The 112540-nt window shown below is 37.3% G+C and overlaps 10 protein-coding genes across 14 annotated transcripts; 2 read left to right on the top strand and 8 right to left on the bottom strand.

Moving 5' to 3' along the window:
- Positions 1-12659: 12659 nt before the first annotated feature.
- On the bottom strand, positions 12660-16752 carry LOC140886340 (pectinesterase-like). Its single transcript, XM_073292876.1, has 2 exons — positions 15685-16752; positions 12660-13564 (listed from the first exon to the last, which is right to left on the bottom strand). Exons 1-2 carry the CDS (start codon positions 16688-16690, stop codon positions 12864-12866), a joined length of 1707 nt encoding a protein of 568 aa, XP_073148977.1. The 5' UTR covers positions 16691-16752; the 3' UTR covers positions 12660-12863.
- A 7071-nt stretch (positions 16753-23823) lies between these two features.
- Positions 23824-26150, top strand: LOC140886341 (probable pectinesterase/pectinesterase inhibitor 7). The gene is made up of 2 exons (XM_073292877.1): positions 23824-24933; positions 25427-26150. Exons 1-2 carry the CDS (start codon positions 23931-23933, stop codon positions 26113-26115), a joined length of 1692 nt encoding a protein of 563 aa, XP_073148978.1. The 5' UTR covers positions 23824-23930; the 3' UTR covers positions 26116-26150.
- A 152-nt stretch (positions 26151-26302) lies between these two features.
- On the bottom strand, positions 26303-28503 carry LOC140886342 (epoxide hydrolase 1-like). The gene is made up of 3 exons (XM_073292878.1): positions 27782-28503; positions 27091-27332; positions 26303-26678 (listed from the first exon to the last, which is right to left on the bottom strand). Exons 1-3 carry the CDS (start codon positions 28244-28246, stop codon positions 26432-26434), a joined length of 954 nt encoding a protein of 317 aa, XP_073148979.1. The 5' UTR covers positions 28247-28503; the 3' UTR covers positions 26303-26431.
- A 412-nt stretch (positions 28504-28915) lies between these two features.
- Positions 28916-30703, bottom strand: LOC140886343 (large ribosomal subunit protein eL18y). The gene is made up of 5 exons (XM_073292879.1): positions 30637-30703; positions 30470-30559; positions 30251-30379; positions 29600-29782; positions 28916-29391 (listed from the first exon to the last, which is right to left on the bottom strand). Exons 1-5 carry the CDS (start codon positions 30637-30639, stop codon positions 29233-29235), a joined length of 564 nt encoding a protein of 187 aa, XP_073148980.1. The 5' UTR covers positions 30640-30703; the 3' UTR covers positions 28916-29232.
- Positions 30704-33065: 2362 nt separating this feature from the next.
- LOC140888824 (uncharacterized protein At5g01610-like) lies at positions 33066-33560 on the top strand. Its single transcript, XM_073296527.1, has one exon. The coding sequence runs from the start codon at positions 33066-33068 to the stop codon at positions 33558-33560; it is 495 nt and encodes a 164-aa protein (XP_073152628.1).
- A 30293-nt stretch (positions 33561-63853) lies between these two features.
- LOC140892193 (O-methyltransferase 1, chloroplastic-like) lies at positions 63854-68048 on the bottom strand. Of its 2 annotated transcripts, XM_073301001.1 has the most exons (9): positions 67910-67995; positions 67456-67568; positions 65950-66272; positions 65344-65495; positions 65136-65256; positions 64671-64795; positions 64409-64546; positions 64159-64320; positions 63854-64023 (listed from the first exon to the last, which is right to left on the bottom strand). In XM_073301001.1, exons 3-9 carry the CDS (start codon positions 66107-66109, stop codon positions 63952-63954), a joined length of 930 nt encoding a protein of 309 aa, XP_073157102.1. In that variant the 5' UTR covers positions 66110-66272; positions 67456-67568; positions 67910-67995; the 3' UTR covers positions 63854-63951. The 2 variants fall into 2 exon arrangements, with proteins under 2 accessions (XP_073157102.1, XP_073157101.1); XM_073301000.1 differs by lacking the exon at positions 67456-67568 and having other exon boundaries at positions 67910-68048.
- A 5135-nt stretch (positions 68049-73183) lies between these two features.
- Positions 73184-79047, bottom strand: LOC140887659 (magnesium/proton exchanger-like). Of its 2 annotated transcripts, XM_073295063.1 has the most exons (9): positions 78599-79047; positions 77587-78047; positions 76775-76950; positions 75761-75879; positions 75516-75673; positions 74505-74581; positions 74149-74365; positions 73917-74046; positions 73184-73568 (listed from the first exon to the last, which is right to left on the bottom strand). In XM_073295063.1, the coding sequence occupies exons 2-9, from the start codon at positions 77975-77977 to the stop codon at positions 73271-73273; spliced, it is 1566 nt and encodes a 521-aa protein (XP_073151164.1). In that variant the 5' UTR covers positions 77978-78047; positions 78599-79047; the 3' UTR covers positions 73184-73270. The 2 variants fall into 2 exon arrangements, with proteins under 2 accessions (XP_073151164.1, XP_073151163.1); XM_073295062.1 differs by lacking the exon at positions 78599-79047 and having other exon boundaries at positions 77587-78358.
- Positions 79048-81743: 2696 nt separating this feature from the next.
- LOC140891518 (large ribosomal subunit protein eL22z-like) lies at positions 81744-82910 on the bottom strand. The gene is made up of 3 exons (XM_073300043.1): positions 82826-82910; positions 82488-82739; positions 81744-82071 (listed from the first exon to the last, which is right to left on the bottom strand). The coding sequence occupies exons 2-3, from the start codon at positions 82721-82723 to the stop codon at positions 81927-81929; spliced, it is 381 nt and encodes a 126-aa protein (XP_073156144.1). The 5' UTR covers positions 82724-82739; positions 82826-82910; the 3' UTR covers positions 81744-81926.
- A 989-nt stretch (positions 82911-83899) lies between these two features.
- Positions 83900-87379, bottom strand: LOC140886449 (UDP-glucuronic acid decarboxylase 2-like). The gene is made up of 7 exons (XM_073293024.1): positions 86668-87379; positions 86408-86555; positions 86086-86165; positions 85459-85542; positions 85282-85356; positions 84473-84565; positions 83900-84342 (listed from the first exon to the last, which is right to left on the bottom strand). Exons 1-7 carry the CDS (start codon positions 87268-87270, stop codon positions 84064-84066), a joined length of 1362 nt encoding a protein of 453 aa, XP_073149125.1. The 5' UTR covers positions 87271-87379; the 3' UTR covers positions 83900-84063.
- A 5465-nt stretch (positions 87380-92844) lies between these two features.
- LOC140892581 (pectinesterase inhibitor 6-like) lies at positions 92845-97896 on the bottom strand. Of its 3 annotated transcripts, none has more exons than XM_073301525.1 (2): positions 97182-97896; positions 92845-93114 (listed from the first exon to the last, which is right to left on the bottom strand). In XM_073301525.1, the coding sequence occupies exons 1-2, from the start codon at positions 97808-97810 to the stop codon at positions 93111-93113; spliced, it is 633 nt and encodes a 210-aa protein (XP_073157626.1). In that variant the 5' UTR covers positions 97811-97896; the 3' UTR covers positions 92845-93110. The 3 variants fall into 3 exon arrangements, with proteins under 3 accessions (XP_073157626.1, XP_073157625.1, XP_073157627.1); XM_073301524.1 differs by lacking the exon at positions 92845-93114 and adding an exon at positions 96852-96943; XM_073301526.1 differs by lacking the exon at positions 92845-93114 and adding an exon at positions 96890-96934.
- Positions 97897-112540: the final 14644 nt, after the last annotated feature.

The following is a 112540-nucleotide window of genomic DNA, read 5'->3' as shown; positions in this document are numbered from 1 at the left end:
ATCTGATTGATTTCTAGTGAAATCAATCAGAAGGTTTTAGTTTTCTGTTCGTGGACCTAATTTCGGAGATTGATCAAGCGAATCATCGGTTCCCGGGATTTACAACAAGAGCAGATTAAATCTGTTGGAGTCCACTAATCAAGTCATTGCTTGAAGAGGTAAAAATATTTAATTTTGATTTTTATTTTTACTTGCAAGATTTTAATCGTTTGGATTTGATACCCACGATATGGAATCGTTCCATATCGAAAAATAAAATTTTTAAACTTCCGCTGCTCCGGGTATCACATCCGTGTGATCAAAGAACGCGTGTTCCAACAAGATATACTCGGCTTCAGTTGCAGACAAAGCTACAACATTCTAAAGACTCGATTTCCAGCTCACTATATTCCCACCAACAGCAAAAATATAACCAGAAATCGATCTTCTTTTATCAAGATCAGAAGCATAGTCAGAGTCACAATATCCATTAACTTCACATGTATTTGTAGAATGATTTGAATACTCCGGCTTCAGATTGGTAGATCCCTTTAGATATCTAAATAACCAATTAACAGCTTGTCAATGCTCTCTACTCGGTTTGCTCATAAATCTACTTACAAGCCCCAATCCATAAAAAATATCAGGCCTAGTTGATACCATCAAATACATAATGCTCCCCCACTGCATTTGAGTATGAAATATTTCTCATATGGACTGATTCCAGCTCCTCTTGCTCACCTTTCACAGACATTAATTTGAAGTGAGCACCAACTAGAGTATTTACCGCCTTAGCCTCTGTCATATTAAAAATTCCCAGAATTTTGTTGACATACTTCCCTTGAGACAATGTTAATCTGATGTCCTTCCCGTTCCTGCTAATTTTAACTCCCAAAATTTTTTTAGCCGGTGTAGTAACCCAGAAACCATTTTAAGATAATAATATGTTAAACATGATTAAGAGTTGGTATTTAATCAATTTCGGAGTGTTATTGGACTTCAGGAGTAAAATTTGGGCTTTTTAATTTTGGGTCGGATAGTAAGCTCCGATCCTGGATAGTAAGCTCCGATCGGAACGGAAGCTCCGATCCTGGAACGGAAGTTCCGATCCCCAGCTGCCAGAAATGATCGATGACTCAGTCGCGAGTTTTGACAAGTGTTGATCATAGAGCAAATCGGAAGCTCCGATCGTAGATCGGAATTTCCGACCCTGGCGTGGCAGACATGCACGCAATGAGCTGGATCGGAAGCTCCGATCCCGAAATCGGAAGTTCCGATCCTGGCCGAGAAATTTGGGTATAAATAGGGCCGTTCAGAGTTCATTTTCAATTACGAATTCCCGAGTTTCCTTCTTCAGTTATAAAATAGTGTGAGATATACACTTGAGGGCCCTATCGGTTATAATAGAGGTTCTGGAATAACCAAGGTGTGGTTATAGTCATCCGGGACTAGCGACTCCAAAGGGCTAACTACGGATGAAGGTATGGTCCGGGAATCGATTTAAGTTTTGGGAGTACTTATTAGCTTAGTTAAGGCTTATAAAACTTGTGTAGTGATACGGTGAACTTTTGAATATTGGCTTGGAACCTAGGATCCTATTATACTTGAACTAGCCTAGAGGTACGTACACATTGACTGAGATTGCCAGCGAGTATACATGTTTATATGTTGCATTTATTTGGAATTATTATATGGCATGATGTATGATTTACCGTTTTCTATACTCATATGTCATGTGCATATACACGTTGAGCCTATTCCTTGTTATACTTGACTATAGAGCCGCTCAGCTCTATACTCGATAGTCTGTCACTGAGAGTACCGCGACAGCGGGGGCATTTATGTCTGTCTACTCTGGTGTACTAGACGAGTGTGGTTGCACCCAGAGGTTGATCCGTGCGGTGGCAGCACTCATATGGCGCCGGTTCTGAGCATGACTTTTCAGATGATCTTTTACCAGTCATCATGTTGCATGCATTATATACATATGTTTACTCATGTCTATGTACTGGGCGTAGCGCTCACGTCCTAGTTGTTATCTTGGACACCCTATTCCATGGGGCAGGTCGCAGGATGGACGGAACTGGTAGTTCAAGGCAGGACTAGGAAGCAGGAGCTTTGGAAGTTTTTATACAGCATGATTTATTAGCTGTATAATGTTTACATTTTAAGAATTTCGATATGGTTGTATCACTACAGATTTAAGTCTGGATTATATTACTAAGCTGATATGTAAATTATGGTTAAGTTTTCGCACGTTTTTACTCTGTTAAGTATTTTGCTATATTAAGTTTAATGCATGCTATTAGTTGCCAGTTAGTAGGTGATTCCATGCAGGGTCACTACATTTTTGGTATCAGAGCATGCATAGATTTTGGGATTAGTACTTGGGATTTAGTTTAGTCTTGAGTAATTCTTGCGCATTTGGGATTTTAATGTGCAATTCTTTTCAGGATATGACTGACGAGAGTCACGGTAGTGTTGGCCAGGGAAGTGGTCATCATCATCGTCGCCATCATCATCAGGATGATCAACATCGTCCTCATGAGGGTCGACGTCGCTATACTATTAATAAGTTTATGCAGGTAGGACCGAAACCCTTAGTGGGAGGCGAGAATCCTGAACAAGCTAGAAGCTGGATGTCTAAACTTGAGAGCACGTTCCGAGCTTTCGAGTGTACTGAGGAGCAGAAACTGAAAGTTCTAGAATTTGTTCTAGAGGATAGAGCACGTTTTTGGTGGGATGCCAAGGTTGCTCAGGCACGTACTGAGAGAGGACAGGTGACTTGGGGGGATTTTTGTCGAGAGTTTCAGAAATTATATTTTCCTCCGGCTGTTCGCCAAGCACGATCTATGGAGTTGCTTACTTTGAGGCAAGGATCAATGACTATTGATCAGTATCAGCAGCGATTTCTTGATCTGCTACCTTTCAGTCCCCATATTAATGCGAGTGATGCGTCGAAGTATGATATCTTTCTGCAAGGCCTGAACCAAGATATTTACGCACAGGTTGTCATCTGTGATGACCCGGTGTCTTATGAGACTTTGGTGAACCGTTGCCGTCTTGTGGAGACCAGCAACAGGCGTGGACAGTTGATGATGCCAGCACAGCCTAGTGGATTTGTTGAGCCTCGAGCTCAATCTGTTGTGCCATCTGTACCTACGTCTTCTTCTACTCCTACTACTTCGTCTGGTTCTCGTGGTTCACGAGGTACATTCCGCTTTGGGAAGAAGAAGAAGAAGGAGGAGTTTTGTAGCCACTGTGGTGGGAAGCATCCTACAGCTTCATGTCGGAGAGCTACTGGGGCTTGTTATATTTGTGGTCAGCAGGAACATCTGCGGAGAGATTGTCCTCAGCGTATGGGTTCTGCTAGTGGATCGGGATCCCAGGTTGGATCTCAGGCTTCTACTTTTCCATGTCAGCAGCCAGCACCACAGAGTTCTTCTGGTTTTCGTCTCCAGACTCAAGGGCAGGTGTTTGCTCTGTCTCAGGAGCAGGCTACTGAGGGAAGCGATCGCATGTTGGCAGGAAACTTTTTGTTATATGGTATTTCTGCACTTGTATTAATTGATACTGGAGCATCGCATTCCTTTATTTTTAGTCGCTTCGTTAAGAGACATAGGTTACCTTAAGTATCATTAGATATGGATTTAGTTGTATCTACTCCGTTGGAGCAGGAGGTAGTAACTAAGCGTCTAGTGATGGGTTGCCTTCTGGAGTTTGAGGGTAATGTGTTATCGGCTAATTTGATGATATTAGCGATGACGGATTTTGATTTTATTTTGGGAATAGATATGCTGACTTTGTATCACGCTACTGTGGATTGTTATCAGCGTCTGGTACAGTTTCATCCCGTTGAGGGTGATAGCTGGTACTTTTATGGTAAGGGTGCGCGACCTCTGATGCCACTTGTTTCGGCTCTGAAGGCATGTCATGTCTTGGAGTCAGGTGGGGAGGGTTACCTCATCTATGCAGTTGATATGTCCATGAGTAGTACGGGTATTGATCAGCTACCGGTTGTCAGCGAGTTTCCTGACGTATTTCCTGATGAGATTCCTGGTTTTTCTCCGGTTCGAGAGGTTGAATTTGGTATTGATCTAGTACCAGGAACTACGCCTATATCCCGAGCACCTTATCGTCTGGCACCGTCAGAGATGAGGGAATTGAAACAGCAGTTGCAAGATCTGCTTGATAAGGGATATATTCGTCCGAGTGTTTCTCCATGGGGAGCACCTGTTTTGTTTGTCAAGAAGAAAGATGGATCGATGCGATTATGTATTGATTACAGGCAGTTGAATCGTGTCACCATCAAGAATAAGTATCCTTTGCCGCGGATTGATGATCTGTTCGATCAACTACAGGGTACTTCTGTTTATTCGAAGATAGATCTGAGATCTGGATACCATCAGATGCGGGTACGAGACTCAGATATATCTACGACTGCTTTCAGGACCAGATACGGGCATTATGAATTTCTGGTGATGCCATTCGGTTTGACGAATGCACCGGCAGTCTTTATGAATCTGATGAATCAGGTATTTTGAGATTATATGGATAGATTTGTCATCGTCTTTATAGATGATATTCTTGTTTATTCTCATGACAAGGATGAGCATGCACAACATTTGAGGATTGTTCTACAGACGTTACGAGATAAGCAGCTATATGCGAAATTGAGCAAGTGTGAATTCTGGCTTGATCGGGTAGTATTTCTCGATCATGTGATTTCGAGTGAAGGGATATCTGTTGATCCTAGTAAGATAGAGGCAGTGCTGAACTGGTCTCGTCTGACAACGGTTGCTGAGATTCGTAGTTTCTTGGGTCTAGCGGGATATTACCGTCGGTTCATCGAGAATTTTTCACAATTGGCCAGGCCTTTGGCTCAGCTTACTCGGAAAGATGTTACCTTCATTTGGTCCTCGGATTGTGAGGAGTCGTTTCACGAGCTGCGTAGACGTATTACTACTGCACATGTGCTAGCTCTACCTTCTGGATCAGGAGGTTATGTTGTTTATACTGATGGCTCTGGTCAGGGGTTGGGATGTGTGTTGACACAGCATGGACATGTTATTGCCTATGCTTCTCGACAGTTGAAGACGCATGAGAATAACTATCCAGTGCATGATCTCGAGTTAGCCGCCATTGTATTTGCGCTCAAGATTTGGAGACATTATCTTTATGGCGAGAAATTTCAGATATTTACGGATCACAAGAGTTTGAAATATTTATTCACTCAGGCAGAGTTGAATATGCGACAGAGACGTTGGATGGATCTCCTGAAGGATTATGATTGTGAAATCAAATATCATCCAGGTTCTGCTAATCTTACTGCTGATGCCTTGAGTCGGCAGGTGAGACTGTCTGCACTTCAGACTAATGAAATATCTCATATGATTCAAGAGTGCTGTTCATTGAGTTTTACGCTCAAGCACAAGAAAGGAAGGAATGAGATTCGTTTGTATACTATTCTATCTGAGCCAGCATTGTATTCTCGGATCAGAGATGCTCAGATATCTGATGTTAAGACTCAGCGATTGGCACGTCTAGCCAATGGAGTTAATACATCTGGATTCCATTTTCAGGCAGATGGTTTATTGTGCCTATCCAATAGAGTGGTTGTACCTAATGTTGCGGAGCTCAGGAATGATATTCTATCTCAAGCTCACAGAAGTCGATTATCAGTTCATCCTGGAAGTATGAAAATGTATAAGGACTTGCGAACTAGATTCTGGTGGAAGGGGATGAAGCAAAGTGTGTATCAATTTGTTTCGAGATGTTTGGTTTGTCAACAGGTCAAAGCTGAACATCGACGACCAGGTGGATTACTGCAGAATCCTGATATTCCCGAATGGAAGTGGGAGCACGTAACTATGGATTTTGTCACCCACTTACCTATGACGTCACATCAGTGTGATGCTATCTGGGTTGTTGTTGACCGTTTGACGAAATCAGCACACTTTATTCCTTACAACCGGGAGTATTCTTATGATCGCATGGCACGTTTATACATCCAGGAGATAGTGCGATTACATGGGATTCCAGTGAGCATGGTCAGTGATAGAGACCCGCGATTTACCTCACGTTTTTGGGGTAGTTTTCAGGAGGCGTTGGGTACCACTCTAAGTTTGAGCACGACGTATCATCCGGAGACTGATGGGCAGCCAGAGCGCACTATTCGTACGCTGGAGGATATGCTACGTTCTTCTGTCATGGATTTTGGCTTATCTTGGCAGGATCAGTTACCTTTGATTGAATTTGCCTACAATAACAGTTATCATCGTAGTATTGATATGACACCTTTCGAGGCATTGTATGGTCGACGATGTCGTACTCCGTTATTCTGGGATGAAGTCGGGGAACGGCAAGTCGAGGATCTTGAATTGGTGCAGCAGATTGTAGACAAGGTAGATTTGATCAAGCATAGGATCAAAGTTGCTCAAGATAGACAAGCCAGTTATGCGAATATTCGCCGCAGGCCACTTCAGTTTGAGCTTGGTGAATATGTTTTTCTGCGAGTATCACCTTTCAGGAAGGTGATGAAATTCGGTGTGAAAGGCAAGTTGTCTCCTCGTTACATTGGGCCTTTCCAGATACTGGAGAAGATCGGAGATGTTGCTTATCGTTTGGCTTTACCGCCATCTCTTTCCAGTATACACAATGTTTTTCATGTGTCGTTGCTTCGACAGTACATAGCTGATGAATCTCATGTGATTCAGTCTACTGATATTCAGCTAGAGCCAGATCTGTCTTTTGTTGAACGACCAATCTGTATCCTAGACAGGAAGGAGAAAGTTCTTCGGAACAAGACTATACCACTTGTGATGGTACAGTGGCAGCGCCGAGGCGTTGAAGAAGCAACTTGGGAAACTGAGAGTCGTATGCGAGCAGAATATCCTGAGTTGTTTGCTTTGTATTTTTGATTACCATGTAAGATGTAATTACCGTTGTTGTAATAAGACATGGTTTGATGTCTCATATTGTTATCTTAATTTGTCTTTAGATGTTATTTCGCGGACGAAATATCTAAAGGTGGGGAGAATGTAGTAACCCAGAAACCATTTTAAGATAATAATATGTTAAACATGATTAAGGGTTGGTATTTAATCAATTTCGGAGTGTTATTGGACTTCAGGAGTAAAATTTGAGCTTTTTAATTTTGGGCCGGATAGTAAGCTCCGATCCTGGATAGTAAGCTCCGATCGGAACGAAAGCTCCGATCGGAACGGAAGCTCCGATCGGAACGGAAGCTCCGATCCTGAAACGGAAGTTCCGATCCCCAGCTGCCAGAAATGATCGATGACTCAGTCGCGAGTTTTGAAAAGTGTTGATCATAGAGCAGATCGGAAGTTCCGATCGTAGATCAGAAGTTCCGATCCTGGCGTGGCAGACATGCATGCAATGAGCTGGATCGGAAGCTCCGATCCCGAAATCGGAAGTTCCGATCCTGGCCGAGAAATTTGGCTATAAATAGGGCCGTTCAGAGTTCATTTTCAATTACGAATTCCCGAGTTTCCTTCTTCAGTTATATAGTGTGAGATATACACTTGAGGGCCCTATCGGTTATAATAGAGGTTCTGGAATAACCAAGGTGTGGTTATAGTCATCCGGGACTAGCGACTCCAAAGGGCTAACTACGGACGAAGGTATGGTCCGGGAATCGATTTAAGTTTTGGGAGACTTATTAGCTTAGTTAAGGCTTATAGAACTTGTGTAGTGATACGGTGAACTTTTGAATATAGGCTTGGAACCTAGGATTCTATTATACTTGAACTAGCCTAGAGGTACGTACACATTGACTGAGATTGCCAGCGAGTATACATGTTTATATGTTGCATTTATTTGGCATTATTATATGGCATGATGTATGATTTACCGTTTTCTATACTCATATGTTATGTGCATATACACGTTGAGCCTATTCCTTGTTATACTTGACTATAGAGCCGCTCAGCTCTATACTCGATAGTCTGTCACTGAGAGTACCGCGACGGCGGGGGCATTTATGTCTGTCTACTCTGGTGTACTAGACGAGTGTGGTTGCACCCAGAGGTTGATCCGTGCGGTGGCAGCACTCATATGGCGCCGGTTCTGAGCATGACTTTTCAGATGATCTTTTATCAGTCATCATGTTGCATGCATTATATACATATGTTTACTCATGTCTATGTACTGGGCGTGTAGCGCTCACGTCCTAGTTGTTATCTTGGACACCCTATTCCATGGGGCAGGTCGCAGGATGGACGGAACTGGTAGTTCAAGGCAGGACTAGGGAGCAGGAGCTTTGGAAGTTTTTATACAGCATGATTTATTAGCTGTATAATGTTTACATTTTAAGAATTTCGATATGGTTGTATCACTACAGATTTAAGTCTGGATTATATTACTAAGCTGATATGTAAATTATGGTTAAGTTTCCGCACGTTTTTACTCTGTTAAGTATTTTGCTGTATTAAGTTTAATGCATGCTATTAGTTGCCAGTTAGTAGGTGATTCCATGCAGGGTCACTACAGCCGGTCCAAGATCCTTCATCTCAAATTCAGTGTTGAGTTGATGCTTCAGCTTTTGTATCTCTTTAGGGTCTTTACATGCAATAAGCATATCATCCACATAAATCAAAAGATAGATGTGTAACTCATTAGGTAACACCCTAAAGTATACGCAGCTATCAAATTTGGACCTGGTAAAACCTTGCAACAACATAAAGTCATGAAAACACTTATACCATTGCATAGGAGATTGTTTTAAACCATAAAGAGATTTTTGTAACAAGCAGACTTTTCCAGATTGAGAATCAATTTCAAAACCTTCTGGTTGAGACATGAATATTCTCTCTTCTAGATTTCCATGTAAGAACGCAGTCTTAACATCTAATTGCTCAAGCTCTAGGTCTTGGACAACTGTAATTTCTAACAAAATTCTATGGATGTATGCTTAACCACTGGAGAAAACACCTCATGATAGTCCACTCCTTCAACTTGTGAGAATCCCTTTGCCACTAGCCTAGCCTTGTACCTTGGTTTTTCAACCCCTGGTACACCTGGTTTCCTTTTAAACACCCACTTGCACCCTATGATCTTTTTATCTTTGGGCTTCTCAACCAGTACCCAAGTTTTGTTTTTCATCAGAGATGTGTACTCATCCTTCATAGCTATCTTCCATTGATTCCATTCTTTGCACCGCACAGCTTCTTTATAAGAAGTTGGCTCTTCTAACTCCATTAAGTCAGCCACATTAAGAGAAAAAACAGTAAAATCAGATGAAGCAAACCTTGATGGCAGTCTAATTTCTCTCCTTACTCTATCTCTTGCAAGAAGATATTCATCGAGTGATTGATCTTGACTAGAGTCTTCATGCTCGCTTTGACTTGCATAAGTCTTAATATCAGCACCATTAGAGGCTTGACTCTCATGCTGATGAATATCATAGAATCCTTCTTGTGCATTTTGATTTTCTCCACCTTCACCATAATCTGCATTAGTCTCAGAATTTTGCAAAAAATTCTTGTCAAGAAGATTCTGCTCAGCTTGATTAGAGCTGGCTATTTCTGCATCACGTTTGTTAGTTTTATAGAATTCACATTCATTGAAAACCACATCCCGACTAATGACACATTTAAGATCATCAAGCAACCACACTTTATAGCCTTTAACTCCCATTGGATAGCCAAGAAAAACACCCTTCTTTTCTCTAGGATTTAACTTTCCTTGGTTAGAATGAACAAAGACAATACAACCAAAAATTCTAAGGTGTTTGTAAGTTGGTTTCTGTTTAGACCATTTATGTTCAGGAACCATAAAATCAATGGTAGTAGAAGGGGACAAATTTATCAAGTAACAAGCTGTTGAAGCAGCTTCTGCCCAGAATTTCAAAGGTAAGCCACTCTCATTTAACATACATCTTACTTTATTCATTATAGTTCTATTCATGCGTTCAACAACACCATTTTATTGCGGAGTATATGTACAAGTTCTATGTCTAATAATGCCATTCTTAGCACAGAAATCATTAAACTCATGATTGCAAAACTCAAGACCATTATTGGTCCTCAAAGTTTTAATTTTATTACCTGATTGGTTTTCAGCTAGTTTCTTCCATTCCACAAACTTATTAAAAGCTTCATCTTTTGTTTTTAGGAAGTATATCCACACTTTTCTAGAGTAGTCATCAATCAAGAAAATAAAATAGTGACATTTAGAAAGTGAGAATGGTACCGTAGGTGATCCCCACAAATCTGCATGAATATAATCTAGTGCTTGTTTTGTATTGTGAGTGGCCCTTTTGAACTTGAGCTTGTGAGATTTTCCCAGTATACAGTTCTCACAAAACTTGAGATCACTTATCTGTTCTGAATCCAGTAGCCCTTGTTTACTTATCTCTTGTAGTCCTCTAAGACTCATATGGCCGAGTTTTTGGTGCCAAAGATAAGTATTGTCCTTTGCTGGTGTAGACAGATTCACCTCTGCTTTTAGAGTAGTTCCTTGAAGTACATAGATGCCTTGATTCAGGATTCCTTTCTTTACAACCAGTGAGCCTTTAATTACCTTAAGGATTCCATTTTGAGCTTTATAACTAAGCCCCTTAAGATCCAGTGTACCTAAGGAAATTAGATTCCTTTTTAACCAGGGATGTATCTCACATCTGTTATCATCTTCACTGTACCATCCCACATGTTTAATCTTATGGATTCGATGCCATGAATCTTGCAAGATTCATTATTGCCCAGCAATACATAACCATCCTCAACTTGTCTCAAATCTACAAACCAGTCCTTCCTTGGAGTCATATGATAAGAACAGCCTGAATCAAGTATCCAATCTTCTTTTGTGTCTTCTGATGATATGGTTAGAACCTCAGCAACTTCATATTCTTCCAATATATTTGTCGTGTCAATGATTGGAGCTGATTCTTGACCTTGGAAGGTTTTTCTGGAGGGACAAAACCTTATAATATGTCCTTCCTTTTTACAAGACCAGCATACTCTTTTTGGTCTTGATTTTGATCTTGATCGAGGTCTCCATTTACCATTGAGTTCCTTTTTTTCTAAAGACCTGCCTCTCACATTTAATCCTTCCCCATCTGGTTTTTGAAGTTTACCATTTACCTTTAAGTCTAATTCCTTGGAATATGCTGCACCAGTAACTTCCTCAAGAGTGAGTGTTTCTCTTCCATACTTAAGAGTATCTCTCAGATGATCATATGATTTAGGTAGTGCATTTAACAGAAAAATGGCTTGATCCTCTTCTTCAATCTTCACATCCATGTTTTCAAGATCTGATAACAATTTAGTGAATTCATCAATATTTTCATCTATTGTCTTACTTTCATCCATCTTGTAGCTGTAGAATTTTTGCTTCAAATATATTCGATTAGGCAGGGCCTTTGTCATATATAGTTGTTCCAACTTCAGCCACATATCAGCTGCACGTTTCTCTCTTACAACCTTTCTCAGAATCTGATCGCTTAGACTAAGGATGATTGTATTTCTTGCCTTCTTCAGAATTTCTGCTTTGTTTTCCTTTGTATCTGGAATTTTGGATTCACCCAGTAAAGCATCATCCAGGCCTAAATTACCAAGATGTGCTATCATCTTCTCCCTCCACAGATTAAAGTCGTTCTTTCCATCGAATTTATCCACTTCAAACCTTGATGTGGGCATTGCTAAAGAATGTCCCTGGCCAGTAGACATCCTTCACCGAGAAGCTTCACAAACAAGAAAATGCAAAGATCGACAAGAAACAAAGGTGGGAACGAAGACTGAACCCCAATCATTTTTCCGCCCCAAGATCTTAATCTTGAGGCTCTGATACCAGTTGTTGTGATTCTAAACACAAGACTAACACTTCCAGACAAGAATCACTCTCAAATTCCAGAAACCAAAAGATCGTAAACATAAAACAATATATGAGCAGAACAAAACGCAAGAACAAGACGATTACTTGGTTCGGATTGATATCAATCCTACATCCAAGAATCTGGGATAAATCCCATATGAATTCACTATAAACGAAGAGTATGAATCGTTACAACCCTCGCACGAGAACTACAACAAGCTTGTCAAGAACAGAACATGTAAAACACATCTCTAATGAAATTTGGAATCAAATGATCTTGGGCGTCCGAGCTAAGAGAAGAAACTTCAAGATTGATTCCAATAGAGATGCTCTCGAATTTTCCAGAGGATACGATACTCTCTTCCCTTTCAATCTCTCTGTGTAAGTGTTCTCAAAGATCTGTCAAGGCTTAAATACCCAATTAAGCTGCTAACAGCTGCTAACCAACTTAACAGATCATGAACTAACTCTCAATTTCTCAGCCATTGGAATAGGCTTTAAGTCTAAGATTAAATCTGAGCCATCCAACGAAGCTAATTGTAAAGTCAACCATAGTCTCCACAAAAGTCGCATAAAGGTAACGAAGTAGGGACCTTATACAGAGGATGAAAAGAGAAAAAAAAGTCATGTTCTTTCTTAAATTTTAAATAAAGAGAGAATTTTTCACGTTCTTTACTAAATTTTAAAAATCGTGTTATGATTGAAATATTTTTTTTAAAAAAAAAAATTGTAATGATAAAGATATTTGTGAAGTATTCAAATATTTGACGAATTTAATAAATTTAAAATTTAAAATAAAATAAGTAAAATATTTTTTTTTTGAAAAGATAAAATAACTAAAATAATTACAAGAAAATATATATTAAACCAAATCCAAAGTTGACCATAAAATACAATAGCCAGTACTTCATCCACTGATCAGGATAACGAATCAACAAAACTCAAAGAATACATCGAACGTGTTACCCAACTTCAACACAAAATTCCGGCCACCCCGACAGGGAAATGATTCTACAATAATCACCGGAATCCAACACCAACCCGCGTAGAACTCAACTCACCGTTAGATTCGGATTGAACGGAATCCCGGTGGCCGGCAACCACTGGCTCGCCTGAATAAAATTCTCGGGAGCAAACAGAGCCGCCTCCGTCGCATTGGTAATAACACGGTAACCCGGCCACGTCACTCTAGCGCTCGTATTCGACCCCGGCCCGCGATTCTGATATTCTCCGTAATAAAGCAAACTCACCGAGGAGTTCTGATCCCACCGCAGCCAGCCCGCGGGATCCACTACATTTTCCATTTTCGCAAACATATAGACAGTCCTGGAATACAATTTCCAGGGCCTGCCCAGGTAACTTCTGAACTGTGACAAAACGGGGAGCAAATCCGCGGAAGCCGCGACTTTGCCGTAATGGATCGAAATCCCGGTGTTCTGATTCGGGTCTTCTCTTCCCTGAGCGGTGAAAATGTTCTGCTGATTCGGGTTCGGCTTCCGGGCGTACAGACTGCAGTTCTGCAAGACGACCGCCGCGTTTCCGAAGATGAAGTCGACTGTTCCGTAAACGTCGCATTCGCGGTAGAATTGTCGGAGGGAGTGGACGTAGAGGGTGTCTTGATATGCGACGAAGCTGCACTGGTAGAAGGCGGAGAAATCGGCGCCGCTGCGGAGGGCCACGGCTTGGTGTTTATCTGGACCGGCGTAGTTTTCGAATGTGATGCCTTTGGCTATGAATCCGTTGCCCACTACGGCTGAAAGAAAGAAATAAAGGAAACAAGAGATTTACAATCCAGAGAAATTACGCACAGTTTCGTGTATGAAAAATTCAGAATTAATTGAATATTGAGAACTGTTGCATGCATGGATGAAGTTTCGCAGGGGTCTGGACTCTGGTGTTCTCTCGAATTATCAATTCATATATCTGGGGTAATGGGCTTTGCCTGCCACTTTGGGCCTAGTAATAGATCTGTCTCTTGGGTCCCACAAACTTCTTATGACTTAGCAACAAAATATGAAATTTAAGCACAATATAACAAGAAGAATGCTTTTTAAAAAAAGAAAAAGAAAAATGTTACATTTATATTTATATCAATTTTTTTTATTCTGTACCTCGATCACTAGTTTATAATAAATATTAGGATTAGAATAAGAATTGACCTAGCTAGTTAAATTCTATGAGTTGTCATCAACAATCCACGTTGCCTTGCGCTTGGTTTCCAATCAACACATTGTTAAAATCTTCAATCATTTTTTTTTTTAAAAAAACATATAAATATTAAAGCCTTAAATCAAAAGAACACATAATTTACATATATAGATTGCCTCAAAAAAAATTACACGGGGGATTTTTTTTAACATATAAATGATTTTATATCCGTTAGAGATTTCTTGCTCTCTTAATTTAGTTTGGGAATAGTGAATGCAATTTGTCCCAATTTAAAATTAGAATATGCTAAGCTACAATTTATATAATTTACAAAAATTAGAATAGTGACAAAGAAATGAATTGCCCTACATTGACGTGAGTGTGAACAACTCCAACATTCTCATACATTAACAAATTTAATTATACTCTCTTGAAAACGACGACTTTAGAGAAAACAAACCTTGTGAAGACAAGGCGTCACTGTCAAAAACACGCTTTTAGGGACCTACTTTGGATTACTACTTTTATTATTTGATTGATAGGCAACGCATGTGGAAGAAGTTCATGGAATTCCTCCACAATCATCATCGATCTAATTATATCAAAATAAGACAAAGTCATCACTTCTAAATTACTTCTTTAAAATAATATATACCATGCATCCAAAATTAGCTTCCAATTTCTTCATATAATTTTTCAAACGAAGCTAGCTGAAATTAAAATTAAATTGTTTTGGTAATAAATAAAAATGGCAATTATCGTATTTGGAGAACCATCCAATTTGGGGTAGAAATTTTCATATCCACATAATATGGGCAGAAAAATAAAGCCGTACACGAACATTATTTGAGAACAAGAGAAGCATGAGTTATTATGGACTTATGGTTAATTAATTAATATTTCACAAATTAAATGTTGAGTAGAACTAGCTAGCAACTAATTAAGAGTAGGGTAAAGTGCCATCCATCTTAAGCATGCATGTAATAAGCATGACAAATTTCGTCTTAATCAAGCAATATAATATATATAAACCTAAGATCGATTTTAGGTTTAAATATATGATTAAATAATCAAATAATCCATCCTAGCTAATTCAATGTAAGTTGTCTACTTCCCTCGTACGTATTTTCTATTAATGAGGATTTAAGGGTAAAGCATAAATGCAATTTTTGCTCTTGCATGCTTCTTTTTGTTTTACATATACATTAAATAATAAAATTTCTTTTTCAGAGTGGATGTTGACCCTTAAAAACACCTATGGACGTAACTAGCTAGGTCCCCCATTATATATAAAGAACATCCCAAGAATATCAAAAAAGTAAAGGGATAATTCAAGTCCTAATTAATATTAAGGTAACATGAATATTAAACCCATGAATGTATCAAGAAGTTGGTTGGTTCAATAAACAATCGAACGTTAATAAAAGCAGTGGTACAATTAATTAATTAGCTTCGTAGGGGGTCCATGCATTTATATATTCAGCCTTCAGTCAATTCAGTGCCTTCCATACGATATATTATATCTTTATTACTATTAATCAATACAATCTAGAACAATAGATTCCCTTTTACTAATATAAATAAATAAATAAATAAATAAATACACTTTTTAAATATTCGTTTCGATTTTTCTTAAAACAAATTTTTATATATTATGATGATTAATTAATAAAAAAAACGATATATTCTAAAATGAAGATAATATATGCAGAAATTAATACTGACCGACAGTAGAAGAGCGGAAGGTAGTCCATCCATCCACCACGCTGCGATTGCCTTTGATCAAAGTCTTTCCGATTCCATCTCCCAAAAGCATTATCATCGTCTTCGAGCTTCCCACATCGATGTACTCGAAATACGCTCCTGTCTTTATGTATATCACGAATCTCGTTGTACTTCTGTTGGGTGCCGCGTTTAATGCGTCATTAATTGTGCTGAAGTTTCCGCTGCCGTCTTGGGCCACCACCAAGTCCGCCTGAGTTTGGTTCGCCGCCGCCGTCTGCAGCAATGTCCGGTCTTTCCGGCCGAGCCATGTTGGGAATCCTTGTCTTATTCCGCCGTACTCCGGGAACTCGTGCTGGAGAAGGGTGCGAGGGAATGTCTTCTTCTTCTTCTTTGCCTCGCGCTTCTTAAGCTTCTTGGCCATGGCGAGGCAGTTGCTGAAGTGCTTGGAGATTCTTCTCACCCTGCCTTCGATGAGTTTCCGTGTATTGTTCTTGCTGAAGGCGAACCCGTCGAGGCAGGTGGCCTGATTCGTCATCCCGCCGCTGAGGAGGGTCAGAAGGTCGTCGTAGTACTCCGTGGCGGAGGAGTTGCTGGCGGACAAATCGGAGAGGACTTTTCTCAGCTCGGTGATTGAGTCGGAGAAGAGCTCCAGGCAGTCGTCCAGAGCTCGTAGGTCGAGCGGGTCCAGCTTTCTGGCGAGTTTGCGGCGGAGGCTGCTGCAGTTGGAGGCGGACTCTCTGATCTCCGCCATCGTGACGTTTATGGTGGCGGAGATTATTTCGGGGAGAGTTTTCCGGCGGTTTTCCGGGAAGGACGCGACGGTGGAGACGCAGAGGTCGGGGTACAATGTGTCCTGGCATGGTGTGGAATCGGCGATTTGGGTGTGTTTGTAATTATGGAGTTTTGTTGGGGTCTCTGAGTAAAATAGATAAATGTCGGGGGGTGGAATGAGTATGAATAGTGTGAGGAGAAGAAGGGCCGAGAGAGGGAGGAGTTTGGAGTTCATTGCTTGGAAATTGAAGGGTCATTTCATTTGAGTGGCATTGGTGGGGCATTTATATACTACTGGATACATTTATTGTCCAAATACTAAAAGTATTTTTCCTCAATAATAATAATTGAATTTTGATATTCCAAAAAAAAAAAAATTGGATTTTGATTATTGGTAATTTGATCTAAAGGATATATAATATATATGCTTTGGTAATAATTTCGAGTGCATTTTCAAATATATTTTACTTTTTTTTTTCATCAAAATATATTTTCCTAAAACTACAAAATCGAGTTCGCATTGATTGCTATTTGCTAACGTTGATATTAAAATAAATAAATATAAAAAAGTCGAGTTATTTAATTTATTATTTGCATGTGCATTAAATTTCCAACTCGTAATAAACAAATTATCGAAATTAGCAATTAGTCAGAGTTGAACGTTGGTGTAGGCTATAGAGGGATTTCATCCTCATAATTTGGTTGAAATTGGATATGTCATTCACATTAAAATTCCGCTAGATATGCCATTTTGGAAGTGTTTTACTGTTTTTCACGGTAGATAATATCTTAGCATATAGGTAATATCTAAATCATGCATCCAAAAATTCATATTTTTATACATAGACGTAATTAATTATATATTGTTGACGTGACAAATCATAAAACATTAGATCTATCATTGAGGTATTACTCATATGCTAGGTTGAACTCTACCGTTTTTCACTTGTGAAACCCAACATTCGTGTGCTTTTTCCAGTTATTATGAGAATTTTTTGGTAAATTAGATCTCACATTGTGAGGTTCCCTATTTTTTCATTAAACTCATATATATTGATAAAATTTCACTCTTAAATTTACTATGGTGAAATTTTTTCGGTTTCTCTCAAATATATTTTTTCATAGATACAGTATATAATAAATTAAGATATATAGCTTTTTTAAAGAATAAAAACAAACATGTTGATGGGTTATGTCTAAAAATTTCACTAGGTCTGGGCCCAATTATAAAGGTTCATTTCAAATATTTTTGAGGTCCAAGCTTATTTAAGTATTGTATATATTTAATTTAAGCAGACCCTGAATTCTACAAAAGCCCATAAGAGACTCAAACCCGCGAAACTCTCCGAATATCTATAAATAGCTCAATTCACCTCATTATTAAGGTACACACTTTCTTTAGCGTTATAACGCTCTACTCTCGATTATTATTTCTTGAGTAACCACTGACTTGAGCATCAGAGTCCCTTCGCCGAAAACCCTCTCGGCTCCTCTGACTTTGTTTTGTGACATAGGTACAAACCATTGAAGATCTCGACTGAAAACCTAGAAGAAATTGTTAATACTCTGGATTTTGCGGATCAACGTGTCAGGTACAAGTAATTTTTTGCTACATCACATGTTATTCAGATTAAAATAATGAGAAATAGTATTATTGGTAATGTATATTCGTCTTCGTTTTTTTATAATTTTGGTGTTTTTTGTTGTCAAAATTAATTCTTACTATCCAATCTCTGTGTTTTTTAAAATTTTAATACTTTCAAATATCTTTTACAATATTTCATGTAACATTACCATGTGTAGAGTTTTTACTAGCTAGCGTGATTATAATCTTATATTTATAGAAAATATGCTGAAATTTGATGCAAAAGCCAACCAATTATGAGTATAAAAATATATGTCACGTGAAATATTGTTGTAGAGGGTTTGCATGTGACTTTGATGTGACATCAATGTTGTGCAATTTGTGTAATGTTGTATATCAACACTCTCAATTAAAAAAACAAATTACAAAAATCGTAAATTAAAATTGAAGTTAGATAACATAATAATAATAATAATAATAATAATAATAATAATAATAATAATAGAAACCACAAAGCAGCGTCCTACGTAACCAAAACACATTTTTCTCTTACAATGTATCATTCAAAATAATTTATTGTTGATTCTTTGCAGCTACCACAACATTTGATTCATTCCGTCCCATTTGTTGTATTTACATGGGAAGGACTGTATTTTTTGTTATTCTATTTTCTCATTTTTTTATCAGAACCTTTTTTGCTTTTAAATATTAATCCATCATTTGGTTTTGTCTAGTGTATAATATAATTAGTATTCGTGAGATTCGAGAAAAAAATTACAATCTAATGATGGAAAAAACAAAATGAATATTTTAAATTTAAATTTTAGTTTGTTTATAATCAACAATAGTGCAATGTCAATTAAGTAGCTAATAGCTAGTAATCTCAATATTAAGTAATATCATTACTTTGAAACTTGCTTCGATTCATTAATAAAGTGTCGGTGTAACTAAGAAAGATTAATGAAATATATCTATCAATTCAGTTCAGTTATTAATGTGAATAGAATCAATAAATGCAATGCATCATGATAAATGGAAATTAAACTTCAACGGTGCTCTATATATGCATGATCAGATTACGCGGCGGAACAATATAATTGAATTGAAATATATATTCCTCGTGCTAGCTAGCTAGCTTAATTGTACGTGTGACCCCATTTATTAACTCATTGCTGCTTTCACTCGTTGTTGGTGTATGCGTTTCGATATGATGAGATGCAATTTGTAACCCAATTTATAATTATTTTACATATAGCATTATCCTAAATATTATCCCGAATAGCTAGCTAGAGAAAAGAATACACAAGGGCCGGAGATGTGGTCTCGACTACTTCGACTCATGACCGGGTGAGGCAAAGCGATAGCTCCACGGCCATAACTCGTACACTTGCCGTGCTCATGGGCGTATGCACTTCTAGGGTTCAAAGCCTATTCGAATTAATGGAGAAATATTCAGAATCGAGGAGTGCATGTGCACATATCATTTTCTTTTTAGAAAATCATTGGCTTTTTATTCATGTTCTATATACCCTTAAACTCGCTTTTTACGATATTGGCTATAGGAAAAAAAAACTCCTTCTCTCAAAAGCCATCATGCAATGAATTAATGAAAGAATCTATTCTTGAATCTAACATTAACAATTAACTAAAGTATATATTCTCCATAAAAAAATTAACTAAAGTAAAACATTAAATTTATAACGCATTAAATAACAGAACATATATCGTTTTTTGAATATATAATACGTACATTTCCTACACCGTTACAAGTTAAATGTATATGTATATATATTATATTATCTATATCTATATATCCAGCTGGGGTTAAATAATAGATAAATCGACGCTCCACGGCTTCAACTGAACCAGCTCTATCTTCTTTAATAAAATATTTGAATAATTCAAAGTGCATTGATTCGAAATCTAGCTTTGACTCCAATGAGGTAATAATATCCTGTAAAATAGTATATACGAAACGTCGGTGGTTTGTTTTGTACAACAAAAGACAGAACCACAAGAAAGCACCGAAACAAAGTCAATCACAAACTATTCCAACAGCCAACCAGCCAGCCTGTCAAGTGTGATTATTTTTTTATTTCAAGGTTTAAAAATTTTATACATCATACCCACAGGTAATAGAACTGTTTTTGTTTTTGTTTTTAAATGTTAATAGGGGTGATCAAATATTTTCAAAATATTTTATACATAATGAGTTTTTACTAGGGGTGATCAAATATTTTCAAAAACCGCCCGAACCGATTGCCCGCACCGCCCTATCTCATTTTTTGAAATAACCGCGGTTTAAAAAAAAATGAAAACCACCTCGCCGCCACGGTTCGGTTATATATAATTTTTAGCCAAAATGTCTCGCACTGCACCGTCGTGTATAGTTGTATTTAGCTAGGGTTATATTTATAGCACATTGTATATACATTATACACAATATATTCGATTTTATGCGGTCTCCACTCTCTTATCTCCCAAGTCTTCTTCAAAAAAAAAATTTCTCTTTCTCTCTTCATAATCTATTTACTACTTCTTTATATAAATATTAATCTTCAACCTTGCCTAAACATATTATAGTTGATTAACTTTATTTTGTTGCTTGATTGTTATTTTATTTAGTTTTATTTTATTTATTATAGTTTTCATTCATTATTCTAATAATTTGAATAGTTTTATTTTTTTCCATTTTACATATCATTAAAAAAAAATCGTGAACCGACCGCAACTGCTTCAAATCGCCGAAAACCGCGAAAATGATTTTACATATAAAATCGCAACTAAAAAAATAAAATATAATCGAACCGCAATTGACAATTCGGTTTGAATTTCTTACGAAAAACCGCCAAACTGCACCATGATCACCTCCAGTAATTTTTACCTCAAGTAAAAAATTTTGAGCATATATATGCTCTCCATTGATGGACAAGAAGCTACCATTTCCGTGTTAGCACATGCATATTATGCATGCAGAAGTTTGGTTTTGACTTGACCACGTAAGCAAACCAAAGTTTACTTCAAACGACGTACATATACCAAATCTTGAAAGTGGGGCAAATTAAATAATAATTAATTAACAAAGAATATCACTGGATAGATTGTGTGGGTGTGTTTTTTTATATGTGTGTGTGTCACCCTATGTCTACAACCCCATGATATAGTATAGATTCACTGCTTCGGAGTTGAACATAGTCATGCGTGTATATAAATTTACACTGGGAGATTAATTGATACACCTTATATATCACATTCTCAACGTATACATATAGGTTTTTTTTTAAGTAAACATGTAATATTTTCAAATATATATATATATATATATATATATGAGATTTTTGATATAGTGAACAACTATCATGTGCATTATGTGTATACCAGCTGATGTGGTGTTCACCTATTTGGGATTTTAAATACATTATCAAGTGAATTTATCCAAAAAAATCAATATATTTAATTCATCAATCCAAATGCAATCTAATATATGTTGTTTAATTAAGAAAATAACATTTTTGAAAAAATGGCTGGCTTTGATTCGTAAAAAATTCGAAAATTAGTCGCCAGAAAATATATAATGTGCATTGATTTGGAATAGTTTATAAAATTCTATTTTTTGCAAATTGCTCCAAGCTGCCTCCAACGCGCATATGTAACCTCTTTTTTTTTTTTTTTTTATAAACAAAAAACGAATGTAACTTAGGGTGGGCTTATTATTTTTCCATATATATATATAGTTATACATATTCATTTTACATTGAATTATTTTTATTTTAAATTAAAATTTGTAAGATATAATATATATATATATATATATATATAGTTATACATATTCATTTTACATTGAATTATTTTTATTTTAAATTAAAATTTGTAAGATATAATATATAAATATATATGTGTGTATTTAATTTCTTCATTAGGAGGTTGTAAAGAAATATAATTTCAGTGTACGTATGGATATATGAATAGGGATGTAAATGAGCCGAACATTTCGCGAGCTGTTTGTGTCTCGGCTCGTTAAAAGCTCGTTCGAGCTCGTTTAATGAGGCTCGTTAAGGCAAACGAACCAAGCTCGAGCTTACAATATTCGGATCGTTAGCTCGTGAACAGGCTCGTTAACAAGCTCGTAAGACATCTCTTAGACGAAAAAATAATAGTATTGATATTTAATTTATAAATTTACACTTTACTTAAGAAAAATATTGAAAAATCTATAAAAATTAATTTATTAGAATAAAATTACAAATTTTAATAATAATATTATTATTTTTTTCAAATATATAATTTAGTTTTTAATTAATTTAATGAATATTTAAATTTATAGTATAAATATATTAAGCTCGTTTAGGCTCGATAAAAGCTCGAATAAGCTTGTGAGCCATGAATATATTCGTTAAATAAGCTTGAGCTCGACTCGGTTATAAATGAATCGAGCTTGAACATTCAAAAGCTCGGCTCGGCTCGGCTCGGCTCGACTCGTTTACATCCCTAGATATGAACCCTTGGTTTAAACTTTGAAGTGTCCAATAATGTACCCATTAGATTTAATAATAATCATGCATGTCTGCTCAGCAGGTATTGTTGAAATTTTTAACAGAAATAACAAATTGTTGGTGGACTAATTTGAACTGCTTTTAATTTTTATATTAAAAAATTGAATTTCATTGACTAGAAAACCAGCACAAATAAAAGAATTATTATAGTTAAATAAACTCGAATAAGTAAAAAAAAATTTAAAAAAAAAACAAGTAAACATTTTAACCATATGGTTTAAATGTCAGTTAGCAAAAGAAAAAATAATAATCATAGAGGTCATAAATCAAAAGGAATATTTGACTGATAATATATTTCAAACTACTAGATGAAAATATACTAAAATTTTAATTTATTATATATGCCATGATTTTCTAAAAATCGAGGGAGAAGTATGTTATACTTGAATCTCTCAATCTGAGAAACTTCATGGTAAAATCTATATAAATTGAACAATGCTAGTCTTCTTATTCTGTGCTCACCGGAAAGAGTCAACGACATAACATAAAATAACACACAAAAAAAAAACAAGAAAAAGAAACCGATTACTTCCACTGTTCATGGCCAAACAATGCATTAAATTTCGTTCGAGATCTTAACGCGCTTTCAAGAAGAACAAACCCCAAGCATTCATTTGACTTTCAAATGCCAAAATAAATTCAATTATTTCATTTCAAACTATTTAACAATAAATTCAATGAAATATTAGTGTATCTCCTACATTTTTATCTTTTATGATAATATTTTATACATATGTTATCATCTCATCTATGATCCAACCGTTATTTTATAATACATTGGATTTTATCTTAATTAAGTTAGTATATTTTATTTAGGGAAAATAATTTTTTTGTTACATTAACTTGCTTATGTTTTGCTTTTGGTCCATTTACTTTTTTGATGTGGGTTTTGGTACACTAACTTTGCATTTTCACTGTTTTTTGGTCCAACTTCATACGTGTCAACTTCTGATTGGTCCAAAATGATGACGTGGACCATTAAGAAGCTGTCATGTATGCAGTTGAACAAAAAAACACCGAAAATACAAAGTTAGTGTATCAAAACACACATCGAAAAAGTTAATGGACCAAAACCCAAAGTGAATAAAGTTAATGGCTTATTTTTAGAGGTTAAAAACACTAACTAAGTGGCTCGAGATATTAAAGTGATACAAAAAACTACAAAGGACTTACATTTTTTTATGCATAAAATTTGAACTAAACACGTCTAAATTTGTGATGTCTGGGGATGATCTTGATAACAGCTAGCAATGGAGTTCGTCGACTATAAATATACCAAAGGAGTTCAGATTCAGTACCATTTCAACATCTTCTCCAATCTCTCCTAAGCTCCATCAATGGCCAAAAATGTTCAATATTCTCCCATTTTTCATGACATATTCTTCATTCTTTTTGTATTTCCACTTCTCTTCTTCATCTCATCCTCTGCAGATACTCCGCCATCAAGCCCCGTAGCTCCTTCCACCTTATGCAAATCCACTCCGGACCCTTCTTTCTGCAACACCGTGCTTCCCTCCGGCAACTCTTCATCCAACGTCTACGACTACGGCAGGTTCTCCGTACGTAAATCTCTCTCCGCCGCTCAAAGGTTCCTGTCCCTGATCATGAAATACCTCGGAAAATCGAATAACTTGACCACCACCGCCATCCGTGCTCTTCAAGACTGCAAGTTTCTAGCAGAATGCAACATAGATTACTTAACGACTTCCTTCGAAACCGTGAGCCGAAAATCCGGAATCCTCGACGTGCTCGAAGCCGACGATGTTCAGACTCTGCTCAGCGCGATCTTGACCAACACGCAGACCTGTGTCGACGGGCTCCAGGCGACGGCTTCGGCCTGGAGCGTCCGGAAAGGCATTTTGACGCCGCTTTCGAACGACACGAGGCTGTATAGTGTTTCTTTGGCTTTGTTCACAAAAGGGTGGGTGCCGAACAAGAGAAAGAAGAGCTCTGACCCGACGAGAAAGCCTCTGCAACTTCAAAACGGGCGCCTGAACCTGAGATTTTCTTCCCCGGAAAACAGGAGGCTGCTTCAGGATCAGACGAGCGGCGATGGAGGTGACCAGGTTCTGATCAACGATATGGTGATCGTGAGCAAAGATGACGGGACTGGGAATTTCACGACGATTGCTGATGCTTTGAGTGCGGCTCCGAATAACACAGATGCTTCTGCTGGATATTTTCTGATATATGTTACGGCGGGTTTGTATGAAGAATATGTGTCCGTTGGGAAGAACAAGAGGTACGTGATGATGGTCGGCGATGGGATTAATCAGACCATTATCACTGGAAATCATAACTTCGTTGATGGATGGACTACGTTTAATTCTGCCACCTTCGGTAAGTTTATCAATATATAGTTTCTACTATGTTTTCGTTGACGTATTCGAGTTGGTCGAATATTCAATTATTGACAAATGGTCGAGAGTTCGATTACTTATCAAAACCTTCTGGGTAGTGTTTGAAAAAGATTTTAAAAAAAACTTCTTAATTTTTCTTTAACAAAAATTTTGAAACTTTATAAAATTTGTTAATGAAAAACCGCGGCAAGTCTATAATACATTACTTGTTCAACCAAGATTTTCCTGGTGCGCAATCAAGAGTACCGACACTTTCTTTATCAATAATAATTTCGTCCTTTGATTAATTAAATAATAAAGAGAATATATTATAACAACGATAATAAAAAGAATATATTAAGAAACAGTACGGATTCAACATGCATGTCTAATATCTTAATGCTTGACGTCGACTCCACATATATACTATAGGATAATAATTAGATTAGTTCTATAGTAATAATTTTTTGTATACTTCCTTGTGAATCTTGCAGCTGTGGTCGGAACAGGGTTCGTCGCGGTGAACATAACGTTCCGCAACACGGCCGGCGCGATCAAGCACCAAGCCGTGGCGGTCCGCAATGGGGCTGACTTATCTACATTCTACAACTGCAGCTTCGAGGCTTACCAAGACACACTCTACGTCCATTCCCTCCGACAATATTACAGGGAATGCGACATATATGGCACCGTAGATTTCATATTCGGGAACGCAGCAGCCGTTTTCCAGAATTGCAACATGTACCCCCGGCTACCGATGGCCAATCAGTTCAATGCCATCACGGCTCAAGGCCGGACCGACCCGAATCAGAACACAGGGATTTCGATCCAAAACTGCACGATCCGAGCCGCGGATGACTTGGCTAATGGTATAACTACTATCCAAACTTATCTAGGCAGACCATGGAAAGAATACTCGAGAACAGTTTATATGCAGTCTTATATCGGGAGTTTGATCGGTCCGGCTGGGTGGAGCGTGTGGTCGGGGGATTTTGCGTTGAATACGTCGTATTATGCGGAGTATGATAACAGGGGGCCTGGATCGAATACATCTGGTAGAGTGAATTGGCCTGGATTTCATGTTATTAATGCTACGGATGCTGTTAATTTCACAGTGTCTTCTTTTATTATGGGACAAGATTGGATTCCTCAAACTGGGGCGCCATTCAAAAGTGGACTATAGCATGCAAGATTCTTGTTTCAGCCTTCATTTTTTGTTCAATGATTCCAAAAGTTGTAATTGTTCATCCACACTGTGTTGATAAGAAATATACATCAGATGTCTTCCAAGGACAACTTTGTTTCTATCTATACTAGTATTTCAAGACAGCCTCTTTGTAGCATGGTAACATATCGTTAAACCATTGAGATGAACTCTAAAATATATCAACCCAGAAGTAAATACTCGTTCCATACAGATATTCTTATAGGCAAGTTTGAAATAAACTTCGACTCTGTTTTCAGTCAGATTATCCCACAAGATGTACAAGAACAACCAGTCAAAACTTGTTGATGAAGCTGTAAATATGTTCACTGGTTTCTTCTGGTTTTTCCTGGTTGATGAAATGAGCGACTCCTTCCATGATAACCAATTCTTGCAAGAAGGGCACATTTCGTTTGAAGCCACCGCCGTGAATGTATTCCTTTACGCCCAGTGTATTGTAAGTGAGGTCAAGATCACCAACAATGAATTTAACAGGAACTTTTATTTGCTCCCCTGTCCACGGAGCTGTTAGCTCCCAGTTTCTCCATACATCAAGGGAAAAAAATAAATATCTAAAAATAATTCATTCTACAAGGAATATAATAAATCCCTGCGTTGAAAAGCATGCTGGTCAATGCGACTAAATGGACAAGAAATCCCGACTTTGTTGATAGAGTTTTCATCAATGACAGATAGTAAAACAGTAAGGTGTGGTGTGGGGGGTCGGGGGCGATGAAACACGTCCCTTTTAATGGCATATTTAGAGATTGTACCATATTTCTATCAATATATACATGAACCTAGGAGCACAACAAACTATAATCTAAACATTTAGAAGAACAAAGTGAGGGTAATCCATTGAAAAAGGAGATATGCCTATAAAAGTATCCACTAATTCAAACTGAAGAAAGCCTACAGCATGTGAGAAAAAAACAAATGCCGAGTTAGACTTACAAGTTCATCGCTCGATAGTAGTTCAATCCACCCGTGAAACCGGTTTGGTCAAATTTGCTAGCATAGTATTGAACGTCCTCTTCCGATAACCAAGAAGGCATTGTAATTGGCTTGGTAGGCGAACCCCCAAATCCTACTGATTTAGGAACAATAAGAGGAGCTGGGTTTCGTGATGTTAAGAATTTCTTGATCAATCTTACAGTATCAACACGAGCAAACTCCTGCTCCGCTTCTCCTGGTTCCTAGACAAAGAGACCAATGCGTAGTCTAAGGCCAAGCAATCAGCCAAAAAGTCTCTCGACATCACAATTCACAAATCAAACATTTATATCAGGGTGGAAGTTCCCTTTCAAGATAAAAGTCTTTAGTCATCGCATGTAATTTCGGTAAAGCCTTAAGCTTTTCACTAAATACAAATTGATTGTCCATCGTCACAATTTATTTCCTACCAGAGTATCACAAACAACAAAGAAATAATAACGGTATCAGCAACTCCAGAAAAGCTAAAATTTTGACGCTTTGCAGATGCCACCGGGAGATATTCCACAGCTCAAGAAAGGACTGAATTTGTTTTTAGTACTAATATTTACTACATACACACATTCTCTTAATAAGAGGATTCAATGTTGATGAAAAATCAGCACAAGTTTATATCGGCAGCGAAGAGTAAACGGGAGTCAAATCTCAGTACCTGAAATCTGCAGATATAGTAATCCTCTCCGAGCATCGCGCGCATGGATTCCACAGGCTTCCTCTTCGGATTCCTCGGCTGAAACACGACGCTCATGTTAACCAAAGCCTTTATCCTATCCGGCCGTAACAAGCAAAAGTACCATGCCATTATGGCGCCCCAATCGTGGCCAACCAAGAACACGCTGTCCAGTCCCAAAGCATCAAGCAGGCCCACCAAGTCCCCCACGATGTGAAACACCGTGTAGCTGGCGGCAGAGGGCGGCGCGTCCGTATCGCCGAATCCCCGTAGATCGGGAGCGATTGCGCGGAAGCCTCTGGAGGAAAGGTGGAGCATCTGGTGGCGCCACGAGTACCATAGCTCGGGGAAGCCGTGGACGAAGAGAATTGGTGGGCCCTCCCCGATTTCAGCAACGTGCATGTTGATACCGTTGGTTTGGATGATTCTGTGTTGGATCTTGTCCATGATTGAGGTTGGTGGAGGATCGATGTCTGCTGAATTATGCTAAAGAGAGGATCTTTGATTTTGGAAAGGGGAATTGCCTAGGGAAGGGTGCCGGCCGAGGGATAACTGATAAGGATTCGATTATTGGTTGAATGATATATAAACTTTGACTAATGAAATTCTTGGTTGAATACTTGGAAAATGACGTGCATTATTGTATTTTCTTCTTTGCATCAGCTGTTTCGTAAAACCCTTGCCAGAGATTAAAGAATTGGGTTTTCACTCAAAAAAAAAAAAAAAAAAAAACCACTGGGTTTTCACTCTGGCTGTGCTATTCAGTCCCAGGAACAAGAATTGGGTTTTCTCATTATATATACATGTGCTATGCAGTCCCAGGAACAAGAATTGGGTATATATATATATATAATGAATGAGAAAACCCAATTCTTGTTCCTGGGATTGCATAGCACAGCCAGAGTGAAAACCCAGTTTTTTTTTATATAAAATGAGAAAAAAGAGAAGCGTTTAACGTTTTTTACATTTTGAGTTATCAATTTGAGTTTCGAAATACATGTTTAAAGCCTAATTATTAGAACAAAAATTTTCTCATTTTCTTTTGGGGCCACCATAGTTTTGACTTTTGGGTGTATAGGAGAAAAGGAATTGCGAAAGAGGTGTGTCGTAACAATATAAAAAAATACGACAAAATTAAATTTAAGTCACAGCTAACAAGGAATTAACAAGGATGAGAGTCAGTGATCCACATATAACCAGCTCACAAGCATTGAAAAACATAAAGGTTGTAATGACTTCAAAAATCAAAACTGTTCCTAAAACAAGTTCTCACGAAATCTCCTCCGAGGGTGATGCAGTGCAAATAAAACAGTACGAAAAATTCAGAACAGGTGCATCCAAAAGCTGTATCAACAACAAGCTCAAGGAAATGCACCAGGGGTATTATAAAGTCCAACTTGGTAGGCGACAAATATGAAACCTTCAATCTTAGTTTAAACTCGGAAGCCTCTGCTATTTCTTCTTCCCCTAGCCCGCTCAAACTTCCTTCCCTTGGCTCGTACATAAGGTTTGGTGTGGCTGTGTGGAACACCAGGAGCTGGACCAAAGTGCTTGACTGCTTCTCTGGCCTTAGTAGGGCCCCTCAGGAGCACCTGATCACAACAGTTCAATAATCACTCAAGAGTTCTACTAGTACAAGGTATTAGTTTTGATCCAATGATATATTATGATATGGCAAGTGAAGAGCAACCATTATATAACACACCTATCGCAGTTCATATAAGACTGTCGAATGTCAACTACTCCAGTACTTAACCAACAAAAAAAGAACTGGGGTCAGCCAAAGTTCAAAATTCTTACCGTATTCTGGCCAAGAGGGGCTCTAAGAGCAAGTTGATCAAAAGTCAAACATTCTCCTCCCGCCTTCTCGATCCTCGCCCTTGCCGTCTCCGTAAACCTCAGGGCAGTCACCTTTATAGCTGGGATTTCATGTATCCTAGGATCATCAGTAATTGTCCCCACAAGAACTGCAATCTTGTCCTCCTGTCAATTATCATGATATTATAAGTTTTTAACAGAGGTTAACTCATAAATTTCTTATGCTAAAATAAATTTAAAATAGAAACTGAACCAAGATATGCAGCATGTTGATGAAAGAGTAAATTAATGAAACCATGTAGATGGGTGCAATTATTTGATTGACTTCTTCAAAAATCCCTAAAACACCCTACCAAACTTAACCTTCCAGCAACTATATTGCATTCAAAGTTCTGGTTTTCCCTGAAAGATCTTGACCCACACCAAATTAATACTTCGAATTTGGCAGTGCTATCTGCATTCACTAGAAATATATACTTCTTCGAACATTCCCACACTAAGGTTTTAACAATGGATTGGCGTATTCATTTTCCTCATTTTAGCAGATCAATTCAATCATATCAACACAAATAGAAAATCGCATTTTATTAGGATCTAAAAAAGCAAAACTGATTTCGCAAAAAAGAAGAATACCTTGCCCTTCATGTGAGCTGCCAGTCGGGAGAGAGAGAGCGGGGCCTTGTTGACCTTACTCATGAACAGCCGCTTCAGCACGACCGCGTTGAAGCTGCTTCCGGTCCTCCTCACCAGAAACCGATATAACTGCCGCCAACAAAATGAAATCATACTACAATCCCCAGAATCTAATATCTTCTTCAATACAATAAATCATGAAACCGAAAAAGGTGAAACCTTGACGAGGAGTTTAAGGTATATATCATTGGATTTTGGAGCCGTGCGCTTGGTCTTCTTGCACTTACCTCCAGCGACCAAATCGATACCCTGAAAAATCAAAATTGGTCGGTAAATGTAAAGCAACTTCGCGTAAAAATCTTAGAACTTCGAATCAGCAAACATACCATGGCTGCTGCTACTGCTGTTGCCGCCGCCGATGCTTAAACGAAGTGGGGAAGATGAATGAGATTAGGGTTTGTAGATTTATATACTACGAATAAGGGCATACAGTCAACAACTAACGGCCCATTAAAATGTTTGAGGCCCAGCCCGAGAAAGTCATTTTGCGACTCGTGGATCGTGATATGGAGACTAATATATTAAATTTAAATAAGGTAATATAGATGACTTCGGCTTTATTTGGATTTAAAAAATAATTATTAAATCTGAAAAACATCATATCATTAACGAAGTAAATCCATATATACATCTTCTAAAAACCGAGGTAAATTGTTATAACCAAATTCCACATTGGAAGTAAGAGATGTGCTTTCCTTGCTAACATGTGAGCAGCCTCATATATCTCTCTTCTTCATATGTTTAAGGGAAATGAAATTTCGGATATGTAGTAGTTCATGAATTTTCAGCTACATGATCAATCAAACTTGTATCTTTTCACTATCAAAGCCCGCATCCACATTCAATATATATTTCCCTTGGAGCGGAGTCTTTCATTCCATGTATTAAATCATAATATCAAATTTATTTGATTTATTTATATGTATATATATATAGATTAATTTTAAATTCAAACTTGTTGAATCAAGCAATTGTATTATTCATTATGGAGTGAGTTTCAAAACCCGATCGGGTCGGTTAGTTGTTTAAAATGTCTTGTTGGTGTTGGATAATTTTTTATGATACTCGATCGGATATCTGATATCCGACTTATTATTTTTTAAATTATATATAATATTTGGTGGATTCAAGATATTATAAACATGAATTTTCATGGAATATGAAAAAAAAAAGGATTCAAGATCTTTTAGATCAAAAAAATTTGTATCAATCACCTTCAAAGTGAGGCTTCAATTTCGGGTATCCACTGTCGGATATTCGAAACTACCTATAATATCAGGTATCTGATATTTTCGCGTCTAATTCGGGTAGCTAAATTTGCTATCTAACATGACGATCACACCTACTATAATACTTTCTTGGATTAGTCTAACAACGGGTTTGGATCCCCTGCGGTGGGGTTGTCCACAGCAGGGGGTACTGTCGTTTCCCCCACAGCCCCCTTTCTTTTCCTTTTTCTTTCTTTTTATTTTCTTTTTTTCTTTATTTTATTATATTTAATTTTTTTTATATATTTTTTGGTCTTTACTTTTTATGATCAGTTTTTTTTTTTTGCTAAATTTTTTGTGTTTAAATTTTGAGGAATTTTTTTTTGTTTTTTGTTCCTCTCTTTTGACTTTTTTAAATTTATTTATAATTTTTAATTTTTTAAAAAAATATATCATTTTTTATCTTGTCATTTTTTGTATTATTTTAACACAATTATTCTTGAAAAAAAGAAAAAAATAAGTATAATATTAAATATATATACATTTAAAAATATCATAAATTATAAGTAAATTCTATAAAAATCCAAATTAACTTATTTGTAAAAGTGAAAATTATAAAATTAATATTTGGATATGAGATTTTATCATAATAAAACACATTATGCTCGACAAATTAAAATTGAGTATAATTTTAACTATTTAAATATTTTAAAAATATCATAAACTATATGTAAAGTCTAATTAAAAAAACCAAATATAATTATTTATAATTTTGTTAATTAGGTGAATCGATTTTTTTATAAAAACCAAAAATCAAACGGAAGTAATCGAAAGTTTCTAGAACTAAAACCGAATTTTAAAATTATAAGACGAAAAAATGATCCAAGAAAATGATAAGATAAAAAATAAATGTTTTTTTTAAAAAAATTAAAATGTATGATTTAAAAAGGCCAAAATAAAGAAAAAGAAACCAAAAAACCAAATATGTTTTTTAAAAAATATAAAAACTTAAATATAATAAAAAAAAAACAAAGAAAAAAAAGAAAGAAAGGGGGCTGTTGCCCACAGCAGGGATCCAAACCCTCTAACAACTTGTAAAATTTGACTAGCGAAGTTTGCAAGTAATTACGGAACTACACTCAAGCCCGGATGACACAAATTTGTGTAAAAAGAAAATTATTTTTGATATTAGTCCGAATAATTCAATTCAAAATATTGAAGGATTCAAAAAGTAAAAATTCTAACCCTAGTAAATTGAAATTCCTAACTCCACTATTAGTCTATTATTAACAAACAATTACGTTAATTCAAAAATTTATCAAGTGCAAGCTAAAAAACCAAAAATCATCGACCATCACAAAAAGAAAAAAAACAAAATCTGGGTAGCTTGGAGTCACCGGTGGTAGATGGATGTCGTACAACTTAAATATATAATATTAAATTCCGCACGACAAATAAAATCTTAAAAAGCCAATCTCGAGCTTGTTCTCGAAATTCAAAACGTCTCGTAATTATCTCAGCTACCCATCTGTCCTAGAAGCCAAGCCATGTCCATACTCTTCATAATTGGCCTCCTCTGTGCCTCTCCGGCGATCGCCGCCGCCGCCGGAGATTCGTCCATAACAGTCTACGAAGTTCTCGAATCGTACGACTTTCCCGTAGGCCTGCTGCCGAAAGGCGTGACTAGCTACGAGCTGGACTCTAGCACCGGGGACTTCGAGGTTCATCTGGAAAAAACCTGCAAGTTCACGATTCAAGGATACGATCTCAAGTACAGCACCAAAGTCACCGGCACGATCTCGAGCAAGAAGATAAAGAATCTGAAAGGTATTCAAGTCAAAATACTGTTTTTCTGGATAAACATCGTGGAGGTGACCATGGACGGCGAAGATCTGTATCTCTCCGTCGGTATCGCTTCGGCTACTTTTCCGGTGGATAATTTCGAGGAAAGCCCCCAATGTGGTTGTGGTTTCGACTGCGTGAATGGAGAGAAGAGAGGTAAATTTGGCTTCAAAAGGCTCCTTCCTCTTCTCGAAGCATGATCGGTATGAAGCTCCGAATGAAATTATCCATGGCGTTTCCGAATCGCTGTTTGTAAGTGCTTGGATTTCGAGATTTGGGGCTAAATTACCATTTCAAATTAGGGTTAGTCAATCAGCTACTTGTTAGAATAATAATGAACTGCCCTGTATTTTTATTGGGATTGTGTAACACTATGCTATTAATTTGATAATTATCAGTACTCTGTTCTATTCTGAATTTGGTGTTTACTTGTTCATTTCTTGTTACATTTAGCTTTGCAAACACTCTTTTTTTGGGTATTATGATATAATGAACAGGGTATATAACATCTTTTTCTTGTTTATATTTCTTGTTTTTTTTTTCTCTAAAAATATATGGTTTTGTTGAAAAATATTATTATTATTAATATTATGTTGAATATTGAATGTTGAATGTTGAATATTGAGTTGTAAAATGTGGAAAATTAGTGTGTGATGATGTAGATGATGATGTATTTATTTTTGGATTAATCTCAAATGTGTATCTATAAATAGGTCTTCATTTGTGATTAAAAATACAATTGAATTGAGAGAAAAATATTGTGAAGTGTAGAGTTTGATATATTTTGAGTTTTGGAGTTTTTACTTTTTACCATAAATTTTTACTTTTTCACAACACGTTATCAGCACGATCGCTCGAAGGTTCTCTATATTTTCTGACGCTCCAAAATACAAGAAGAAGTCAAAAATATTCAACAAGTAAGAATTTTTATTTTACTGTTTATATATTTTTATTATGTATATATTAATATATGATATCATGTTATGAAAAAAAAATAAGTTTTTTTTCAAAACTTGTTATAAATTCTGGGAGGATGTTAAGACGACATCCCACACTCCCGGTAAGGGATACGACAAGTATAAAAGCCTCTAAGGTTTTTAAACAATAACGTGATATGATATATGTATATATACTAACTATATCAATATATAATTTCATGTTATTATATAAAAGATTGTCTATGACACTGACCTTATAATAACGTGATATGATATATATTATTGTGTATTTATATACTAACCATATTTGTATAATCTCATGTTATTATATAAAAGGTTGTCTACGACACAGATCTTATAATAATGTGATATGATATACTATACCTGACTTTATACTAACTATATTAGTATAATTTCACAATATTATATAAAAGGTTGTCTACGACACCGACCTTATAATAATGTGATATGATATACATATTATTTAATTATGATTATCATTATATGCATTGCATCATTATCACGAATTTTTATTCAACACATACTCGATTTTTTCTTACCCCCAACGGTCACAAACGGTCACAAACGGCTAGTTTTTGGCCTATAAATATGTTCACTCAAACTCATTTTCAATCACACCAAAATTCACTCTTTCTCTCAAAATATTTTCTCCTCGGTTTTTTCGAAGATGAAGATGATGACATTTCTAAGGCTATTTTTCATAACGATTATGATCATCATGCTCACGAGTCTTGTACTCACCAGCGATTTTTCACCACATACTTTTTTTCTATTTGTACACGTACTTGTACTCATCGTTTATCCATTATTTTGTATTGTCATATTAATGGAAATTAACTTATAAAATGCATTGTTATTTTTCTAGTACTACCATGTCAAATTTGGCAAAGTTTAAATTCGTTGCTCTCGATATCACTAGAAAAGAGCAAAGAAATGTTAATGAGAAATCATCAATCCCGACTCAATGTATCTACGGCATTTCCAGAAGCAAATGTCGTAAGTAAAAAATAAAAACCAAAATCAAAGGCATAAACTAGATTTTGGTTGAGGTCGAGGATGTGGTCATGAACGTGGACGTAGAAATGATCGTGGTCGTGGTTATGGCCGTGAATATGAAAATAATCGAGATAGTTACTTCAATAACTAATCTCAAAAGAACGTCACGAACCACCCAAAAAGGCAGCATGAAAATATGAGTGAAAATAAAAATCATTCAAAAAGATACGAGAGTGCTTATTATAAATGTGGCACTCCAAGAAATTGGTCATGTACCCCTGAGCACTTATGTAAGCTCTTTAAAGTATCGATAAAGGGGAAAGAAAAAGAGACCAATTTTGTTGAAATCAGTAACCATTTAAGTGGTTCAACTTATTTCAATGCTGCCGATTTTTTCAAATGATTTCGAGAACATTGATTAATATATTGGTGGGACTAGAATGTAACATGCTATATTTTTCATGCATTCTTATGAAACATGATATATTTTGCATATATACTTGATTTTTCTTTATTATATTTTTGTGAAGTTTGATATGAAAATGCTATGAGCAAACATGAAAATAATATCATGGAAATTTGCATACCAGATAGTGGTACAACGCACACTATTTTGCGAGATAAAAGATATTTCTTGGAAATAAAACCAACAAAAGCATAATGATGCGAAGAATTATTGAAAATACGCATGGTCATCCATTGAAAGACCAGAAGATCTTTCAGAATAATAAGTTTCAATGTAAAACATGTTCTCTTGGAAAACTTATTATAAGACCATCGCCAGCTAAAATCCAAACTGAATCACCCATATTTCTTGAACGTATTCAGGGTGATATTTGTGGGCCAATTCATCCACCATGTGGACCATTTCGATACTTTATGGTATTGATCGATGCCTCTAGCAGATGGTCACATGTATGCTTATTGTCAACTCGGAATGTGGCATTTGCAAGATTGATGGCTCAAATAATAAAATTGCGAAATCAATTTTCCGATTATACAATCAAGAAAATAAGACTTGATAATGCTGGAGAATTTACATCCCAGACTTTCAATGATTATTGTATGTCAATGGGAATCACTGTTGAACATCCTGTAGCTCATGTTCATACGCAAAATGGATTAGCTGAATCATTGATTAAACGTCTACAACTGATTGCTAGACCAATGATTATGAAAACAAAACTCCCTATTTCTATATGGGGACATGCAATTTTACATGCTGCGGCATTAATTCGCATCAGACCAAGTGCATATCATAAATTCTTCCCATTGCAACTTGCATTTGGTAAAGAACCAAATATCTCTCATCTGAGAATTTTTGGATGTATGATGTATGTGCCTATTGCACCACCTCAATGATCAAAAATGGGTCCACAAAAAAAAATCGGTATTTATATCCGTTATAATAGTCCATCAATCATTCGATATCTTGAGCCTCAGACAGGCGATGTGTTTACAGCACGCTTTGCTGATTGTCATTTTAATGAAGAAATCTTCCCAGTGTTACGGGGAGAAAAGAAACACATCGAAAAAAAAATCACATGGTATGTACCATCATTATTACATTTGGATCCAAGGACCAAACAATGTGAGAAAGATGTACACCAAATTGTGCACATGCAAAGAATTGCAAATCAAATGCCAGATGCATTTGCAGACACAAAAGGGGTAACAAAATCATATATACATGCTGTAAATGCCCCTGCTCGAATTGAAATTCCAAAGAAACAAATTGAAGACACTCATGATGTCATAAAACGCTTGAAGCGTGGAAGACCAGTCGGTTCCAAGGATAAAAATCTTCGGAAAAGAAAAGGCATAGAAAAACACGACGATCATAAAATAGAAAATGGTGTTCCAGAAGAATCACCTGATGATGAAAATTTTACCGATCGAGCGAGGTGCTCTGATTTTTAAAAAAAAAAAAAAAAAATTTTTACTTTGTTTAGTCTTTGATTCCTTGACTATTAATTATGATGATTTGATTAAATGAGATATTAGAACTCAGGTCTTCACAACAGGTGGTATCAGAGCGAGAAAGTTCTGGACTAAGATAGATAGCGAGTGGGGTAGATCGAGTCTTCTTCCTTACTTGTTTATTATGATATGATTTATTACATGCTTGACTTACATGTTATAAATGCTAGCATGTTTTACTTTCAAGTATTTTATTACATGATGTTGTATTTATTTTATTTGAAAGTATGATTGATGATGATTAAAGATGCATGCTTATTGCACTATCTGACATGATATAAGCATGTGATCTGTTGTTTACGACATGCTACCTGATTATCTGAATCGATTGGAAGCATGTGCTATCTGAATACCTTGATTATTTATTTACGATTGAATCAGAACCGAGTCTTGATCAGAGGTAAGATGATCAGAGGAGGACTGAAATATATTTGATGATTCTGGTATCATAACCCTTTTGATAATCAGATATGTCTCGATGACCAGGCCGACCTCCTCTCAGAACACATGTTCCTACTCCTAGGCCAGAGCAGACAGTGCATCCTCTGCCAGAACAAATAGTGGTACCTCCGACAGTGCCTCAAGTTACTGCAATTCCGAGTAATGAACAGGGAAGTACTTGTCGAGATATGACTGATATGTCAGCTACTTCGATGGAAACACTGCTCAAACGTTTTCAATCATACCATCCGCCTACACTGAAGGGTACTGAGAATGCAGTCGAATGTGAAGGATGGCTTGATGATATGGAGATGTTGTTTGATTCACTCGATTATGGTGATGAGCGGAGAGTCAGACTGATTGGGCACCAATTGCATGAGGTTTCAAAGAGCTGGTGGTTCACGACTAAGAAGGCTCTGGAGCATAGAGGAACAGTGCTCACCTGGACAATTTTCAAAACTGAATTTTATCAACGATTCTTTCCGGTGTCTTACCTCAAAGATAAGGGTGCAGATTTTGCTAATCTGAAGCAAGGAAATTTGAATATTGAAGACTATGTTGCAAAATTCTCTACATTGCTACGTTTTGCTCCACACGTTGCTGACAGTAATGAGGCTATGGCTGATCAGTTCATTAATGGACCGAATCCAGAGGTATTTACTTTGGTGAACACAAGGCGACCAAATACATTTGCTGATGCCTTGAACAGTGCCAAAGGGGCAGAAGCTGGTTTGATACAACAGCGAGGAGCTTTGTATTCTGTTCAACCTCCGAGACAGCCACAATCTTCAGCTTCAATCTCACAACAACCTCCTCGGTTTGAAAGTGGTGGCAGTAGCAGTGGCAAGAAGAAATTTTGGCAAGCTCGAGGAAAGCAGTTTAAGAGATCTGGGAGCAGTTCTTCGAGTTCGAGTGGGTCAAAACCGAAGTCTGGCATGGTTTGTAATAGTTGTGGTGGAAGTCATCCGACTGATCAGTGCCGAGGCGTATTTGGGAGTTGCCATATATGCCATCATCCAGGACATTTTGCAAGAGTGTATCCTCAGAGAGGTTCCGGACAGTCACGAGGTACAGAGTCATCACGATCAGTGGCTCAACCTGCGAGGCAAGCCTCATCTGTCCATTCCTTCCAACCACCACACCCATAGCAACAACCAAGGCCAGGAGGGAGTCAGACAGGTAGCCAGCCTTCGAGACAACAGGCTCATGTCTTTGCACCGACAGAGGAACAGGCACAGGGAGCACCGGATGATGTTATTGCAGGTAACTGTTCTCTTTATGGTTATCCTGCTTATGTATTGATAGATATAGGTGCATCCCATACATTTATCTCTGAACAATTTGTGTCATTACATGCTTTGCCTGCTGAATCTTTACCTGTTGTTGTATATGTCTCTTCTCCTTTGGGGAGAGGTCTTATATCAATTCAGACATTTAAGGATTGTTTATTACAGTACGACGGTAATGAAATTGAGATAGATTGTATTGTGCTTGGTTTGTCTGATTTTGACTACATTATCGAAATTGATATGCTAACCAAGTACAGAGCTACCGTGGACTATTTTCAAAAAGTGGTGAGGTTCAGACCTGAGATGGCTGGAGAATGGAAGTTTTATGGTAAGGGTTCTCGTGCTAAGATTCCTCTGATTTCTGTATTATCTATGACCCGACTTTTGCAGAAAGAAGCGGAAGGATTTATTGTTTATGCAGTTGATGTTTTGAAAGCTAGCCCGAACCTGGCTAACTTGCCAGTGGTTAGTGAATTTTCGGACGTTTTTCCTGATGAGATTCCAGGACTACCTCCGTACCGTGAGATTGATTTTAACATAGAACTGATGCCAGGTACAACACCGATTTCGAAAGCACCTTATCGAATGGCACCAGTTGAATTGAAAGAGTTGAAAGAGCAGTTGGAAGATTTACTGGCCAAGGGATACATTCGACCCAGTGTTTCTCCTTGGGGAGCTCCAGTACTGTTTGTCAGAAAGAAAGACGATTCAATGAGATTGTGCATTGACTACCGGCAACTGAACAAGGCAACGGTAAAGAACAAATACCCTTTGCCTCGTATTGATGATTTATTTGACCAGTTGCAGGGTTCTTCTGTGTATTCCAAGATCGATCTGAGATCTGGATATCATCAGCTGAGAGTCAGGGATTCTGATATTCCGAAAACTGCGTTCAGAACCAGGTATGGCCACTATGAGTTTATAGTTATGCCGTTTGGTCTGACGAATGCTCCAGCTGTGTTTATGGCTTTGATGAACCGTGTGTTTCAGAAATATCTGGATGACTTCGTTATCATTTTTATTGATGATATTCTGATATATTCGAAGAATTTGATTGATCATTCTGAGCATTTGAGAACTGTTTTGAAGATTCTGAGATCTGAGAAACTGTATGCTAAATTGTCGAAATGTGAGTTTTGGCTGAAATAGGTTGTTTTTCTTGGACATATTATATCCGGAAATGGCATAGCTGTTGATCCAAGTAAAGTCGAGGCAATGATCAGTTGGTCGAGACCAACATCTGTTCCTGAGATACGTAGTTTCATGGGTCTGGCTGGGTATTATCGTCGATTCATCAAAGATTTTTCCAGTATTGCGAAGCCGATTACTCAGTTGACTCAAAAAAATGCTCCATTCATCTGGTCTGAAGCTTGTGAATCCAGTTTTCTTGAGTTGAAGAAACGGCTGACCAGTGCACCAGTCTTGATGATTCCTTCAGGTACTGGTGGTTTCACTGTTTATTGTACATCTCATCGAGGTTTGTGGTGTGTATTGATGCAGCGAGGGCATGTGATTGCTTATGCCTCACGACAGTTGAAGCCTCACGAGACCAGATATCCGATTCATGATCTTGAATTGGCCGCCATTGTATTTGCGGGGAACAGTTTGAAATCTATTTTGATCACAAGAGTCTAAAATATTTGTTTTCACAGTCAGAATTGAATATGAGACAGCGGAGATGGCTTGATTTGCTGAAAGATTTTGATTGTGAGATTAGATACTATCCGGGGAAATCGAATGCAGCAGCTGATGCATTGAGTCGAAAGGTATGTTCTTTATCTCTATCGACGATTGGTGTATCTCATTTGATTGAAGACTGTTGTTGTTCTGGATTAGTATTTGATACGAATTATCAGCCTCTGCAACTTTATCAAATTCAAGTTGAACCAGAGTTACTTTTGAGAATTAAAGATGCTCAGAAACTTGATCAGAGTGTGCAGAATTCGATTGAGAAAGTCCGGTTTGGGCATGTGTCTGAATATCAGGTTCGAGAGGATCTTCTTTATGTTCATAATCGCCTTGTAGTGCCTGATATTTCTGATGTGAGACAACAACTACTGAAAGAGGCGCATTGTAGTTGATATAGCATTCATCCTGGAGGGAGGAAGATGTACAATTATCTGAAGACTCGATATTGGTGGAAATCAATGAAGTCTGATATTACTGATTTTGTGTCTCGATGTTTTAATTGCCAACTGGTGAAGGCTGAAAGGAAGAAACCACCTGGTTTGTTATAGAATTTATCAGTGCCAGAATGGAAATGGGATCATATTTCCATGGACTTCGTGACGAAGTTACCTCGATCTTCTAGAGGTTGCGATGCTATCTGGGTGATTATCGACAGATTAACGAAGTCAGCATGTTTTATTCCTTATCGTATGACATATCGACACGATCAGATGGCAGAGATTTATGTCCGAGAAGTTGTCAGATTACATGGAGTGCCGAAGTCTATTGTATCAGATCGTGATCCTCGATTTACATCTCATTTTTGGTACAGTTTACAGAGTTCTTTAGGTACTCAGCTACACTTGAGCATAGCATATCACCCACAAACAGACGGACAGTCTGAGCGTACCATTCAGACATTGGAGGACATGTTGAGAGCTGTAGTGCTTGATTTTGGCACTAGTTGGCAAGAATCACTACCACTTTGTGAATTCTCGTACAACAACAGCTATCAATCGAGTATTGAGATGGCTCCGTTTGAAGCTTTGTATGGAAGAAAGTGTCGATCTCCTCTGTACTGGGATGATATTTCAGAAGTACCTGAGGTTGGATCTGATATGATTCGAAATATGACAGAACAGGTGAAGCTTATTCAGAAAAGAATGAAGACAGCTCAGGACAGACAAGCGAAGTATGCCAATATTCGACGTTGACCTTTATCTTTTGAACAGGGGGATCGTGTATTTCTGAAGATTTCTTTTAGAGGCACCGTACGATTTGGCAAGCGAGGAAAGTTGTCTCCACGCTACATTGGTCCGTATGAAATTCTGAAGAAAATAGGAAATCTTGCCTATCAATTAGCTCTTCCTCCGGCTTTATCTGGAATACATGATGTCTTTCATGTATCGATGCTTTGAAAATATCTTGCTGATGAATCTCATGTGCTTCAATCTGATGAGGCTGAACTCGGCGTGTAGTGACCCTTACCCGGATCACCTACTAAACAGAACTTAGGCATGCAATTAAGTTAATTAAAACAGATATCAGAATAAAACTGCGGAAACCATAAACATTATACAATCCCAAGTAAAGGAATCTGTAATTTATCCAATAATATACAACCAAATCGAATAGCTGTATAAACCCAAACAACAGTAATAAAACCTAGACGAAGCTCCAGCTGGCCAACCACTGACTAGCCCCTCCTGGATCCACCCTCCTCGTCCAATCGCAAACCTGCCCCATGGAATAGGGTGTCCAAAAACACAGAGTACGAGACGTGAGCATAAGACGCTCAGTAGCGAGAGTATGAGTATACATGCATGCAAAGTGAACTCCCTATAGACTCGAGATCAAGGATCAGATAACAGAGACAGACCGGGCCCTGGTATGTAGCACGCTGTGCCGTCGCTTCAGGAGGTGGCTCCCATACCGAGATAACCGTGGATACGCCGGACCCAAATCGATGGAAGTTCATCCACTAACAAGATAGGGTACAACCCTACTAACAGACATCTCGAAAGAGATACAGCAAGATGCAAATGAATGCAGCATAATATCATGACATATAAATCATGCAGTCACATAATACATGCATACTCAGTCAGGATATCTCGAACAGTACTTTCGAACCTCAACACAGTGCAAGCTCTACCAACTCTAGGTCCACGCCTATAGTCTGCTCTACACTGCCAAATGATACTACTATCATTAAAGTGCTCTAAAAGCCTTAACTAAGCTATTGCATACTCCTAAATATTTATAGGAAGCAAAAAGCTATACCTTCGTCCGTCGTTAGCCCTTTGATGTCGATGCCTCCAGAACTTGGGCACAACTCCGCTACGACTACTGAACGCCTCGCCGACCTCCGGACCAAGCCTAAGAAGACTAGAACAGCTTCAAAAGACTAGAATGGAAAGGAGAACTCGGAATTGACAAATGAAAGTGAAACCTCGGCCTTCTATTTATAGACAACGATCGGAACTTCCGATCCTTGATCGGAACGTCCGAACCTCGATCGGAACGTCCGATCCTGCCATCGGAGCTTTCGAAGATCCTGATCTGCCACGTGTCAAAATATCACTTGTTGACTCCGGATAGGGGTGATCGGAGCTTCCGGTCTTGCCACACGTCATGTCTGACGTAATATCGATCGGACCTTCCGATCCTGTTCGGAGCTTCCGATCCTGATCGGAGCTTCCGAACTCACCTTCGGAGCTTTCGAACTCTACCCAAGTTATTATGATTAATTCCTTAATTACTGATTTTGGTTACGGGCTACTACATTCTCCCCCACTTAAGATATTTCGTCCTCGAAATCAGATCTTAAGTACCGAATGCAAATACAAAAATCAGAAACATTCTTTATTCAAATCAAACGTTTACAGAGTTTGCAACTGAATACAACTTAAAGAATGAAATCAAAACAACTCAGGATGGTCTTTACGCATCCTGTCCTCAAGCTCCCAAGTAGCTTCCTCAGTGCCTCGGCGCTGCCACTGAACTAAAACCAAAGGAATGACTTTGTTCCGTAAAACCTTATCCTTATAATTCAGGATACGAAGAGGTTTCTCAACATAAGTCAAATCCTTGTCTACCTGAACCTCGGACCGCTGCAGAATATGAGATTCATCCGCCATATACCGTCGCAACAGAGATACGTGGAACACATCGTGAATACTGGATAGATGCGGTGGCAAAGATAGTCGATAAGCCAAATCGCCAATGCTCTCCAAGACCTCAAACGGACCGATAAATCTGGGAGACAACTTGCCCTTAAGGCCAAATCTGAGAATCTTGCGGAAAGGTGACACTCTCAGAAACACTTTCTCCCCGACCTCGAACTGTAAGGGCCTACGCTTGATATTAGCATAACTGGCCTGACGATCCTGTGCAGTCTTAATTCGTTTCTTGATTTGATCAACAATATATATCGCCTGCTGGATAAACTCCGGTCCCTCAGCCTGTCTCTCCCCCACTTCTTCCCAGAAGAGTGGAGTACGACAACGTCGCCCATACAACGCCTCAAAAGGTGTCATCCCAATACTAGTGTGATAGCTGTTGTTGTAAGTGAACTCGATCAACGACAAATGATCCTGCCAGGCTGAACCAAAATCCATGACGCACGCTCTAAGCATATCCTCTAACGTACGGATAGTGCGCTCTGACTGACCATCAGTCTCCGGATGATAGGCTGTACTCAAACTGAGAGTAGTACTCATCGCACGTTGAACCCTCCCCCAGAATCTAGAAGTAAACCTGGGGTCCCGATCGCTGACAATGCTCACAGGCACTCCATGAAGTCGAACGATCTCCTGAATGTATATCCGCGCCATGCGATCCACAGAGTACTCTCGGCTATAGGCAATGAAATGCGCTGACTTGGTGAGTCGGTCCACCACAACCCAGATAGCATCACAGTTCCTCGGGGATACCGGCAAATGGGTCACAAAATCCATTGTGATAAACTCCCATTTCCATTCAGGAATAGGCAGACTGTGAAGCAATCCTCCAGGTCGTCGGTGCTCTGCCTTGATCTGTTGACACACCAAACATCTCGAAACAAACTGATAAACACTGCGTTTCATTCCCTTCCACCAGAAACGAGTACGTAGATCCTTGTACATATTGTTGCTCCCAGGATGAATACTCAACTTAGTGCGATGTTCCTGAGACAAATCTCCTCTCGCAACTCTTCATCCTGCGGAATCACAAGCCTACCAGACAAACACAGAAAACCATCTGACTGATAATGAAATCCAGACGAGCTACCCTCGTTAGCTAGACGAGCTAAACGCTGGGTCTTTAAATCAGACATCTGAGCATCTCGGATCCGCGAATACAAGGCTGGCTCAGATAATATCGCAAACATCTGGATACTCTGCATACCTTTCTTATGCTTGAAGGTATAACCTGAAGTATAACAGTCACTGATCGCACTAGACATCGAACAAGTCTGAAGTGCGGATAGTCGCACCTTGCGACTCAAAGCATCAGCGGTGAGATTAGCAGCTCCCGGATGATACTTAATCTCGCAATCATAGTCCTTAAGCAAGTCCATCCAACGTCTCTGCCTCATGTTCAACTCCGCCTGAGTGAACAAATACTTGAGACTCTTATGGTCGGTGAAGATCTCAAATTTCTCGCCATACAGATAATGACGCCAGATCTTCAAAGCGAACACAATGGCTGCTAACTCCAAATCATGGACTGGGTAGTTGTCCTCGTGAAGCTTCAGCTGTCTAGAAGCGTATGCGATCACATGCTCATTCTGAGTCAGGACACAACCTAACCCCTGAAGAGAAGCATCCGTGTAGACCACATACCCTCCAGATCCTGACGGTAATGCCAACACCGGCGCAGAAGTCAACCGCCGTCGAAGCTCACAGAAATTCTCCTCACACTCAGAAGACCACTCAAAATCCACACCCTTGCGGGTAAGCTGCGTCAACGGTCGGGCTAACTGAGAGAAGTTCAGAATGAAGCGACGATAATACCCTGCTAGACCCAGAAAACTACGGATCTCAGCAACTGTCGTCGGACGCGACCAATTAAGTACCGCTTCAATCTTGCTTGGATCAACAGAAATCCCCTCCCTGGATATGATATGGCCAAGAAAGACCACTCTATCCATCCATAACTCACACTTACTCAGCTTAGCGTAAAACTGCTCATCTCGAAGAGTCTGCAGTACCAACCGCATGTGAGAAACATGCTCTTCCGTATTACGTGAATACACCAAGATGTCGTCAATGAAGACCACGACAAACTTGTCCAAGTACTCCCTGAAGACACGGTTCATCAAATCCATGAATATAGCCGGCGCATTAGTCAAACCAAATGGCATCACTAGGAACTCGTAATGCCCATAGCGAGTACGGAATGCAGTCTTGGCTACGTCCTGATCATGGACTCTCAACTGATGATACCCAGATCTCAAGTCAATCTTGGAGTAAACTGACGTGCCCTGCAGCTGGTCAAACAAGTCATCAATACGAGGCAACGGATACTTGTTCTTCACAGTGACTCGGTTCAGCTGCCGATAGTCAATGCACAGCCGCATCGACTCATCCTTCTTCTTCACGAAGAGAACAGGAGCTCCCCAAGGAGATATACTAGGACGAATGTACCCCTTGTCCAAAAGATCCTGTAGCTGATTCTTCAACTCACGCATCTCTGACGGAGCCAGACGATACGGTGCTCTAGAAATAGGCGAAGTACCCGGCATCAACTCTATGCCAAACTCGACTTCCCTAGCAGGAGGAAAACCCGGAATCTCATCAGGAAATACATCTGGAAATTCATCCACAACAGGAATGCTCTCTATCCCAATACTCTCAGCGGACAAATCAACTGCATAGATAAGGTAGCCTTTCCCGCCAGACTCTAGAGCTCGACAGGCTCTCAAAGCTGATACCAAAGGCATCGGGGGTCGCGCTCCCTCACCATAGAAAAACCAACTCTCACTCCCCTCTGGATGAAAGCGTACTAATCTTTGATAGCAGTCCACTGAAGCTCGATAGGTAGTCAACATATCTATTCCCAGAATGCAATCAAAGTCGTCCATCGCCAGGACCATGAGATTCGCTAACAGAATGTTCCCTTCGAACTCTAAAGGGCAACCCATCACTAGACGCTTAGCCAAAGTAGATTGGCCCGTCGGAGTAGAAACAGACATCAATACGTCTAGTGCAATGCATGGTAACTTATGCCTCTTAACAAAACGTGCAGAAATGAAAGAATGAGATGCACCAGTGTCAATAAGTACAAGAGCAGGTATACCATAAAGCAGAAATATACCTGCGATGACTTTCTCATTCTCCTCCACTGCCTGATCATGTCTCAGGGCAAACACCTGGCCAGAAGCTCGTGGCCTCAAATGAGAACTCCCAGCAGACTGTCCCTGCGACCTCTGCTGAACGGTGGCCTGAGAACCCGATCCTGAACCTGAACCAGAACCGCCTCCCCCAGACAGTGGACAATCCCTCCGGATATGACCAGTCTCTCTACAACAGAAACAAGCTCCAGAAGCTCTTCGGCACTTGTCGGATGGATGGTTCTTCCCACAATGATCACACTTGTCCTTCTTACCGTAACGAACAACACCTCCAGAACCAGAGGAAGAAGAAGATCCAGACTTCTTGAAAGTTTGGGCACGGGGACCCAAAGAACTAGCAGGCCTCGACTGAGGGAAAGACCTGTTCCGCCGAATGCTGTCCTCCGCCTGGTGACAACGGCTCAGCAAACCCTCGTAGGAAATGTCGTCGCCAACCGCCACACGGTCATGGATCTCAGGGTTAAGGCCCTGAAGGAACAGATTATACTTCATCTCTGAGCTATCAGCAATCTCGGGGCAATAGGATAGCAGATCAAAGAACCTCTGCTGATACTCATCGATAGACATGGCTCCCTGTCGCAGACTCAGTAGCTCGCCTGCCTTTGACTGACGGAGTGCAGGAGGAAAATACCGCTTTTGGAAAGCTATGCGGAACTCGGCCCAGGTGGCCACTCCTCTCGCCGCAACAAAAGGTGCAGAAGTAAACCTCCACCACCTGCGCGCACGCCCATCCAGAAGATAGCCAAGGGTCTCCACCTTCTGCTCCTCGGTGCATTGGAAAGTCTGAAAAGTCGTCTCCATGCGGTCTAACCAGTTTTCCGCTCGGAGACTCACCTCCAACAAAGGGCTTAGGACCCATAGCTAAGAATCGACGCACAGTGAAACGCTCGTCGTCATGATGACGATGACGACGTTCTCGACGAGGCTCCCGGTTGGCATCACCCCAACGCCCCAACACTGCCATGAGAACTCCGGTCATCACGATTTGACATCTACAAAAATACCTCAAGATGAGACTAAATCCCAAGAATTCTTTTGCATGCTCTGATACCATAAATGTAGTGACCCTTACCCGGATCACCTACTAAACAGAACTTAGGCATGTAATTAAGTTAATTAAAACAGATATCAGAATAAAACGGCGAAAACCATAAACATTATACAATCCCAAGTAAATGAATCTGTAATTTATCCAATAATATACAACCAAATCGAATAGCTGTATAAACCCAAACAACAGTAATAAAACCTAGACGAAGCTCCAGCTGGCCAACCACTGACTAGCCCCTCCTGGATCCACCCTCCTCGTCCAATCGCAAACCTGCCCCATGGAATAGGGTGTCCAGAAACACAGAGTACGAGACGTGAGCATAAGACGCTCAGTAGCGAGAGTATGAGTATACAAGCATGCAAAGTGAACTCCCTATAGACTCGAGATCAAGGATCAGATAACAGAGACAGACCGGACCCTGGTATGTAGCACGCTATGCCGTCGCTTCAGGAGGTGGCTCCCATACCGAGATAACCGTGGATACGCCGGACCCAAATCGATGGAAGTCCATCCACTAACAGGATAGGGTACAACCCTACTAACAGACATCTCGAAAGAGATACAGCAAGATGCAAATGAATGCAGCATAATATCATGACATATAAATCATGCAGTCACATAATACATGCATACTCAGTCAGGATATCTCGAACAGTACTTTCGTATCTCAAAACAGTGCAAGCTCTACCAACTCTAGGTCCACGCCTATAGTCTGCTCTACACTGCCAAATGATACTATTATCATTAAAGTGTTCTAAAAGCCTTAACTAAGCTATTGCATACTCCTAAATATTTATAGGAAGCAAAAGCTATACCTTCGTCCATCGTTAGCCCTTTGATGTCGATGCCTCCAGAACTTGGGCACAACTCCGCTACGACTACCGAACGCCTCGCCGACCTCCGGACCAAGCCTAAGAAGACTAGAACAGCTCTAAAAGGACTAGAATGGAAAGGAGAACTCGGAATTGGCAAATGAAAGTGAAGCCTCGGCCTTCTATTTATAGACAACGATCGGAACTTCCGATCCTTGATCGGAACATCCGAACCTCGATCGGAACGTCCGATCCTGCCATCAGAGCTTTCGAAGATCCTGATCTGCCACGTGTCAAAATATCACTTGTTGACTCCGGATAGGGGTGATCGGAGCTTCCGGTCCTGATCGGAGCTTCCGGTCTTGCCACACGTCATGCCTGACGTAATATCGATCGGAGCTTTTGATCCTGTTCGGAGCTTCCGATCCTGATCGGAGCTTCCGAACTCACCTTCGGAGCTTCCGAACTCTACCCAAGTTATTATGATTAATTCTTTAATTACTGATTTTGGTTACGGGCTACTACACGACGAGACTTTGAGTTATTTCGAAAAGCCAATTCAGATTCTTGATCATAAGGAGAAGAAACTTCGAACGAAGACTATTCCGCTTGTGAAAGTTCAGTGAAGTCGTCATGGTATTGAAGAAGCTACTTGGGAGACAGAATCAGATATGCGACAACGATTTCCAGAGATGTTTCAATGATGTGAGTCTCCTTTAGTCTTTCTGTTCTTTCTATTATATGATCTGTTGATACTACTTGAGATTTCGAGGAAGAAATCGAGTCTTAGTGGGGGAGAATTGTAACGCCCGGAATTATTTAATTTTAATCCGAGAATAATTAATTTGGGAATATTTGGAGTTTTGATTTAAATTCTAATATTCTTAAATTGATTAGGATTGAAATTGAATGAAATAGGAAGTTGAGGACCAAATCGCAATTATTGAAGAGTTGAGGGGCTAAATTGCAATTATCATTGAAGTTATCAGAATTGTAAGTGATTAATCAGCTTGAATACGTGTATGTAGGAGAACATATTCAGAAAGTTGAACAGGGAGCCGAGTTCTTCTTTTTCCTTTGAGATTTTGATTTTCAAATTGCCGTATCTTTTGATCCGATTATCCGAATTAAATTCCAAAAGATGTTCTGGAATCCTTGCAAGAAGACCTTCGAATTGATGTAAGTTTTCTCTTAGTTCATCAGGGTTTGGGAATTCGAAATTGACAGACATCAGATTTGTGCATGGAATGGTGTTGATGAGCTTCTATACCTTGTTTTCTTGAAGTTGGGTTGAGGAATGATTGTTGTATCATGTTCTTATGATTTCCCAGCTATGATTCGATCTATATATCTGCTGATATGCTGAGTTTGGAATGATATATAGTTGATATGAATGTTAAAAGTGTTATAGTTGCGTTTGGAATTGCCGAGTTTATACCGATATGCCGTCTGTAGTACCCCGTACCCGAAATCAGTAATTAAGGGATTAATCATAATTACTTAAATAGAGTTCGAAAGCTCCGAAGGTAGGTTCGGAAGTTCCGAACAGGATCGGAAGCTCCGATGCAGGATCGGAAGCTCCGATCATATTACGTCATCCATGACGATTGGCTAGATCGGAAGCTCTGATCAGGACCGGAAGCTCCGATCACCCCTATCCGGAGTCAACTAGTGATATTTTGACACGTGGCAGATTAGGATCTTCGGAAGCTCCGATGGCAGGATCGGACATTCCGATCGAGGTTCGGACGTTCCGATCAAGGATCGGAAGTTCCGATCGTTGTCTATAAATAGAAGGCCGAGGTTTCACTTTCATTTGCCAATTCCGAGTTCTCCTTTCCATTCTAGTCCTTTTGGAGCTGTTCTAGTCTTCTTAGGCTTGGTCCGGAAGTCGGCGAGGCGTTCAGTAGTCGTAGCGGAGTTGTGCCCAAGTTCTGGAGGCATCGACATCAAAGGGCAAACGACGGACGAAGGTATAGATTTTTGCTTCCTATAAATATTTAGGAGTATGCAATAGCTTAGTTAAGGCTTTTAGAGCACTTTAATGATAGTAGTATCATTTGGCAGTGTAGAGCAGACTATAGGCGTGGACCTAGAGTTGGTAGAGCTTGCACTGTGTTGAGGTACGAAAGTACTGTTCGAGATATCCTGACTGAGTATGCATGTATTATGAGACTGCATGATTTATATGCCATGATATTATGCTGCATTCATTTGCATCTTGCTGTATCTCTTTCGAGATGTCTGTTAGTAGGGTTGTACCCTATCCTGTTAGTGGATGGACTTCCATCGATTTGGGTCCGGCGTATCCACGGTTATCTCGGTATGGGAGCCACCTCCTGAAGCGACGTGTAACGACCCTCACTACTAGGCTATCAGACTATAATTAAAATAAAGGAAAATTACGGATTTTTAAAAAATTTTGCCATGACCTATTTGTAAAACAAATAAGCCATCGAGACTCAAACAGCAATTTAAATAAGGAAAAAAAATTGACTTCAAAACTTAAGTGCGTTAAACATAAACATGCAATCCTAGTAACCACCTCCCGGTTACAGCATAAAGTAAACTAAAGCATTTAAAATTAATTCCAACGATAATCATAAACTTGCAAAAGCGGAAAACGTACTTCAAAACATAAGTTGTAGCACAGGGAATGCACATCCTGGCTATAAATACTACAAGATCTCAAATAATACTTCATTATTACAAATTTGATAACTGTGCGGAAACATAAACTGAAAGGAAGCAACGGTCACTGGGCCTCGCACTACCGATGGCCTCATCCCAGTAGATCACGACCCTCCGTCTCCTCCACAAAATCCTCACCTGCAAACATTCAAGCATAGTGAGTCTAAAGACTCAACAAGCATAACTAGGATAATAACAAGGGTTTAAAATACGTGATGCAAAAACTCAACTTAAACTGTAATATGCATGAAACTAGAAAGATATAGAAATCATGCATTAATGAACTCACACTATGATAAACTTTAACTTTCATAACATTCAACTTAGACTCATGCATAACTGAAAGACTGACATCAATGCAAAACGAGTCAACTAAAATTGTGAAACTTTAACTTTTAAACTTTTCTTTACTTTTTCCTCTTAGAAATCCGATCCCTGATTTGTGACCCTCTGTTTCGATCATGATCATGGCTGCAGTGCACTATGCCGGCAAGACGACGAGATTTCTCCCGACGAACTTAACCCCTCTATGGCAAGGAGACCGAGATGCCTCCCGATCCCACATTGCCCCTCTGTGACAAGGGTAAACAAGATGTCTCTTGCTCCTTGCCTAACCTCTATAACCTCTTGGTGAGTAGACCGAGGCATCCCCCGGCCTAGCAACACCCCTCTTGTCACAAACAGATCACTTCATTCAAAAATATTTGCTTTCTTTTCCCTTTTCATTTATAAAGACTCAACTCATACATTAAATGACATGCGAACAAGTAAGCTTCCTTTTTCTTTATTAAACTCAAGAACACGTCAAATGCACACGAATAAGCAATCTTTAAGACATGAGACTCGACTCGAAAATGTGAGTTTAAGGTGGATGAGTGGCTGCCCCTAAGTCCAAAGAAGACAACTTACCCAACAAAATTCTCAAACTTGACTTAACTCGAGCAAGTAAACCGAAAAACCCTTAACTTTGTCATATCTTAACCAAAACCCGTCCCGCTTGAACCGACACCTCATAAACACTCCAAATTACCCCTAGGACCAGAAAGTAACCTCCAAGGATCACCCGAACATTACAAACCAAAAACATTCCCGGACAGCCCCTTATACTCTAAAAATTCTGCACTTACACCACAAACTTAAAAGACTCATAACTTACTCAATACTTATCCGATTCGGGCCCATTTTATATCGACGCGACCACAACATCATGAACTTTACCATGGAATAGCCTAACCCTGCACAGACCTCAGCCACGACACTGCCCTGCCCCGTGAACAGTGCTGCCCTGCACACTCACAACATCCAACTTACCTCTAACTCAAGAATTCAACCCCATAACTCTCCTTCCTCAACTTTTCTCCATACCAAACAACCAAACACCTCAAATAACCTCTCTTAGGACTTTTTCCAAACACTTGGGCTACACTCAATCCACACTTGCACAACACATATCAAGAACATCAAGAATTAACCATCAAAACTCCAAAATGTTGAACAATCAATCAAGACCAATGCAAGACCAATAAATACTTCAACATCAATTAAATTTCAGCCCCTACACATGCAAAATTTCGAAATTTAGGTCCTTATACATTCTGAAAATTCGAATTTTGGCAAGAACAACCATATAATTCCATGTCAATGCACATATACTCAACATTAAATCACATAAACTCAACCCCATAACACATTTAGCAAAAATCAGCCCCTTAAATGCCCAAATTCGAAACCCTAACATCACAACATCATGCATTTTCGAAATTATTGCAAGAAGTCTTAAGGGTGGGGGTAGATATTGCTTGAATGAGTGCCCAAGAAAAAGTTACACTTGCCTTTCAACCTTTTACCCAAAAATTCGAAAATAAGGGGAGATGGAGGGTGGAACTCTTGGTCAAACTCCAAGCTAGGCTCCTTGTGGAGCTCCTCCGGCAGTGGGGACGGCGGCAGGCGGCGGCGGACGGCAGCTGGGCGGCGGCAGGAGGGGGGGCGGCGGCTTCTTCAAGGGAGAGGGGAGAAGGGGCGGCTAGGGTTAGGGTTTTGATGTTAGGGTTGGGTCTTGATTTTTAAATTGAAGTGTTTTAATGATAGTGTAAATTAAAAGTGTATTGTATTGTGTGTAGTGTTTTAAAATTTCACTTGTACTAGCAAAAGTACTACTTGTACTATTAAAACTTTTTACCTCAAACTTTTTGCTATTTTCAAACTTCTAAATTTAAAATTTCAACTCTCAACATTTTAATTGAAATTCCACTAACCCGGATTTAATAAAATCCTATTTTATGGAAAATTTAGGAAATAACCCAAGAAAATGATAAAATTGCTTTTTGACCCTAAAAATTCAAAATTTGCATTTTTGGCCAAAACCCCTCTTTTACCTCTAACTTAAAATCTTAAAATTAAAAATCTTGAAAATAAACCACCGAAGCCCACCGTCGTCGCCTGCCTGGATAAAAATTACTAACTAAACAGTTCAAGGCATTTAATTCAAATAAGTCAAGCAAGGCTAACTTTAACTTAATCTTAAACAATTAAATTCAAGAAATTTAAAGATATAAATACTGAAAATAATTTTTGGCATGATTTTAGAATTTTAGAAGTTCTTGGCGTTACACGACGGCACAGCGTGCTACATACCAGGGCCCGGTCTGTCTCTGTTATCTGATCCTTGACCTCGAGTTTATAGGGAATTCACTTTGCATGCATGTATACTCATACTCTCGTACTGAGCGTTTTATGCTCACGTCTCGTACTCTGTGTTTTTGGACACCCTATTCCATGGGGCAGGTTTGCGATTGGACGAGGAGGGTGGATCCAGGAGGGGCTAGTCAGTGGTTGGCCAACTGGAGCTTCGTCTAGGTTTTATTACTGTTGTTTGGGTTTATACAGCTATTCGATTTGGTTGTATATTATTGGATAAATTACAGATTCCTTTACTTGGGGTTGTAAATTATTTATGGTTTCCGCAGTTTTATTCTGATATCTGTTTAATTAAGTAAATTGCATGCATAAAGTTCTGTTTAGTAGGTGATCCGGGTAAGGGTCACTACATTTATGGTATCAGAGCATGCAAAAGAATTCTTGGGATTTAGTCTCATCTTGAGGTATTTTTGTAGATGGCAAATCGTGACGACGGAGTTCTCATGGCAGTGTTGGTGGGCGTTGGGGTGATGCCGACCGGGAGCCTCGTCGAGAACGGCGTCATCGTCATCATGACGACGAGCGTTTCACTGTGCGTCGATTCTTAGCTATGGGTCCTAAGCCCTTAGTTGGAGGTGAGTCTCCGGAGGATGCGAAGAACTGGTTAGACCGCATGGAGACGACTTTTCAGACTTTCCAATGCACCAAAGAGCAGAAGGTGGAGACACTTGGCTATCTTCAAGATGGGCGTGCGCGCAGGTGGTGGAGATTTACTTCTGCACCTTTTGTTGCGGCAAGAGGAGTGGCCACCTGGGCCGAGTTCCGCACAGCTTTCCAAAAGCGGTATTTTCCTCCGGCACTCCGTCAGTCGAAGGAAGGCGAGCTACTGAGTCTGCGATAGGGAGCCATGTCTATCGATGAGTATCAGCAGAGGTTCTTTGATCTGTTATCCTATTGCCCCGAGATTGCTGATAGCTCAGAGATGAAGTATAATCTGTTCCTTCAGGACCTTAACCCTGAGATCCATGACCGTGTGGCGGTTGGCGACGACATGTCCTACGAGGGTTTGGTGAGCCGTTGTCACCAGGCGGAGGACAGCATTCGGCGGAACAGGTCTTTCCCTCAGTCGAGGCCTTCTAGTTCTTTGGGTCCCCGTGCCCAAACTTTCAAGAATTCTGGATCTTCTTCTTCCTCTGGTTCTGGAGGTGTTGTTCGTTACGGTAAGAAGGACAAGTGTGATCACTGTGAGAAGAACCATCCATCCGACAAGTGCCGTAGAGCTTCTGGAGCTTGTTTCCGTTGTGGAGAGACTGGTCATATCCGAAGGGATTGTCCACTGTCTGGGGGAGGCGGTTCTGGTTCTGTTTCAGGATCGGGTTCTCAGGCCACCGTTCAGCAGAGGTCGCAGGGACAGTCTGCTGGGAGTTCTCATTTGAGGCCACGAGCTTCTGACCAGGTGTTTGCCCTGAGACATGATCAGGCAGTGGAGGAGAATGAGAAAGTCATCGCAGGTACATTTCTGCATTATGGTATACCTACTCTTGTACTTATTGACACTGGTGCATCTCATTCCTTCATTTCTGCACGTTTTGTTAAGAGGCATAAGTTACCATGCATTGCACTAGACGTAATGATGCATGTTTCTACTCCGACGGGCCAATCTGCTTTGGCTAAGCGTCTAGTGATGGGTTGCCCCTTAGAGTTTGAGGGTAACATTTTGATTGCGAATCTCATGGTCCTGGCGATGGACGACTTTGATTGCATTCTGTGAATAGATATGTTGATTACCTATCGAGCTTCAGTGGACTGCTATCAGAGATTAGTACGCTTTCATCCGGAAGGGAGTGAGAGCTGGTTTTTCTATGGTGAGGGAGCGCGACCCCCGATGCCTTTAGTATCAGCTTTGAGAGCCTGTCGAGCTCTAGAGTCGGGCGGGGAAGGCTACCTTATCTATGCAGTTGATTTGTCCGCTGAGAGTATTGGGATAGAGAGCATTCCTGTTGTGGATGAATTTCCAGATGTATTTCCTGATGAGATTCCGGGTTTTCCTCCTGCTAGGGAAGTCGAGTTTGGCATAAAGTTTATGCCGGGTACTTCGCCTATTTCTAGAGCACCGTATCGTCTAGCTCCGTCAGAGATGCGTGAGTTGAAGAATCAGCTACAGGATCTTTTGGACAAGGGGTACATTCGTCCTAGTGTATCTCTTTGGGGAGCTCCTGTTCTCTTCGTGAAGAAGAAGGATGGGTCGATGCGGCTGTGCATTGACTATCGGCAGCTGAATCGAGTGACTGTGAAGAACAAGTATCCGTTGCCTCGTATTGATGACTTGTTTGACCAGCTTCAGGGCACATCAGTTTACTCCAAGATTGACTTGAGATCTGGGTATCATCAGTTGAGAGTCCGTGATCAGGACGTAGCCAAGACTGCATTCCGTACTCGCTATGGGCATTACGAGTTCCTAGTGATGCCATTTGGTTTGACTAATGCGCCGGCTATATTCATGGATCTGATGAACCGTGTCTTCAGGGAGTATTTGGACAAGTTTGTCGTGGTCTTCATTGACGACATCTTGGTGTATTCGCGTAATACAGAAGAACATGTTTCTCACTTGCGGTTGGTACTGCAGACTCTTCGGGATGAGCAGTTGTACGCCAAGATGAGCAAGTGTGAGTTCTGGATGGATAGAGTGGTCTTTCTTGGCCATATCATATCCAGGGAGGGGATTTCTGTTGATCCAAGCAAGATTGAAGCGGTACTTAATTGGTCGCGTCCGACGACAGTTGCTAAGATCCTTAGTTTCCTGGGTCTAGCAGGGTATTATCGTCGCTTCATTCTAAACTTCTCTCAGTTAGCTCGACCGTTGACGCAGCTTACCCGCAAGGGTGTGGATTTTGAGTGGTCCTCCGAGTGTGAGGAGAATTTTTGCGAGCTTCGACGGCGGTTGACTTCTGCGCCGGTGTTGGCATTACCGTCCGGATCTGGAGGGTATGTGGTTTACACGGATGCTTCTCTTCAAGGGTTAGGCTGTGTCCTGACTCAGAATGGGCATGTGATCGCATATGCTTCTAGACAGCTGAAGCTTCACGAGGACAACTATCCAGTCCATGATTTGGAGTTAGCAGCCATTGTGTTCGCTTTGAAGATCTGGCGTCATTATTTGTATGGCGAGAAATTTGAGATCTTCACCGACCATAAGAGTCTCAAGTATTTGTTCACTCAGGCGGAGTTGAACATGAGGCAGAGACGTTGGATGGACTTGCTTAAGGACTATGATTGCGAGATTAAGTACCATCCGGGAGCTGCTAATCTCACCGCTGATGCTTTGAGTCGCAAGGTGCGATTATCCGCACTTCAGACTTGTTCGATGTCTAGTGCGATCAGTGACTGTTGTACTTCAGGTTATACCTTCAAGCATAAGAAAGGTATGCAGAGTATCCAGATGTTTGCGATATTATCTGAGACAGCCTTGTATTCGCGGATCCGAGATGCTCAGATGTCTGATTCGAAGACCCAGCGTTTAGCTCGTCTAGCTAACGAGGGTAGCTCGTCTGGATTTCATTATCAGTCAGATGGCTTTCTATGTTTGTCTGGTAGGCTTGTGATTCCGCAGGATGAAGAGTTGCGAGAGGAGATTTTGTCTCAGGCGCATCGCACTAAGTTGAGTATTCATCCTGGGAGCAACAAGATGTACAAGGATCTACGTACTCGTTTCTGGTGGAAGGGAATGAAACGCAGTGTTTATCAGTTTGTTTCGAGATGTTTGGTGTGTCAACAGGTCAAAGCAGAGCACCGACGACCTGGAGGATTGCTTCACAGTCTGCCTATTCCTGAATGGAAATGGGAGTTTATCACAATGGACTTTGTGACCCATTTGCCGATATCCCCGAGGAACTGTGATGCTATCTGGGTTGTGGTGGACCGACTCACCAAGTCAGCGCATTTCATTGCCTATAGCCGAGAGTACTCTGTGGATCGCATGTCACGGATGTACATTCAGGAGATCATTCGACTTCATGGAGTGCCTGTGAGCATTGTCAGCGATCGGGACCCCAGGTTTACTTCTAGATTCTGGGGGAGTGTTCAGCGTGCGATGGGTACTACTCTCAGTTTGAGTACAGCCTATCATCCGGAGACTGATGGTCAGTCAGAGCGCACTATCCGTACTTTGGAGGATATGCTTAGAGCGTGCGTCATGGATTTTGGTTCAGCCTGGCAGGATCATTTGCCGTTGATCGAGTTCGCGTACAACAATAGCTATCATACTAGTATTGGGATGGCACCTTTTGAGGCGTTGTATGGGCGACGTTGTCATACTCCACTCTTCTGGGAAGAAGTGGGGGAGAGACAGGCTGAAGGACCGGAGTTTATCCAGCAGGCGATAGACATTGTTGATCAGATCAAAAAACGGATTAAGACTGCACAGGATCGTCAGGCCAGTTATGCTAATATCAAGCGTAGGCCCTTGCAGTTTGAGGTCGGGGAGAAAGTGTTTTTGAGAGTGTCACCTTTCCGCAAGATTCTCAGATTTGGCCTTAAGGGCAAGTTGTCTCCCAGGTTTATCGGTCCGTTTGAGATCTTGGAGAGCATTGGCGATTTGGCTTATCGACTAGCTTTGCCACTGCATCTATCCAGTATTCACGACGTGTTCCACGTATCTCTGTTGCGACGGTATGTGGCGGATGAATCTCATATTCTGCAGCGATCTGAGGTTCAGGTAGACAAGGATTTGACTTATGTTGAGAAACCTCTTCGTATCCTGGATTATAAGGATAAGGTTTTACGGAACAAAGTCATTCATTTGGTTTTAGTTCAGTGGCAGCGCCGAGGCACTGAGGAAGCTACTTGGGAGCTTGAGGACAGGATGCGTAAAGACCATCCTGAGTTGTTTTGATTTCATTCTTTAAGTTGTATTCAGTTGCAAACTCTGTAAACGTTTGATTTGAATAAAGAATGTTTCTGTAACCTTGTATTGCATTCAGTACTTAAGATCTATTTTCGAGGACGAAATATCTTAAGTGGGGGAGAATATAGTACCCCGTACCCGAAATCAGTAATTAAGGAATTAATCATAATTACTTAAATAGAGTTCGGAAGCTCCGAAGGTAGGTTCGGAAGTTCCGAACAGGATCGGAAGCTCCGATCATATTACGTCATCCATGACGATTGGCTAGATCGGAAGCTCTGATCAGGACCGGAAGCTCCGATCACCCCTATCCGGAGTCAACTAGTGATATTTTGACACATGGCAGATCAGGATCTTCGAAAGCTCCGATGGCAGGATCGGACGTTCCGATCGAGGTTCGGACGTTCCGATCAAGGATCGGAAGTTCCGATCGTTGTCTATAAATAGAAGGCCGAGGTTTCACTTTCATTTGTCAATTCCGAGTTCTCCTTTCCATTCTAGTCTTTTGGAGCTGTTCTAGTCTTCTTAGGCTTGGTCCGGAGGTCGGCGAGGCGTTCAGTAGTCGTAGCGGAGTTGTGCCCAAGTTCTGGAGGCATCGACATCAAAGGGCTAACGACGGACGAAGGTATAGCTTTTTGCTTCCTATAAATATTTAGGAGTATGCAATAGCTTAGTTAAGGCTTTTAGAGCACTTTAATGATAGTAGTATCATTTGGCAGTGTAGAGCAGACTATAGGCGTGGACCTAGAGTTGGTAGAGCTTGCACTGTGTTGAGGTTCGAAAGTACTGTTCGAGATATCCTGACTGAGTATGCATGTATTATGTGACTGCATGATTTATATGTCATGATATTATGCTGCATTCATTTGCATCTTGCTGTATCTCTTTCGAGATGTCTGTTAGTAGGGTTGTACCCTATCCTGTTAGTGGATGAACTTCCATCGATTTGGGTCCGGCGTATCCACGGTTATCTCGGTATGGGAGCCACCTCCTGAAGCGACGGCACAGCGTGCTACTACCCTAAATCACATACTTATTTGCTTAATTGCTTTTCTATGCTCTTCTATGATTTATTGAATGAGTATTAGATGTTAATGAATGCTCTTGTGATGATATATATTGCATTCATCTAGAAAGACTTATTCTTTGATTTTGAAATGAACGGAAACGTTCGAATAGACGATTTGAGGGATTATATATGTATGGCCTGTGTGGTTGACGTAGCCTAGCGTCTGAAATGCATATGTAGTGGATTCAAAGTCTAGAGAAGTAAGATAAGTAGCCCCACCTCGATTGGGAGAGTCGGTGGTTAGCTATGATATCTTCTTCTCGCGATCCCAACCGACGAGATAAGAGATGAACCTTGTTTTAAAACATGCATTGTCTTTATTTATATCATGAGTTTGATATATGTTTTATATGCATGTTTAGTTGCTTTTACTCGGAAACCTATTTCTCACCAGAGTTATCCGGCTATTGTTGTGTTGTATGTGTCATGGCAATAGGCGGGAGTGGAACAGGGCAAAAGCGAACATGAAGAACAAGGGGATGAGAGAAAAGCGTGATGATCCACTCTATCAATTATATTAATACTGAAAAAATATGGAACCGAAAAGACATAGAAGATATTGATGAGATATTTTCTTATAATGTGGCTTGTGACATCGTAAATGAAAATGAGGATCATGAACCAAAATCTTTTGGTGAACGTAAAACTCGTCATGATTGGATCAAATGAAAAGATGCCATCCAGGTTGAATTGGATTCGCTGAATAAACGCAATGTTTTTGGACCTATAGTCCTCACACCTGAAGGTGTAAAACCTGTTGGATACAAATGGGTTTTTATTCGAAAGCAAAATGAGAAAAATGAAATAGCCAGATATAAAGCTAGACTTGTTGCACAAGGTTTTTCTCAAAGGCCTGGAATTGATTATGAAGAAACGTATTCTCCTGTTATGGATGCAATTACGTTTCGATATTTGATTAGTTTGGCAGTGTCTGAAAATTTGGAAATGTGTCTTATGGATGTTGTTACAGCTTACTTATACGGATCACTTGATAGTGATATATACATGAAAATCCCTGAAGGATTTAAGATGCCTGAAGCACAAAGTTCAAAACCCAGAGAATTTTATTTTGTAAAATTGCAAAGATCATTATATGGGTTAAAGCAATCTGGCCGAATGTGGTATAATCGGCTAAGTGGGCACTTGATGAAAAAGAGATATGTAAATGATCCAAAATGCCCTTGTGTTTTCATCAAGAAAACAACATCCGGATGTGTAATTATTGCTGTATATGTTGATGATTTAAACATCATTGGAACGAATAAAGAAATTCAAGAAGTTATGATGTACTTGAGGGAAGAATTCGAAATGAAGGATCTTGGAAAAACCAAGTATTGTCTGCGTTTGCAAATCGAACAAAAAGAATGTGGAATTTTTGTTCACCAGGCAAATTATACAGAAAAGATCCTTAAACGTTTTAATATGGATAAATCAAATCCATTAAGTACTCCAATGGTTGTAAGATCATTAAACATAGAAAAGGATTCATTCCGTCCATGTGGAGATGATGAAGTTATTCTTGGTCCAGAAGTACCATATCTAAGTGCCATTGGTGCCCTTATGTATCTTGCAAATTGCACTAGACCTGATATATCTTTTGCTGTAAATTTATTGGCAAGATTCAGTTCATATCCAACAAAGAGGCACTGGAACGGAATTAAACATATATTTCGTTATCTACGAGGAACAACAGATTTGAGACTTTTGTACTCAAAAGACACCAATCAAAGTATCGTTGGTTATGCTGATCCTGGATATTTATCTAATCCACATAAGACACGTTCTCAAACCGGATATGTATTTACTCGTGGAGGCACTGCAATTTCTTGGCGTTCACAGAAACAAACACTCGTAAAAACTTCATCAAATCACGCTGAGATTATTGCGCTACATGAAGCAAGCCGTGAATGTGTTTGGCTAAAATCAATGGCACAACATATCCAAACTTCTTGTGGATTATCAGTAGACAAGAAGCCTGTGACGTTGTATGAAGACAATGCTGCATGTATTGCTCAAATGAAAGAAGGATACATCAAAAGTGACAGAACAAAACATATACCCCCAAAGTTTTTTTTCCCTTACTATGGTTTTTATCCCACTGGGTTTTTCCTAGTAAGGTTTTTAATGAGGCAGTATAAAACACGTAATGAAGACAGTCATCATATCACGATCATCACAAGGGGGAGTGTTGAAAAATATTATTATTATTAATATTATGTTGAATATTGAATGTTGAATGTTGAATATTGAGTTGTAAAATGTGAAAAATTAGTGTGTGATGATATAGATCATGATGTATTTATTTTTGGACTAATCTCAAATGTGGATCTATAAATAGGTCTTCATTTGTGATGAAAAATACAATTGAATTGAGAGAAAAATATTGTGAAGTGTAGAGTTTGATATATTTTGAGTTTTGGAGTTTTTACTTTTTACCATAAATTTTTACTTTTTCACAACAGGTTTGTATTTTTTGTTTTTTTTCTCTAAAAATATATCCATTAAAGTGAAGGATTTAAAAGTTAAAAAGATTATAGATCCGAATATTAATGATTCATTCAATCAAAATTAAATCTTAGATTTTCTCAAAAATTTGTCAAGAAAGAAAAAAACATTCTAGGAGCAGCGAGTATGCAAGAGGATTGGCTCGACTGAAACGACAAAATGACATAAAGAGACTCTTTTTCAATTATTATTAGGGTTTTCGCTGTGTAGAATAGAGTCATGTTCTGTCGTAATTAATTGCAAACTATGTTCAATAGATGAATTTTGCACTAAGCAAAGATTGTATGATATAGGTGAAAGGCGTTGATAGGAAGAATAGTTGATCAAAATTATTATATGTTCTATTAACTCGATCGAACATCCTAGAAAAAGGGGAAAGAATAAAACAAAAATACAATTATTACATGTTAGAAAAGACTAATTAAACTTGATTAAACAGTCAATAGCTCAAAAATGTTTAGTGATTTAGAGGTCGATTTGTCCCGACGCTATTGGTTCGGTTTGCTATTCTTTCTATATATTACGTTATAGTAGAAAAGCCAAAATGAGTCTTTAAAACAATAATAAAGGACAGAAAAAAAAAAATCACAATGAGACATAGCATACTTGATCACGGAAGCCTAACAAAAATCACGATTCACACATTGGTGGACCCGTTGATATATGTTTAAACCTTTGGAATCACATAGATTCTCTTATTTCACAAAACGTTACGAATTTGTAGGCTTTGACCCATTTATAGCCCGCTCGGGAAGTTATGAATCTGGAATGGTGAAATGGAATCATTGATGAAATTTTGTAAATAAGTATGACATTATCTGTTATCTAAATCAATTCTTGACATGTGATTATTTTTTTATCACTTCAATGTTCAATTTCTATCTTCATCAAACACATAATAAAGAGTGATTGGTGGCCTACAAGGACATAAACGAGTTGGTAAGACCTGAAGTGACGTGGGAAGAAATTTCCCAATGTTGCGAGTTCGATTCTCGTGTAGAGTAATATTTTGATACCAAAAAAAAATATTCTGTTACAAAATTGGTATCACATTTTGCACGATTTTTATGGGTATTACTAATTCGTATAAAAAAAAAACAAAAAAAAAAACTGATACTAGAGTTTTCATCAATTTTTTGGACTATAGATCTCAATTCAATTGGACAAAAAATATTATTTATTATGTCAAAATATTACTTTTCTTTTCAGTGTTTAAGGTAACAATGGCAACAATAAAAATATGAGAAGTCCATTTAGAGCTCTTCGAATCCTTCTTCGTCTCCTTCTTCTTCTATTCTTTGGAACTCTGTCCTCCAAAATGACATCTGTAGACAGATTACAGACCCCATGACGCTCGAGACTCAATACTCATGGTCTAAAAGCGAATAGAACTATAAAGACAACAAAAACACAATACGAATTATGAATATGGAGTTCGAGAAAAAACAAAACTTCTCAACCTGATCATCAGAAAATTGAAGCTGCTCTGCAACAAATAGCACATTAGTGTATCTATCCCCTGTCGATTCTTTCCCAAGACTATGGGCAACTTCCTCATAATCCAGGAGCTCCACCCTCAAACCATGTCCTGTGAAAAGCTTATCCATCCAAGTCGCTGTGGACTAGAATCAAACAACAAATAGATGATATTGACCATTAAAGATGGATTGAAACCCAAATAACTGTTGTTTCCCTTATATAACAACACACCTCATTGACCGTGGTTCCATTTTCAGTACCACCCAACCATATAGGCATTTCCCCAAACAAGAGACTTCCCTTTGTGGCTAAATTACTGACATCTTCTAAAATATCTTTAAAATCAGCCAAATTCAATATTGGAAATCCCTGTAGCAGTAAACAAAACTCAGTTTATGCTGAAAACATAACTGATAAGATCAAGCGCCAAGCTCTAGCTTTGACATTACATTTTGGAAAACAATGGTAATGTACAATGAACAATTTTAATCACCTGGAAAACCCAGACGCTAGGTCTCGAACCGTTAAATCCTTTGCTTTGTAAATGTTGCTGAATATAAGATGTTTCAAACGGTATATGAAGGAGCAAGCACCTTCTCGGAATCTTAGCCCCAACATCTGATGATTTTCTCGAAAAAAAGGCTTAGGAAGTGTAACTGTTCATCGAAAGATGCTAAAGTAAAAATGATCTAAAATGTTATTCGAGACAAATATATCTGTTCACAATATCATATAATGATCAAATAACTTTTGCTTCAAATTTTCAAAACTCATTTAAATATGGTGATTTATTATAAACTAGGATGTGCATATTCATGACCAATATATGATATCATAGCTTCGAGTTTGACCAAGTTAATTCTGTAATTCCAAGCTTTGTTACGCATCTATAAATGCACTAATACAATGAACCATCCATTTTTAGGATTTACAGAGAAATCAGTGGCATCATACATACCTTCAAGTTTCTGTATTGTTTGTTTGAATATTCTTTCAGGAGACACATCAAATAGTATGGTTGATGCTGGCCAATTGAGCCTGTAAGGTCGTGTATCCATGCCATCCGTCATTAACACAACCTACAACGAGCCAGAGGACAACCATTCACACGACTGCAAAACCTTGAAAAATATTAATTCAGCAATCTGCATGCGCCACCGTAATACCTGCCTAAGCTCATCGTTTATCCTCATCACGTCGAGCAATTTGTCATCAATAAACTTGGTCGCAAGGCAGTGCTCGTGCAAACCACAACTTGCATCAGCTAGAATTTCAGGCGGTGAAAGACATTCAATGTATGGATCTACAAACAAAGGATCTGCAGAACCAACACGAACAAAGGAGATTCATTGCACAAACATAGTTATAGCATCTGGACAAAAACAAATATTTTCCACAAAATGTCTATGCTTCATTATGACAAGACTGTCCCTTCATTTAGAATTTCATGAAAACTAATCTAAGACAGATAGTTCAAAAACCTTTTCATGGCAACAAGTCGGCAAAGACAACTTTTTAGATTACTCTCATTTCTCATGCATAAAAAAAATTAGTTTTTAACATTTCAGAAATAATGTACAAAACAGGTCACACATACGATCACGTTTTGTATTCCTCATCCTACGAACAAAAACCACAGAATTGTGCCAGTCAAAATCCATGACAATCGATGATGCATGTAGGCACTCAGAAAATTAAATGAAAAAAAAGCATGCAAATAACAAAAATTGAACCTTGACGTGCACGCAATACGCATATGGAGTTGATCGTACCTGCGCGAAGGGTCTCCTTGAGACGAAGAGAAGCACGTTGCAGTGCATTTTGGAGTAACCAGTCATCTTTTTTTGTCTCAAGCTTGGCATTTATTATGCATTTTTTCGTCATCTTGGGAGCATAAAATGGCGGTACATGTCGCAAACATAAAGCAGCCATGGTATGTCAAAAACACGCGAATTCAACCGTAGTGAGTGCGGAACCACAACTATTCATCACCTTGATTAGATGGATATTAATATAAAAAACTATTGATTACACGGTTCCTTCAAATTCGAGCTTTTGGAAGAAGTGGTTTCTCGAGCCACAAGATCAAAGACCCCTGGAGCACAAAATCCATATATATAATTAGATTGTACTCATGTAGCCTTTGATGCCAAAAGTTCAACCAATTTGCAATGGTATGCCTTAAATTTTAATAAATTTTATGCATGATTGTTTAAAACATAAAGATAAGTTTCTGAAATCGAATAAACTGTCTTTTACCAAAGTCTTTATATGAACTAGCAACCGTTGCATATGCGTGCGTGTGTAACGAAAAAAATACGTTTAGGTGTAACTTAATACATGTTCCAAAATAAATTTAATGCATTTAAATAAGATAATTAAAATATTTAAAACATATATATACACATCATGTACGTTTTAGAAATGTGCTGAACTGAAAAAATGTTGAAAATATAATCCTAAATATATATATGTTCTACGAAATAAGCAATTTCTTTAGTTACACTTGAAAGAGATTCATGCATTTCAATTTCTGAACTTAAACTTCCCTCAACTATATTTTAGATTTTCTATGCATGGACTTGTAGTAATTTTTGGAACAGAAGACTCGCTGCATTAATTCAATGTCATGATGTTGTGATCTCTAGCAAAATAACAGATGAAAACCATTAACATACTCATGCACCAACAGTAAAATTGCAACAAATGTTCATGAAAAATAATTCTCAATAATCCAAACAGAAACTTGAGAACATCAAATTTGAAGCTACTAAGAAGAAGACAACATAGTCATCAATAGTATTTGAAAACTTGGAATCAAGACACCTACAAAAGGAACACACACAAAAACCATTAAAATGTGTAAATAAAGTAAAATCGTGGCAAACGACAAAGTAATAATAATGTCATTTTGAACTAAATAACATTTATAATATTTATCAATTATGAAATCAAACAATAAAATTTATATTTATAAGCTGGCCTCAGCTTTAGCAGAATCTGGCAATTTGGTATTTTACTTTCTGTGAAATATTTCCCTAAAAGACATCACTTTCTACATCACCTCAAATTCCACCAAATAAAACCAAATCTTGTTTCACTCCCTCTAAATAGTTCCCATCTCCCTCTTTTGGATCACAAATACATAACTCAATGCTAAGTTTGCAATACCAAAACATGTCTTACGCATCTAAATCAACTGATCGTGATGGAAATAATTAATAGAATAGCCAATTCCTTGCGAAGTGGTGCTAATTAATGGAACATTAATCACCCACCATGACTATTCGCGATTTCTTAGCATTCCCCTGCATGATCACTTTATGGATTAATTGGTCAAAAATAACATCAGCAAAATCCAGTTATCAAGCATGATCGTTGCTCCAAGAGCCTACCAAATTACATCAAACCAATCACAATAAAATTTAAAAAGGATACAAACACTGACACTCATAGAAAGAAAACATTTTTAGATAAGAGACGGAAGCTAATTCCAGTCTGCTCAAACATCATCACTTTATGGCAATTGAATCAATCAACTGATTTTTCTATGAATTAAGAGTAAAAAATTATCTTTTTCTTTGAACACATTTTATCGAACAGTTAGCGGTCAATTTCTTGTGAATCAGTAGAAGCATAAGAGAATTTCTTGTGAATCAGTAGAAGCATAAGAGAGTTTCTTCCGAATCGGTAGAAGCTGAAAAGCGTAGGAAAAATGAATGCGTTTGTTACCTGGTCTGCAGAAGAACTTCAAACCGACGATGGAGGTTAATGAGAGCTGAGAGTATGATATCTTATGTAGTCACGTGAAATTCAAAAAATAGAAAAATAGATGGTTGCTTTAGATAAGAACTCTCACGTTCAGATTGTGTGTTCTTTTTTAACAAGTAGCACTTGCCACACGCACGGGAACGACGTACTAATTTATTTAATATAATATAAAATAAATGTAAATTTATTTATATTTATAATAAAAATTAAATTATAATTAATTAAATTTTCAAATAATCTATAATTGTTTGATTTTTTTTAGATGTATTAAGTTTCTAATAGTTGTTAAATGTCCTATACTTGAGTCTTAAATATTATTTCTCTAATGACATTTTTTTACTTATGTTCACAATTTTATACATAGAATAGATTAAATACGTAAATGAGATGAAAATAATTTTTTTCTTGTCAAACATATATTCACTTTTATATATCATTTTTTTAAAAATTTCTAAGAATTATGAAGTTGTCCATTTTTTTTTACCAACTAAAAATTAAACATATCACGTGTAAATAGATGATAGAAATGTTAAAAGATGAATTTAAGGTGATTAATGACATAATTAATGGCACAATTACATCCAAATAATATGACTTACAATATTGCTCTAATTTTTATCATCTAACTTCAAAAAATAATCAATTTCATTTTTCAATTGTTAATCAAATCAATGTAGAAGTCATAAATTTATAAATTAAACCACATTTTTTTCTTCCTTTTATGCCCCAATTATCCAACTAATATCTCAATTTTACATTTATATCCCAAACTATTTTCAATTCAATAAAAAATAACAAAAATATAATCATGAAATTACTAAATTATTTAACTTCTAATTTTTATTATTTCAATTGTATTTTAATTCTCTTTCAATAAATTTTTCTATAATTAATTGTTAAAGTATAAAAATACATTTTTCAAAAAATAAATCCTAAAGAAATAACCAAATAAAATTATAATTCTAATTATTGAATTCAAAATAAAATCCTATAGCACTATTAAAATAAGTTTTTATAATTTATTTAATATTCCTTATAAGTAAATGAAATATTTTTTTTAATTTTTGAAAAAGTCTAAATTTTAAAATTGTGTCTCTTGGCTTTCCGTCACTATTTTAAATCCTAAAGAAATGATCAAATAAAATTCAAATTCCAATTATTTAATACAAAATAAAATCATATAGTACTATTAAAATAAGTTTTTATAATTTATTTAATATAAACAATGTGCAAATATTTAGTTAATATGCAATTAACGGATCCATTAACTGCAATTCAATTAAAGCCATTAATTCATATATTATTATTATTATTATTATTATTATTATTGTTATTATTATAATCGAAATATATATTTACTTTTATACCCTAATTAAAATTTGACTTTTACTTTTATATCTCTACATATTTTTATATGATCTTATATAAAGTGTAGAATAAAAGTACAAAATTGTTATTTCTATACCCTTTTATTCACACTTTTAGATAAGTAATAGATAATAGATATTGCGTAATAGATATTCATTTTTTAGGCTTTGAAATTCAGATTTGTTTTAAGGGATAAACCAAATTAAAAGAATGTAAACAATATAGATATTAGTTTTATTGATAATTGGTTTTAATATTAAAATATTATTTCTTCTAAATCTGTTTTATAATTATTGTTATTATCATTTAAAAATAGCATTTTTTTATTGTTTTTAGCATTTAATAATTTTAAAATAACATTGTATATATAATTAATGATTGACACGTCAGCTGTTACCATGTATGTGTTCATGGTGGTTGCTCATTATATCAAAACTTTATAATTCATATTTTAATTAATTACTCATATAATTGATCTAATATTTCATTAACACAATCAAAAATATTGTTATATATAATTGATCTAATATTGCATGTACACGGTCAAAAATATTTTTAATAATTTCAATTTTATCCCAATTGCAACTTGTCAATTACATATGTTGGCTTTCATTTAATTTTTAATCAATAAATAATTAGTTTCATTTTTTAATTGTTAATCAAAAAATATATGTACTTTTTGTAACCTAGAAATATTATATTAGTACTATAAATGAAATTAAAGTGCAAATACATATGTAACAATTTTTTTTTAATTTTATAAACTATTTAAAAGATGAAATTAGTGATATTTGTTTTTTATGCTCTTAAAAATTCAGATTTGTTTTAAGAGATAAACCAAATTAAATGAATGTAAACAATATGCAAATATTTAGTTAATATGCAATTAACGAATACATTAATTGCAATTCAATTAAAGCCATTTATTATTATTATTAATATTATTATTATTATTATTAGTATTAGTATTATTATTATTATTATTATTATTATTATTATTATTATTATTATTATTATTATTATTATTATATATATATAATTGAAATATATATTTACATTTATATCCTAACTAAAATTTGATTTTTTTTGGGAACTAAAATTTTACTTTTATTTTAATATCTCTACATATTTTTATATGATCTTACATAAAGTGTAGAATAAAAATGCAAAATTGTTATTTCACAATTGTAAAATTTTACTCTTTTATTTACACTTTTAGATAGGTAATAGATAATAGATAATAGGTAATAGATAATAGTTATTTGTTGTAGGCTCTGAAATTCAGATTTGTTTTAAGGGTAAACCAAATTAAATAAATGTAAACAATATATATTTGTTTTATTGATAATTGGTTTTAATATTAAAATATCATTTCTTCTAAATTTGTTTTATGTTTATTGTTATTATTATTATTTTAAAATAGCATTTTTCTATTTGTTTTTAGCATTTAATAATTTAAAAATAACATTGTATATATAATTAATGATTGTCACGTCAGTTGTTGTCATGTAGGTGTTCATGGTGGTTGCCCATTATATCAAAATTCGATAATTCATATTTTAATTAATTACTCATATAATTGATCTAATATTTCATTCACACAATCAAAAAATATTTTTATATAAAATTTGTTCTAATTTGCATGCACACGATCAAAAATATTTTTACTAATTACAATTTTATCGCAATTGCAACTTGTCAGTTACATATGTTGGCTTTCATTTAATTTTCAATTAATAAATAATCAATTTTATTTTTTAATTGTTAATCAAATCAATGTAGTATATAAGTAAGTCATAAAGGCATAAATCACATTTTTTTTCTTCCTTTTTATGCCTCAATTAATATCTTACATTTACATTTATATTTCAAACTATCCTCAATCCAGTAAAAAATAACAAAAATATAATCATGAAATTAATAAATATTTAACTTTTAATTTTTATCATTTCATCCGTGTTTTAACTCTCATTCAATAAATTTTTTTAAAATGAATTGTTAAATTATAAAAATATGTTTCTCAAAAAATAAATCCTAAAGAAATAACCAAATAAAATTCTTATTCTAATTATTTAATTCAAAATAAAATCCTATTGCAGTATTAAAATAAGTTTTTATCCTTGTCAAAAAATAAGTTTTTATCATTTATTTAATAGTCCTCATAAGTAAATAAAATATTTTTTTTATTTTTAAAAAGTCTAAACTTTCAAATTGTGTCTCTTGGTATTAAAATAAGAATGATTCACTTATAAAATTCAAAAATAATTTTTTTTTTCAAAAAATAAATCCTAAATAAATAACCAATTAAAATTCTTATTCTAATTATTTAATTCAAAATAAAATCCTATAGCAGTATTAAAATAAGTTTTTATCCTTGTCAAAAAAATAAGTTTTTATCATTTATTTAATAGTCTTCATAAGTAAATGAAATATTTTTTTTTTATTTTTGAAGAATTCTAAACTTTAAAATTGTGTCTCCTGGTATTAAAATAAGAATGATTCACTTAAAAAATTCAGAAATAATTTTTTTTTCTCATGTTTTCTATATAATAACTTTAGGAATATGATGAAAATCAATTAAAATATAATGTTGTATTCAATGATTCAAAAAAATAAATGCACCACTTTAATGAATAAGCAACACATTGATTCTCCACAATTTTAATATCCCAAATTTGACCCTAATTTTTACACCATTTTTCCACACAATGCCATGCAATTAATACACATAATTCATAGTTTTTGGGCAATATAGTAAATACACAATAAAAATAATGCACCACTTTAATGAATAAGCAGCACATTGATTCTCCACAATTTTAATATCCCAAATTTGATCCTAATTTTTACACCATTTTTCACACAATGCTCATGCAATTAATACACATAATTGCCCACAGAGGCATAAGCGAGTTGGTAAGGCCTGAGGTGACGTGAGAAGAAATTCCCCAGCGTTGCGGGTTCGATCCTCGTTTGGAGCATATTCCTCAATGAAATATTTGGGGGTATGCTCTGGGGATTGGACCATGTTGTTCCCTCCCTCAGGTCCCTGCCTACTCGTGCACATCCCTCGATTTAACCCCCGCATGAGCCAATGGACCTCTGACTCATGTGGGATGGGTCCCCTTCGGGGTCAACCCTTTTTGAATTAATACACATAATTCATAGTTTTTGGGCAATATAGTAAATACACAATAAAAACTTTGCCCATCATTTATTCTTTTATAGTAGAGAAATAAATTATTTAATATGCAATATATGTTTTGTTTCATTCCTGAAATATTGAATGACAACTACTGCATTTCAATTTTTTTAAAATAAATTAAACAACCTCAGACAAAAAAGTAAACCACGATACAATCAATTCAGTCCAGAACAAGTAAACGACATGAATAATGTGCATCTGTCATTGAAAAAACAAGTCATTTCTAATACGAAGCATCAACAATAAGCCTGTGAATCGAAACAAGCTCTAAACTACGGCTTTGTCACACACAAAAAATTTGATTCCAGAGCTGAATCACACCAACACGCACTCATACGCACAAAAATTCACCAGGAATGATTAATGATTCGATTTGAATGGAGTGGTGCGAAAAAATAAGATGAGACAATATTTTTTAATTTCGGCTTTATCTTTAAAAAATTTAATTTCTACTATAATTTTTTAAATAGTAATTGTGTAATAATGTGTACATTGTAGGGATACTTATTGATTTTTGTTATTTATTTATTTTTCTTTATTAAAAAAATTATATCCCTTCAATGTTCGATATAAGAACAAAATTTTGTTAGATTTAAGAAAAAAAAAAGGATAAAATATCAAGGACACGTAAAATAAATTCGTGAATCTAAAGCACTATAAAATAAACGAAAGTGATAATATATATATATATATATATATAGAATATTATACACGGAACTAGTTTAGGCCTTGGACAAGCATAAATAAACTTAGATCACTCCTGAAACTCTTAAAGATGATAACACAACAAATATAAGCCAAAGCACTATAAAATAAACGCTAGTGATCCATGCCCAAAGCCTTGGACCTCCAAGCTCAGCGCCCAAAGTAAGACGCCTATATATCAAAACTACAATGCATCCCACGGATGTAGCGAAGAACATCAGCAAAGAGAAGCTAAGCCCCCCGGCATTCTCTATCCGCAATGGCTCCTTGTACGCGAAGTAGTTGTACATTGTGTTGATGAGCCATGGCACACCGATGCCAACATAAATGTTCACCGAGTTGCTGTATGAAAATACATAAGACAAACACTTGATAAGTTATAGATCATGAAATATTTTGTTATTAAACTTCCATCAACGAGGTCACTGTTATGATTTAAAATCTTTGAATTACACACATAACCAGCTCTTACTAACTACATCGAATAAGAGAATGCAAGGGCGTTGGCTACACAATGAAATGGCTTATTCAAGGGAAATGGTATTTGAGAATAAATAGGCCAACTATCAATGTTCCGGATAAATTATGAAGAAGACAGTAGTCGGGAAACAGGTTAAAAATCGAAGATTGATTTAGAGGCTCGATATTTTTAACATGAAACTTGATGATACAATGGAGTATCTAAAGAACCTGCAAGTGATGTTAGCTATTGCAGAGTCAGCTGTTAGCTGTCGTTCTGCTGCAATCTTGCTTGCCACTAAATCTGGCCACGAGGTTCCGGCTGCCAATGCTGTGAATGCTATGACGTAAGGATCAATACCTACATTTGTTATCACATATGATGTCATGGATAAGATGCAACATGACACAGATACTGAAACAACAGTTACAGTAGCAGACAAGATAACAAGTTAATATGAACCTGTGACACAGCTGATTAGATCTGTAAATTTGGTTACAATGTAAGCTATCCCACTGATAAAAGCTAGAGAGAAAATGAAGGCAATCCATCCATGGGCAATTTGATGAGGAGGTACAAATGCGAACAATAATTTCCATGGTGAACATAGTAGCATCCAAAAACCCTTTGCTAGCCTTACCCACGTGTTACTCAATTTTCTAGATTCTGGGCTCTCCAACTGTTGAGGAAAAGATATTATTCAGCAAATTGAAGTGTATATGGTAATGGATAGCATTACCATAAAATAGCTCCCACACCTAGAATAAATAAAATGAAAAAAATATATGTGCCAGCATGGTAAAGCTAGAACATGGTACCTTGAGTGCATCAACAAACTGCTCCTTCCAGATGGCAAACAAGTCATTCTTTTCAGAAATCATCTCATGGGATTGCTCTGAAGAGGATTCAGCAACATCAGTATAAATCAAGGTTTAAAACCATGATCTGCAGGCTATTCTTTGCAAAGCAAGCATTAGAATGAATAGGATGCAGAAAATGGCTCATCCTAAAAAATTATAAACCGATTTTCTTCAGCATCTTTGACAGCATACAGATAAACAACAGAGAAACCATCTTTTCTTGTTGTTGAAAACAAACCTAACACTGCAATGGTGTGAGCTTCCTTCACACCAAGTTTTATAGTATCTTGGAGTAAAGAGTAGAAAAGAATTCTCTTAAGAAACTATATGCATAGAAGCAAAAGGTGGCACTAAATACACGTCTCAACAACTTAGGTCAGAGTACAACCCTTTTCTATGCCTTCAGTAGTGTTCTTCTCAAATATTCAAATCAAAGTAAATTCTATTTAATGTACTGGTTTTCAACTGCATCACATATTATTTTTCCCAATCTGATCAGATCCTGCGCTCAGTGTTCCATTCCACTTTCGAATCAAACATGAGGGCGTGATTTACATCATTACATGTGTGCTCTTTGAAGCTTTAATCCTATACTAGAATTTCCCAGTTAGGCATTGGTTTCAATGTAGTGATGATATCAATTAGCCAATCCATCCTGCTGCAAGAAATTTTGGAATATATTGAAGGTAAAACCCTCATTTAGTAATCTGGCAACGACCAAAGTATTGGAATTTTAATTTATCGAAGGTAAAAACCTCATTCGGTAATCTGGCAAAGACCATATTATTGGATTTTTAATTTGCTAAAGCGTGAAAGGTAAAATGAAAATGCAGAAAGATGAGAGCCCATAATTCAACAACAATGTGAATAATAAAATTTTGGTATCAATTTACTTTGAGTAAAATATATACTTTCAAAGAACTTTAACCAGAAAAATATAAAACAGAAGACAAAAGAAAAAAAAATTACCATTGTTATCATCATGGATAGAGAAAATATCAACGATGGTCCTGTTCCTGTTCTCACCATCTTCAAGTATTTCCAGGTACTTTTCACGAGGCTGGCAGACATCATTGTATGTAGATTCTTCAGGTGGCACCCAGTCTTCCGGCCTCTCAGTTCTTTTACTGGTTAACAATAGTGATGTAAGAACAGTTATTATTATTTTTCTTGCAACAAACTGAATCTCTAAGCTACAGAATTCAAGGACCTACATTGGCAAAGAAAAGTATTTCCATCGCTTGTCTTGAGCATAGGCATGAGTAAGCAGTAGCCCATACTGCAGTACTGTCAATGAAGCTTCAAAAAGAGTAATCACATTTGGTGTCCACACCTGAAAAGTTTTAAGTATTTGACACTTCAATACATTGCTTATTTAGAAAACAATCAACATGATTGATAAAATGTTAATGCCTTTAAAGTTATGAGTAAAAGAGGATAGCATTGTCCATAGTAATATCAACTGCGTTGAAATTCTTTTGTTTTTCCCCTCTGATTTTGTCATCCCCCAAAACAGAAATTTGAGCGCTATGGTGAACAAGGTGACCAAAATGAAAGGTCCAGAGGTTTATAACCAGAAAAGAAAGATTCGCTGGGCCAAGTTGAAATGAGCAAACACCTAGTGAGCACGACCATGGAAACATCCATTAAATTATAAACTTCTGGTTTCCAAACGAATTTTCATAAAATGATATGCATACAAGACATTCACATTTGTTCTTCTTCCTAAATCAAATGCTTCAATTCTCTCACTTGAGTATACCATCTCAGAATTAACATGTTCATTCCATTTCTTCAAATTCCAAATTCGTAAAGCAGCCAAATTTTATGCCTCCTTCATGATCAAACAACAAACTTTCTACCAGAAGGTGATACCTCCAGATCTCGCCAAAAGCAACATGCTTGGTAAAGAGAACACGCTGAGTTCAGATAGAGGGAAAATACACTTTAAGGATAGGTTTTTCCTCACCTCAGCCAGATTGATATTTAATTTACACTTCTCTCCTACAACAAATACTACATAAGTTACAAATTTTGTCCCTGTATTAGATTATACGAACCAACAGGTCCTCTTAAAGTTTGGCAAAACATGAACAAGCACTTGGAATTCATTTTTTGTTTTTTTCCCAACAATCTATATTCTATTATAATAAATCACACAACCAAAAAAATTTTAATCTACTGTTTCAAGCTCGATGAGTCAACTTAATTTGAGAAGAAAGCATGACCTTTAAAATCAGGTATAGCCAAACGTAAGCCCAGAAAGACCAAATGAGCTCCACAAGCCAAACACCAATATCTGATATCTTTTTAAGTTCTCCAGCTTTAGGAACCACAACGCAAACAGCATGAATTGGAAATAAATCAAAAGCGGCAGAACCAATTAGCGTTCCAGGACCTAAGCCTGTTAATCAAATTGATAACAAAACAATGAGTAACAGTTGAAATTATTCTATTCAGGCAACTCTTGGATAGTTAAACACATAAAAAGAAAGGGAAAAGAGATTCAATACATAACAACTTGCAGTACTATCTCCTGATATTTAAAATATTTTTCTTGATGTCTCCTAATCCATCATTGGATTATTATTCCAAATATCACAATCTGATTTGCATCACCTTAATATTTTCACTAATACATAGAAATTCTTTCCTTGTAGCTTCCGAGTGGTAAGAACTAAAAACTAAAACAACAGCTAACATGACCATGGTGAAAATCATGTTAATAATAACATCTATCTTTAGTAAAGTTTGTGAGACATTTCTAAATTGGGCATCCATTAAAGAAACTGAAATTGGTACCTAAATTTTGAGATAAAGAATTAAGTAATAAATCAGAGGTAAATTTAACAAGGAATAGAAAGATCAGAGATTTCGTGTTACGAGAGTACACATGATTAATACCTGTCAAAGAAAATGTTAAAATGAAGCACCATTTTCAAAGGGGAAAAAGTGTTTCAACTTTCCACAGGTAAAACTATGGTGAATCAGTCCCAATGATGAATTTTCAAAAAGTCTACGTCTCAATAAATTGACAAACCTCCAGCATACAAGTTTCCAATATTTCTTATTGCATCAATGGTGGCCAAAGAAATCTGGGGGAAGCTAGTTCCAAATGCCAGCAGAGCTATGTCAGCTATGGCGTAATTCCAAACCTTTTTGTGTTTGACGACTTTAACATTTGTGGAAGGATCTATCTCTTCCACTTCTCGAGTGTGCTTGACAACATTTTCCATAGACCGGAAAAAGCGGCCTGTTATGGCTGTTAATCCGATGAAACAGTAGGCAAGAGCGGCGAAATACAAGAATCCCCTAAAACCATTGCTGAGCTTAGTTTCACCATGGAAAAGAAAATAGAACGCACATCTCTCTTGCCCGGTGATATTAGAGCCTCCATGTGCATTCTCAGAAGTGTTGTTAAGATTGGCCATCTAAATAATGGAATTAATATTTCACACTCAACCAAGAAGAGTCGACAATCCTGCCTAACAAACAGCACACCTGTTACACATCAAAGAAGATTACACGGGCAACTAAAGGCAAACACGAAAGCACCAATTATGCAAATGATCGTAATGCACAAACTTCAACTTGCAGTATACTCATAGTTGAATCTGATAAAATTCCCCCAAAATAAGGTAACTCGATTGTTTGAGAGCTATTTCTACTCGAACTAATGCCTCATGCAAAATGGGATAGCGCGCTTTTTCAGAGTCATGCATATTAAATCGAAAATTTACAAACTAAAATAAAACATGAGATCAAATACGCAAGGCAACCATTATTCAAGGCCCCACGACTAAGAGACACTACTTTTATTTTACATATATAACAATGAAACTCTCCCCTGTCAGAGAACCACTCCGGTTATTCCAATCCAATCAAAAAACAAGTCAAAAAGTGAAATTAATCCCATCAAAACAAAAGCAAAAACACATGTTGGAGCCCAATCATCAAGTGAAAACAACATTCTCCTAACTTCTAGCTCGCTTTTCAATGAACGAGTTCATACCGTAGATCCTCGTAGAGAAATAGAGGAACCGAAAACTCACCAGCATTGGATTGAAAATTGCGAATAGCGGGGACAGTATTCAGGGGGAGATGCAGAAGCCTATTTAAAGACCTGCGAGGATTCGAGCCAAATCAAAAAGTCGGGCTTTTCAAATAATAAATATAAAATTAGAAAAGAATAGTTATGTGTTTTCTAAAAAATAAAAATATTTTAATCTTTCAAAAATTTTCATTATTCTCTTACATAAAATTATGAAAACTTCTCAAGAAAATAATAATGGAAACATTAAAATTTACAAGTTGTATAAATATATTTTTTTTGACGTAAAACTTGTAACTTTATTGAGAGATATCCTTCATTACAAAGTTTACAAGCCAACTAAAAAAATTCCCAAATACTCAAGTACAAAACTTTTTCTATTAATATTTTTAGTGGAGGGGTAATATGTTAGATATATAGAAATGTTAAAGAGGTAATTGTTATTTTCACATTTAGTTGGGGTTTTTTGTAATTATGATAAACCTCAAAAAAAGATAAACATTCTTAGATATATAGAAATGTTAAAGAGGTAATTGTTATTTTCACATTTAGTTGGGGTTTTTTGTAATTATGATAAACCTCAAAAAAGATAAACATAATTAACCAATTTCTATATAAGTAACACTCATGTGAGACGGTCTCATCCCTTAGACGGATCAATCATATACATATTTATAATAATAAGTAATATTTTTGGCATAAAATGTAATATTTTTAATGAATAACTCATATAAAAAACCCGTTTCAAAAAAATAATCATTGAGACCGTCTTATAGGAGTTTTTGTCTATATCTAACATACACATAATATTTTATGTATAGTGAGAGAATTGTTACTGTATCGATAACCAAGCGATTTGATTACTTGCAAATTTGTGATATTTGTACTTGTTATTTTACTAAAAATTAAGTATAAAATCAATTTTCTTCAAACACTCAAGACTTTTAGTTAATGTTAATTTTAAACTTATTTCCAAGCACTTCATACTTTTGCTCCATCAAACTCTATAGGATAGGAGAACTAATTTCAAATTTTAATAAATAAATTACATAAAATACTCCATCAAACAAATATTGACTTCAAACTATTTCAATCGTTCCACCAACAAAGGTTTAGAAAATGTACATAAAATGTGACAAATTTTCAAAATCTAGGATAGGAGAATTATTTTCAAATTTTTATAAATAAATTACATATAATATTTATTCAACACTCCACATTTGTCAAAATTCTTTGTTCGGATTAAAGTCCCCCTGCCTAACAAAATAAATAAATAGGTGGAACATAATATTGAAAACTCTCCCAACACTCTACACAACTGAAAATAGACGCACGACAAAATTATGATAATGTCGAATTTTCCAAGATACCTCGTAAGCCATCACTTGTTTCAGGCCACTAATATTTAAGGGCCCCCCATTGTCGGGGCTAACGTAATGTGTATAAGGCACATGCAATGCGTGTATACAAAATATAAAAAATGAACGATTTTTTTTTAATAAATAAATATGATTATATAATGTTGAATTATTTATAATTGTGACGGAACAAATTAAAACATTCTTTCACTAAAAAAAAATAAAGTTTAAATAAATAAATTAAAAAAGTAAATCAAATTTGAATTAAAAAAACAAAAACCACAACAAATTAAGGATATATTTGAAATATTATAAAAAGCTTCACCAAATGTAGTTATTATTAGGCTCTCCCCTTTATTAATAGTATATGATAATGACGACGATGCAAGCAAGAAACATATGACTCTAACATCATGCCATTTACGATTCAATTGGCCATAATTCCATCCATCTCTGAAAGGGCTCCAGAAAACGTGTAATAAATGTAAGCCAATATTTTGTTTGATATAAATCGTGCGTGATTTCATTCTTGCGAAAAAAAAAATTTGTTGGTGGAAGGATTGAAATAGTTGCAAGTCAACATTTGTTTGATGGTTGTGTGTTTTCTTTTCTTGCAAAAAAACCTATGGGGTAGGGTCGAACTTACCAGTAACATATTTAGTAAGGTAAAAGTCCGTTTGATTTGGCATATTACTAATGTAAATATAAATTATCTTATCCAGTCTCATATTTTTTTGCCATATTATTTATTCATCTTTAAGTTATTTATCTCACAATAATCAAATCATTAATTAATTATCTTACATCAATCAAATCATTACATTTAAATTACTATATTACTCTTTATTAATAATATTATTCATATTTTATTAATTATTAAAAAAATAAAATGGTAATTTATTATTTTTATATAAAATATAATCAATCAAATCAAACAATCTATAATCTATCAATCAAATCAAATCTTATATTAACTATCATTTCTTATTTATTTTGTATTACAATATATTATTTATATCTATAGTATTTATCTTATCACTAACTCCAAACGAACCCTAATAACTTTTGGATCAGTGGTTCTCATATATATCAAAGGAGTTCGTTGTTGCATGGTATCTAACGCGAAAGGAATGATTTGATTTCAAAAGAGAATAAGAAAAACAAGTGTTTTCTAAAATATTTCTCAAACACTACCGAAATGTCAATCACACCATAATCCCCAAAACCAAAACCAAAACCATATTTTATAAAAAAAAAAAAGCTGACAAGCATTTCCTGAAAGTACTCCCAAACACTACACAAATGTCAATCACACCATAATCCCCACAACCCAACGAATCACTTTCTTTGGTATCCGATCCTCATATACCACACAAAGATAATGGACAATTCCATGGCTAACATAGCAACATTCACCAGGTCATACTGGGCCGTAGTTTGGGATAGGCCCGTACAAAGTTTTGGCCCAACTTAAGCCCAAATAAGACCGAAACACAGTTTCGACTTTCGAGAAGTCCAATACAAGCAGTGCACCGAATTACTTATATATAGCACAAACATTTCACATAAACTGCATATGAAAAGAGAAAATGCTTTCATCCGGTGGCGACTGTCCCTATCTAAACCGAGCAAGGTAATCAGTATTCTCTACCAAAAAGTGCAAAATTTTGATTTGAATCAACTTCATATACCGATACTGGAGAGCCGATGACTTGTGCCAAGTGTTTTACAAAGAGTATAATGACACAAAAAAACAATCATAAGAAAATTCAAGAACCATCCGGAAAATAAAGCTAAGATGCCAAGAGCATATCAATTATCAGATATAAAGTATAAGAGGAATTTGATAATGTACCAATCTCATGAAACAATAGTCACCAAAATTGCAAGTTCATAATACATTGAGCCTAAAGTCAATAGATTTGATTCAAAAGTAATTCAACAAAGCCAAATAATTGAGCAGACATATCTTTAATCTTCTTCATCCCCCTCTTGTTCGGCGATGTTGAAGTAGCGCAATTCATAAACATTTCTTTCTTTGTTGGAAGCTATCACCCGAAGCCAATCTCGAACACCGTACTTCTTCAAGTACTTCTTTGTCAAATACTTGAGGTACCTGTCGAGCAAGTAGCAACAACCCAATATGAAGCAAGTTCCAAACATGACTCAAAAGGACAAATCAGAAATGCAAAATCACAAAATCATAATTCATGGCCAAATAAACATCAATTGTCTGTGTCGGATGCACAATGATTTAGGCATTTAGCTTAAAATTTCTGCTCAATTACTGTTGCAAATGCTTCGGTTGGTGTTTCACAAGGAACAGTCTAGTTCCACCTTCTCAAGATAGTTAAACGTAGTTAAAACATGCATATACATGTACTCTGCTCCAGATTAACGGCGAACTTCTAGTTCATATGCAATCCACAAACAAAAAATTAAATCTTGGTTTGCCCAATTCATTCCATTAATTCACTAATACTATCCTAAGACGGTACACACCACGAAATTCACAACTACAAACGAACTCACCTTTTAGAGAAGGAACTGTCGGCTGTGACGGTGATCTTGCCCTTCTCACGGGTAACAGTGACAGAGTCACCAAGAGCGCCAGTTTTGCCCCCGACCTTGATCCTATCCTGGAGAAACTTCTCGAGCGTTGCAATCTCCATAATATTATCATCCACAGGCTTCGAGCAGTCGATCACATAGCTCGTCACCTTCTTCTTCCCGCCTTTCGGCCCCGCAGCAGCCGCGCCTCTGCTCATATTCGCCTTGTCTTCCCTGCAAGATTTTCCAGCAAACAGTATTAGAATCTGTGAAAATGAGATGAAAAGAGACTACAAATGGTATCGGCAGAAGCATCATACCGGATTCGACGGCCGACGATGTGAGATGTTGAATACTGAGATACAGAAAGAATGAAAACTAGGGTTTTAAGAACCAGCAACCCTAATCACGCATCAGTGGGCTTCTTAGTAAGCAGACCCAAATTCAAGGGCCCCAATTTATTGTCCATTTGGCCCAATCACTGGAGGCCAACTTCCTGGAGTCCCAAATTTGGAAAAATTGCAAATAATAATAATAATAAAAACCTTTCTACTAGTATTTCATATCCTTATCCTATAAATCACAAAAGTTCGAATGACACGGAAGTATTTTTTTTTATTCGAATTGATTCATAAAAAAATATTATTTTTTATTGTAGATGTAGTTCATCGACAATTTGACATACTCATCCTAAAAACCCAACTAAGTTCATATCATGTCTTTTATTCATTCAAACTACCATTTAGGGCGGGAAAGATAGTATTTGGCTCAATTTTCAATTTTTTAAAATAATTATTTTAGGCTCAACTTAGTTATTTCTACGCAGTTTTTATAGGTAATGTTTAACAAAATGACATTTGTTTGAACATAAAATTGAAATCTATTCTTCGCGGTTTTATGTTTGTTTCTCTTATATGTTTGAAGGTTATTTTGAAAAAAAAATTCATGTTAGCTTCTTGTCACTAGAATTCGGCCTGAATCTCGGTTTGTACAGCTCAATCAATCTAATTCACGTTTCACCAACCTAGATTTAATGGTCTAAACGAATCTAATTCGCATTTTTTTTTGGTAGAAAATCTAATTCACATTTCACAAACCTAGACCAACCTAGATATGATGGTTTATACAGCTTAATGGATCTAATTCCCATTTTTTTTTTTTTTTGAGAAAAACTAATTCACATTTCACCAACCTTTTAGTAGCATATGGCTAGCTCCCTATCCAAAAGTATTTTGTGAATTTGTTGAGACCCGACCTAACATTAATTTGTTGTTTGGGCTCTCCCTTACAGTCGTTAGTTATGTTCATTATTTTGATCATAAGATTGTCGAATGAAAACGAAAATGGCTGGGATTAATGAAGATGATCACCTAGAAGAACCTCCGTGAACTACCTAAAAAGCAAGAATTGTGGGCTCGTTCTTCATGCTTCTTTCTGTAACTTCGTTTGAAGATCACCAATAATCAAAACTATCCCAAAGTTTTAACAGAAAACTCTATCTTTTACACTGTAATTAAGGAGATGAAAAATGCTATAAGTAAATTTGACATGAGATTCATTAGGAACCAGAATTTTCTCTCTGTTCCCCAGAGATTCTTCCTCCAATATTTTCTTTGTTGTCTCTGATTATTCTTCCTCCATATTCTCCGTGGTCACCGAATATACGCTGCCTGAAGTCCGAAACCATCATGGGTAATCCCTCACGCAACGGCACTTTAGGCTCCCATCCGAGCTGCTCTTTTGCCTTGGTAATGTCGGGTTTCCTCTTGTGAGGATCGTCTTCTGTGTTGGGCTTGAATTCTATCTTTGCACTTGAATCAATGGTATCTTGAACCACCTGCGTCCAAGAGATAAATTTCATCTTATATATGTGTCATATAAATTCGTGTTGTGTCAATCGCTGTGTCGAAAGGGTTCGGTCGAAATGTTGGCACGAAGTTTTACTGGATAAAAGCAAATGATCGTACCTTGGCAAGTTCAAGCATGGTGAATTCACCTGGGTTACCAAGATTGAAGGGTCCAACATGCTCACCCTCCATCAATCGTATTAACCCTTCCACCTTATGGTTTAATGATTTATATATTAACATAAAATAATTATTTCAATAAAAAGAGAGAGAAAAAAGGACACTTGGTGAAAGATTATCAAAAACAATGAAAATGCGTGTAAACGATCATTTTCCAATCAGGTGGAGTCCACAATTTTTAGATTTATTGCATGATTGAGTAGTCAAAAGTATAGAATAAATGGTTCACAGAATAAATGACTATTTTCTCTATATTACCAAAAAAAAACGTTAAAAAAATTAATGACTATTCAAAGCATGAACGATTCACATTTGAAGATGGAAAGATGGCAAAGTCACATCTTTGCATTTGGACTGCTGACTTGAAAACAAAACAAGATGCTATCAAATCAACCCATTAATTAAATTAAAATGTTCCAATTTCCACGTTCCAAATTCAATTTCAAGTAGCTGTAAGCTGTTAAGAACGTTGAAAAATCGAACGATGGTCGTAAAACAATAAACAAATTAGGGCAAATTGCTTTCACGCCCCTCATGGAAAGTCAACAAGAGTACAAAACGTCTGATGTAAAAATTAAAACCAATAAATAGTTGTTTAAACTTCTTAAAAAAAAATTTTGAGGAGAAAAATTCTATAATTTTAAATCACAAGCTTAATTTAATCATATAATTTTTAGGAAAAAACCCTTATCGTCATTAAATAAACCCATGTATAATAACTGACAAGATCAATTTTTTTTTTTACTTACCAAATCGGAGACATACTGAAAACTTCTGGTTTGCTTCCCATCACCGTAAACAGTTAAAGGTTCCTTCCTCAAAGCCTGCGAGATCATAATCGTATTATAATTTATAACTTCTATTAAATAAAATAATTACATAATATATATACATATATATTGTTCCGGAAAAATAAATTTAATTACCTGAGCAACAAAGTTGCTTACAACACGACCATCATCAATGCACATTCGAGGGCCATATGTGTTGAAAATCCTAGCAATCCTCACCTGTCGACAACAATTAAAGAAAAATATTTATCTTACCATTTTTTTAAACATTTAATATATTTGTCAATTAATATAATTTTTAAATATTTTCTAATTATAATCGATAATTTAATAGATCTCTCATAAAACCTGTTACCGCACCTAAAAGGCTAAAACCCACTCTTAGCCCCTAACTCCATAACATATTATTGTGTGGTGTTGACTTATTTATAATGAAAATTAATAATTTTTTATATAAAAATAATATTTTTTATAAATCGTGTTACATCGAACTCCTTCTCAGCACATTTTATTTTACATCGGGTGTTCTTCATCCCAATTTTTTCAGTTATTCGCGTGAACATCGCGTTAAAAAACATGTTTTTTTTTTCAATTAGTTGTTTGCGCAAACATCTGGTAACGTAATATTAGCATAAAAATTTAAAAAAAATACACTAAAAAAATATTTCCTTCGATGTAAGGTAGAATTTCCCACTTACTCACAGCATTGAAAGCTTGTTATTACTGAAAACAAAGATTAAAAATAAATAAAATAAAGAATACCTCAACTTCAGCACCCCGGTGATAGTCCATGGTCAACGTTTCCGCAGTTCTCTTTCCTTCATCGTAGCAGCTTCGGACACCTGTCCCAAAACCAAACACCCCAATCTGGTTAGGTCCCACTGGGAGCACCAAACAACCCAGTTCCCCATGATTCATGCACCACTCCAAGAATATTTTTAGTAAATGAAAATCAAATGGCAATTAGCAGAACACGAAGATTTGGATGCTACGAAAGTTGTTCGGATTTTTAGATCTCGAGATTTCCCGATAAAAAAAAAATAATCGAAATCAATGACATAATAAATACAAAATTGAAACCGACCAATTGGATTGACGTTGCCCCAGTAGGTTTCGACTTGTGGGTGTTGCAGCGGATCACCGTACACCTCACTGGTGCTCGTCAGCAGAAACCGAGCGCCCACTCGCTTGGCTAGCCCGAGCATGTTCAACGTGCCCACCACGTTCGTCTTGTGAGCTACCCAAAGTCAAGGATCCCATTAACGATTTTGGAGAAAAAACTGCATTGATTAGTAGTTCATAAGATGAAAACAGAGGAAGAGAATAATCTGGAGTAAAGGATATGATAGTTTTCACTGGGTTGTGCTTGTAGTGAACCGGCGACGCGGGGCATGCGAGGTGATAGATCTGATCCACTTCCAACAACAGCGGCTCGACGACGTCGTGTCGGATGAGCTCGAATCTGGGATTCCGGAAATGGTGCATCACGTTCTCTTTCCTCCCTGTGAAGAAATTATCCACCACGATCACGCTGTCGCCTCTGCTCATAAGCCGGTCGACCAAATGACTCCCAACAAACCCGGCCCCACCCGTGACCACGATCCGCAGCCCCTTTCGCTTCAATCCCAGAGGGATTTTCCCCACCGAGTTGATTCCGAATCCAGTTGCGAGGTGGCCGTTATGGTACATGACTCGGTGCGGCTGAGGCAGAGTCAACTCGGACGAAATGAGTTCGTACGGGATCGGCGCGCGGGGATTGGAGTGAGGGAAGAAGGTGAATACCAGAGCGGCGATGGCCATGCCGACGAAGACGAACAGCAAGCGTTGCTCGCGCAACACGTAGCGAATTGGCCTGGTTACAGTAAGCCAGGGCTTCGGCGGCTTCGGAGAGTAGGCGTCGCTCGTGGGATGTGGCTCGTGGCCTCGGAAAATCAACTCAGACGCCATGGATGAAGCTTGAAAACCGAAGCGAAGCTGCAGATGAGACGATTTTGAATATGGAGAGAGAAGCAAGGTTTGCTTTATGTATGCTTGCCTCGTGAGGAAAAAGGGTCCCCCGGCGCGTGGATTCGAGACGCCAACGATGCAAGGTTTAAATAAGAATGCCTCGCGTTTCCCAGATTACATTAATACCCCTCGGCTTATTAATTATTTTTTAAAACCAATTTATTAATTAACATTTTAGGCAGGCTGTTCATAGATTTATTAAAAAAAATGTTCTCGAAACAATATATAAGAGGCAATAATATATAATATTTCAAATATTTGTAAATTTAATAAAATTTTTAAATAATAATTTAAATAGCGTATTTCTTGTTGTTTTTTAATTTACATAATCATTGTATTTGATAGTATTTCTCCATTGACAAAAAAAGATTTTTTTTTATATAGTATAAATGATCTGATATAAGTTTTAATCAGCATTTATAATTGTCTTTAGGTTTGTCTTGATGTTAAATTTAAATTTGGTCAAATTGATTATCATATTTGGAGTTAGACCTACAAGGAATGGACCGTTGTACAGTATATGTTAATGGTTATTACTAAGATAAAAATATATTATCGATTAATTTTTTTTATTAATTTTCTCATATAATTTATGCATTGAAAATCTATAAGCAGATTTATAAATGTTTTTTTTATGTAAAACTCATATGAGTTGGTGGAGCTCTTATTTGATCCGATTTGAAAAGATATTACTTTATGTGCTATTTTTTTTTAAATATGATTCGAATCGACTTATTTCACAATAAATTTGTAAGATCATCTCATATAAAAATGTATATGTGTTTTTAATTTAACCGTGACAAAGTCTTATTAGCTTATTATATACGAAACATGTGGGTATAGATCCCAATTGAAGTCTCAACCTTCTACAATCATAGAGTACGTAGCAATTTATATTAATTAAATTATTTAGTAGGTATGAACTAAACTTAAAGTTAGGCAGGATATTTAAAAAAAAATCCCTGAATTGACTATATATATGTTGTAATCGGCCCCAAACTTTTTCCTAACTGTATTGATTATACGTGATTTTGTTTATTATTACGAGATGTATTATGAACATTCATTGATAATAAGTTTGTCAATAAATGAAATCTATATATAACGACGAGAACAATATAATACATGTTATTTATAAAGCATGATATTTTATATTTCAATATATTTCACCAATATTTTACCACAAATTTTCCTCCATTGATTGACGATAGATTTAACCAATATTTTTAGAGTTTATTGCACCAAACTACCCTATGAAATATTGAAAAATATACACACTTATTTTCTATGAAATTTTAATAGGCACCATAACCCTATGCCTTAACCTTTTGTAATAGTTGCACGTTTAACCATTGTCTCAATGAGTTATTGAGCACGCGTTGTTACATCGTCTAATCAATTTGTTTTTTTTGATAATATTAGGTCTATATTATGAAAATGTCCTTCTTTTATTGTAGTATTTTTCATATTTACTCAAATAAATCACGCGTATTTGTTAATAAAAATTATTTATTTTGATGTGGATGATGTATATGAGTAAATATGAAAATTATTACAATAATAAAAGGTCATTTTCGTATCATAATCCTAATATTATTAAAAATGGTTACTTTGGCGCAAAAACAGTGCATGTTTAACAAAATCGTCGTGACAAAGGTTAAACGTGCAACTATTACAAAAGGTTAATGGCTGGATGCCTATTAAAATTTCACAGGAAAAAAATGTATATTTTCAATATTTCACAGAAAGATTTGATACAATAAACTCCAATATTTTACCACAAATTTTCTAATTGACGAAATTCGGTCTTTAAAAATCCAAAAAAAAAAATCATTAAAAAATATAATAATAAAAAAAAAAACACACACACACACACATATATATATATATATATGTATATTAGAGTAGGATTATAATATGGAATAAGAGTACAATGAAATAAGGCAATTGTCCGTACAATCGACGAAACTTGAATATGAATTCAAGACTTGCTTATCTCGAGCAAAAAAATTACAAATAAACTACTAAATCTACCTAAATAAATTTGAAAATCTACCCACAAACAGCGAAAAATCGAATCTGAGACCATATGGCTCAGATACACACATATTACTATTATTAAGTGCGAGTGTAAGAGAGGAAAAACTTAGTATCATGGTCTGGTATTTTAATTTGTTTTTTCTTTTGTGTTGTTTTGAATCTTTTGATTCCTCATTTGAAATTAAAGTTTATTGATAATTAATTTTATAATTATGATATCATATCCATATAATATAAACAATTTAAATTACAGTATAATTCTTCGTTATTTTTCACAATTATGATACTACTCATTTGAATACCAAGTTAATGATAAAAAAATTGTAAAAACAATCGACGCGTAGTGCATTAATATAATTAATTGTACATGAGACATGTTATAGTATATTAGTCTCGTATGTTTTTTCTAAGTCAGCAAGGTGTTTATCTCTTCATATATATAAACAATTTCCCCCTTAGACACCATCTTTTAAATTGCCGAAATTGTCCTTATGTAATATAAATATTATAATTTTATTTTTATTTGTTTTTTTTTTAAATTTCAAATTTACATATTTTTGTCAACTGAACATTGTAGATAAGATAAATTGATAAAAAAAAATTTAAATTTATTTTTATATTATTTTATAAATGTTAAAAAATAAATTTAAATATTATTTAAAAAATAATATTTATATATAACATACAATATTAAATATATTGCATGATTTTATACATACGCAATGCGTGTGCGATTATGCTAGTTATAATTAAACCTTCAATTTGAGATTAATGTTGTAGGCTTCAACTCCGAGGGGCATAATCGTCCAACTACCTACAGGTTTTTTTGGTCAATGATTCGATAAAATGAGAAGTACTTAACTGGCAAATTTGGTGGGCAACTTTGAGTAATTTGGAAGCTCATTTCTGTCTAAAAAGTCAAAGCCTACCAACAATAAATTTGTTTCATAATAATCATAATAATTATTATATATAATAGGCAAAAACTCATATAAGACGATTTTAAGGGTCATTTTCTTGAAACGGGTTTCTTATATGGGTTATCCATTAAAAAAATATTATATTTTATGTCAAAAGTATTACTTATTATTATAAATATGGATAAGATTGATTGACCCGTTTCATTTGTGACACTGTCTCACAAGAGTGTTACTCTATATAATATTAGCAGTATAATTTAAAGATCCGCCCCTGATAGGGATCGTATATCATCCAATCATCAAAACTCAAAAAATTCATAAATTCACACATTTTCAATACGAATTACAAATATATTTAATATAATTGTATCTTTATTTTATTTTTTAAAAAACACATATTATCCAAGTAATACGGACCATACAAAATAAACACAACTATTTTCTATACAATTGTTCATACTTTTATATAAAAATAAAAATAATTAATATTAAAAACAGTTATTCACAAAAACCAATTGTACAAACATGTAACTCGTGCATAATTGCTCCGGTAAAACATAAAGCATGAGAAATTTATGTAACCATTCTTTCGAAACCCAATTACAACAAATTAAATATGTCTCTTCTTCAAACTAAAAATAAAAATAAAAATTTGACGATAGTACTTATTTTCATTTCCATGAAAACATCATAAAATTCATTTTGATATATCATAGCTCACAGGCAACTAACATTTATCATAAATTTTAAAAAAATTTAAAACCATTGAAAGGTTTATTTATCACATTTATACTTTTGACTTTTGAGTTTTAAAGAATCACATGACACCTAATACACAAAAAATTTAAAAATCATAATTTAAAACTAATATCATTTAAAGTAATCTTAAAAAAATCTTATATAAACAATTCCCAAGTTTCCTATTTTAGTATGATAGTTATATCTTCTACACAAAATTTCTAACATCGCCTTTTTTAGCATTATAATTGTATCAAATAAAATGAGGAGTCTTAGCCGTCGTTAGATTTGGAGAATGGACGGCGGAGGTCGTTCGTAAGTCGTCAAATTTGATAAATGGGAACCAATATGGCTACACTTGGTTCGCACGTTGCGATACATTTTGACTCTTTGCCACGTTACACGTGGTCTTCTTAGATATCGCAAACTTTGGTGCCGTAATTAATTGTTTGGTCTATATAAATATAGGGTAACACTAAATAAATGTATAGTTTAGTATACGACTTAGTTTACAAAATTTTCTTTTGACCAAATAAATATTTATTTTTTATTATGGGTAGTTTTTTATTTAATGAGGAAAATGAGAGAAATTTTAATTAAGAATGTAAACCAAGACCAAGGTGTACATCTAGCATTTTTCATAAATATATAGTGTCGAGTGCAAGTTTTTTATATACAATATTTTTTATAATTAATTTGATTTATAATAAAATAAAAGTAGTATTATAATTATTTTAAAAAATGAGTGAAAATGCTACAATTTGGTGACGCCGGGACCGAACATACCATCCAACCATTTTAGGCGTTCTACTTAGGGCTGACAAAAAATATCGGAATGTCGTCATACCGCCTTTATCGTATTGAAAAAAAATCGAATATATCGAAAATTTACGGTATCGTTATCGGTATAAGATTTTCGAATTTTCGGTATTTCGGTATACCGAAAAAAAATCGCTATACACGGTACCGATACCGTGTATATCGATATTTTTTATTAAAAAAACAGTGTAAAAAAAATCAGTATGCACGGTATTATACCGATACCGTACCAAATTTTGGTATTCGGTACGGTATCGGTATGGATTTATGTCATATTAAAATTTTGGTATACCGACATGTCGGAATACCAAAATTTTCGGTACGGTATCGATATCGGAAATGTTGGTATCGAAATTTCTGATACGGTATGCGGTATATCGCACTGAACCACCCCTAGTTCTACTAGTTGATTTTGTCAAAAAAAATTTATTTGGATCTTAATTAAAAATTTTGCAATTAGTTTAACATAAAAAAACTTATTATAATATATCACATGTTAGTTTCATAAGATAGATCTTCAATTCATCCAATCTGTGAAAAAAATATTAATTTTTATGTCAAAATATTAGTTTTCATTGTAGGTATGGATCAGATCAACCAGTCTCACGGATATAATTAGACCTGCTATGAGTTTAAATTATACTAAAATATATATAATATCATAAGTGGAAAAATTTATAAATGGTTGTATTGTCATATCTGAACTTGGTCATACCAAACCTACACAAGTTTTTTTTGTCTCTATGAAGCTAATGCTTGATAGTTATAAATATAGATAATGCTATTATGATTTTATTATATAAATTATGGTCATTATTTTAGCATAATTCATTAATAAATATAAGTGAAACGACCCTAGCTCTATAATAAATAAATATGCGGAATTTTTTTTTTTTTTATACTACTAAATAAAATATGTACATATATGCACATACATATATGCACAGGATAAAATATTTAAAATAAATACATGACTAAATAAATAAAGAATTAAATACTTAAAAAAATGCATTCTTTAACATAATTAAACATCTGAGTCAACCCTAGAATTAAAAATATACTGCTTAAATAAAATAATTAAAATATGTGCATGCACTAAAACATTTAATAAAATATTCCCATAAACCTCAACCACTAAAAATATAATAAAATGTATCATAAGACTCAAGCATGGTGACTCAGAAGCTGTCACGGTCACGGGGCTACTGCAGCGCTGCTCATACGTCCTCACCACCGGTAGGAGTAACCTGCTCCTCTACGTACTCACCTGCACCATATCAGTGTAGTGAGCCTAGAGGCCCAACATGCATACTAACAAGGGTTTAAAATAATTTAAATCAATTTAATACTAATACATACATATACATGAATGAGCATGCTTAAAATTTCATAACATAACTTACATAAATAAACATAAATAACATAATACATAACATACATAATATCATACATACTGAGTTGTTGAGCGCTTATTTTCTTAACAACGAATGGTCCTATCCGTAAGTGTGACACATACTTATAGTGCGACTGATCAGTCTAAGAAACCATCGTACGAGGCTGGTGGCGAACCACCCATACATAAATGGCAGAAACTGCCCATACATAAATGGCAGAAAACTGCCCATAAATGGCCACACTACTTCAATTTCCACCTAAAATATTTTATTTGCTCAACCATAGAATTTCAATCATAGCATAAAAATTGATTTCATGAATGCATGTACTTAAATAAATTGTGTGTCCTTCATATATATTTAATTTAATTTTCTTACTAACATATAAATATTAAAATAACTTAAATGCATAAAAATAATTAAATATATAATCAGGACACATGCAATTTTCTCGTGGATTGATACAGCTGCTGGCCCTAGACATGCAAGCCCATTAACTTAAGACTTGGCCCATAAATCAACCAAAGCCCAAAAATAACTAAAATAGCCCAAAATAAATTAATGGAACCCAAATAAATTAAATGGTACTAATTAAATTTTTGGGAATTTAATTAGTCCATTTAATTCCTAATTAACTTAAAGACTTAAAAATAAAAATACCCGAGCCCAATTAAAATAACCCGGACCCGGACCCACTTAACTTAACCCATATTATTTTAGACCCGACCCGGACCACCTGACCCGACCCGGATCCAAGTCACACCCTAGAACCCGAAAACACTTCCTTACTTTTCCCTCCTTGTCTCGGCCGCACGAGCAGCAGGCCTTCACGGCCTGCTGCAGCCCAGCTCCGGCCACCGTGGCCGGAGCCCCGCCGGCAGGACCTCCCCAGGGTCTTGCCGGTTCGAACCACACCCTGGCCCGAACCCCATGCTGCCCCCTTAGCCTACACCGAGCCCTCTTCCACCAAAACCCTAGCCTGCGCGCCTCAGTTTCCTTTCTGAAAACCCGATCGGCCGTGATTCCTAGCCCCAACCCAACCATGGCCGACTCATCTAGACATCCTAGGGACCCCATAGGACCTAGCCAGCAGCCCCCTTCAAGCCATGGATGACAAAAACGTGAGCATGAACCAACACATGCCAAAAACCGAGAGCATTAGTGAAGGAAATTCGAAAAGCTTGCTGTCAAATGATAAATTCTGATGTTACACACCCACACGCATACATACACTGATATAGGTTTGAAAAGTGAATAGAAACATGCCTTAATACCGATTTATAGAGCTACAAGCGTGTACGACGGGCTTCGGGACGACGGGACGACGACGGGATGCCTTGGCTTGCTTTGAACCTTCGAAAACGACCTCCTATGGAGTTTTAGGGCTGAAGACCGATTGGAGAAGATGATGAACAGTGGGGTGACGGCTGGGGGCTTGGAGTGATCGGCTAGAATAGGGTTTTAGGTAGAATAGGTTTTATTTTTGTGTTAAATAAAATATAGGTTAAGTAATTAAATATAAAAGGTTTTAAATATTAAATATATAACTTAAACTCCTAATTATAACTTTAAAAATCTGATAACAAAATAACAATCTCGAATTATTAATTTAGGGGAATTTTAAAAATACTAAAAAGTCAATATTTTGACTAATTTTGGATAAAAATGACCCCTAAAATTAAATAAAATTAAATACTTAAAATTTTGAGATAATAAAACTCAAAATAATATTTTAAGACTCCAAAAAGACTCATAAAATAATTTGGCTAGAAAGTTGTCATCTCGTCCGTCCACGGGCCCGTCTACGCGATCAAATAATAAAACTACTAAAAATCATAAAAATTACTAATTATGGGTTAAATGCTTAAAAAATAAATTAAATCATGCATAAAATAATTCACATAATTATTTAACCCATAAATCATAAATTTAAATAATTAAATATCCTAATTATGCAGGCGGATTTATGTAATTAAAAATACCGGGTGTTACAATAAGAGCTGAGAGAAATAGTTTTGTTATAATTGAATCGAATTTTAGATCGTTGATGACTTTTACTAAGTCATATATTGATGTTTGGGCTAATTGTGTAAACAAGCAGCAAAGGTTGAACAATAAGAAAATTTTGTAGGTGCAATAATAATCTAATTCGGCCTAAAGAAACATCCACCAGCTAGCACAATCTCTTGCCTCTTAATTAGAGCATACTATTTATTTTTTAATTTTATTGTATGATGTGGATTCCATCGCTGCTACTATGCGATGTGTATTACTAAACAAATAGTCGAGCTAACGCATTATTATTATTATTATTATTATTATTATTATTATTATTATTATTATTATTATTATTATTACATGGGATGGTTTTTTCCACCATCATTTACTATTTATTGGATGTATTATGCACGTGGAAATTTATTTATCAATAATGAAGTATTAAACTTTCCAGAATTTTCTCTTGTTTCACTGCTTCTGTTTTATGACGTTTTTGCTGAAGATCTGCAAATCAAGTAGCACACATACTGATCTCTCGTGGTTTATCTCACAATGATTCCCAAGTGTTCAATGATTTCTATAATATATTTTTGGGTTCTTTTGCAACACACGATTTCGGTACTTTTCAATGGATAATGAATGGTATATATTTTCCCTAAAAAAACAACTAAAAAAAATTCAATCCTAAGCTAGGGACAAATTAGGATAATTGTTTAGGTCTATTTGAATTTTAGCTAGTATTGTAATTATTTGTCAAAGTTTTTTTTTTTTTGAGTAAATTATTTGTCAGAGTTTTGTTTTCATTTAATAACTTGATTTTTTTTTTTGTCTTGGTCTTTGTTTTGTCGGAAGCCATTAATCTCATAGCATGTTGCTTATTTGATATTGATTAATCTCTCTTACGTATCTCATATGATACATGAAAATAAATTAAAACACATGTTATATACATTAAAATTCATTTAAGCAAAAGTAAAGTGAAAAAATAAACCAAAAGAACACTCGTTACTATTTAAAAAAGGTAGAAAAAAACTTTTCATTTTGATTAGATAGATTTAAATATATATATAATATAGTTTTTATTATCGCCAAATGAGCCATGTAGGAGAGTATCGATGTCAAATAAGCAATATTCGTTGAATCTAGAGATTTCAGGGGCAAAAAAAAACCAAAAAAAATTCTAATTAAGTTAATGCACTAGATGACATTGGCAAACTTTTAAAAATTAGAAGACTAAAATCTAAAATAGGCTAACTTAGCATACAAAATTCAAATCCCCTTACTTCCTTTGGGAGTTAAAATTTGGATGGAAAAGAAAAGAAATGAAAGGAATTTTTTTTTTTTTTTTACAATACCTTGTAATCTTTATTGATCAATAGAAATGAAAGGAAATTTTAAAAATGGGTTGATTGAGAGATTTTAAGGGAGGGTAAAGAAAGGAAAATGTTTTAAATATTGAATAGAAAATTTTCCTTCCATTTTTGGAAAGAAATGAAAGTAAAACAAAAAATTTCTTCTCTTTTCTCTCCCAATTTCCAAACTAATCTCTCTCTTTCTTTTCTCTCCCAACTTCCAAACGAAGCCTTATTCTGAAAATTAAACCATATGCGCATGTATCTTCAAATGCTTCTGGTGCATCCTTCCATTAATATGGATAAATCCAATTTTACCCGGCCGTTTTATAAAAGAGGTCAACTGCATGCACTAGAAAAATGTCACATGAAAAAGGGTAAAATGCACTAGAAAAATCCCCTCTGAGCATAAAGATTTGGCAACAAGTCCGGAAGTCCCTACATAAAAACCAAAATCTAGCTTCTTCCAATATTAATGTATTATTCAACCAAATGTCACACCACACAAAAATTTAAAGAAACCTTGCCTTTTAACCAATATATATATATACTTATGCACACATGCATATATGTATTATGTATATTGCTACCTTCTCCTGTGTTTCAAACCATAAGCTAAGCTTCCCGGACCCGTGGTCGCCAGTTTGTTAACAAGAGCTAGAGCATTACTAGTCATGTAACTCGTTTTCGACACGCAGTTTAGCACGAAAGCAAGGTGCTTCCCCTTTTCTTGATCGAATCCATCCAAACAAGTATCTTCATCAGTAAGAGCAGCACTGATCCAAGTAATCACATCCTCCATCTGAGAACCGAACTGCACCACACTGAGGTTTCTCAGCACGTCGAGCGACTCGTGAAGGTTATCCAGCGCGTCTTGAAAGCATTCGACGCAGTCCGCAATGGCCATCCTGTCTCTTGCTCTTGCCACAAATCCACGACTCCCATTTTGCTTCAGATTTGCCAAGGACCTGGCAACTTTCTTGGCTTCTCCAATGGTTACGGACACGCCCGCACGAGCCCATTTGCTAGGGTCCTGTTTCGCTTCGTTCGAAAAGGATGCGAGGGAACGGACGCAAAGATCGCGATATGGTGTGACGCTACATGCATCGATGGTGTACTTATCCCCATTTCCATTTTGGGATGCCAAACAGCACGAAAGTATGAGTATCCACGCTAGTTGCTTCGATGGCGAAAAGGGTTTAAAATGCGCCAACATCATTCTTTAAAATGAAATCGAAAAATGGAGCCTCGCTAGCTAGCTAGCTAGGAAAGGGAAAAGGAGGAGGATTATTTATATAGCAACTGTTGAAATGGTACTTCGTATTTTTCTCGGAGAGTTGGCGAGCCTTTTAAAGGAATTGTGTTTGGAAGAGTTGGGGAAAGTAAAGAAAACCGTTTCCAAATGAATTGGTTACGTGCTAAAGCGAGAAGGCTATGAAAGCAATAAATGAAGGCTAGCAAGAAAGTAAAGAGATATATATGGGGTCACAAATGGTCATGTGAATAGGTGAAGTAGGTGACTTCCTCATGAATCTTGGCTAGGCAATTAATTTATCGATCTCCTTATTATGAGTTTATTTCACGCATTGTTGCAACTAGTATGAGAGAACAAAAGAAACATGGAGCTATTCGAAAGAATACTTGATCATCTTCTGATCCATATATATGCTTCATCTAGCTCCCACATATGCATCGATTCGAAATTCAACCTCGCCGCTCGATCCGGCACACCGCCACCAATATCCTCCGGCCAGAGACATGCCTAACTTGATGTTAAGGGTGAGACCATATTAAAATTCCACATCGAAAGATTATCAAAACTGAATAAGAAGACCTCCTATAAATAGAGCTCCCTTATTTCAGTTATTGTATTTCATTCTTCTCTTTTGTATTGACATTAGAGAAGAAAATAAAGAGAAGAAAAAAGAGTTGTTTTTTTCGGTGATTTCTTGTGTGAGTTAGAGAAATATTTTTTTGGTAATACTCGAGGCTTGGGTGTGAAGAGATATAGTGTTTTGTATACACTTGTAATATTTATCTGGTAAAAAAGATTTGCAGCAGCTCCGTAGACGTAGCCTATATTGGGTGAACCACGTAAATCTTTGGTGTTCTTGTTGATTATTTTATTCCGCAACTTCTATTATCGTCATGTTCGCTTCTATGCTCTGTGGTTGCAGCTTTGTCTGATTTTCCACATCAGAAAAGATTTTTTGAAATTTTATTAAGGCAGGAGAAGCGATGGCCGGAAATGACGGATCGGGACCTGGAATCAATAAGTTCGACGGTACAGATTTCACATTCTGGCGATTACAGATTAAAGATTATTTGTATAGCAAGAAGCTACATCAACCTCTATCCGGGGTGAAACCAGAAAAGATGGAGGATGATGAGTGGGAGCTCCTTGATCGACAGGTGTTAGGAGTAATACGATTGACCCTAACAAAGAACGTGGCACACAACGTGACGGAGGCAAAAACTACGGAGGAGATGATGTCCATTTTGTCGGACATGTACGAGAAGCCATCAGCAAATAATAAAGTGTTCCTCATGAAAAAGTTATTCAACTTGAAGATGGAGGAAGGTGCTTTGGTGGCGGCACACATAAATGAATTCAACACGATTGTTTCCCAACTAACATCGGTTAAAATCAAATTTGATGAGGAGATTCGAGCACTTATTCTTTTGGCGCCTTTACCAAATGTTTGGGAGCCGATGCGGGCAGCGGTTAACAATTCTGCTGGAAAAGGAAAGTTACAATTTAATGATATCAGAGATCGAATCCTTGGTGAAGAAGTTCGCAGGATGGATTCGGGAGAAGCAACATCATCGAGATCTGCCCTAAATCTCGAAAACAGAAGTAGGGGCAGGAGTAGCGAAAAAGATTCTAACCGATGATGTGGCAGATCCAAATCAAGAACTGAAAAAGACAAAAATACATTTGAAAAGAAATTGAAGTGCTGGAGCTGTGGTGAAACTGGTCACATGAAAAAGGACTGCAAATCACCCAAGAATAATGCAAATGTTGTTACTGAGAATGTACATGATGCCTTAGTACTATCCATGGAAAGCCCGGTTGATTCTTGGGTTAGGGATTCGGGAGCTTCATTTCATACCACTGGTGATCGTGAGCTATTCAATAATTACACTGTTGGTAATTACAGAAAAGTTTTCCTGGCTGATGGAAAACCTTTGGAAATAGCTGGCATAAGTGATGTCAGTTTGAAAATGTCAAACGGATCTATCTGGAAACTCAACAAAGTGAGGCATGTACCAAAGTTGACCCGGAATCTGATCTCAGTAGGACAACTTGATGACGAAGGCCATAAAGTGACCTTTGGTGATGGCTCTTGGAAAGTGAGCAAAGGAGCCATGATTGTTTCTCGAGGAACAAAAACTGGAACTCTTTATATGACTTCCAGTTGCAGAGAAATGCTAGCAGCTGTGGATGCGGGAGCTAACTCAAGTCTATGGCACTGTAGACTTGGACATATGAGTGAGAAGATAATGAAGATGCTGATATCAAAAGGGAAGCTACCGGAGTTAAAAACTGTCGAACACAAACTGTGTGAAAGTTGTGTTCTTGGAAAACAAAAAAGAGTGAGCTTTTCGAAAGGCGGTAGGGAACCAAAAGCATCAAAATTGGAGTTGGTTTATACTGACGTATGGGGGCCATCTCCTGTGACATCCCTTGGCGGCTCACGATATTATGTCACATTTATCGATGATTCGAGCAGGAAAGTTTGAGTTTATTTTTTGAAAAATAAATCTGATGTTTACGAAACATTTAAGAAGTGGAAAGCCATGGTGGAGAATGAGACCAACTTGAAGGTAAAATGTTTACGATCTGATAACGGTGGAGAATATGAAGATTTTGAGTTCAAGAAGTATTGTGCACTAAACAGGATCAAGATGGAGAAAATCATTCCTGGTACACCTCAACACAGAATGGTGTGGCTGAAAGAATGAACAGAACTCTGAATGAACGTGCCAGGAGCATGAGATTGCACGCTGGACTGCCGAAATCATTCTGGGCTGATGCAGTTAACACTGCAGCGTATTTGATCAACAGAGGACCTCCGGTACCACTTGATTGCAGAATACCAGAGGAGGTCTGGAGCGGCAAAGGAGTAAACCTTTCGTTCTTGAAAGTATTTGGTTGTCTCTCATATGTTCACATCGATTCAGCCAGTAGAACGAAACTTGATCCGAAATCAAAGAAATGTTTCTTTATTGGTTATGGAGATAATGATTTTGGTTATCGGTTCTGGGATGACCAAAATGGAAAGATCATTCGGAGCAGAGATGTCATTTTCAATGAGCAAGTTTTGTACAAAGACAAATCAGACATTTCAGCTGGAGATAAATGTCCTGAAGTCAAGAAAACAAATGAAGTGCCATTGATAGATATTCCTATGAATGAATCGGAGGATAGTAACCAGGAAGAAGAAACTGCACAAGAAGCTGATCCACAAACTTCGGTGATTGAACTGAGGAGATCTTCGAGAACAATAAGACCACCTGATAAGTACTCCCCTGCACTTCATTATATTTTGCTGACAGATAAAGGTGAACCAGAGACCATTGATGAAGCGATGCAAAATGATGATTCAATCAAGTGGGAGTTAGCCATGAAAGACGAGATGAATTCACTGTCATCCAATCAGACTTGGGAGTTAACAGAACTTTCTAAAGACAAAAATACATTACACAACAAGTGGGTGTACCGGATCAAAGAAGAAGTTGACGGTAGCAAGCGGTACAAGGCGAGACTTGTTGTGAAAGGTTTTCAACAGCGGGAAGGCATTGATTATACTGAGATTTTCTCTCCAGTGGTGAAGTTAACAACTATCAAAACTGTACTTGGACTAGTGGCAAAGGAAGACTTACATCTGGAGCAGTTGGATGTAAAGACGGCGTTTCTTAATGGTGACTTGGATGAAAAAATTTATATGAAGCAACCACATGGATTTGAAGTACGAGGGAAAGAAAAAATGGTATGCAAAATTCAGAAGAGCTTGTACGGTCTCAAACAAGCTCCAAGACAGTGGTACAAGAAGTTTGATAGATTCATGAATAACAACGGTTTCCTGAGGTGTCAGGCGGATCACTGTTGTTATATGAAGAAGATTGATGGTTCTTATATCATTCTACTGCTATATGTGGATGACATGTTGATAGCAGGATCGTGTCTGGAGGAGATTGATAAACTCAAGAGAGAGTTATCAAAAGAATTTGCAATGAAAGATTTGGGAGCTGCAAAGCAAATCCTTGGAATGAGGATCTCAAGAGATCGGGTGAACGAAGTCTTGAAGTTATCTCAGACAGAGTACGTGAAAAAGGTGCTTAGCAGATTCAACATGGATGAAGCTAAAGCTGTGAATACTCCTCTGGCTAGTCACTTTAAACTAACCAAAGCTCAATCTTCATCGACGGAGCAGGAGCATGCTTATATGAATAAAATTCCTTATGCCTCTGCTGTCGGAAGCCTCATGTATGCGCACACCAGACCAGACATAGCACATGCAGTGGGAGTTGTGAGCAAGTTTATGAGCAATCCGAGAAAACAACACTGGAAGCAGTGAAGTGGATTCTAAGATACTTGAAAGGTACTGATGGTTTATCTCTATGCTTCAGGAGGACTAATCAGGACTTACAAGGATATGCCGATGCCTACATGGGTGGTGACCTAGATGGCAGAAAGAGTACTACTGGATATGTGTTCACATTAGGTGGTACGACAGTAAGTTGGGTGTCCAAGTTGTAAAAGATTGTTGCACTTTCGACTACTGAAGCTGAGTACGTTGCAGTCACGGAAGCGAGCAAAGAGATGATTTGGTTGAGATCATTCCTTAAAGAATTGGGTCAGAAGCTTGAGAATAACACATTACACTGTGACAGTCAGAGTGCTATTCATTTGGCAAAGAATCCTGTTTATCATGCTAGGACGAAGCATATACAGGTTCGATACCATTTTATCAGATCAGTTTTGGAAGATGGAATCTTGATGCTTGAAAAGATTCCTGGAAGTAAAAATCCAGCTGATATGTTCACAAAGGCGGTGACCACTGACAAACTGAAGTTATGTTCGACTTCAGTTGGATTGCAAGTATAAGCAAGGAGGCATGAGCTGCTGCATTGACTGTGTGAAACCATGATTGAAATCAAGTCTTCAAGTGGGAGAATTGTTAAGGGTGAGACCCATATTAAAATCCCACATCGGAAGATTATCAAAACTGAATGAGAAGACCTCCTATAAATAGAGCTCCCTTATTTCAGTTATTGTATCTCATTCTTCTCTTTTGTATTGACATTAGAGAAGAAAATAAAGAGAAGAAAAAAAAGTTGTTTTTTTCGGTGATTTCTGTGTGAGTTAGAGAAATATTTTCTCGGTAATACTCGAGGCTTGGGTGTGAAGAGATATAGTGTTTTGTATACACTTGTAATATTTCTCCGGTAATAAAGATTTGCAGCAGCTCCGTGGACGTAGCCTATATTGGGTGAACCACGTAAATCTTTGATATTCTTGTTGATTATTTTATTCCTCAATTTTTATTATTGTCATATTCGCTTCGGTATAATCCATAACACTTGAAGTTTGGCTACGTGATTTATATATAGGTCATGTCATATATATATATATATATATATATATATATATATATATATATATATGATATAATGAGCTAGTGATGTCAATCACATATAATTATTTTTTAAATAACATATATATGATTAAAGTATATTACTCTAAAATTCAAGGTCCATGTTTCTTTTACATAATAATAAAAAATATACTTTTTTTTAAAAAAAATAGTTATTACATGAGACAAAATAGCACGATAAATATGTAATACACGCTTTAGATTTTAAATCAAAGGGAATATGTATTGGAAGAATATGGACACGCAACGCAATGCATTTAGCTTTGTGGTTATGTGAGACTTGGATTGAAATTATATACTAGGAATCAAAATTGCTTGCAAATCAAGAACATGTGATTAAGATTTTGGTTCCCGAGAACAGAAAATGGACTCGAAATCGAATTGATCCGGGATCGTGATAAAATCCCGACAATGACAAGACATCTTGATTTATATTATTTAATTTAATTTATATAAGATAAAGTTTAAGTAATTTATTTATTTATTTTCCCTTACTTTGTTAACGAACATTGAGTAGTATGATATTAAAATGAGAAAAATGTCAAATGGTCCTCTATGATAAGGGTTTTGATATCCTTATAAGTAATGAAATTGGGTTATTAAGTCCTGATTGTAAGTTGTTTGAGGTAGAATTTAGAAGAACTTGTTTTATGAAATTAATTAGCTTTGTCTGAAGGTTTCAGTATTTATCACTCTCCTCAGAGCCCACTCCATTTGGATCCATAACAAGTTATGAGAAACCACAGATATACAAATACAGAGATGCATACAAACCTAAAAGAAAAACTATTTTAAAAATATATTCATATTTCAAAAAGTCCTCAAACTCATGGACAACAAATAATAATGAACACAATAACAAAAAATGACCCCCTATGGCTGACGCATATGGTATGAGACGTGGTATTTAATGAGACTGTTTTCTATGCTAACAAAATAGTACCAGAATCAGCCAGCTCTAAACAAGCTGAGCAGACTTCACAGGAAAAGGATGAAGGTGGAGCTTATTTAACCTATTGTCTATAGGAGTCCAAGCGAAAGTCGAAGCGGAAGAGTATGATATCACTCTCGATGCCCCGCCAAATGTCGAATAAATCACGGCATGCAGTCGAGCTATAAACTGACTGCAAATTTAGCGCTGACTGGGAGGCAACCCAGTGTTTCTTTTCGATCATTAAATAAACAAAAAATACATGCGTCCTCCACCATTAAAATACATGTAATTTTTTTTTTTCAAAAATGAAGACTAATGAAGATTTAAGGATATATTTTTTGAAAAAAAAAATGCATACAAATATGGTCTAAGGAAGAAAATAATATAAAATGGTAATTGAGTCAAATCATATGTCAGAATACACAAAAAATAAAATCTATATTTATTATAATTAAAATTATATAACCTTAAAATTTAGAAAGCATTTATATATAACTTAGGGGCTAATTTAGACCTATGTGGCTATTAAACCCTTGTATTTTTAAATTTTGAGCACAAATAACCTTAAAAACATGCACGGGCAAGAGGTTGTGTGCTAAAATTTTGAAAACATGGGTAAGTATGTGCTCAAGGTTAAAAAACACATAAAGCTAATATATCATTTTTTTTATTGGCGATTTTTAGCAATCTCGATAATTCACATGGATAATGTATGCAATTACCCCATAAATTAGTGGTTGGATATGTATGTTTTAGCTGATATTTTTATCACTCATTTTATTAAAAAAAAATTAATCAATTCATTAAACGTGCTTTAACAAATACACTATGTTTTGTATTTCTAATATCGAATATTAATTGTCTCATCAAATATATCTATTTATCAATCAATCAATCATCATCATCAATCAAATATGAGAGTTTGAGTTGTGATTTTCCTCAGCTAGCCCTGATTTTTTCAATATTAATGATTCATTAAGTGTTAATTGGTCTTTTCCATTAATCCATTAATTATTTTTCCATCTATATCGGTTGTTTTATGGCTTTTGTCCTTTGATATCCCTTCTTTCTTTGAATTTTTTATGATGCATTTACAGTGATTAAGAAGTACTTGGATTTAATTGTTGGCAAGAAGATATGTCTTGTTCTTTGATTTACATATTTAATAATAATTTTTAGATTTGAGAAAAATATGATATATCTATATCATTCTTTTAAACTATTAAGATTAAAAAAGATTTGATATATATTGATGCGATTATCACAAAATGACTGCCCGGGGATGGGTAAATTCCCGAGCGGAAAAGGTAGGTGAAGATACAAAATATATGAATATCTTATCCGTTTGGAGACGAAGTTCTACCAATATTTTTTAGAGAGTGAGTCCATAGCCCTACCTTGCCCCCCAGGATGGGCTTTTATACTCGCCCACCCGGGTCCTCAATGATTACTGGGTATGGCCTTACTGACAACTTTTAGGGTGATAAGATGGTTATCACGTGTGATTTAGACCCCCACAATTTCCGGACAGAGCCCACTCCTTTGGATCGTGTTTAGTAATGATTGGATTTGTGATTTGAACCTGACACACTTCAAATAAACGTGGCCGTTTCCTGGCCCTAAAAATAGAAAGGCCGGGGCCCCACTGGTTTTCCTTTCCTTTCCTAACTTCCGAAGGCTTACTCCGGGAGGTTCTAGCTCCCAGGCCCCTTACCCGGGTTCCTTTCGATCTCCTGTATCGGTCCGGGTGCTAAGGCCTCCCAGGTTAAGCCTTCCTCGTAGATCCCAGGTTATTGCCCCCAGTCCCGGGTTCCTTAATATATTGCGGTTACACCATCCTCTCGGGTCCAATCCACCCGGGGTATCGTAATATGATATCACCACACTTCCTAAAGATAGTCGGGCTAGGACCTGCTCCGCTGTCCCGAGAAGCTAATACCATCTTCCCGGGTCCAATCCACCCGAGGTATCGTCATCCCGGGTATGTGATATCACCACACTTCCTAAAGATAGTCGGGCTAGGACCTGCTCCGCTGTCCCGAGAAGCTAATACCATCTTCCCAGGTCCAATCCACCCGGGGTATCGTAATATGATATCACCACACTTCCTAAAGATAGTCGGGCTATGACCTGCTCCGCTGTCCCGAGAAGCTAATACCATCTTCCCGGGTCCAATCCACCCGAGGTATCGTCATCCCGGGTATGTGATATCACCACACTTCCTAAAGATAGTCGGGCTAGGACCTGCTCCGCTGTCCCGAGAAGCTAATACCATCTTCTCGGGTCCAATCCACCCGGGGTATCGTAATATGATATCACCACACTTCCTAAAGATAGTCGAGCTAGGACCTGCTCCGCTGTCCCGAGAAGCTAATACCATCTTCCCGGGTCCAATCCACCCGAGGTATCGTCATCCCGGGTCCTATCTCCCGAGGTATTGTGATATATCCATTCGGGGTATCTACCCGGGAGTCACTACCCTTACGTCAGCCCTAGACGCTTCGTAGTGCGCCTATCAGAGAATTTGTCAGACGTCGCTTCAGCTTCTTGAGCACGCTTTGCGTATCTCTACCGTTCATTTCAAAATACACGGCTCAGATTATTTTGGCCCCTTTTAGTATTTAATCCTCGCGACCCTTCCTTTCTTCTTCTCACCGTCTTTCTTCTCGAACTCATTACCCTTTGGCTTTCAGCGACTGTGCTTCCAGTTCCGTTGTTCGCTTCATTGCATCCCTAATTCGCTTTAATTCTGTAAGTTTTCTTTCCAATGTCTACAGGTACCTCATCTAGTTCTGGAGCGAACGCCAAAGGCTCGCCCAGAGACGAGGAGCCAAGCGGTAGCTCGAGCGATGCTTGCTCCGCTTCTGCGCTGCTTTCCCGACCTTCTTCTTTTAAGCAAGCTTCCCAACTCCCGACTAAGCCTTCCGCTGCTTCTTCCTCTCGCCCCAAAGGAAAAGGCAAACAAAAAGTGAAGAACCCAAAACCCCTATCTTCTGTGCCCTCTTTCTTGGGCTGGTACACTTACCTTCCTAGCACCCTCTCCCAAGGGGCCGCGGAGGAACTTCGTGGCTCAGGGGAAATCCCTTTATCCTACTCCTTATTCCGTCCTCTACCTGGGAGTACTCCTGATACTCCTCCTCCCGGTTGCTACACATTTTTCCAAGACCAAATTCGGAGTGGCCTTCAATTTCCCATTCCTCCTTTCTACCTAGCTGTTGCCGACTTCTTTCAAGTTCCTGTTAATCAATTCCACCCGAACTCCTTCCTAATAATGGCCTCGACCTATATCCTCTTTAAAATGCACAACTTAGCCATCACCCCTCTGATTTTGCACTACTTTTTTCTTGCCGCTTTAACGAAGGAGCTTTCTCCCTGGCCGCACGGCTGAATGCTCGTTTTCTTTCCAATATCCCCTCATCTTTAAAGGGATGGAAAGAGCGGTATTTTTTTATTCAACCCCCGGCTCCTTTCACTTTTAGGACCGGGTTCTTATCTAGTCTCCCTCCTCAACCTGAGCTTCCCGAACATTATAAGGTTGAGGAGCCTTATACTCATAGCTTGGCCTTAGTCAAGAATAGGACATTTTCCTCCCCCGCCTTATTAACGAACGATAACATCATAGCCTACGGGTTGGGCACCCGGGTGGAAGATCTCCTTGACCAGGTGATCAATGCATACGGCGACCCGGGGGCTCAACCTGGTAATGGCTGCTCTCTGAATTTCTTTAAACTGCTTTATTATTAATACGTACATGTACTCACAGTAATTCCTTTGGTGCAGAGCCATCAGATATGATCAGGGAAGAGTTCGCCCGGCGGGCAGCCGAGAGGAAGGCTGCTAAAGAGAAAACCCAAGCCTTAGCCGAGCGAAGGAAAAAGGCCCGGAGGGAGGAAAAGAGTCATGTTCATCCGCAAAGTCCTTTGCGTTTACCCACCGTGGTAGTCCCTCCGTCTACAGTGCCGATTCTTTCAGCTGTGCTCTCTCCCCCTTCAAGTGCTGCTGCTGCCGGGACTTCTGTCATGGTGCTATGCCCACCTCGACTTGCTTCCCAAGCCCAGCTATCTTTGTCATCGGAGGACTTGGAAGATGAGGTACCACTTTCCCATCGTAAAAGGAAAATCGGCCAGGTATCCCAGATGATCGACCTGACGGACTCGGAGGACGTCCTGCTGTCCAAGGACCTGGCCTCATCTGCTCCTACTTCTTCTATGGCCCTTCGGGCCCCGGGCTGGGACGCTTCTATCTCTGCGGGTGACCCCAATTCTCACGCCTGGGGTGACCGAGTGGATTCTACCTCCTGGGGCTCTCGATTTCCTCTGTTCTTATCAGGGACAACCTCCTCCAAAGTTGCCCAAATCCAAAGCTTGCTCTCCCCGGAAGATCACTCTTTACTGGCAGCTCGTGGTATCACCTCCAAACTATCGGAGGGTGTTTCCCATGCTTATACGGTAAACTCTGCCCTTTAGATATCTGAAAAAAGGTGCTTGTGCACGTCTTTATTTAATCCATTGGTTGCTTTGGATGCAGGGCTTATGCATGATGGCCAATGCCCTTGATGAGGCGAACGCTAGTCTCTCCCGAGAGAGCGAGAGGTGCAGCTCTTTTGAGGAGCATATCACTCTGCTTCAATCACAGGCAGCCGCCCTAAGAGAGACTCATGAAGCGGAGGTTCGATCCCACCAAGAGTTGCTGGAGGGTTTCCGGGCAGATGTGGCGCGAGTGGAGGAAAGATGGCAGCGTAAGCTAGTTGAGATCCAAGATCGCCGCTCTTCCGAGATTCAATCTCTGGAAGCTCAAATAGAGCAAATTACCCGGGAGCTTGGTCAAGTTCGGCAGGAAAAAGACCTGGCTTTGAACGCAGTGAGTGGGATTCAGGCTTCCGCGGAGGTGATGCAGAACCAGTTGGTAATCGCCCATACGGACGTGGATATGCATCATTCTTCAGATCTGGATGCTGCACAGGCTTTGGAGGAGCGCTTTGGTACCGAAGCTGAATGGCGGAATTCTTTCCTTTCTTCCAAGGAGTTCGAGCAGAAGGTGATGGATAAGTCCTTCGATTTCTTCACCCAGGGCTTTGACCTCTGTTCTACTCAGTACGAGGAAGCTGGCCTGATGCAGGAAGGAGTTCCAGATCTTAATTTGGCCATTGCTTCTTTACCCTCCGGTCCTGAAAATGAAGGAGAAGGGCCCCAGGAAGGGGTAGATGCCAGCGAAGAGCACAAATCTCAAGAGGGAACCGACCCCTCGGGTTCTTAGATTTAGGCTATTCATCGGAGCTTTAGGCTTCGGCTCCTAACTTCTATACATGTATATTTTGTTGTTAAGGAAAAAACTTTGTTCTTGATTCGCCTCTTTACTCGAATGATTTTTTCTGTATGCCTGGATAAATCCTCTGTTTTGATATATTTTTTTACCATGAGCTTCGAACATGAGGGTGGCCTATTCCCTCGGGCATTTCCGATGCCCGAGCGCCAGGAATCCTGGGTCCTTTTCAAGCCCCAGGTGGTGGGTTGCCTGAGCTCATATTGCTCACGCATTACCACAAGCCTTTGAGCACCAGGGTGGTGGATCACCTTGGTTTTTTGGTGACAGGGTGGCAGATCGCCTGGACTTACATGGCTCGTGAATTACTACGGGCCTTTGAGTACCAGGGTGGTGGATCACCTGGGTTTTTTGGTGCCAGGGTGGTGGGTCACCTGGGTTTTTTGGTGCCAGGGTGGCAGATCACCTGGACTTACATGACTCGTGAATTACCACGGGCCTTTGAGTACCAGGGTGGTGGATCACCTGGGTTTTTTGGTGCCATGGTGGCAGATCACCTGGACTTACATGGCTCGTGAATTACCACGGGCCTTTGAGTACCAGGGTGGTGGATCACCTGGGTTTTTTGGTGCCATGGTGTCAGATCACCTGGACTTACATGGCTCGTGAATTACCACAGGCCTTTGAGTACCAAGGTGGTGGATCACCTGGGTTTTTTGGTGCCAGGGTGGCAGATCACCTGGACTTACATGGCTCGTGAATTACCACGGGCCTTTGAGTACCAGGGTGGTGGATCACCTGGGTTTTTTGGTGCCAGGGTGGCAGATCACCTGGACTTACATGGCTCATGAATTACCACGGGCCTTTGAGTACCAGGGTGGTGGATCACCTGGGTTTTTTGGTGCCAGGGTGGCAGATCACCTGGACTTACATGGCTCGTGAATTACCACGTGCCTTTGAGTACCAGGGTGGTGGATCACCTGGGTTTTTTGGTGCCAGGGTGGCAGATCACCTGGACTTACATGGCTCGTGAATTACCACGGGCCTTTGAGTACTTTTGCGATTACAATAGATCAAAACATACCTTTTATTTATACAAACGGCAGAAACATAATTTACAGGCGCATATGTACTTTTAAGGATAATAAGACTTAAGATGCAGAGTATTCCAGGGCCTCTGTAGGACTTTGCCCCGGCTGTCCTCCAAATAACAGGCGCTCCTTCCTATCCTCCAAATTACTTTGTAAGGTCCTTCCCATTTTGCTTCTAGCTTCTTTATCCCTCCTGCCGGGTTAACTTTCTTCAGTACCAAATCTCCTATCTGGAATTCTCGGGTTTTGACCTTTTGATTGAACGCCTTGATTATCCTGCTCCGATAGCTAGGCTTCCATTCGAATAGCGGCCCGTTCTCTTTTTTCTTCAATCAGGTCTAACTCTTGCATCCTGTCCATGGTTTCTCCCTCCTGGTGGGCTCTCACCCGGGGGGAGGTCTGTCCGATTTCCACTGGGATCACGGCCTCGGACCCATACACCAAGCTGAAGGGTGTTTCTCCTGTGGCCGTCCTGGGGGTAGTGCGGTAAGACCATAGCACACCGGGGACCTCCTCCACCCAACTTTTACCAGCACCAAAGAGTCGGGTTTGTAAAGTTTGGATGATAGTCCTGTTAGTTACTTCCGTTTGTCCGTTGCTTTGGGGGTACGCCACGAAAGTGAATACCTGATTTACCATCATCTCTGTGCACCAATCCTTTATTTTCTTTCCCTGGAACTGCCTCCCATTGTCCGAGACAAGCTTCCGAGGTAAACCAAATCGGCAGACAATGTTATTCCAAATAAATCCCAACACCGCCTCTTCAGTGATTCTCGCTAATGGCTCAGCCTCCACCCATTTAGAGAAATAATCCACTGCCACCAGTAAGAACTTATTCTGTCCGGAGCCCACAGGAAATGGTCCCACGATATCCATGCCCCACTGATCAAAAGGGCAGGATGCCCACATCGGCTGTAAATCCGCCGCTGGCTTATGAGAAAAGTTCCCAAATCTTTGGCATCCTTCACACGTTTTGACTACCTGCTGGGAATCCTGCTGCAGGGTGGGCCACCAATATCCCGCCAATAGGGTACGCCGGACCAAGCTCAGAGCCCCTCCGTGATCTCCGCAACGGCCTTCGTGTATTTCCTGAAGTACATACCCCACTTCTCCTTGGACTAGGCACCTTAGCAAGGGACCCTGAAAAGATCGCCGGTAGAACTTTTCATTAATCAAGGTGAATCGAGCTACCTGCCTTCTGAGCTTCCGGGCATGTGCCTCCTCCCCAGGAAGGATTCCTATCTGCAAGTACTCCACAAGGGGAGCCATCCAGGATCTTTCCGAGGCCTCTTCTTCCCTTCCTTCAATGGCCATCACCGACCTGGACTGTTGTATCACCTCCCAGCTATCAATACCAGTGAGGGATGATGCCACCCTGGCTAGGGCGTCTGCCTCCGCATTATTCTTCCTGGGAATTTGCTCAATGCTCCAGCTAGAAAATTCTTCTCCCTGCTGTTTGATGAGTCCCACATACTCCTGCAATCTCTTCTCTCTGATGCCAAAAGTTCCCTGGACTTGCTGCACTAACAGTTGAGAATCCGAATACACAATCACATGCCTGGCTCCCGCCTCCCGAGCCAATTTCAAGCCTGAGATTACTGCTTCATACTCTGCTTCATTGTTTGACTTGAAAGATGATAATCTTATCGCCACTTTAGTTTTTTCCTGAGTGGGAGAAATGAGGATCACCCCCACTCCGCTTCCTTCCAAACTGCTGGCCTCATCCACAAAGATTCTCCACACCTCCTCCTGTCCAAATGTGATGACCTCGGTCAGGAAGTCAGACAAAGCTTGTGCCTTAATAGCTGCCCGAGGCCTATACTCTATATCGTATTCTCCCAATTCTACTGTCCACTTGACCAATCGACCTGAAGCATCCGGTTGAGTCATCACCCGGCCCAAGGGGCTATTGGTCAGGACAGTGACCGGATGCGATAAGAAGTAAGGTCGGAGCTTTTGGGCAGTCAAAATAAGGGCCAGGGCCATCTTTTCCATTTCAC

The sequence above is a fragment of the Henckelia pumila genome, chromosome 3 (assembly GCF_033568475.1).
Source record: "Henckelia pumila isolate YLH828 chromosome 3, ASM3356847v2, whole genome shotgun sequence".
Classification (NCBI taxonomy): Eukaryota; Viridiplantae; Streptophyta; class Magnoliopsida; order Lamiales; family Gesneriaceae; genus Henckelia; species Henckelia pumila.
Note: the sequence above shows the minus strand (reverse complement) of the source record. Positions and strands in the feature narration are given on the sequence as shown.

What these genes read in the sequence shown, in the direction of transcription:
- LOC140891518 (XM_073300043.1), bottom strand. Translation starts at nt 82,723, where the DNA reads ATGAGCAGAGGCGCGGCTGCTGCGGGGCCGAAAGGCGGGAAGAAGAAG. An exon ending in GACAGTTCCTTCTCTAAAAG is followed by an intron (nt 82,072 to 82,487) that starts GTGAGTTCGTTT and finishes CTTGCTCGACAG; the next exon opens with GTACCTCAAGTATTTGACAA.
- LOC140886342 (XM_073292878.1), bottom strand. Translation starts at nt 28,246, where the DNA reads ATGGACAAGATCCAACACAGAATCATCCAAACCAACGGTATCAACATG. An exon ending in ACTATATCTGCAGATTTCAG is followed by an intron (nt 27,333 to 27,781) that starts GTACTGAGATTT and finishes CTCTTTGTCTAG; the next exon opens with GAACCAGGAGAAGCGGAGCA. An exon ending in TACTATCGAGCGATGAACTT is followed by an intron (nt 26,679 to 27,090) that starts GTAAGTCTAACT and finishes TGATGTATGGAG; the next exon opens with AAACTGGGAGCTAACAGCTC.
- LOC140887659 (XM_073295063.1), bottom strand. Translation starts at nt 77,977, where the DNA reads ATGGCCAATCTTAACAACACTTCTGAGAATGCACATGGAGGCTCTAAT. An exon ending in AGTTTGTTGATGCACTCAAG is followed by an intron (nt 74,366 to 74,504) that starts GTACCATGTTCT and finishes TTTCCTCAACAG; the next exon opens with TTGGAGAGCCCAGAATCTAG. An exon ending in ATAGCTAACATCACTTGCAG is followed by an intron (nt 73,569 to 73,916) that starts GTTCTTTAGATA and finishes ATTTTCATACAG; the next exon opens with CAACTCGGTGAACATTTATG.
- LOC140892193 (XM_073301000.1), bottom strand. Translation starts at nt 66,109, where the DNA reads ATGGCTGCTTTATGTTTGCGACATGTACCGCCATTTTATGCTCCCAAG. An exon ending in TAAACGATGAGCTTAGGCAG is followed by an intron (nt 65,257 to 65,343) that starts GTATTACGGTGG and finishes GGCTCGTTGTAG; the next exon opens with GTTGTGTTAATGACGGATGG. An exon ending in TTCAATTTTCTGATGATCAG is followed by an intron (nt 64,024 to 64,158) that starts GTTGAGAAGTTT and finishes ATCTGTCTACAG; the next exon opens with ATGTCATTTTGGAGGACAGA.
- LOC140886449 (XM_073293024.1), bottom strand. Translation starts at nt 87,270, where the DNA reads ATGGCGTCTGAGTTGATTTTCCGAGGCCACGAGCCACATCCCACGAGC. An exon ending in ACAACCCAGTGAAAACTATC is followed by an intron (nt 86,556 to 86,667) that starts ATATCCTTTACT and finishes TGGGTAGCTCAC; the next exon opens with AAGACGAACGTGGTGGGCAC. An exon ending in TTCAGTATGTCTCCGATTTG is followed by an intron (nt 84,566 to 85,281) that starts GTAAGTAAAAAA and finishes TTAAACCATAAG; the next exon opens with GTGGAAGGGTTAATACGATT.
- LOC140892581 (XM_073301524.1), bottom strand. Translation starts at nt 97,810, where the DNA reads ATGATGTTGGCGCATTTTAAACCCTTTTCGCCATCGAAGCAACTAGCG.
- LOC140888824 (XM_073296527.1), top strand. Translation starts at nt 33,066, where the DNA reads ATGTCCATACTCTTCATAATTGGCCTCCTCTGTGCCTCTCCGGCGATC.
- LOC140886340 (XM_073292876.1), bottom strand. Translation starts at nt 16,690, where the DNA reads ATGAACTCCAAACTCCTCCCTCTCTCGGCCCTTCTTCTCCTCACACTA. An exon ending in CTTCCGCTCTTCTACTGTCG is followed by an intron (nt 13,565 to 15,684) that starts GTCAGTATTAAT and finishes TCTTTCTTTCAG; the next exon opens with CCGTAGTGGGCAACGGATTC.
- LOC140886341 (XM_073292877.1), top strand. Translation starts at nt 23,931, where the DNA reads ATGGCCAAAAATGTTCAATATTCTCCCATTTTTCATGACATATTCTTC. An exon ending in GTTTAATTCTGCCACCTTCG is followed by an intron (nt 24,934 to 25,426) that starts GTAAGTTTATCA and finishes TGAATCTTGCAG; the next exon opens with CTGTGGTCGGAACAGGGTTC.
- LOC140886343 (XM_073292879.1), bottom strand. An exon ending in CAGCTCACATGAAGGGCAAG is followed by an intron (nt 29,783 to 30,250) that starts GTATTCTTCTTT and finishes GATAATTGACAG; the next exon opens with GAGGACAAGATTGCAGTTCT. An exon ending in CCCCTCTTGGCCAGAATACG is followed by an intron (nt 29,392 to 29,599) that starts GTAAGAATTTTG and finishes TGTTGTGATCAG; the next exon opens with GTGCTCCTGAGGGGCCCTAC.